General features: G+C 40.0%; 2 protein-coding genes across 7 annotated transcripts; one reads left to right on the forward strand and one right to left on the reverse strand.

Annotated features, from left to right (window-relative positions):
• Positions 1-33,616: 33,616 nt before the first annotated feature.
• Positions 33,617-59,849, forward strand: TDRP (testis development related protein; the record flags this gene model as incomplete). Its single annotated transcript, XM_082307312.1, has 4 exons — positions 33,617-33,736; positions 47,459-47,518; positions 56,794-56,897; positions 59,149-59,849. 4 exons carry the CDS (start codon positions 33,617-33,619, stop codon positions 59,492-59,494), a joined length of 630 nt encoding a protein of 209 aa, XP_082163438.1. The 3' UTR covers positions 59,495-59,849.
• Positions 59,850-68,478: 8,629 nt separating this feature from the next.
• On the reverse strand, positions 68,479-102,815 carry FBXO25 (F-box protein 25). Of its 6 annotated transcripts, none has more exons than XM_082305400.1 (10): positions 102,699-102,815; positions 98,129-98,272; positions 90,901-91,010; positions 89,489-89,538; positions 86,309-86,401; positions 82,026-82,119; positions 81,102-81,286; positions 78,917-79,099; positions 76,653-76,796; positions 68,479-69,672 (listed from the first exon to the last, which is right to left on the reverse strand). In XM_082305400.1, the coding sequence occupies exons 2-10, from the start codon at positions 98,263-98,265 to the stop codon at positions 69,583-69,585; spliced, it is 1,086 nt and encodes a 361-aa protein (XP_082161526.1). In that variant the 5' UTR covers positions 98,266-98,272; positions 102,699-102,815; the 3' UTR covers positions 68,479-69,582. The 6 variants fall into 6 exon arrangements, with proteins under 6 accessions (XP_082161526.1, XP_082161525.1, XP_082161527.1 ...); XM_082305399.1 differs by having other exon boundaries at positions 86,309-86,422; XM_082305401.1 differs by lacking the exon at positions 102,699-102,815 and adding an exon at positions 92,902-93,022 and having other exon boundaries at positions 86,309-86,422; positions 98,129-98,212.
• Positions 102,816-144,179: the final 41,364 nt, after the last annotated feature.

Below are 144,179 nucleotides of genomic sequence, written 5' to 3' on the forward strand. Positions count from 1 at the left end.
ATACTCATTATGTTTCATACCATTCGCCTCAGGTTAACTTTTGCTTTTGGACATTTCATACCTACTACAAAAAATAGCAATGCAGTTAGCGTAACTCAATGTAATAAAACCAGTCAGTATTTTTTTCTTCTGACCAACATTAACAAAAATCCTTTCAAGTGTAACTTCCTCACAGTTACTTCACCTTATAGCGCTTCTGTATAGCTTCTTGTAAACGTAATACATAATTACAGAGCTTATAGCTTCTTATGGCACCGGTTACTTCACCTTATAAAACTTCGTCTTCACCTGATAGCGCTTATGTAAAAAGCAGCTGAAGAGCAGATACCAACTTGCAACTTAGTTTTACTCAGGACTTCATGGATATTACACCCTTTCCCAGGGCACTCTGAGGAAGGAGCCACTGAGCTTGGCCAAAAGGTTAAATGACAGCGAGCCCAAGCGCTCCAAGCTCACGAGTTTTTGGATCCCCTTCCTGCACACCGCCCACATGCTATTTATCCAGAACCTCAGGACATCAACAACAGCTCCAACATACAGCTCCCAGAATGCACACACATCCCTATATGAATATATAGGGGTTTTTTATATCTATATATAAAAACTCAAAATGGAAGCCCATTTTCTTGCTAACGCTGTCATCAGAAATGCAAGCGAACTGCCATGTGATGGGGATTTGGAGCTACCAATAAAAACAGAAAACCAACCCGTCCCCCCAAAGTGCAACAAATCCCCCGACATCCTGACGTGCTAAAGCTGCAGCTCTCTTGTGTCCAAAGTAGCCGTGAGACACAGCAAAGGCACTGTACGGGCCGGCGTGGCAGAAACAAGAGCATCCTCACCATGAGCCCCCAACACCAAGGCGCGGGCAGGGCAGGCGCAGGTGGATGGTGTCTGTGAGCTGCTGCTTTCCAAAGGGAAACAGGAACAAACACCAGCACACAGACCCTAGAGGAACCAAAGTCAAAACAGGAACTGGAGCGTGACTTGAGACGAAGAAATAAAAGCAGCTTTTCAGACACACCCCGGCGGGGAAGGAAGCTGGGAACCCCCAGCACAGACCTCGCCATCTGCTCTGTAACTCCTGCCCTCATCGGGAAAACTGTTGCATCCAAGAGCCACCTGGGTCAGCAGCAATTTCTCCATCTAGCTAGTAAAAAAGTCTTTCAAGGTATGGCTTTTCTTAAATGAACTAGTTCAGGGAAGAGAGCATAACCTCCTCACCTGCCAAAGCTGCAGAGGTTTTTCTAAGTATACAAACAAATGCAAAGTTAATTATCCTGATTACTTAGGATAAGATTATTAGTTATTTATTTCCTTTGTTCCACTCTGATTGGAATCCTAATTAAATTTAATTATTGAATAACCTATTCCTATTGTTTCCTCAGACCTTCAAGCTTGATGCTGCTCTCAGGATTATGGACCTGTAGGCATGATATCCTCTGAATTTACTACGAGTTAGCTACAGTACAGCAACTGCTAATCTGAACAATTTTACTCCATGGCAAATAGGAGATGGTCTAACTCTCAGCAGAAAGCAAGCAACCTCTCTGGAGCTACCCTGTATTTCTTATTGGTAAGAGAAATGTATTCGGGCTGTTACTGTTAAGCCATTGAATGCAAGTAGCTTGTTAATCCCCGGTGTGTCAATGTCCTCAGTTACACCGGTGTGAATCAGGAGTAGTTCCCTTGAGGATGACAAGTGAAATCAGTCTTTCAGTAGTGCAGTTTGATCTGAAGGGAAGCACCTGTATCTCCTGCCTTAAAGAACATTGTTGTTATTGCTTGGGGCTGAAGTATCCAGCCATGCCTTGCTGTTGCTGTGATGTGAACTGGGAACACCTCTGGGGCTGTCCTTTCCGTTTCCAGCGAGCAGACACGAGAGGAGGGCTGTACGCTATCTACATGAGGGTCCCTTTCCTCGACTTTCGCGATCCAGAAGGAGGAAGTTGACTTAGTGCAGGAGTGTAATTCAGTAGCTAAATTAGGTGCTGTGACCATTACAAATTCTTATTTTTCTGATTACAGTAGGACTAAATAAATGATTTCTCAATACATCTCCTCTCTTCCTTGTGCTACCCCCTGAGGCCATACTGTCCGTGCTCTCCCAGCCTCCTTGGTGCTTTTTGCTTCTGGCACATTGACCTGAACAGCTGTACTACAATTAAATACCCAGACTCCTGCATTTGGGATTAGACCCAAATACTCTTCTACCTAAATTAATTCCTGCTTAAGCCTTCCTATGTGGCTCAGTGTTTTGCCCTGCACTCTGCTATTTCAGTTGTTGCACTCCATAAAGAAGTATCACACTGGAGGGTAGTTTGCTAAAATACCTGCAACTACAGACCTGCATAATCCCCAAGAAAATTCTAAGATCAGAACATAAGACAGGATATTTGACATATAAAACCTCCTCAAGTCAAATTTGTGTTGAATGGCCAAGGCTGAAGTTCTCTTCCAGTCGGAGGAACAAGTCATAGTTCCCACCTTGCAATAGGTCTCTTTCTGGGGAAGATTTCTGTAGGTGCTCTCCCCTGAGCCAACACTCGGCTGTCTACTGGAAGACCGTCAGATCTGGATGAAGACCCTGACCCTCCTTCTGCAGCACAGTTCCTTGAGAGTGCAGGAGTGGTGCACAGGTTAGGTTAGACACCTAGAAGAGCTGTGTTAACCAGTGTCACCTCCTCTAGCAAGGAGCTATTAAGATCAGATTGGCTACATCCCCCTGGTTGCACCTATGCCTTTGGGGAGAAAGGTCAGTGAAAAGGCGTAGGCTTCAGCTACTGGTCCAACATGATGGGAAAGCTGCTTTAAGACAGCCTGTGCTGGGACCACTTTTTGAACAAAAGGCTCGACAGTGTGAAGTGCCCTTGAATAAACTCGGGATATTTCCTTCTAGCAATGCGATAGGTGTGCTGTACCAGTGAAATATTGGTTTGAGGATGGAGGGCTTAGGGGAACACCCGAATTATCTGTCAGTGGGCCTGTCATCGCCGTTGACTTGTGGTGATGGGAAAGCAGACTATATCTATATTTCTGTCCGTAATGTGATGGCCTTTTGAACCAATATCAGCAGACTATGATAAATAGGCATTGCCTTTCTTGACTGCACAGTAGACTGAAGATGTTTTTATTTGAATACATATAAATTCCTCCTATTGTGGAATTCTGTATAGCAGCCTGGGCTGCTTTGCAATCTAATGTGACGTGTGACAAATTAAACTTGTTGCCCAGGGCTCAAGAACTTGGAATAGAAGACTGTAACCTTCTGAGACCCATTTCTTGCAGCTGGAAGTGATTGAGGAGTGTTTATGTATTCCAAAAATTCTGATTGTGGTATGAAGTGGTAAAGGCAGAGAAAAGTCTAATGACTTGCATGGAACTGATAAAGTGCACATGTTCTTTTTTCATGTTTAATTGACAACACAGCACAGCACACGTAGGTGCAGCCTGGCCAGCTCGTGTGTGCTCGCTTGCCTGGAAGCCCTGCAGACTATCCAACAGGTTTGGTTTGATTCCTACAGATGCTGACTGAAGAGAAGTCATCTCTGGGCTAGAAAATCAAGGTTCTGTGGGTGAATTCCACCCACAACCTGCTCATAGTGGGGCCAGCTCACAGGAGTGTAGGGTGTAGTTTTGGGCAAGATCTACCCTTAAGCTGCAAATTATCTAGGTGAAAATAGGATTGTCTTCCCTGTGGTGCTCGGCTCTCTCTGAAGATCCAATGTGTTGCGCAGAGACACAAAAATTCTGTGAGCTTGTCATGAGCAGCAGACAGCAAAAAAAGTCATTTAGATTAAAAGCTGCAAAAAATATCCAGGTTTTCTGAATCCCATCTTTCTTGGGGTAAAAGGAAAAAGAATTTCTTCTTCAAATTACAGAAGGGAAATATCAGGTAGCAAAGTTTTTTCTTCCTTATATTGTGGGTGTATCCCTCTTGCAGCTCCTGGTACATATCGGGGGAGCAGGAGAGCTCTTCTTGACTCCTATTTCACACTCTAATTTTTTCTGTACTGTTTGATGCTTTGATAACTTTTTTCCTCAAATGACAATGCCTTTTTTTTTTTTTCCCCCCATGACTAACTTTACACATTCTCTCTATATTTTTTTTTCTTTTTTTGAGAACTTGTTTCTGCTCACTTGAGTGATTGATACTGCTGGGTACTGTATTCAACAATTAGTAACTGTGGGACAAGGTGTTCCTCAGATATAGCCTCACAGAATTTTTGATCAGTAAGGTTGTTTTCACTTGCAGAAAAACTACTCATTTGAGGCTTATACTACTGGTTTGTTTGGTTTTGGTTTTTTTTTTTTCTTTCCTGACAGGAGGAACACAGATATATGCTAGCCCTGGGATCTTCTCTATAGATTTTACCTCTTCCATTGTGGCAGTTCATTTACATTTCGTTGTCAGCGGGGCATTACGAATGCAAGGAATAATCTGGGAAGCTGATTAGGGGGTCTGGGTTTTAGCAAAGCAATAAACATGTGAAAGCAACTTGTAAACTTTTGTAGCTTCACTGCTGAGTTCTCCCCTTTACTATTTGTATTAATTAGAATGTGTGTAAATCAAACAAATATAAATGTCAGTGACAACAGTAGTTAGCAGAAATTTAAGTGTGCTTCTATTTCCTTCTCTGCTGTATTTTCTCCTTCTGATTTCGCTACAAAGAAGCAGTAAAATGAAGGACCACAGGATTTCCTTCCCCTTTGTTGAAAAGAAACGTGCAAAGAAGCAGAAAGTTTTAAGCAGGAATGAGAATGATAGAGAGAAAACAGAGTAGGAATTGGGGAAAAAGAAGGGAGGAAAATTAGAAAAATTTAATCAGATTTGGAAATATGAAAGAGAAAAGGAAAGCCTCTGCATGGTAATACTCGTTCCAGGGATTACTTTAGGATTTATTGCTTATTTATTCCTTGTTAAAGTGCATTCTCTGTGTTCATTACATTTCAGCAAAAACAATTCAACCATCATTACTACCTAATGTTAATGTCACACATTAATAATAATCAGTGGTCCCTTGCTCCAGAAAACACTCAGGCGCCTGTACCATTCTGAAGATGAGGAACGGGAGCTAGCAGTAGCTATTTAACCCACTGAAACCTGTTTATTACTCAATACACTTCAAACTAGTAATTAATCTCAGGTTAGTCCTGTGGGAAAGAAATCGTTGCAAGGAGAATTGTTGTCATTTTATGAGCTCAAGACGGCTGTGGATGATAGAGGCAAGGACACTCAAAGTCTTTGCTAACGAGCATCCTTTGCATACCAGCATAGCAAAATGTAGTAACCTGTTAGCGGTTTGGTATCTCACACTGATGATTCACACATCTACTCCTGGATCAAACAAGCCATGGGTTGGGTGTCATTCCTCTTAGTGAGGAGATGGGATCTTGACAGATGGTTCTTCACTTGTCCTTCAGGAGGTGGGGGGGGCTCCCCTCTCTTATAGCCAGTGAAGTCCTGTGCTACCTACACTTTAATTCCCATTAGCTTCTATATGCACATGGCTAATGCATTACTGGTGTTGGCAGGATATCTGGTAAGACAGTGAAATCGTCCTACTTTCAAGTTACCTCATCCCAGTTCCATATGAAAGCTTTTTGTATGAACTATGGTTTCATTGCAACAAGCAAGAAATACACCTAAAAATCCCACGTAGCAGCAAAAGATTCTTCACCGCTGCAGCTCTCAGCAAAAGAAGAGTTTAAGAGTTTCTGCTGGACACAGCTGGATGTAAGTTTGTGCCTTGGCCTGGGCTGAAGCGAGGGCTGTGCCAGAGCTTCCAGGCTTCAGCAGGGCTACAGATGGTTTCAGCAGAGCTCACAGCTGGGATATCAAAGTTTTCCAATCTCAGGTTAATGGGAAACTTTTAAATACCCAAGTAGAGTCCTCAAATGCAACAGATCAGATATCATACTTTCATTCTTTTCATCACAAGCATTTGCTTTGTGCACCCTTCTCAACAGGAGAAAATGATGACAGTCAGCTATTTCTTGGATATGATTATGTTTATTGGCAAATAACATTCTCATAAGCACGAAGATCATACAGAGCCAATTTCCCTTTTCATATTTCCAAACCTGGCCTTCAACTAGCATTCTGTCCTAAAAGTGGTCTTCTGGTTTTCTTTCTGACTTACAAATGTGACTTTTCCTGTCGGCACGGCTTTCTGCTGAAATTCTGCCCATTCTATAACACACACACACAAACACACACATAAGCCCTGAACTAATTAATTCCCAGTGTTAGTGTTTATGTTCAGTCTAGTCCTTGGCAGCTACTACCATTGTTTTAGGTCTGACTGAGCAGTGGGATATTTAATTGTTTGCTCATTTAGTCTGAGCAGCCAGCATAACCATAAAACCCAGTGAGGATTGTATGCGACCAGCTTGAAAAACAAAGATATATTTGCTGGATTTCACCCAACCTCCTGCAAAACAATGCTTCAGCAGCGCATTCGGACGCGGGCCGCTGTCTTCATGTGCTAAGGGGAAGACTCAACGAGTCTCTCATGCGGAGAGCACAGATCCTCTGCACCATCTCTGCAGCCCACAGCAGCTGGGGGGCTTACGCTGTTCCCAGCCCCGCTGCTGCTGCTGCCGCTTGCTCCTGCCACCGTGCATTCCCACCAAGGGAATTGTGTAATTAAAAAAAAATAAAAAGGAAAAACTCTGCAAAAGTAAACTATTTTTAACACTTCATTTAATACACTTTTTTAAAAAATTGGGTTATCGTCCTGTGTGGAAGTGGTCCTACAAGCAATTGTCCAGACATAGCTGAGGAGCCCAGCAAGGTCAGGGGCAATGGATAGCTTAGGCTGGGGTGATGAGCACAGGAACGTGTTGAGCCAAGCACTGCCGCCAGCAGTGAAACTGGTACATGAAACTTAACAGGAGGAAAACCCTGGATCTTACTTTCCTTGCCAGTTCTGTGCCCCAGATTACCTGTCCCTATATTTCTGAGGACCGCCTTAAGACGTTGTTTAACATCAGGAGAAGCTTTGAGGTTCCTGAAAGGAAGACAATGCCATTTATAACAGAAGTTTGTTTACTTCTAGCGCTCACAGGTTATACATGAATAGGACTGTTTCTGTCACCACAGTCACTCTGTAAAGATACTGTATAAGTGTTTCCACTAAATAAATGACTGGATAAAGGAATATAATTTGCATAATTATTTCATATCTATAATTTGTACATTTTCAATACCCATTAACTCATAATTCACAACAGCAATTTAGTCCTTTGTACTCATCCAGTATTTATCTCTCTGCTACAAATAGCAGTGGCCTATTTTTGGCCAGTGCTAGTAAAGAAATTAATAGACTGACTTTATGGTTATTTATTACCCATTGGCCTTCTAGGAATAAGTATGAGAGTCCTGACAGCCTGACATCTGTCTCTTGACAGGCGTAGTATTTTACCTTTTTGGTCTTGAGCGTAGATTTAGGAAAAGCTCAGCCTTCCCTTTGTTGCTGTAAGCTATAATTTTTTTACAGAGCTAAATGTTTGGAGAGCTGTTAACACCACATGCTGTAAGGGTGCCTGTTTGAGGGCTAGGCAGTCTTCCTTTACAGGCAATGGAGAGAAAGACTCTTCCAGAGAGCACTGCAGAGCACCTCAGCTTGGCAGCTGCTCTGATTTGTCCTTCAAGGGACTAATAACTAGGAGGAAGGGTAGCTGCCCAAGTACCTTAAGCTCATGGCACTGATGCCTTTCCTCTCACACTTTCTGACACCCATCTCTATATTTTATTACTAGAAAATGTAGTTTTCTAGTAATAGAAACAACTGGTTGACTCCTTCGGTCCAGCGGCATTTCTGTTCCAGTTGGCATCTCACTGCAGAGCTGCGGGGGGCAAACATGGAAAACAAAAGCTACAAAGGGCCCCCGGGCAGCTTCCTTCAGGCACAAGGGTGCAGAGCCGACTCTGTCCGCTTTGCACTGCCTGGAGACTGTTGTAAAAACTCAGCAAACTGCGCCCAAGCGTGGGGAGGAGAGCTGTACAGTGTGGTTTAAACTGGTTGTATCCACGCTGCCTTGCTGGTGAGCCTGGGTTTGAGCCAAGGCCTACCTGCTGCCTGAGTTTCCCCACCTGGCAGGCCTGCTGGCTCACACCAGGGTGTTTGAACAAGCAAGTAATTCTGGTTTAAATGAGAACTTGAGACCCAAGTACAACCTTGAGGTTTCCCCTTGAGTACCAGAGTCTAGCACCTGTTGTCAGTACCTGTAAAACCCAATCTGAATAACAATGTCAAAGAAATAAACTGCTGTATTATTTCAGCATCCTAAATGGCATTTCTCTTCCTTGCCGTTAATTGCCCATGAATCATCTTTAGATAAGTTTAAGGCAATGAGTCACTCAATGACGCAACAGAAGCTACAGCTCAGAATTCCTCTCTTCAGGCACCAGAAATAAAGTGCGATACCTTTGATTGATCTATTGCCAAAATAACTGCAGTTTAGAGCAGCATTTTATTTTAAAGGGTTTTCATTTTATTTCCCAGGACTTCGGCAAAAGGATTTTTCTTCACCTGATTGAGGAAAACACAGGTGGTAGAACGCTCAGGGCTCACCTCCATGTGGAAACACACTGGAAAAGGTATTCCTGAACAACTGTATCTGATGCAGAAATGAGAACTGTAATTATTATTCCAGAATAATTATTTTTTTAATAGCTATTTTGGTTTAAGTCTCCGTGCAGCCACACTGTTTCTGAATTAGCTCTGAATATGGATTACAGTCAGTCCAAAAAAGCACTCCTATTCTGAAATAGGAGCATCCAGAGAGGATGTACGCCCAAATAATGTCCTGGAATAGCTATTTCAGAGACTTTCCAAGTGGCGAGGAGCCCTGAGGGCAGGCAATCTGAGGTCTTCCAGCAGCATCAGGGTGGCCAAGTTTTGCATCGCCAAAGTGCAAAGTGCTGTCAAATCCAGGGTGGAGCGGGGAAAGCTGCCGCTACCAGCCCTTCGTGGAGCTCCTGGAGGGGTTTGGTGTGCGGGGTTTCTTACAGAGAAACAGATCCTGACCTTGAACACACATCTCCCAGCTCGCAGATCTGAGTACGCGTGATGCTGAATGGGCCTACGTTCGTCAGTCCTGCCAGGATATTTTAGCTTGACCTCCTCTCTCTCTTGTGTTTTGGCAGACCTGCAGTTATTTTTATAGAGGTAGCCCAAATACATACTGAATATACTGAAAATATAAATTTTAATTTCTGCTTCTCATTTGCCCTATAATACCTTACATATAAAGAACTCTTCTGCATCCCTTTTTATAAGGCCAAAATTCAGTATGGGATCTTCTTCTCACTATTCACTCGAGAACTGTCTATCTTAATGTTTTAGATTTTCTCTTTTTTCTTTTTGATAGAACACTAAGGGCAGAGGTGTCCAAAACAGATCTGTGAGTCTGGAAAAAGAGGTACGTTCTCAGAGAAAAATTGCTTCTCTTTTCCCATTCCTATTCTCTTTCCTCACCTGCCACAGAGATTTGAAGAAAAACTGAAATAAAACTTTCATGTGAAACATTTTTTCTTGGACTGAACAGTGAGATAATTATTTGAGTTTTATTTACAGTATAATGAATGTATAAATGGAAGTATAAAACATTTGCCTATTCATTTTCCTAGCTTCTTCTACAGAAATACAATTTTCCCCTCTATTGCATTGCAACCTATTTACATATACAATTATAGCTTTCCTTTTTGCTAGTGAGTCAACAGCCATGCCTTGTTTTCAGTGTTTCTATTATTTTCCTATTATTGCAGACATATGTTACCGAGTACAGTATATATGTAAGTAACTTTACATTCCTCACAGCTACGAATACAATACAAATTGGATTTGTCATGACCCAAAATATAAATATACTTGTTTCTTAAAGATGTATAGAAGTTTTTTTGATCTACGCAATATACAAGATACCTATCATTTCTGAAGAAATTAATAAAGTGTTGTTTTGGGGAGCATGAGGCTACTCCAGGTATTTCTGATTTCCCCATTGTTCCGGAAGATATTCCTGGGAAATTTTGTATTTCTACACATTCTCTTCTAGAAATTGTACCTCTCTTGCCTTGGTAGGAGTCCAGTAGCCCCCTCGCATCCCTGAATGCAGGCAGAACTGACCTGAGTAAACGGCTGATGGCATGTGATGATGCTGGACTGTCGTTCGGGCGGGCGAGCTGACGCTGGCCCCACGCGAGCGGGTGGGTAGCGTCAGTCTGGCTCTGCTCTCCAAGCAGCCCTACGGCATCTCCTCCCAGCGGGGCCTGACCGATCCCCAGTCAAGCAAAAACATCTCAGGAGCTCCTGAGCAAATCTGACCAAAACCTAGCTAAACATTTGGAGCTTGAAGTGAAGCAGCTAGGATTGTTTGCTGACGGTAGGTAAGGCTGATATCAGTGAAAGGCAGCTGCAAAGAGTGGGGGGAGAATGTGCTGAGGCTGCAGGTCCCTGATGCAATAGCGCTGAGGGCACCACCAGCGTCATACATATTGCTGTCTGTGGGTACGTGCTGTAAGTCAGACTAGGGCACTAATTAAGAAAACAGGCTATTAATACAGGTTGTTCTGCTGTTGTTCTTTAGGTAGATGAGTTCCTTGATCCATTTCTCAGCACAGACATGCAAAAGGTTAAACAGTAAAAGGAGGTAATGGAACCCCAGGAGTCATTGTGGATAATGGTAACAAAATATCAGGCAGAAACACAAAATTAGGATTTGCTAGGAAACAGCTAGAGAACAAACCAGAAAACATGATGTCATTACAGAAATTCACGGTGTAGCGGCAACTTGAATACAATGTGCTCTTTTCTTTTCCCACCTTATATAGCGAAACAGAACCTGGTACAGGAGATTACGTGTGTCTCTGATGACAACATCTGACCATGGTCATGACAATGCCATAGAAAGCAAGAATGGAAGACAAATCACATGAAGAGACTATGGCTTGTTACCTTGAAAGAGGCAAGAGTGATGCCAGAGAAGTCTTTACACATTGAGAGAAGTCTTTAAAACCATGAATAGCATGGATACAAGAATTAGGGAGCATCCACTGAAATCATTAGGCAAAGTTTTGAAATAAAAAAGAAGAAAATATTTTTTTCATGCACTGGAAAACTGGAATGTAAACATGTATTGCTGCAGGATGTGAAGGGCTGTGTTTTGTCAAGGGTTAATAGTTTCATTAAGTAGGAGATTGCTGGAAGCTAAAGGGAAGGTGTACTTGGAGAAACACCACTCTATATTGTAATACTTTCTCCCTGAGGAACAGCTACCGGCCGTTGTCAGCCAGCAGAAGGACAGACCTTTGGTCTGACTCACTGCAGCTGCCATTATCTTTGTGATGAAAAGCTGCTTTTCATCAGTGGCTGCATGAATCTCTCCTGCAGAAAAGTTTCTTTAGATGTTGTCATATTCTGTAATGTAGGATCACTAAAAGGGAAATAGATGCTTCAGAATAATTTGAAAATAATAAATAATTTTTGTTTGAGGCATCCACAGAAAGCTCAACTATATTAAAGATGGTGGGGGAAAATACAGATTTTTTCTTTAGTAAGTTTACCCAAAGTGGTCCCAGGTGGTTTTATGGGAGACCAATTCCCCTGCTGTTGTTATTGCACAAATTATTATCTGTAAAAAGGGAATCTCAGTGCCTATGGTACAACCCATTCATTTCAAGTTTAATAAAAAGACACTAAGACATCTTCTTCAAAGTTTATGCTTATATATCCTAATTCTCCAACTCCCTCTACCTGACCCTGAGGATGGCAGATATTAAAAATAGTGGGGGGGATGGTACCCCAGCTAATAAAAAGACTTAAACCCTCAAGCACCTCTTACATCGCCGAACTGTGGCACTCCTCCCCTTGCTGCTTTCTCCTCCATGGTCCATTGCTCTTGCATGTATCCGTCTTTTCAGAGGGATTTCACACCATATTTCACGAGGCATAACTAAGTGCTAATTTTGAAAAACACAAGATGGTAACACTGTCGTAGGGGTGGGGTTTCCCTTGCACTCAGTGCACTTACCAAAGCAATATAGTGATAGTGCAGAGATAAAACTGTACAGAAACAATACAAACCTTGATAAGGTGCATCTAAGCATGCGTGTATGTGTTGAAATATGGCCCAATTATTGCCAGAAATTGGAAAGAGAGCCAGCCATTGTGTTTCGTGCAACCTGCATTGGAGATGAGGGATAGGAAAGGTTGTGCGGATGTTTGCTTTTTTAATCACTGTTTTCAGAAGAATAAAAGGCATCTGCCCAGTCACAAAAGCACATTTTTTTATATATGGTGGGGAAGTGGGAAAGGAAAGAGTCCTGTAAAGTGGATGGGATGATTACTGCTTCCTTTCAGATCAGGATGAGGGCCCTAATCACTGGGGTTTGGAGTCCAGCTCAGTGACCTTGACTATTCAAACCGCATGGAGCCGCTGCGTGAGCAGAGAGCCACCCCTCCCCAGCCAGGCTGGTGGCCAGGCCATCACCTTGGATGGGGGAGAAATTGCTCTCTTGGTCTTGTCTGCCCAGAGCTGTCATCGCACAGCCCCGCAGCTCATGTGGGTATGATTGCCTCTCTCCACTGGAAGAGGTCTCTTCAGTCCTTCAGGGACAGGGACAGTTTTTGATGGTGGAGGCTTCACGAGCTCTGGTAGAACAGGAGTGCAAATACAGATTGGATTTTGTTTCTTTTTTTAAAAAAAAATCTCTAGTTCTGCTATTTCCTATCCAGCACTAATGATCAGTATGCCCTGAATGTATCTTTTTCTTTTCCTCTCCCTGCTGTAAAACCATACTCACTGCTCTGCTCCCTCCTATAGCTCTGGTTTTGATTTTCCCTGGAGGATATCCTGTGGACCTTTACCAAAAAAAACCCAAGAAAAACATATTACCTTGTAAAAAAAACCCTTGTATTTTCTTTTGTTCCTTCATGTAACCAAACCTTTTGTACAAAAGTAGGGTGCTCTTTCAGGCTTTAATGCAATTCAAATACAAAGCACTTCTTAATACCTCCACTGAAATTTTTACTAGCTTCACGTAATGAAGGAATGAACATGCCTGGTTGGTTTGTGTCACCAAACATACTCACTTTGGGGGTTTTAATCCCCTTTTTGCATATCTTGAAAGACACCAGAACTGCTCTGTTGACTGACACTGCGAGAGGAAGGATGTCCTATTCCCGTGGGAACACCTGAAGTGGAGCAGCAGAAATGCCAACGTGACCAAAGCTCCTGGTGTTTCTCAGTTGCCTACAGAAAGCTAAACCTGAGCCTGGAAAATGCTGTGCTATGGTAATATTAGCTAGGAGTGCTATTTTTAAGACTTCTTAAACAATTATATCAACAAATTATACTGATAAAAACCATGACACTTTTTTTTGGTTTTACCCTTTTGCAGTTTGGGAAATGATATTAAGCTCTACCAACAAACCCCACAAAAACAGGGAAAGGCTAAAACCAAGGGCATCCGACGGCACAAGGAGAAAACATCGTACTGGTGTTCAGGTTAATTTGGTGGTCCATTTGGCTTGGCTTGCTATGGTATTTTAATCTCCAACAAACGCGTATCATTTCCTCATTGAGTCGGCAGGAAATGAATGCGTGTGATGTATTATTACTGCTGTTAATTCAGTCATCTGCGTGCAGAGGTACAATACGCTCACTTAGGTGGTGTCATCTCCTTCAATCAACAGCTACCAGGCACTAAAGAGAAAGCAGTAAGCATTTCACTGGCTCTTTTGTTCTCCATAGACTACTAAGCCTTGAAGGGAAGGACCCAATCTCAGACATACCTGTGAGGCAGAAGGGTATTTTCTGTTTATTGGTATATAAATCTCAGGGAGTGTCTGTTCTGATCTCCGCACTAGCTAGATGCCTCCTGTACACAGGTTTTGCTGAAAGCTAATTTGAGCACCTCTGTCTGACCCAGCATGGATGTGTCCCTAAGCCCAGGCTGTCTCTGTGATGATTACAAGGGTGGTATAGAGTCTCTTTAGGGCAGGAAAAACCTCCACCTTGCATTAGTCACCGAGCATCCTCGCTCAGCCATACTCTGGGCAGCACAAACACAGATCTCATTTAATGCCCACCCCATGCCCTGTGGCTAAAGGTACCTTTTAAACTATTTGGCAGCAAAGCAAATGGAGTCACCTGCTCTGCTCTGCTTCCAGCATTGCTCCACAGCTTCTGACAACGCTTTGCTTTATGTTCAGCTGCTTACAACTGTGCAGAAGGGCAGAAAGTGCCTAGAACTATGCAGAAGGGAGTAAAAGGTTACTCCCACGCTGCATTTCTTTCCATGAACTTCAGTATTTGCAGTGTGCTGGGTCTGCTGACTCCAGCCCAACATTTTTACGTTGGCAGTTAGTATATCTGCCAGAGCGTTGCCAGTGCTTGATCCGAAAGAATGAGATTTAGGGAGTTATTTCATCATGTAGAAAAGAAGACACCTGTTTTCCTCATGGTTTTACTAGTGTTTACTGAAAGCTGTCCCATAGATTTTGCAAAGTCTGGAAAAGGCTAACTGCTACTAATAGAGGATTTAGGGTTTTTTTTTGGTGTTTCAGATATCCAGAGGTTTCAGTTATCCAAAGGTTTCAGACAGCACCTTTGAAACTGAATGTCTGAAGTTACTTGGATCCATAGTTAAGTATCAGGCCAGTTCTCTTCTGGTGCCGAGGGGCTGCAGTATTCCCAGCATCCTTTGAAGATGGTGACATCTGGAATTGTTCAGCAGCTTTAAATTCCATCCCCTTTAGGTGTGCAAGCATGGATTTAAAAAAAAAAAAAATAGTATCTAGATCTTAAGGTATTTATTATGCTTCTTTCTCTCCTTAAATATGCTAATGCAGTCCTCCCTTGTGCTCACATTTATGGATAAAATCTGGAAGTTCTCAGTGAGAACTCTTCCCACAGGAGAAACACAGGATTTGATCGAAGTGGGTCACTGTCATTATTTCCATTATGTCAGGTCCCTAATACATGACTTCACCAAAGCTCAGAGTAGTAACAACAATATTTTATAGTTCTCTGGTGCCTGTTACTCAGGAATCTCAAAAAGCACTTCTGAAACATTGAGCCAAGTAGAACGAGAGGTGAAGGTAACCCACCTATTGATATCTGGAGGGATTCTGCTAGGTAAGTAGTATTCCAGTTTTCTAAGTGAATGAACTGACATTTGGTAAGAGTCACAGAACAGAAACAAAATTTAAACTGGAGATAAATGACCGCAGTTATAACAACAAACAAATAAACACCTCGTATTCCGTTTTTGTCATCTGAACTTTTCATTCTCTGATGTTTATTTGATCTGCTTTCTTCCCTCTTCCCAGGACTAAGGCAAGTATTCTTCTAGATTTGATTAGATTTAGATTTTCTCTTGCTCCAGCTTTGTAAGGAAGCAGAATGAGGTGCTTTGTAATACTGAGGATCTGATTGCGCTGCTTTTCTCTAGCTTTGATTTCAATTGCCCTTTTTTTCCAGCCTCTTTTTCCCCTTCCCACTCGTCTTGCACTTCTGCTTTGTCTCTGGAAGGCTGTGTCTCGATGTGCTGGTAGGGGTACTCATACTCAGGGGCACGCTGCAGGGAACTGGCCTGGGGCGTGTTGTGACTGCCTTGCAGCCTGCGGGTTTGGGAACCTGTGGAAACCAAAGCCCAGGCAAGGTGAGCCTGGTGCACGCTCTGGGATGAGCAGCCCAGGTCCACTACAAAATCTTGGAAGTCGGTAGCTCTTCCTTGCAGACCTAGCCCAGCAGACCTTTAGAAAAGCCAGATTCTCCACCCTTCTAGTATTTGCAAGAAGGAAAACAAAATAGACTAATGAAGGAGCTTTTATCACCAGAAAAATGTATTTTTACTAATTGAGTGATTTTGATAGAAAAAAAACCACACAGAATGGCTCATCTGCGTGGGTTTTTTTAATGATTTTTTCCCCTTTAACCCCACGCCATTCCATACCCAGATCAACATTTAAGGAAAAATGGGGCCACACAAAGCTCTAAGATCTACAAACTTGACATTTCTACCTTGCTCTGTTACACTGTATTTGGATATAACAAAAATTTTGGCTCAGTGAGTAATTCTGGCCACTTTGTACGTCACATGGTACACCACACACAGCAATTTTGGACTGAATATAAAATTTACCTTTCCACTTTTTTGCTTTCTACAGCTTATGTCATAACCTTAATAACACTCACATGTATTTTTTCTGTGTTACTACACCATAGGTTAAATTATTATCAGACAAAATCTTTTCAGCAATGCCAGTTCAGTAAGAACTCACTAAGCTTCAATCCAGTTTTCATCCACAATGTAATAGCTTCAAGCCACAACTTGCAAACCTCCCTAAAGGACTCAAATGCTATGTTGCAGCAGCCTGGTAACATTCCCATAGCCACTGGCAGTGCTAAGTCATAAGCTTTAGATTTCTATACAATAGCTTAGAATGAAATAGCTACTGACCATTGTAATGGGCAAGAGAAATAACTTTACTGTAGGGTCACGTTTCATGGAACACCTCCAACCACACAAGATATTAATTAGCTGAAGAGCAAATGCTACAAAAGAGCTTGTTTTCTGCTTGCACTAAATAATCATGAGGGACTCTGCTATTTCTGATGGCGTAGCATACGCGCTGTGCTCTCAGGCTTTTGGTCGAGACATAAGTGCAGTGTTATCTTAAAGTGTTCTTTTCTTATTTTATAACTAACAAAGAAGCATTACTGATCACATAAAAACCAAAAATATCAGTAAGAAAGTTTTGAATACTGATGTCTCTTTGTGATGAAGAGCATCTTCATTCTGTTAGAAATTGCATTTTTTAAGGCCCTGTAAATGATTCTTCCATGCCAAAGTTCAAACACTTACTTCCATTTTCTAGGAGATGAATACTACAGTAAGACACAGTACAAAACTATTTTCTTGGAATATCTATGCATTTTATAACATTACTTACTCATAGATGTCTTAACCATTCACAGATGGGAATTGTAAGAGCAGATAACAAAAAGCGTGACAGATAGTAATGAGCATGACAGATTTCTTATAGATTATTTTAAACTTAACAGCATACAGATTTATAGCACAATACCACACTAACAATCATTTTGACGCATGCATAGAAAAGGAATAGATGTTCCATTAAATAGAAAACGTGACTTCTTTTCTTGTACTATGGACAGTGGTTTTGGTCATTCTGAAGTTGAAATTACAGATCCCTGCAACAACGGCTCTCCTTCATTATCCTGCAGTTGCAGAATTGGAGTAGGAAGCAAAACTGAAGTGTCTTACCCTGGTACTACACATTGGTGCTACGGACGGTACTCTGCCCTATTAGCCAATGCACTTGACTAAGCTGTTATGTATCACTTTACCAATGTAAGGAAATTTACTGGCAAAAACACCGGATTTTTACTAGTTAAGCTGGTAAATATTGACATTTACCCATGCAATCAAGATATTTTCTACTGCTGATCTAACTAATGTTGCTTCAGGAGCAACGTCTGCCTGCAGAGAAAGGCCAGTATACCTGGAGAGATGCAATTCTACTGGTATAACGAGGAACTCGCCCATATGGACATCACATGGGCTGTGGGACCACAAGGAGCCAATAGTCATGTAGACTAGATTGCATTTCTGGAGTGTAATTCATCAGATAATTTGCACCTCTAGTAAGCATATCTAGGAACAACCCATTAGAAATGCAGCCACCCCACCAATATGGGTGGGTAAGGAGTATTCACCATCTAAGTCACTCTCCAGCTGTGTTTGCACAATTTAGTCACGGTGCTTCGCATCCAAGACTGTGCAACATTATTAACTTCTCCTGCCTTCAGAAAGCAAGAAAAAAACCCCAAACAAAAAAAAAGCCCAAATATCTTTTGGGTATGAGGTCTCTGTTAGCCGTTCCCTGACTCATGTCACACGTTGTAACCCTGCTTGGGATTATACTGAACAGCAAAAGCTAGGCTTTATTAATGTTTTATTAATTTTTCCACAGACCCTCAGGAGAAACACCAGTGACTTTTTTTCATAGAGGGGGGTCAGCACTAGGATGGGTATTTTTATTGACTAGATCTATTGATTCATATGCTAGTGTTAATTCAGTTGTTTACTCAAGCATTTCCCTGCAGGCTCGTTTAATGGAGAAAATCTCTGCATATACATATGACTAGCAGAGTTTCTTTGGACTTTTATGCAATTAGGTTAAGAACTTTTGTTTTGTTTGCCTAGTTATTGTTATACTTATTGTCAGAGACAATGTAATGGCCAAGTTTTCAAAAATTACACAACAAAATTATGCTTCCAGATCTCTGCAGAACACAAGGTTCAAGTAATTAAAGAAAAATATGCAATATTTTATATATTCAAGTACATGCCCTCTAAAAAATACTCATTCTTTTTTGCAGTGGTGGTTAAGACGGAGGCAGCATGACATCTGCTAGCCAGCAGCCAGAGGTTTATCCAAGAGTCACAAGAGAAATCCCTCATTTTTGTGGGCTCAGGTCCTGCCTGTTGGGGGGCCTCTCTTCAGTAGCATGAGGAATATTGGCAGTGGGTTAAGATGGGCACACTGGTCACTGAACAAACTGGGAATTGATGTACCACCATTGGGTCTCCATGTTGATTCACCCATCAGATGGCATCGCCCTTGGTGCATCCATGCAGCATGAAAAGACCTACTGTGGGCCAGACAACCAAACCTATCTGAGGGAGCTTAGCAGAAATAAGATGGTTTCCTTCTTAACATCAGGCTGCAGAGGAGGTAAGGCAGGCGCCAGCCTCCTATCTGCCCTCAACCAGGTGCTGCTAAATCCGGGGATGCTGCAGTACAGGGAACTTCCAGGCCCTGTATTTAGGGAGTTGCTGCTTAGTTTAAGCAGTGCTGGAAAGCAGGCTTTCTGGATTGCAAATTAGGATTGAGCTGGACAACAGGTACCCAACTCGCAATCTAGGTCAACGGGATATGCTGCCTTCCCACTGAAATGACCTCACTGCTGGGTTTTTATCAGCTTGCTTACACAAGAAAGACGCAGTGCAATATCGTATTAAGCTGCCAAGCCTTTCTTTGCAAAGAAAACAAAAGAGGAGTCTTAAGATCTATCAGTATAAATTGATTAATTTGGTGGCTTGACAGCTGAGTTACCCTACACCATCTGAAACAGGTCAATATTTGCCTTTAAAGGCAGTGGCAAACTGATCAACTGCAGGCTCCTACGCTGCTGAACTCATCCAGAAATCTTGCACAGGATGACTAAACCAGATGTTATTTGCTTTGAAATTCAAAGGAACTTTACTTACTAGGTATTTCTTAGGAGCAAAATGTAGGATGACTGACTTCGTGCACATACGTAACGGCTGCTTACCTTCAAGATCAACAGGCCAGTTGCTAATTCTAACATGAATATTTAAAAACAGATTTGCAGAAGCAGGATTATGAGATTACAGCACTATACAACAATACAACACAAAGCAGGAGTTATTTGCAATGGCATTTGTAAATCTCAGCATTTGTCCTCATAGGAAATGTAAGCTTACAAGGTTTCATATGGATCTACACCTTTCCTGAAGCATATGAGTTTCTTCGTCTCAAGTAACTGATAGGTTTTTTTTGCTTTTTGTTGCTAACAATAGATGTAAGTTCTTGACCAAATGTAATACTACACTAGAGAGTAAATTACCGTGATATTACAAGCAAAAGGATTCATGCAAAGTACATATTGAGACTACTAAAGCCAGGAGAAGAATACAGTGGAATTTCAAAGAAGCTAGCGATTTTACAGTATAACTGTAATATGTGAACATGTAAACTCATCAACAGTAGATGAAATAAAGGAAGGGAAAGTTATGAAAAAAATTAAATTATGTTATTTTAAATTTAAATAAAACTATGCAAATTTGAGTTACAAAATTCCTATGAGAAATAACTACTGGTATGCAAATTTCCCCACAGAAGATAAACTCTTCTAATTGAAGCCTTTGCTAAAATCTCTGAACTCTCTAAATCAAAGTAAGCTTCTTAAAGCATAAACAAATTCTCAGCCGGTATAAATCTCTCCTGCTTTAGCCTAAACTGAATTCCGAGACTGCAATAAACCCCTTGTGGCCGAAGCAAGCTTTATATTCCCTTACTCCCAAACATAAGGGACGTAGTCTCTTTTACCTGACCTACATTAAGTGTAACACAGACAAAGTACTATAAGCTTTTAGAAACGTAACTATATCTCACCTGTATCTGCTCTACAGCAGGCCTTTCTGTCAAGTATGACTGAGCATATTACTAGTGAACACTTGGGGGGAAATTTATTCCGAGACAAAATTTTAAAAGTGCTGTAAAAAAGTGGAAAATCTAGATTATTGTAGATTTATGTCTCACTGGAGATATGCTAAGAAAATTGTAAGGTAGCAAGCTGCCAGTTTCCTTGGTGATCCACACGGGATTTACATGCTAGTGTATTGAGAACAGCGACAAGCAGCAAGAGATTGCTGAAAACCTGATGATTTTGGAAGCACTTTGTATTCGAGTTCTGGTTTCGGAATAATTAAATGCTGAGAAAACTATTGTCAACGAAGGTGAAGTTAGAGACAGCAAATCTGCAAAGATGCAGCCACATAAACTGCTATCTAGGTTTCCTAAATTTAGGTTACCTACATAATTGGATAAAGTATGTAGAAAATTGGTAGAATTGCTTGTATGAGCTGGTCTCCAAGAACTAACTTTAACAAAAATGTCATGATAAGGAGATGCTCCTGCTTCGAACTCTAATCCTGACTACTTTTTATGTCTACAGCACTATACAGAAAACTCGAACCTCCCCAGAAGACTGGACCAGCGTTTTCAGAGGGCTGGAGCGCCAGCTTTGGAACCCAGATTGTCGTCCAGTGAGAGGTGCCTCAGTGTTTGGATGGGCTTTGGTTTTGTTTTTTTCAGTTGGAGAGTCATTTGAACTGTTCAGGTCAAATAATTTCAAAAAAAATCAAACAATCTGAATTTTACCAGTATAGCTTTTAAGAGCCTGGTCCAACATCCACTAAAATTTACGTTACTCATTTCAAGCATTCATTCAGAAACATTTTAGGTAAGTCTCTGCCAGAAGAAATAGAGAAAACGCAAGGTCTCCTTTCATGTTATGTATCTGGTGTTACTGCTGTGACCAAATGGAAACAGAAAGGAAAAAAAAAAAAAAATCACTCTTTTAACTAGTTTTTGACGCAACTGAAGTGAATCTTTCTCTTGAGAAATGTAACTGGGTAGCAAAATCTCATTTTTAATATCAATCTCAAAGGAATAAAAGAGAATCAAACTACTTGGATGGATTATTAGTATTTTTATTAACAGATTAGAAAACCTCAAATTACAAACATCTTGATCTATCCATAGAGAAAAGTCTTAACAAGAACTAATCTGCTAAGATACCTGTTCAGATTGCATTGATGCTCCTACACTGTACGTATGCAGTTTTTTTCTCTCTCTTCTCTATCAAGTTATTTTGAATTAAAATACACCTCTGCTAAAGTCAGTGAAAACTTTCATCAAGCATGTCAACAAGGCCAAGATTTCAGCAAGTTGGTCTAAGCATAGAAATAAAAAGCAACTCGGTCTTGTATCATTAGCCTGTGCATGGGAACATATTTTTTCATGCTAAAGAAAATTAATAGGAATGGCAAATCCTCTAGGCAAATTTAGGCAAATGCCACTGACTCCTGCATACTTTATTAGAAAACTAATTAATAATCAAAACTGAGTAATGACTTCTGTAGAAATATTTATAGTTCTCTTCCTTACTCTGTCATTATCCAAGGCTACAGCAGAGTTTCCCATACGTGTGTGTCACATTAGCCTTGATTATGTAGGAGCTTTCAGGAAAATGATCTGAATTAACTACAGGTGTGACTTTGAAGTGTATTAATAAAACTCCCTTTAATCCTGTGTGGACACTGGTTCAGAATTAAAGCACTTTTAATTTAAATTTGCATCCTTTACTTCAGAAGCAAAGTAAACAAAGTGAAATCAAGGTCAATTAAATAGCAAGACTATATATATGAGGAGTAAATATAATTTAATCTACTTTTTAAAGACTTCCAAAGTATAGTAAGCAAAATTCTTAATTGCAAAGTGCTTCATTCTGAATAAGAGATTCACAGGCAGTTTTATTGTGGTGACAATAAGTTGCTTTAAAATTATTTTGAATTTTCAACTTCTGTGAATGACAAGTCTTACGCTACAGAATTCTATGGAAAATATACGGGTATAATTTCATGAGCCATAACTCTAACTCCATCTGTCACACAATTGGCTCAGTTTTGTTGCTTAGCTAGTATTCTGTTATTTTTTCCAATTCCCTTCAAACTTCTAATTTCTCAGCGCATTTGATTACATTCTTGTATTTAACTAAATTTTTATGCCTCCATAGTATGCTTCTATACTATGTATAATTCTATACTTCTGTAAATTAGAAACCAAGCATATTTCTCAGATTCTGGACTCTGTATTCCACTGGCATTCTCATATGCACAGATTATAGACGGCTGAATGCTTAAAAGGGCAAGAGATTATGTGTCTGTATCTTATAATGACAAGACGACTTGAGATACTTAGTAGTTTGGGCTAGATCTTCTGCCAGCAACAGAAAGTTAAATTACTGTAAGTCCCATCATCCTCTGAAAGCCTTTGCTAAAGCAAATGCATACCCAGGTGCTGGGCACCCTGGCTGCGTGCAGAGGTGGGTGGAAGCTAGAGGGCTGTTCAGATGGGCATGGGGCTGTCCTGTGGCGATATACAGGGGACTTTCTGCAGCGGATGGCATTGTTCCACCAACAGAAGCATGACTAGATTTTTCTGGGTAACCTTGTCCCATATTATCTTTCCCATTATGCTATTAACATTCCTAGCTTTTGTTCCATTGCTTAAAAGCAAAGTTCTCTGTGTGGGTTTTTTTTCATTATTTTTTTTTTTTTAAAAAGGAAATACTTTTTATGCAGCACTGTAAGAAGTTGAATCCATAGTGGAAACTCATCAAAGAAAACTGCTACTGCTACTGAACTGCAACCTGGGACTTTCAGAGGGCAGACTTTGGCCTGTTCAGGAGTCTGGTTGAGAGAGTCCCTTGGGAGGCAGTCCTGAGGGGCAAAGGAGTCCAGGAATGCTGGATGTTACTCAAGAAGGAAATCTTACAGATGCAGGAGCAGGCTGTCCCCATGTGCTGAAAGATGAGCCAGTGGGGGAGAAGACTGGCCTGGCTGAAGAGTGAGCTTTGGCTGGAACTCAGGAATAAAAGGAGAGCTCACCACCATTGGAAGAAGGGGCAGGCAACTCAGGAGGACTGCAAGGATGTTGTGAGGTTATGCAGGGAGAGGATAAGAAGACCCAAAGCCCAGCTGGAACTTAAACTGGCTACTGCCATAAAACACAACAAAAAATGTTTCTACAAATACATTAGCAACAAAAGGAGGGCTGAGGAGAATCTCCATCCTTTATTGGATGCGGGGGGAAACACAGTGGCAAAGGATGAGGAAAAGGCTGAGGTACTTAATGCCTTCCTTGCCTCAGTCTTTAATAGTCAGACCAGTTGTTCTCAGGGTACCCACCCCCCTGAGCTGGAAGACAGGGATGGGGAGCAGAATGAAGCCCCCATAAACCAAGGGGAAATGGTTAGTGACCTGCTACACCACGTAGACACACACAAGTCTATGGGGCCAGACAGGATCCATCTAAGGGTACTGAGGGAGCTTGCCGCAGTGCTCACCAAGCTACCTTCAATCATCTATCAGCCATCCTGGCTAACCGGGGAGGTCCCAGTTGACAGAAAGTTAGCAAACGTGACGCCTTTCTACAAGAAGAGCCAGAAGGAGGATCCAGGGAACTACAGACCTATCAGCCTGACCTCGGTGCTGGGGAAGATTATGGAGCAGATCATGTTGAGTGCCATTACATGGCACATATGGGACAACCAGGGGATCAGGGCCAGTCAGCATGGGTTTACGAAAGGCAGGTCCTGCTTGCCTAACCTGATCTCCTTCTATGACAAGGTGACCCACTTAGTGGTTGGAGGGAAAGGCTGTGGATGTTGTCTACCTAGATTTAGTAAGGCCTTTGACAAGGTTTCCCACAGCATTCTCCTGGAGAAACTGACTGCTCATGGCTTGGACAGGCATACTCTTCGCTGGGTAAAAAACTGGCTGGATGGCCAGGCCCAGAGAGTTGTGATGAATGGAGTTAAATCCAGTTGGCAGCCAGTCACAAGTGGTGTTCCCCAGGGCTCAGTATTGGGGCCAGTCCTGTTTAATATCTTTATCAATGATCTGGATGAGGGGATTGAGCGCACCCTCAGTAAGTTTGCAGATGACACCAAGTTGGGTGGAAGTGTCGATCTGCTGGAGGGTAGGAAGGCCCTACAGAGGGACCTGGACAGGCTGGATCGTTGGGCTGAGGCCAACTGTATGAGATTCAACAAGGCTCAGTGCCGGGTCCTGCATTTGGGTCACAACAACCCCATGCAACGCTACAGGCTTGGGGAGGAGTGGCTGGAGAGCTGCCTGGCAGAAAAGGACGTGGGGGTGTTGGTTGACAGCTGCCTGAACATGAGCCAGCAGTGTGCTCAGGTGGCCAAGAGGGTACGGGTGAGGCCGCACCTCGAGTCCTGTGTTCAGTGTTGGGCCCCTCACTCCAAGAAGGACATTGAGGTGCTGGAGTGTGTCCAAAGAAGGGCAACGAAGCTGGTGAAGGGTCTAGAGCACAAGTCTTCTGAGGAGTGGCTGAGGGAGCTGGGGTTGTTTAGCCTGGAGAAGAGGAGGCTGAGGGGAGACCTTATTGCTCTCTACAACTACCTGAAAGGAGGTTGTAGCGAGGTGGGGGTCGGTCTCTTCTCCCAAGTAAGAAGGGATAGGACGAGAGGAAACGGCCTCAAGCTGCGCCAGGGGAAGTTTAGGTTGGATATTGGGAAAAATCGCTTCACCGAGAGGGTAGTCAGGCATTGGAACAGGCTGCCCAGGGTAGTGGTTGAGTCTCCATCCCTGGAGGTATTTAAAAGACATGTAGATGTGGTGCTTAGGGACATGGTTTAGTGGTGGACTTGGCAGCGCTAGGTTAACGGTTTGACTCGATCTTAAAGGTCTTTTCCAACCTTAACGATTCTATGGTTCTATGAAAAGTCCACCAGGTCTTTTTAAAACCAAAGATGCTGATATTGCCTCTAGAATAGGAAGCTGATGCTGGCAGGATATGCCAGGGAAAGTATCACCCTGAACTTGCTCTGTGCCTTGTTTCTTTTCTTAAACACCATTGTCAGAGACAGGATGCTGGGACAAATGGACTTTTGGCCTGATTCAGCCATATTAAAGCAAGTATCCCTTTACTGTTCTAGAAGGATGTTTGTCTTTTAGCAATATTGCTGCTCATTCCTTGGGTTTGCATCTCTTCTGTTTTCCTCATAAATGTGGCTATTCCTACAGTTGCACCATAAATAGCCTTACACATTCCCTTCTCTCCAGGGTGAGGAGATTCATACACTTTCTTTCTCTCCAGACAGAAGGACGGTATTTAAGTGTCTTCTCAGTTTATGTGAGGCAATGTCTGCAATGTCTGCCTGCCTGCAATCTGGGCTAGCAGTGGAGAAAATAAAAAGTATTTCTCAAATATGAAGGTTTCATATCACATTGATCCTATAGCAATAGAAATCAAAACTGCAATGGGACAATTGCTTTGAGGGAACAGGACATTGTGGAACTGGAAGATTGTTAGGAAAAACATAGAGGAGGCAACATCTATGCTCCTGTTCTGCTGTAGGCTGGATAAAAGCTTCTGTGGCTTTGGGGAAGTTGCATCGCTCAGACGAGAATAATTTGAGTTTTTGATCTTTTAACAAAATGTATTTGTAGATATACAGTCCATGACTTGACAATTCTGCAACAATACTTGCTAGTGTACATGTGGTATTAGAAAAGAAAGTGGGCTAGTGGATAAACAGCAAGAACGCGAAGTCAGGAAATTGCTGCTTGCTTAGTAAAGGATTTGACAGAGCTTGCTAGAAAAATCTGTGTATTTTGGCTTCCAGCATATATAGCACTTTACTATTAATCATGATTTGTTGTTTGATTCCAGTAATAGCAAACTTTGAAAAAGAGGCAAAAAAGATAAGATGCAGTTTCCAGCTATGAAGATGTTATTTGAGAAAGACGTTGTCAGGATTAATTCACTAATATGTGAGTACTTTCAGATCATTGCACTGAAGCTGCACTATAAAGGAAGTATGTAATTTGTTTTCTCACATCTGAAGCTCATTAATATAGCAAATAAGAAACATTTTAAATGTCAGGAAAGTGTAGAAGTTACAAATAAACAAAGTTCCATCTTAAATCACACATGACATATAAAAAAGCAAGCTTTCTTACTGCAGAACAGTATTTCAGTCTTGCCTAGATTAAAGCATATTTATTCTTCCAACACATTTTCATTAATGATCACTTGAGATGTTTGTAACACAATGGGCAGTAAACACAGGACTTATTCATCAGTCTCCTCCCGATCATGGCCAAAGTGGCCTTTCATGCCACCAGGAGAAGCAAACTCAACAGGGGGGACCCTGCCAGCTGCATCATCCGCTTCCAGTCCCTCATCTTCTCATGTCAACGAAGAGAGCACTGGTAGGCAGCATCCATTGCTTCCCTGGGCACATTCCAGGAGCTATAAATGGTGTTGGGGGCTGCCCTCCTCCAGCGCCCCTCAATCTATTTTTGAGTCTGTGACACTCACACACCTTCCCTTTAACCTTTCTTGTCTCCTGGAATCACTTTTCATTCTCCTTGCGTTTCTTTTTTCCTCCAGCCCTTTCTCTGCTCAGAGGTCTTGAAGGTTTGGTTACGGTTGGGCTAGCACCTGGCTCTAAAAGGGAGAATGCCAGCTAACGTGGTCTAAACAGGACTTACTTAATTAAAACTTTTTAGCTTCTTCCTGCATGGTCTAGTGAGAGCTTATGTGCTCGCTGCATCACTGAGAAATACTTGCAGAATAATTGGCCCCAGGAGAGTCGTATGCTGGTGCCTTGAGATTCTCCCTCCACATTGAGTGGTTTCCTTTGTTATCTTTTCACCGCTGATGTCAACCAGTAGAAGCAGCATTGAACTGGAATGTTTCTGGAGTATTTTTCTTTGCCAGTCACTTTCTTCTGTCTGTCTTTTCAGAGATTTTTTTGTGAGAACTGGCCTCACAATGCTCTGAGCAAGGAGAGAATGTGCAGGTGAGCTTTGCACTCTTCAGAGTCCTTGTGCTGTAAATTTGGACCAAAACTGTAGGCAAGAATGGGGTCTCCAAAGAAAACTGAGGCCATCTCTGCTACAGCCTGGCATACCCCCGTAGTGCAGAGATGTCATTCATGGCCACAGCAACTGCACTGGTAGATAGCTGTGTGTAGGCAAATCCGTCCCCTTTTTTTCCCCCAATACACTTTGTTTTGCTCAGATAACAGTGGAACTACAAAACAAAAGGCACTATCTGCAGTAAAAGTGCTTTGCCTGTTTGGAGCGCTGGTATATCCATGAAAATATTTCAGGCTGAGATCACCAGTTCACCAGGCAGAGAAGGCCTGAATCTGCAACGAAAAGTTTTACTGTTGACTTAAATAAAATGCTGGGGAGGTTTCTTTAGGTTTAACTCTTTACTGCTTCTCCTGCAAAGCAGATCACTGAGTAGTCTAGAGGATGATGCATGTTTGATTACATTTACTATTCCTGTGTGAGTCTGAGCAATCTCTCTCTTAAGCACTGTACCCTGTGGTTTCAATATTCAAAAGTTAGTCTCACAATTTTTCATTTTCATTAGCTTTTGGTAGTTCAAAATTGTAAATGCACGAGATTTCTTGAAAACCTGTTTCTGACCAACATAATACAAAATACAGCATACCTCAAAAAATGGAGAACTGCACCCACTTCAGATTATTACATTTGTTTCCTGCAGACAGTGAAATTTTAGTACTTGCGATCTTCTGAGTGCACTTCTATTCAATGTACGTATGGCAGAGAACAACACTGTTACAGGTCATTTTATTTTAACTCTTTTCTGCCTAGGAAAAAGTTTTGAAAGAGACTTGTGGAAAAGAAACGGAATGTAAGATCAGAGAGGTTAGGTAGCAGTATGTTTTATCTAATATTCCATTTCCAGTAGCGGTCACTGCCAATTTGATTTACATTACAGCAAGATATCCTGCAGTAGAAAATAATGGAATATATTCTTATAAATCTTTGTTATTAACATCTAGCTTGTGGAAATTAGCATATTCCCTGAAATCCAAGCTTCATACATCATATTAGCTTTTTTTTTGTTTTACTTGTGTTACCTGATGTTCTTGTCATCCTCATAAACTTCCTGTTTCTTGAAACCTGCTTCAGTGACATTCTTTGAAATGAGTTCACAGAGTGTGCAATTACACAGTTGAAAAATATCTATTTCCCTTTTCAGTTATAAATGCATTATCTTTCGATTAAATGGATGCCTCCTTGTTTATATCTGATGAGAAGAGGCAATTCTATTAGGTCTATCTACCTTTCCAGTCTTTTTCCATGTACGTTTATTCCATTTCCTCTTACTTATTTCTGGTTTAAAGCGTAGAATTAATCTATCTTCGTAAGAGTATTTTTCCATGTCTAACAGTCTTTGTCATCAGTTCTGGTCTTCTTCTATTTTTGCTATGTCATCCCTGGGGACATAAAATCTCTATAATAAATCGTAATGACAGAATATAAATTAATTTAGCATGCATTTGCATGCACTAAATCTGCTTCCTCTAAGACTCTTGGTATTTCTTGAACTGACTTTGAGTTGATTCAACCAGCTGTCAGTTTTTTTAATAAGTGTATTTTCCAGAAGTATTTTGCTTTTCTTTCTCACACATTTTCTTTGGACAAAGGGCCACACCGAGTAAGTTATATGCCAAGCCACAAACAGCTTTCCTATACATGTCAGGATTTTAAATCAAATTGTTTTTGTTATCAATAAGAATGGAGTTTGGCTAGAGACAGAAGATTTCCTTCCCCTTACAGGGCTGGACCTCACTTTTCTATTGGTAAGGCTTAAAATAGTCATATATGAGTTTAGAAAATAAGGTTAGACCATTTTGGGGTGTTTTCTGGCTCCTAAAACAGCTATATTTTACAATTTGCTTTAATTGGGAATTACACTTAAGTTCCAAAAAAGTAAAATGCAGCCTTCTTCAAATTGCTCTAGAACAGCTTTTCTGTAATAAATGTGACTTATGTATGTGTCTAGAAGGGTGAAATATAAGTATTTTATTTGAATGAGCTGGGACATTGTGATGACTTGCAGATCTCACGTACTGCAGTCATCCAGAATTCATATTCATAAAAATTGCGTATCGTATCACACAATATGTATTCTCTCATACATATTACATGTGTTTTAGCTTAAAGCATTGCTAGGGAACTGCTAGACAGTATGGGGGAAAACATGAAGAGGAAAGTCTTGCTCTCCCTGGACTATGTTATTGCTAGTTGCTGAACCTTCCTCCCCTTCTGCAGTTCGGAAGATGTAGCCCTGGCATTGCTTATTTTTGTGAACTTTGGTATGGTTATAGCTAGATGCCTACAGTAAACACCTAAGAAAGCTAAGATGAAAAAGGCAAAAACACAGTATTTCTCCCCACCAATTAGAAAGGGAGAATAACTGAGATTAGATATGTAGGCATTTAAAATTTCATGAGATTAATTCCAGCCTAGGACTCTGGCACTATCAGCTTCCAGAAAGTGAAAAACACTTGCTTCTAAACGGGGTTAGGAACCCAGGAAAGGATATATGGGTACTCCAGCGCCTGCACTATGTTCTGGCACAGCCCCATAAAGACAGTTTTCACCATAAAATGGCTAACTGGGCCACCGCAGGAGGAGCAGGATGTCTCTCTAACGTGGTGTGTGCTGGGAAGCAGTGAACCTCATCTTGCTGGCAATAGCCTCCAACAGCTTGGTTAAACACTCTGAGTGCCAAGTGCAGCTGAGAAGGTTGCCGGTGGTGGCAGCAGTGGTGGATGTGTGATCTCCAACGCAACATGGCTCACTCTCCCTGGGCTTCTTTTTGCTTCTTGCTTAGAGCAGCAGCACTGCAGCTGTGCTCACTTCTGCACGGCTTGCAAGCTTTTCAGAACAGGCAGCCACAGCAAGGTTAGTCTGCCAAGCGAAGGGTGATAGACCCCTGGCATAAGATACTGATGGTGGCACAGATGAGTGAGAGATGCCATGAAGAGTAACAGGGATTTGAAAGGCAAACCCTGAGAGCTATCAGGATAGACACGGTACCTGAAACCACTGTGCGTGTACCTGAGAGCATGGCAATATCCAAAGGGCCTGCAGCCTGGAGTCACTGAAGTACGCTAAAGCCACTGAGTGTCATGCAGTTACTTGGTGTGACACAGGGGATCATCTCTTTACTGCTCTTTCCTACCTTTCCCATTTTTCTTTCTGTCTCCTGAGAGCCTGGTTTAGTCCGATAAAAGAACTCCACCCTTTTCTCTCCTGGTGAGGGCCTGGAGTGAAAGAGCAAAGGAGAAACAAGTTTTTCAGTAGCGTAATGTTTTGCCAGGTCATGAAGTGGCTGCTAAAACCATGTTGTGTGGCTTTGCTTTCAAAACAGCTCCGTCTTCCATGGGAGTCAGAGACAAAGGCTGCATTTTCTGTAACTTCTCTCACTTTTTTTTCCCCTGCTCTGTTTGTGTGTGTCCCTTAAGGGAGATGGGATCAGCATTCAGGAGCAAAATCATCAATTTTTCCTCATAGTGATATTTATAAAGATGTTCATAACATTTTAAATACCATGCAAGGAGGTTCTCAAACAGGATTTCACAGCCTTCCCCTGCGTACAACTTAGGGAAACATGACAATGTAGTTGCTTAAAGGAAGAAACCGCTCCAGTCTGCGGATGTCAGCTTCTTACCCTGGAAAAATCTTTTGATTAGATGTGTATAATTAATATTAAAAGGAAATAATAAATTTGTAAGCACAAAGTCTGTAGAACAGATCAGCAGAAAATAACATTCTTTTTAGAAGAACACGAGAGAGTGCTCAACCATGCCTTGGGGTCTTGAAGACAAATAGAAAATCTGGACTGAAATTCTCACCTCTCTGAAGTCAACTAGACTGATTTTCAGTGACTGAAGTAAAGCCAGGATTTCACACCAAAGTCCAAAATCTTAAGAAAAAAATTAAGGAAAAAAATTAAAAAATTTAATAAAACTAAAAAAGACCAAAGGCATGTAGTTAATGTTATTTGTGTGTATTGGGAATGCTGCCTGGATTTCTTCATGAGACTAAAACTAAGCAGAATCTTAAGTATTTGCAGGATTTAAGCCTAATGGTAGACCTGGTGTTTCAGATAACCATAAGAAAAATAGCATAAGGAAGGGACTGGATTAAAATAGTAGGGTCACATCGTGGCTAATAACGTATGTGATCTTTTCAGGGGTCTAAATACAGAACTCAAATCAAATGACATGGTTGCTTACTACTTAAAGCTACCCAAAAACATGCATCAATGTAAATTAGAAACATCCAGCTCTGCCTACTGAATATTTTTGTTTATAAATTTGGAGGAGGAGAGGTTAAAGAACTAGTTATAAATTGACCCAGCCTTCTAGAGGAAACCTATGCTAAACCTGATCTGTCTTTAATAACTGAGAATGTGTATTGTCTCCTACCCTCTTGAGATTTGGTTAATATTAATGCAAGATGCGAAAGGGAATTCTGTGCTTCACTTTTTAGTAGTTTTTAGTCTTGCAAGAGAAGGGATTGAAAATGAGATAAAGAAGATTTGGAAACTTACTGTAAAACTAAAGGCTTTTCCAGTCCTTCAAACACTCGTGCACTTGCTTTATGCACATCAGTATCATTTTGTGAAGTTCATTTTCAAGATAGGGGGCTAAACCTGCACTGGTCTAAATTCTGTGATTTGATCAGGTTCAAGTGAAGTGAATGTGTCTTTTGTACAGTTAGGTAATAAATTATAGGTAGCTACATGGCATTCCTAAGTCATTACAGAAATCCTTGACCAGTACAAAAGTGAGATTATAGTTAAAACCATGATGCTTCTGAAGTTAGCTGTTATGGATAAGGATGTTTTCTGACAGAAAAAGTAGTATTTTTTCACTGATTTGTAAACCTTGACTCTGTGGGTGTTCATACGCCACTGATGGGGAGGTAAAGCAACTCCCCTTACGCTCGGGCAGCACACGGAGCAACCGGCCTGCAGGACCCGGCGTTCCAGCCCAGCGGTGAGCCCGTTTCTGGCTGAGCAGGTAGGAGCACATTGCAGCTGAAAACACCCCGAGCCAAGCATTGCTGCTGCCTGGTCGCTGCTGCTTGGCCCCCGAAGAGATCAGGCAGGCAAAGCAAGACTTGCAAGTCCTTCATGAGGGATCCTTGAGGATTATGGCCTTTCACTAGAGAAACCACAGCAACGCTGAGCAAGCAGAACCACCAAAAATGGCTTTTTAGAATACTTTCACGGTTCTTTGGACATCTGACCCTAACTCACAGTTCAAAATAATGGATAAATGGGTGCCTGGGTGGTGATTTTTATGGAAAAGTATGCTACCACGTCTCTTTCAAAACAACAGCCGTCTAAAATACCAGCTGGTACGCAGGGTGTTATTTCTGGATCATTCAGCCATCGAACTGGGAGCTACTGGGACTCGCTGGACTCCCGCCGGGCGCACCAGGCTCCTCGGCCCTGCCTGCAGGGCTCGGCGGGGCGAGGCAGGCGGGAAGGGGAGGGCTTGGGCTCGGCCAGGCTGCGGGGCACGGCTGCGAGCCTGCCCTTCCCGAGGCGCACCCCAGGTGATGGCCCGGGGCGGAGAGGGGCCGTCTGGCCGTCACCGCTGCCGGGGCAGCGCCACCCGCACCGGCCACAGCACCCGCCGGCCCCGCTCCGGAGGGGCCTGGGTGGGCCCTCGGCGGGGCCTTCTCCCCGGGGGCCCCTCCTGGGCCAGCGGAAGGCGGCGGGGGCTCTTCCCCCGCGGGGCGAGGCCGGGGGAGCCGCCGGGCGCCCGGCGGCCGTGCGGGAGGGCCGACCCCCGCCCCGGGGCCCGGCCCGGCGGGCCCGCCGCTGTCCGAGCGCGGCCGGCGCCGCGCCGGTTGCCGTGGTGACGGGAACCCCCCCCCCCCCCCCCCCCGTGCGCCCGCCCCCGCAAAGATGGCAGCGGCGGCGCGGCGGCTGCGGGCGGCGGCGGCCCCGGCGGGGCGAGGTGGCAGGTGAGGAGCGGCAGAACCGCCCGCCTTGCCGGACGCTCCTCACGCCCGGCTCCCCTCAGCCGCCGGGCGGGGCGGCGGGGCCGGGGCAGCGGCTGGGCGGGCCGGGGCCGCCAGCAGGCCGGCGGGTGAGGCGAGGCGAGGCGGTGGCGGGGGGCGGGCTCCCGGCACCGCCAGGCAGCGCTCCTCCCTCCCGCCCTGGGAGCCCCCGGCGGGGTGACAGCCCTGCCGAGCCGAGCCCAGCCGAGCCGTGCCCAGCCCAGCCGAGCCGCCCCGGCCGGGGCTGCGGAGGCAGCGCCCGCTCCCGCCTCGGCCCTCCCGCTGCCGGGACGAAGAGAGGAGGGAGCCGCCACCCCCGCGCCCGCCATGTGGAAGCTCAACAAGAGCAGCAAAGTTCTGCTGGACGACTCGCCCGAGGAGGAGGAGACGCGGCCCCGCGGCCCGCCGCCGGCCGCCGCCTGCGCCGCCGCCTTCGCGGCCCCCCAGGTAGGAGCGCGGAGCCCGGCGGGGCGGCGGCGGCGGCGGGGAGCCCCGCGGGGCCCGGGAGGGGTGCGCCCCGGCGGGATGAGTAATCACTTTTCCCGCCCCTGGCTGCGCCGGCGGGCTGCCCGCGGCGGGGAGGGGGTCTTCGCGCCGGGCGTGCAACTGTCACCCGGTTTTTCGGGGTGCTGACTGGCCCGTCCTCCCCTCTTGCCTTCCAGCAGCCGGCCTCCGGCGTTGCTGGGACTTGCTGTCCTTCATTCCAGTGGCTTCATACCGCAGGGTAGGCAGGGGCACTGCAACCCATCTGTTAAGCACAGTGCGTTAAACGGTGATTTGTAAGGGCGTAATCTTCATTTGCAGATGTGTGCGCGTCTGTGTGGAGCACTGGCGTTTTGGCAGGGTTGCTTTTTCTATAGTTTCAATAATGGTAGTTGGCTGTCTTTAAATAGCCGCAATCTCATTTGAAAGCTTTCATTGTTAAATGGTAAGTTAAATGCCAGCAGTGACCTTCTCAAAGTAGTGGTCGCCTAACAGATACAACCTGAAAGGAAGGGTATCAGTTGAGTATCAAGCAAAACAACTAAAAGAATGTTAGTTGACTTGCTTTCAAAAACTTCATAACAATTAGGCATCAATCCAGCTCAGAAGCCTGTTACGCTGGTTGATACTCCTTTGTTGCTGAACTGATCTTCTGTTGCCACGGAGTATCTTTAGATGTTGTATCAGGGGTTGCAGGAGACCCACATACCTAAAGCAAGTAGTTGCCCACGGCTGCAAACTGGTGAGGTTTGTATTCAAAAGAGGGTACAAAAACCCACCCAACTTCCCGCCCTATAGGCTGTCTTGCCTGCCTTGCTGGAAGAGCTGGAGTGTATCTGGATAATCTAGCTTCTGCTTGAGTTTCTGGGTGACAACTGCTATGGGTTGTCAACATGCATGGCTACTGCTGAAGAGCAGCCTCTCCCAATCGCAGCAATTATTCCCTCCATCATCTTCCAGTAGCCAAAATCACCAGTCTGCTCCCCTTGTCCTTTCCCCTGCATGGTAAACAGAAGAGCCCTTAGCCCTTGCTACTTGTTTGACAGCAGCTGTGAAGATTCATATGGATGAACAGGATCTTCTTCTGTGGGAGAGGAAGGACAGATACTCATTTTGGAGACCCCCTTCAGGTGATGAAGGGGGACTGTGGGGTTCGAGGCGACCCGAAGTATCTCCCACAACCTCTCATACAACATCTAACCTCTCCCTCCTACAGTTCCTATCCTCAGGTGCTTGGAAACTTCCACTGTTTTTGCTAAGCTGCTGGCCTGTGCTATCCACAGCCCTCCTCAACTTGCTTACCTCCTGAAATCCTCCTTGAGCACCAAAGGTCACCAACAGCTTCCAGTAAATCCCACTGACTATTCACTGCTTCTCTTCTCTACCACAAATGCTCCAAACCCCCTCTGAGGCTCCTGACCTTAGCCTCCCAGTCAGAAGATGATTCTTCAGACTTCTATCCTGACAATTCTCCCAGTCCTCTACTTTAGCAACAGAGGTTGGGGTTTTTTTGTTTGTTTGTTTATTTGGTGGGGGTCTTTTGTCCTGTCTGATTGTCTTTACTATCCTGGGCTTCTGTTCCATTAGTGGCAGTCTCATGTTATAATGGTGATGACCATGGTTTATGGTGCAAATGGTTTGCCATTTTCATGAATTTTAAGAAAATTCCTTTCCAACTCCCACAGTGTCTATTACCAATGGCACTGGAATAACAGATGCTTTTTTGGTATTGGAGGTGGCAGGGGGAAAATAAATTATTCTAAGGCACTAAATGAAATATTCTTGAAGATGAAGGATTTGGCAAAGTTAGCAAGGCTGTAGCATAGCTTGGAAAACTGGAGCAAAGACCATAAGCTATTAGTTGTTTTCCCTATTAAAATTAAGAAGACTTGACAACTGGGAAAAAAAAAAAAAACACCACAACCCCGCAAAAAGCGTTTAAATGTAGTTATTTTAGAGTTTATGTACACTTTAAGGAAGGATAGACTATATTGAAAACTATGACCACCTGATTAACATTGAAATTCTCATGATCTAGCAAAGGCAGCTTCTAGGTCAGCCATAGGTACAGTATGTCTAAAACATGGCTTAGACGGGTGTCAAGGAGAAAGTGTGAGGTAAGTGAATGCGCTTTTTCAGCTTGATACAGCTGATGGGGTTCAAGGGCCTTGCTTTTAGTTTTTGACGTTTTTGATATTTCATCAGAACCTGTTTTTGCTCCCAGTAATGTGATTGCAAGGGAGTGAAATCCAGTAATGTGTAGGGGGATTTGGTAATGATTTGCACTTAGCTGCTGCTGCGTCCTGACCTGCATCACCAAACCCCTGACTTTGGAGGACAGTAGCACCACCAGAGCATGGAGGAGTTTTGGGGGTGGTTCTCTTGGTAACTTAGCTGTGCATAGGAATGTCTTGGTCCTCCTCAGCCTCTGCTCTGTTTAAGTTGTCATGGTACAGCCTGCTTAAGCTGTGAATGAAGGATTACCTAATCAAGAAGAAAAGAATCCAGGACTTTCCTAATTTTCTGTCTTGAGGGCCAAAATCCAGATAATTTGTTTGAGTGCTTTTTAGTAAATTAAGAAAGCCCAGCATTAAATTTCATGCAGAAGTTTACTGTTAGATTTCATTTCCTCTAGGTTCTTTTCTGATACGTCATTTGGTAAAAGAAAAGATGAACCGTAGTCATCACATTTTGACTTTGATTTATGATATGTTGTTTTCCCCAACAACTATCTTTTGTCTTTATTTTTGTTTTTAATGGGCAAGCGGGAAGAAAATCCTTAAGCTTCTACCATTCATGCTATAAATAACGCTGAAACTTTTTACTTCAAAGAAAAGAAATGGGTAGTCACATCTGTGTCATTAAAACAGACCAGGCTGAAAGTGTCCCAGTGTAATGAAATGTTGGTGCTGTATGTTGTTTCTTCAAAGCTGAGAAAGAGTGAAGGAGTTCTCACTGTGCAACCTAATAATTAGGACATTGCAGTAGCAGACAGCAACAAAGAATTAGGCTACTATAAGTTTAAAAAAAAACAAAAAACCTTTGTTACTCCACAGAAATTCTAATCATCCTATTTAGATATGGAAGCCTGATCTGGGCTTACTCAAGCAGACATTTGTAGAAGTTCGTTGTTCTTAAATAGCAAAGCTTAGTTGGATCTAAAAAGAGAAGTTTTGACAGTTCTGTTTTTGTGGAATACAGAATGGTTTGATTTTGTTCCAGGGGAGAACAAAAACAAATTTTAGAACATGAAAATTGCAGTCGGAGGGAATTGTCAGGCCCTGGCCACTTTTTAGCAAAAGTTTCTGCATACATTCAAGTACTTTGAATTGTTAACACTTATTTAAAATAGTAAGGTGTTTCCTGAGATAAGACAGACAAGTAAATTTTGAAACAGTACTTGTGTAAATAAATGTGTGGATTATTGTATATTTTTTTTTTTTTAGACCAGACAGTTTTAGACTGAATCTTAGAAGTTAATTTTAATTTATGCTTTGAAGCATAAATATTTTTAATTTATGCAATGAAGGTGCTTTATTGGCTAAAGTTACAATTAATACATGAAGACAACTTAACACACGTAAATAGTACACATGTATAAAATGAAATTAATGTGCTTTTTCTGTGTCTCTCAAGATATGCTAGAAATGTACAGTGATGCATGCCAAACTTGCATTCAGTTTGTAATATAGTCATTATGTTTCAAACTGTAGCTGTATTTTTGGAAAGGGAAAAATGTTGGGTTTTGTCTTCTGGAAGGCAATGTTTCGGCAGTCGTGCTAAGTTTTCTTTGATTCAAGCCTGCTATCACCTAATCAGTCCTCAGAGCTGTCAATGCTGTGTCAATATCGCATGTAATTCTGACGTAAAATGGTGCTGGACTTTAAAATACATCTGTATGTTAGGGTAGTGGATGGGTCTCGGGCTGACCTATATTATCTCCTGCAACTTTATCTTTCATGTAAACATATTTCAGATCCTTAGCCTTGATCTGTTCTCCCCCATTGTATTTTTCTGTTACGTTCAAAGAGAATATGTGCAAAAACATGCTTTATGCTGAATTTTGTTTAGACTTGCTTAGTGGGTGTTTTAAAGTTGGCTACATAGAATTTTAGTTATCTATTTTAATGGAGATGTTGAAGTCTCTGGTACAATTTTAATACCGGCTTTCATCTTGGAATGAGTTGAACTCAGACAGGCCCTGCAGGAATGGGTGGGAGCTGAACGGCATTTCTTATGTTCTACTAATACGTTGAATAAGGGTATTTTTTAATTAAAAAATGAAGCAGTCAATGTTAATCCAGCTAATGCCTTTCCTTCACTTTCTAACCATTTCAGTGTGTCTCAGGCTTTGCCTGCAGTACTCTTATAATTCCTTCATACCTTCTCCTCTCTGCTAGCCTGTTTTTTTCCTTTCATCAGACTTGTTCTTGTGACATTTCAGTGACATTTTCCTGGCTAAAATCCATCACCTATATTCTGTCATCATTCTTGAATATTAGATTGTGGGACTGACAGCGAGGACTTTCCTGAGCCCTTCCTTGGCCTGTCTTTCTTGCTTTTCCTCCTTCTTGTCACATTCACCTTTCAGCAGCCTCTTGAGTGGGTCCTCTTTCTGTCTCTCAGTCCTCCTGGAACTCTACAGAGCTGACAGTGTCTTTTGGGGCTTTAGGCTTTCTTTTTTTTAATCCATTTCATTTCTGAGGTGCTTCACTTTCTGATTTATACTGTCATCTTTACACAGTTGACCTGGATCAGATCTGCTTCTCACCTCTTACCCCCTCTCTGTTGGTTTATTCTGACTCTGAGAAGTCCTACAAAGCACATATTGTCTGGTTGGTCTCCTACTATAGCAACATCAGTATCTATCTTTTTCTTTTTGGTCAAGCTGTAAGCTGAAGGTTGTCAGTGGTTTTTATCTATTGTGCAAAAGAGAATTTGTGTCCAATATTTTACTGTTGTTTCCTCTATAAAGTCCAGGTCTGCCTTTTTTTTTTTTTCCCCAATTATTATTATTTTTCTTTCTGTCTAGACAGCTGAAATTCTTGTGCAGACCCTCACTTCCCATCCTGATGGTGATTACTTCCTCTGCAGCTTCTAATACCTATGCTGAGTTTCCCCATTCCCTAGTCCCTGCAAATCCCATTGCTGATATTAATGTGGCATAAAGTTAAAGTCCTCATCCTTCGGCTTCCGTTTCTTCAGCTGGCCTCCCTTTGTTTCAGGACATTTACATTTAAATCTCTGTCCTTGCTTTCAAGGTTTTTCTTAGTACATCCCCTTCCTCTCCCCCGTTTGTCATTTTGATCACTTGTATCTTTCCTCAAGCCAGTCCTGCTTTACCAGCTCCGATCGCTTCTGTTTGCCAGCAGCCTTGTCTGTCCTCCTCCCCTCCAGTCTAATACAGAATTATCCGCTTTCACTGATCCACAAAACCACTATCTTCTTCTCCACATCATTGCTTGAGATCCACTTTTCCACAGCTATTTGTTGAATCTTCATGGGGTTTCACGAGGTTTCTGGAATCGTACTCTCCTAGCAGTGCTGGACTTGCTACCATTAATATACAAACTAAAATATAGTGCTTTTTGAGAAAGAATTAATTGTTTTAATCTATTTAATTCTTTTCTGGTAAAATAGGTTTATGATTTTTTCCTCGCTGTTATAGAAACTATTTGCCAGATTGCATGAGGACATCCATAACATAAGTAGAGTTATTAGAAGTTACTGAACGCTTTACCAGGTAGACTATCTTTCAGCTCTGTCATCATGAGAGGTACATTTCCAACAAGTTTTGCCGCTGGTCCTTTGCGAGGAGCTCCAGGATGGGTCTGTGTGAACACCGCAAGTGCTGATAGAAGTCGCATGTCAAAAGGAAGCAGTGCATGTGCTGGTGAACACTATAACCAAAAATAATGCGTTCAACCTGTTTTGCAGAAACTATACTGTGAAAATATTGCCATTACTCATGCAAGAGCTTTTTTAAAGATATGTAATTTAATTGCAAACACCATGACTGAATAAAAATTGTATGTCAGCTGCTGTCTTTCGAATTAGCATCCGTTGGTTTGTTTTCTGGATCGGAAAAAAGCAAATATGAACTTCGAGTATGGATAAGTTGTTAAAAATAATTGACAGATTTTTAGTCAGGAATTTCATCAAAATGGAAAACTTTACTGGAATATTTGAATTGTCACAGCAATTGAAGTCAAATTGATTATTCGAATTGTTGGAGCAATTGAAGTCAAATTGATTATTTGACTTTCTTACTTTGTTTCAGCTTTGACGCTGATGGTATTTTGATGTTAATACAGCTGTTTCCATTTCTTGAAGCATATTTGAAATATTATAAATTGGGCAAAACTAAATTCTTAATGAGCCAAGCTTTTTAAAATATTTTTAAGGTGTTTAATCTTTAATAACATTCCTCCAAAAATATTTCAGAGAAGCAAAGTCTGAGTAAGATGTATTATAACCACTTACTATGGAGATGCACAATAATGGGAACAATTAATAGAAAAACCTCATGTATTGATGTAAAAACAGAGAGCACAGGAATCTGGTGTTCTGATGTTTCTCTTTGTAACGCCAATAAAATGCAGAACTACAAAAGTATTCTTATGTAAATACTTACATTCTGAAATTAATCTTCTCCAGTACGTTTGGCCATTTATATCAATTGACAATACAAATATGGAAATAATTTAGATATTCTATTTCAAAATGAATGGAATGTGAAGCAATAACTGAAGTGGTTGAATGAAACAGGGTTTGTGGAAATGCTAAACAAGTTCTTGACAGCTGTGGATGCTGAAGGAAAGAGCATTATCTTAATTTTAGTTTATTTAGTATTAATAATAATTTGAAAGGTGAAAACATAGGAAAACTGTTTTTCATCTTCCAGTCGGTCTGGTGAATAATAGGCAGTTACAAAAGACTGGGGCCTAGAAGATGGAAGTGTTTTTACATACATTGGATGGGTTGTCTGCTGTATCTGAAATAGTCACCTGGACTTTTTAAAGTCAGTGGGGTGAAAGAAGTCCTTCTAGAAATGATCTGATGAATTGTATTTTAGAAGCATGTTTCAAGATTAGTGTTGTCTACTAAATATATCCCAAGATGAAAGTATAATTCTTTAACGTACTTAGATTTTTACATTTTCCTTTTCTTTATGGACAAAGTATTTTCAGTTTTGCCAAAGGGTGGCAGAGGAAACTTGCAGGATAGGAGTCACTGTCACTGTTTAGTCGCAGTGGCATTTAAAATGGTTTATTGTCATAATGTAGATGTTTTTCTAATGTAGTGAGCAATCTGGAGTGGAAAAGTATTTTTTTAAAGAAGAGCAAAATGAGTTTAAAATACCAAATTACTCTTGAGCATGAACAGACTTTAGAAATGCCTAGGTTAATATTTTTCATTGGCGATATTAATAGGACATTTTCAATTTACACCACCTGCCCAGATGGCTAGTTTCATTCGCTCACTTGCTTTAAGGACATAAAAATGGAAGATTGAGATCTAGCAGTAGATGAAATATGGACAAGGCTAATGAAATGATCTCGATCTCAATCTAGGCTAGCTCTGCCAGAAAGAAGCAGAGGCAATTCACGGTTCAGCACGGGAGTTATATCTGCTGAACACATAGCCTCGTGTCCCAGAAAAAAGCTATGTATGACTGAGTAATGCATCCTTTATTTGTTAAAATTGCAAACCTTGTTTTTCCTTAAAGGGCATGTTCAGTTTTGTATGAGCGTTCAGGTACAGTTCAGCTTTATTTTTCAGCTGTGTTAAAAGAATATGTTGAAAATAGTGTCGTTGCTTCAGTGCCCATTTACATTTGATCACTGTTGCCTCAGTTTCCTGACTCAGAAAGCATATATCCACACACTGAATTTTCCAGGTGTATATTACAGGTGCAGCAAGGCAAATGAGGCCCAGTGCCACTGATCTCCTGCTGATAACTTTCTTCTTACCCATGTTTGAGTGCATTTTGCGTTGTTTTTGATTCAGTTCTAAAATGAGATAAGCAGGGTGACTTTTGCATTAATAATCTGCTTTAGGCTTGTTTGTTTCATTTGATGTTATAGCAAGATCCTACTCAAACCTAAGGAAATTGTTTCTTTTGTTAGCTGTATTTAAAGATGGTGATCTGGCAGTGTGATCTCCTCTTCCGAATCTGTGCTGACTGTTCCTGATCAGGCTATGTATATATGGTTGTTCAACTGTTTGGTTTGTAATCAGTGTTTTGGGAATCTTTCCAACTTCAGAGGTTAACTTCCAGGTTTGTGATTTCCTGAGTGATTTTTTAATATATTTTTTTTTTAACCTTCCCCTCTCCTATCAATATATTATGTTGTGGGGTTTGTGGAATACTGCGAGTTGTGTTAAATTCCACCCTGGAGTGTATCTCTTGAGGTCGTGTTTGTTATGGGGTTTTTTCCCCACTAAAATTATACATCTGTGGTTCATAATCTAATTTGCACTTACAGGCACGATAACCTAGACTTTAAATTACGCACTCCTTGATGAGACGTGATGATAGGCAGGGGGGATGTAATAGGTCAGCAGAAGGGTGAGAATTTGCACCAAAAGGACCTACTCTTTTTAATAATAGCTTGTTTACTCTTACGTGTGCTTGGCTTTGACAGCTAGTGTGTGTACAAGAGGGAGGTTCCACAACCGGGCAGAGAAAATCGATAATATACCATTTTACGTACTAGAGCAAAAGAAGGGCATGCAGGGCAAGATGATGCTATTATTTGCATTAACTCTTTGATGTCCAGCGTTCTTCATCTTGGCCTGAATTATGAAAGTGAATGATCTAAAGAGACTAATTAATTACTTTACCACAAAGGAAGCTGAGGGAAGTAGATTACAATTTTGATCTCTGTACAAAAAGGTTTGTGTGCTAGTTGAATTAATCCCTTGAGTACCTTATGGTTTGCAGTATGTCCAACAAAAGGGCACTTGTTTCCTTATGAAAACACAGTGCACATACCAGCCTTCCCCTGCCAGAACTGGAAGGCTATTCAAGTTGCTGATCAGCATTCCCACTAGCGTTAGCATTTAGTCACCTATTAGTTACTAAATATTATAATGTGGTCCGTGTTTTTCTTTTAAATTGAAGTAAAAAATAAATTGTTGTAACTGTAAACTGCCCAGATTAAAATACACTGAAATAATTTGTGTTAAGTGTCAGCATGTGTTACGCAGCGTGATGAAGAAAGCTCATCTTCACTCTTTACGTGTAGCTGTACAGTAGATCATCCCCTAAAGAAAATTTGAAAAACCAGATCGTAGGCTCCCTGATCTCTGAATGGTAACAAAAGTAGAGAATATGTATCAGAAGAGGGAGTACTAATGTGTATCACTGAAAAAGGCAAATTCTTCTGTCGGTAACAAGTGAAGATGGGTTGTATATGACTTCTCGTCTGTTCTCCTCGACTTCCTAGCTGTGGCACTGGTCCCCACCCTCCCTCTCCTCTTTCCCTCTGTCATTTTTTGTTTGTTTTTTTTTTTTAATACACAACCCATCCCTACCACCCAGTGCACAGGTCCCTCCCAGCGATGTGGGCCACGGCTGGCTCTGAACCCCCACACGTGCTCCTCCCGTGCTCTCTTCCTGCCGTGGGGTGTTAGTCTGCTGCTCTCTGCTTTTCCTAGCGATGCATTTTCAACAAAACGTTTCAAAAGCTAGTCTCTTTGCTGAATTCAAACCTACTGGCCGGTTTCAATCAAGAGTTACTGGGAGCACGTGGGATGTACGGGTGGACATCACAAGCACACCACAGTTGTCCAAATCTCCTTTTCTTAGGCAGTGTATCTTAAAAGGATACAATGGATACTTGATAGGTCTTCCACCCCAAAAAAATGTATTTTAAGTATTGAATTCTCACCAGTTGCTTTCTTGAGGGTATCTTTTAATTTTTGTATTTCGTGTCTTCTAACTTTGTGTTGTCTTCTTACCATCAGCCTCTGCTGTGTGAGCATAGTTACTGCCAACTACTTTCTCATGAGGTAGCACCTTGTATATCCGTGAGTAGTAGCACTGTGTTAGCACAGAAACACAGCCCTAGTTGTCACACTTGTAAAGAAGCAAATGAATACCCCTTTTTGTCTACTATTTATTGTGAATTACACCTTTAATCCACAATGGTATTCACATTTTATTATGCTGACTCCCTAGCCACATGAGGTGCTCATTGCATCTCTTGGTTTTCCCCTAAAAGCTTTCACTGTGAAAGTTGCTTCATGCTCTTGCTTCCTTGTGGTCTGGCTTGCTAGAGGCCATATGCCTTCACACTTCTGTCTTTTCCCTTCTCTGCAGTAGAGCATAAAGTCTCTTTATGCACTTTCATATTTTTATTATCCTTCCTAAGATATCTGGAGAGCTGGAAGAATTAAAATGAGAGGTGTTATTTCTTTGGAAGGTGCTAACAGTGTCTTGTTTGTTCTGGAGACGATATTGTTGGTTGGTGAAACTGGTAGCTCTGCCAGCTCTGAATGTCTCAGATAATTTCTCCTCTTACCGTACTTCCCCTTGAGGCTTTTCTAGTTCTTGTTATTTTTTTTTCCTTGGGAAAAATTTGGACAAATCAGATGAAGTATTCTCTAGCTCTTACCCTGTGTCCAAGCAGAGATGCCATCATGTTAAGTCTAAGGCTTTGCAACCTCATCCAAAAGTTTGAGAGCCGAGAGTGCTGAGGAGAAACAAGGAAACTTCTGAAAGGGTACATGTGTGGCGTTTCCGTTTAAAACATTGCCAATGATTCTCTTAAAAGGAAAGAAAGAAAAAAAAAAGGGGAGGGGGGAGTAACTGAAATTCATTTCAGAGTACTACAGAAATCTTAACTTTGTCATTTTTGGTATCCCATCTACAATAATATCCTCCTGTGTTAAAGAAAGCTTACGCACCTCGCTACAACCTCCTTTCAGGTTGTTATAGAGAGCAATAAGGTCTCCCCTCAGCCTCCTCTTCTCCAGGCTAAACAACCCCAGCTCCCTCAGCCACTCCTCATAAGACTTGTGCTCTAGACCCTTCACCAGCTTCGTTGCCTTTCTTTGGACACGTTCCAGCACCTCAATGTCCTTCTTGGAGTGAGGGGCCCAAAACTGAACACAGCACTCGAGGTGCGGCCTCACCAGTGCCGAGTACAGGGGCACTATCACCTCCCTGGTCCTGCTGGCCACACTATTCCTGATACAAGCCCCGATGCCATTGGCCCTCTTGGCCACCTGAGCACATTGCTGGCTCATGTTCAGGCGGCTGTCAACCAACACCCCCAGGTCCTTTTCTGCCAGGCAGCTCTCCAGCCACTCCTCCCCCAGCCTGTAGCGTTGCCTGGGGTTGTTGTGACCCAAGTGCAGGACCCGGCACTGAGCCTTGTTGCACCTCATGCAGTTGGCCCTGGCCCAATGATCCAGCCTGTCCAGGTCCCTCTGCAGGGCCTTCCTGCCCTCCAGCAGATCAACACTTCCACCCAACTTGGTGTCATCTGCAAACTTACTGAGGGTGCACTCAATCCCCTCATCCAGATCATCAATGAAGATATTGAACAGGACTGGCCCCAACACTGAGCCCTGGGGAACACCGCTGGTGACCGGCTGCCAACTGGATTTAACTCCATTCATCACAACTCTCTGGGCTCGGCCGTCCAGCCAGTTTTTTACCCAGTGCAGAGTGCACTTATCCAAGCCATGAGCAGCCAGCTTTTCCAGGAGAAAGCTGTGGGAGATAGTGTCAAAGGCCTTACTAAAGTCCAGGTAGACAACATCCACAGCCTTCTCCCAAGTAAGAGAAGGAAATGGCCTCAAGTTGCACCAGGGCAGATTTAGGTTGGATATTAGGAAAAACTTCTTCACTGTAAGAGTAGTTAGTCACTGGAACAGGCTGCCCAGGGAAGTGGTTGAGTCCTCATCTCTGAAGGTATTTAAAAGACGGGTAGATGTGGTCCTTAGGGACATGGTTTTGTGGTGGACTTGGCAGTGTTAGGTTAACGGTTGGACTTGATCTTAAAGGTCTTTTCCAACCTTAACGATTCTATGATTCTATGACAGTTAACTGAAATCTGGAAGTTACATAACTTAAGATCCACAGGAAGTAATATTGTAATTTTGGATGATAATAGGAGTTCCTGACTTTGTGTTCTGCCCCAACAAGTAAAGCTATCGATCTACAAATCACTCTATTTCAACATACATTTATCATTGAACTATAGTGCGATGGTCTTCATCTTTGTTCTAGAAATGCTCCTAACTCCATCCCTGTCCCTTGTATAATATAAAGTATTGCCTATAAAGTAAATGGGAATATTAGTAGGCAAACAGACAAATATAAATATAAAAAAAAAAAATTATAAAAAAAATATAACAAAGATGCATGGGATTTGAAGCTGGTCTCTCAAAATGAAACTGATGCATTTGGGCACCCACTTGACTAGGAATACCTAACGCTTCTCATGCCGGCTTTCTCACCTCTTCGTGATGCCGTTAGCAAAGTGAAGGAGGTCTTTGGTAACACGTAGGAGCTGGAATACTGTGTGTTTTGGGTGTCTTGGGATATGTGAGCGTGGAGTTACCCTGAAACAAAAATTAAGCTTACGGAGCAAAAAGCATATCAACTCCTTAGCATTTACTTTAGTTGAAAAGGAAGGAGTTGATAAATTTGATTTTGAAACAATTAAGTGGCTGACATCATAAGCAAAAAACAGACAAAAGTGAACACAGGGGATTCTGTGAAACTGCTACTTCAAAGACACTTTCCGTAAAGCATTCTGTTGTAACTCTGTTTTTTTCTTGGAACTGGAGTTAAATATTTTCAGTTATAGGTAGCTGTTCTTGTTTTGTACTTGGGGACTGTTTGTGTTTGGAGTTATAGGTAGAGCAAAAAAAAAAGTAACATTTTTCTCATTAAAACACAGACTGAAAAAAGTGAACATTATATAACTCCTATATGCTGTGGCCCACTTTCTATATCTTTCTTTGGCCTCTAAAGTACTCCTGGCGCTGATTGTACTTGCCCTGTCTTGAAGAGAACGTTGATAATTAACCCGATGGCCTGAGTGTATGAAGACACCAGCTTAATTCAGAGACGGACAGAAATGCTACCCCACTGAATTACCTTTACTAGCATCTTCAGTACTCTGGTTTTCTTCAGAAATCTACAGTTATAAATGGAGGGGAAAGGAATGTGGGCAAAAGTCTGTCCTTGAGTTAGGGAAATGTAATGCTTTTTAATGTGAAGGAGGAAATAATCTTGGGACATTCCAGACGCTGCATAGACCATCATCTAGTATGGTATTCAGAAAATCAGTGTAGATCCAAAAAATACAGACACAATTATTAAGATCAAATTAAAAGTTTAATTTTAATTGTACTAAAATGTTATGATGCAAGGGTTTTCTTGATCTCTCTTTGGGGTGTGGGGTTTTTGGTTTTGTAAGGGTTTGATTTTGTTTTTTACATCTGGGGCAGCATTTTTCCTCATTCTAAGTGCAGTTTTGTTCACATTTCTTATTTTAGTAGTGGTGTTTGCTTAGTTTTGCATTGTGATTGTATTTTGTCGATTTTCTTTTATGATGGGCTGAATGGCATAAAAGCATTTATGAATACTCTAAAATTTGTCACTGCTAATTGTCAAACCAAAACTGACTATGGGCCTTTTTTTATCTTTATCCTTTTTTTGAGAATAAAGACCAGTTTCTTCATGATGAAGTTTCATCTTCAGTGTCACAACTTGCAACAAAGGTAAATACCTGTTCTTTGGAAGCGTAACGTTTTATATCATATGTATTTCAGTCAATGTACTTCATTGATGGTTCTATAATTACGTATGAGCCTTGGTCATGGGGTTCTCACTGAAGTAATATTAGCAGTGCAGTATTAGTTAGAAAGCTGCCTTATTTCCTTTCATTAATGGGTAGGGGAAGGTATCTTAATTTTTTTTATTCCACATGATAGGTATTAAAATACAAAATGAAAATAAGAAGTCACAGGAATAACTAAAGTGAAGTCTAAGGAAGCACTACATTCTAGCTGTAACCAGCGACGAAAAGAAGAAAAGTAGAAGGGATTTGGGTTATTTATTCCATTATATGTAGCTCAGCTGGCTCTCTGACCACAAGAGGTTAAGGGCTTTATCTTGTATCTCTTTCAGAAAAGAAAAGTAGGCATACAAGTTATTTTTTTTTACCTTGATATGTGTCCAAGAATCTTTTTTAATGTTCTTAAAATACATTAGTAGAAGATGAAAGAATTGGAAGTTGTTATGATATGCTAGAGCTTGTTTTGAAATTCCATAGGTATAGAGAAAAGCATTTAAAAATAGGTTCATTAGCGTAATAGGATACTTCACATTAATATGTATAAACTGAACATCTGTCTCTGTTACTTCTTTTTGTTCTACTTCGGATGCAGCCGTATTTTCACTGAAAATAGAAGTCAGATTGTACTGTACCTTTTTCTGTTCTTTAGGAGAAATGTATTCTTTGTTATGAAAACATAAATTACTGTTTATTTTATGCCAGATGATGAATGTTTAGGAAAAGAATCTTGAAATCAATCTATTTTATATTGAAACCTTTTTCCCCCTTAGTCATTCAGGAAGGCTTGCTAAGTGTGTGTTTTGACTTAAAAAAAAAAAAAGTCACCAGGCAAACCACTGAGCTGCAGTATTTTTGTGTTTTAAAGTAAAACCCTCTTGTCTTAAAAATGTATTCACAAAAAAGCACCTTATCCTTCTCATCATCTCTTTATTGTTGTTTCTGAAAGTACTTCTGTATTTTATTTGGTTGTTCTGTTGTCTTAAAAGCTGTCGGCACAGTGATAGTCCAGAAGTTCCAAAATCTTTAATATGTATTATATGTGTGGCCTTTTCAGTATGCACATGTCATGAATAAAACAGTCTCCATGTTGAAGCAGTATGGTGAAGAACAACGAAGTTCTTGTGAAAAGTGCAGTGGATGAAGGGTATGTCTGCCCTTTAGGGAGACAGCCTTCCTGGTCTCTTAAAGCCTGAGTTTTAAGATGGTCCTGATGCCCATTTGCAGAGGGAATACTTTGACCTAGGTTTAGAGGTGCAAAAGTGGGAACTAGTCCTCATGGCTGGAGGTGGAGGTTGGAAAATGGTCTTAGTTTCTGCTCATGGAGGAAGCTGCCTGCTTAGCAGTGAGGGCAGGCTAACTGCAGTGCTGAATTTTTCTAGGTCCCTCTTCACAGCTCTCCTGAAAGGCAGGTATTGCTGGTTAAAAAGCCTCGTGACATCTCAAAGTGAGGAACTGCGAACCCTCTAGTGGTGCTCTGTGAAGTGCAGAAATCTGGAAACGGTGCTCATGCTGGACCTGGCCCTTCAGCCTCTGCAAAGCTAATCTTGGGGGTCTCACCTACATGCTGAGCTGCTGGGTTAAAAGTACAGCAGAGGCTTCATCTACAGCCGTTATTAGGCCAGTTTTTGAAGAGACAAAGCGTTTTGAGAAACAAATAATTTTAATAATGAAATTGGAGATGTTGGGACATTTTGGTAGGGCCAAATCCTGGAGTTTCAGCTCATGTGTGCCACAGAATAGAGTAACTGTTGGTCTGCACACCAGCAGTTGGTTGAGTTGAGAAATTCCTCCCCCCTCACCAAATGCTTTGATATCTGTTAGAAAAAATTGGAGGGGGGTTGTTGTTTCGCTTTCTGTTATTTTTCTTGCATGTTATGAATAGGTTCCCTATAATGTGGGAACAACACTTCTTTAATTCAGGCTGATTGGCATTTTTTATTATAAAACACTTAGTTGTAACTTTATTGAACTGTAAGGTACTTTTATGGAAAATTCCATCTCTAGCTTTTTATTTTAGGTTCTTTTTTTTTTTCAGGGGGAGGAGGGAGGAAAGCTGTAGAACAAACAATTGTTTCTTCTCAGTCAAGGTTGAGAGGAAAATCCGTTCTTTTTGTTTACGTTTATAAAAAGTTTCTGCAAGTGTTTTGTGGAGTGCCTCTACGTTGCTGGAGGGTTTTGATCCACCAGTTGTCAATCCTCTGTGAAAATACTTGTGAAGGTCTGCTAAAACTTGGCCAAAATATAAATTTCTGGAAATCTCATTTCATACATGCTGAGTAGTGCCTTTTTAGGGATTAGCTGCTTAACTACACAATGGCATTGAACATGCTGATTCTCACTGCAGGTATACAGCGAGAATCCCCTGTAATTGCTCTTTTTGGTTGCTAAGGCTCTTGTCATGTGGCTTCTTGTAGCCCACAGAGAGGGACTTCTGTGCTCCAGAGCCCTGCTGGCCAGGCAGTCAGGAAGCAGAAAAGTCTAACTGGAACATATTGAAAGTACTGGTACCCACTCATAAAGCAGTACCATTTTAGAGTCAGAGTAATATTCGAACATACTTGAATCTCTTGCTTTGAAATGTAAACTGTTTGTCTTGTACCTCTAACATAGTGTCCCAAATCCTTGCTATTATTCTTCGACTTGATTGTATCATGTGCTTTTTTTCCTCCCGTAACAAGGTGTTTATGTATGTTAAACACATCCATCTGATGTATGGATTTAACTGTTTTCAGTTAAATTTACACATAGTCTTCCTCTGTAGTATATGTTCATCTATATCTACATACTTTCTTTTTGCAATGTACTTCTTAAATTTGCGTTTAGGACTGATCTACTTCTTTAGTTTATACCCAACTGTTAGTATTCCTGGTTTATTGCCTTTTAGCCTAATTTTTCATGAACCTTCTTGCCCTTTAGTAGAGCTCTAATGATGAACTATGTACCTTTGAGAGTAAAATTAACTGAAAAGTCTTCTTAGTGATGCTTTACTGTTTCCCAGTAGACTCTTTGATTGTTCATTTATTACTCATTGCCTTTTTACCTAGTGTGGGAAGCTGAGTGTCATGTAAATCATCAGAATTTGTTGGTGTGCTGAAAAATGGTACCCCTAAAGTAATTTTTTTGCAGTAATACCTCTCAATTTTGTAGGAGACTTCCAATTTGAGACGACCTGTCCCTTTCTGGGGCACTTTTATAAAGTTAACTGTCAGTAGACATTTGTTCCCTGTTTTATTTAAAGAAAGAAAAATTGTGGTCAACATGTGCAATTACACTTGATTCACTTGAGTCAATAGAGGTAACAAAGCAGAAAACCCTTACGATAAGGGTTGGGTTTACAGAATGAAGCTTAGGGGGTGAGTTTGAGGAAGGCATACTGTATGTACAAAGCTATATGTATGGAAGAAAGTGGATAGATGACTGCAGCTTTCAGAGGGTGCTTGAGCTGATACAGTGGTTGCTGCTACAAAAAAGGTGCTGTTGCCCCTAACTTCCACGTTCTTTGGTGACTGTCTGACATCTTTTAATGAGCTGATGCTTACCACTAACCCAAAAGAATGCAAAAAATGAGATTTCTGCTGGCTTAGTGAGTTGAACTGGTTTTCCACAGCATCACGCAGGTACAAAACCATAGTATACGGAAGGCAGTATAAATGTGAGCAGGCAATGGACTGGGTTGACCCTTTTCAGCAGCAGTGTGTGATAAACCAGATCTGCCACCTTGTGAGACTTCTCTCTGGGAATCTGTCTGACAGATGGGCACCGATACTGAAGCGTTGGCAAAGCAGAGGGGAGGGGAGCGAGGGGAAGAAACAGCAGACAGTTTGACTAGGGATACACACTGCATCCTTTACATGATGTTCTAGAAGTGACTACTTGTACTCCCAGTTTCGGAAGATACGCTAATTAAATGGCAGCTTTTTCATGGTGGAGAAAGAGTACTTCATAAGCTGGAATTTCCTCTACTGAAGGGGAAGAATCCGTGTTCTGGTCTTGAGCTCTTTAGATGCCTGTTGGGACAGACAGTGATGATGGTTTTTCAGTAGTCTGCCAGTTGATGGATTAATATGTATGTGTAATTTCACTTCTACTGATCCTTGATCAGTGATTGCATGGGGCATTGTGCTGCACAGATTTTCACAATCTAAAATGGAAGATATGGAAGAAACTTCATTAATGGCTGTTCTGATAAGCATACTCCATGCTCCCAATAGTCAAAGTGGTATGAGACCAGTCTGTAATCCTACTTCACAGAATACTGAAGTGGCATCTTGAGAAGTTTCTGCTTTGTTTCTCACTGGTATTTTTCAAAAAATAGTAGACTGCAGCATCTGACCTGGTCCTCTAAAGGTTTTGACTTTCTAACATCTGATGTTACAATTCTAGTCCTTCTTAATAGTGCTCTCTTTTTCTTAGCAGTTCCTTATGGGCATTTCACTAGATTTTTTTTTTTTTTTTTTTAAACCTGGAGTTTTGACTGTACACCTGGTTCTATTCTAGTGGTATCAGTCAGCTTTGATTTTCAAAGATCAGCTCTGCCAAGCTCAAGAATAGCCCATCCCATCAAGCAGAGCAAGAAGCAAAGGTGGCAGGAGGCCTGTCTGGATGAACAAGATATTCCTGAAAAAACTCAAACATAAAAAGGAAGCATATAGGAGGTGGAAGCAGGGTCAAGTGACCTGGAGGGAATATAGAGACAGTCTCTGAGCATGCAGGGATGGGGTTAGGAAAGACAAAGCCCACCTGAAGTTAAATCTGGTGAGGAAAATGAAGAGCAACAAGAAAGGTTTCTGCATGTACACCAGCAGCAGGGAGGGTGTAAAGAAGATGGAGCTTGATGCTCCTTGGTGGTGCTCAGTGAATGGGCAAGAGGCAATGGGCACAAATCAGAATAGAAGAAATACCATTCAAACATAAGAAAAAATGTTTTCACCATGAGGGTAGTCAAGCTGTGGAACAGGTTGCCCAGAGAGGTTGTGGATTCTCCAGCTGTGAAGGTATTAAAAACGCAGCTGTACATGATCCTTGGCAATCTGCTCAAGCTGACGCTGCTTTGAGCAGTGTGGTTGGACTAGATGGTCTCCAGAGGTCCCTTCCAGCTGTAAAGGCTGTGTGATTCTGTGAACTTTGGATGTTGAATTATTTCTTTTTCCACTGACACATGGAAAAATACTTTAAAGGTTTGAGAATACAAGCTCGTCAGTTATGTATATAAACTTTTTTGAAAGTTTTAGGAGTAGTACTTTTGAGTTTTGTGTAGACAGTTATATCATAAAAATGAAATACAGAACTTCTGCAAGTGGCTTGATGCTTTATGGCCATATCAGCACTGTATTTTCATACTTTGTGTAACTTCAGTCTTTTTACATAAAGTAAGTCCCTGGTGTGGTGAGGAGTCAGCTTACCAAAGTGTCATCTCTTCTTTACTTATTGACCTTCCCTTGACATCCATTGCAAGGAAACTAATTGATCTGGGATCTGGGTCTTTCTCCACGTGTTCTGTAAGAATGTTAGAAATTCCCAGCTGATTCAGAGACTGGCCCATCTAGTCTGGCAGTCTGTCTTTGACTGTGGCAAGCAGAGATGCTCTTCAGGGAGAGCATAGCTTGGCCAGTTTCTAGGGCCTCTTCCCCTAACATCAAGAATCATTGTTTTGAGATATTAGGGGGTGCATACCTCTGAATAGAGGGTACCCATTTATGGACCTGCTGTCTGAATTTGTGTAATCCTTTTTGTGATGGTTCCTAGCATTTTTTGGCTTTGCAGCTGCTGCATGTCAAACTGATGGTTTCAGAGAATGGTAGCTTCAGGATCTGCTTCCTGAGCTGTACCTACCAGCACATACAGTTATAACTGTTCCGCCTGCATTGGTGGTGGCGCTGCATACGTAGGTGGTGCTTGTCGGTAGGTTAAAAGTCTTTAAAGAATATTGAAAATAAATACAGAAAAGCAGCAGGGTGTTGTGAGGGATTTTTTTAGTATGTGACAGTTACGTGACAGCCATAGCCAAAAAGAAAGATTGTTGTCTTAACAAACAGTTCAGTAGTTGGAAAAAAGCTTCCGGAAGTGGGAAATAAGTATTTGACCTCCTCCTTTGCTATGGTTTATATTCTCAAGTATGGTAGCACTGAGAAGACTGGTCACTCCTTTTCAGTTGAGTGAAAAGATGACGCAGAGGATCAGCACCGGTGCAGGCAGCTGTAGAAGAGGAGGTTTAAGCATGGTAGGCAGAGGTTCTGGTTTTACTCCTGCACTTCTGGGGTTTCCTTCAGCCTAGTCCATTTAATATCCACTAGACTTTGTGAAATGAGTTTTATCGCATATTAGCAAAATATGGTCTACTTGGACACTGATGGTGTTGTGTAGATTATCCTGGAAGTGTTTCCTCTGGAAACCCCAAAGAAATAAGTGTTTGGTTGGTTTTTTTTTGGCTGGAAGATTGCTTGGGTATCCAAAACAATCCATCAAAGGCTGGAGTTGTATCAGTGAAGTATGTATGATGTTCTAGATTAAAAGAAGGTGTATGTGTAGGTATATCCTTTTTTACATGAACTTAAGTGTGTATATAAACGCTTATCTCCAAATAGTCTTTTGTCAATGCTGTTCTTTAAAGGCACACATAATTTAAGCTAGTTGTCTGTCTGTATATTAAATTGCTATCTGAAAACCAGTTACAAGGTGGGTCGTTGTGTTGGGTTTTTTTAATCTGCAGATTTCTTACATGGCAATGGCTTGAAACATCATTAGTGAAGAAAGACAAGCTTATATATAAATAAATATACCCTGAGGTATATTTGGGTCTTTTTCCAGTTTAAAGACCTAAAGGATTAAGGCAGTAAGAGTGGTTATGTGCTGCTTTTAATTGTGGGTTTGCCTATGGTAGCAAAGGTTCCTTCCCAAAAAGGCCTGCAAAAGTAGAGTTTGAGTAAGATAACAGAAGATGAAGGATTTTTTTTAACATATGAAAAGCTAAGTGCTTTCTAGAGTTTCTTTCTTTTTTTGTTTTTCTTTCTTTCTTTCTTTCTTTCTTTAAACAGACTACTTCCTTCAGCAGCTAACTTCTTGGAGATTCTTCCTTGTTTTGGAAGTTTGTTGTGGGTGAAGTACTTTGCAGTGAGCAGAAGCCAAATCAGAGTAACAAATCCTCACGTTAAACTTGTTACAGAATTTAACTGAACAACAGAAACAGACAACAGGATTAGGCCTTTATAGACTAAAACTGAGGGTTTTGACCATTATTTACACCACAGAAGCATTAAATGTTGAGTACTGCTTGGAGAGGCTGATAGTTTAAACACAAGGATTTTGTATAGCAAGGTATCTGTTTGAGGGTATCATCTGCAGCTTGTCTGGTTTTGTTTTATACTATTGACAGTACCAGTCCTCTGTGAGATGGGTATGGTGAGTCTATCACAGGGATGCAAAGTTGAAGTTAGCTGTCTACATATTTTTAACATAATTAAAAATAGAAAGCGTATGTTTAAATTAAACATGAGGGTTTGCTTATTATAATCTGTACTCACTTTATTCTCATAGTGGAAAAAATATATATAGAAGCAGTTGCTTTTCTTGTGAAGCCATGAGGAATGCTGTGGTTTATGGTAAGATTAGGCATGGGTTTAGGAAGAGGTGAGCAGAGCAGTTGCGGAGGCCGGGGTTGTGGTGGACCTGGCTTTTGTGTACCTAGTCTGTCCATATCCCATGGGCGAGAGCTGGAAATCGCTCTGGGCTTCCTTAGCCTTTCCTCTTCAGAGTTCTCCAGAGCTTTGCCCACAGCTGGATCCGTGTTTGTATCTAACCAAAGTGAAACTGAGTCTACGTTAGACCTTCCTCCTGATCTTAAAATGGACCTGCTATGTGTCTGAGTCGGAGTAGCTGAGGCGGTTCAGATGTGAGTAGGGAAGGTGGGTGAGAAGTGAAGGTGTAGGACATAGTGAAACAGGAGAACAAGAGATGGAAATACTCTGTGACTAGTGTGCTGTAACAAGGGCGCTGTGTTACTCCTGTAAATGGTAGAGGTTGTAGGTTTCTGAAAGGTGAGGAGGTGGCAGCACCAGTGTTTTCCTGTCTGGTGTTTGTGCTCAATTCGTAGGTGATGTTTCACAGGTTTTAAGGCCTATGCAGACGTACCAGTTATAAACTGTAATCCATTAAAACCTAAATGTCAAATTGATACTAATTTGCACCGATGAGTTCTGCAAAAAGGATGAAGCATAATAATAGGTGATGAATTAGCCTTCGCTTATGTTGACAACTATAATTTTGTTTTGATTGTTTATTATACTTCATAAAGTATTGTTGTATTTTTTTAATGTAATCAAGTAACACTCGTAGTCTGTCACTCTGCCACTCTTACTAGACCCTGCCAGAAGGACCAGCAACTTTAATATTCTGTGCTCGGCATGCATGCACGCATTTCTGTTAGAGTCCTTAAGCATGCTATCAGAATAAAAATAACCAATACCTATTTTTTTTTGCTTTGGGGGAGAGGGAATCAAACCTTTCATAATGTTGAAAAAATAATTTATGCTACATGTTTAATGGTCACGATAAATTTAGAGAGCACACTGTACTGCACCAGTGCCACATGTTACACTTGACTGGTGAGCCAACGCTCTTACCCCTTCTGCTTGCAGGGCCACAAGAAGTAGTTTTGGTGGGTTAAAAACAGAACAATGAGTGCAAAGCAGGTTACATGTTGAGTTTCATAATTCAGCTGGTTGTCCTGTCTGTTGTGGCCCCTCCTAGCGATGACTGTTCGTTCCATGTCTGTCTGCTGAAGCCCCTTGGACTGTTTCCTACACTGCTTAGATCCCCTTCTTCCTGGGATGTATGAAAATGGAGCCAGCAGCTCCTGCCCGCAGAAGAGCATCCAGCAGCCCAGCTGCGCTCACTGACATCACTTGCCAGCCTCTGCAGACCGGCAAGGTTTTGTACTCTTTGCTCATCAGGAAGAAGCTCTTGCTGCAGTAACCCAACCTGCCCTTTTTCAAACCGCGGCCCTCCTCTGCAGGCTGTATAGAGCCGCTGCGCTCCCAGCTGCGCAGCGGACGAGAGGCAGGGCTGGTGCTGCCTGTCAGCCACCCTGCGTCAGCACTGGCAGCCGTTCGTGCTTCTAAGTCTGTAATTGTAAGTCTGTAAGTCGTACATGCTTGTCAGTCTGTAATTCACATTTCTGAGGATGTTTACTTCTCCGTGTAGGTTCAAGGTGCAAGTTTCCGGGGTTGGAAGGAAGTGACGTCTATGTTCAATAAAGATGATGAACAGCAGTTGCTAGCAGGATGCAAGTCTCCAAAATCCAAAGGGTGAGTAAATACAATTGGTCTATTTGCTATTAAAATACACAAACTGGAACAGAAAATACCTGTGCAAAGTAGTGAAGGTAGACACTGAGAAGCAGTAGTGTTCAACTCCTGGAAGTTAAATCACAGAGAAAGGTTTATGTGCATTTCAAAATTATGTATATGTTAAGCTTACAATGAGTAAGGCATGCTATATTAGGAAAGGACGGCTATTGTTGATAACCTTTTTAGGTCCGTCAGGAAGAACAGGGCATTTAGCTGCATAATAATTTTTTTACTGTAGAAAAGGAGTAAAGGTCTCTGAGTAAAACGGGCATTTCCACCCTCCCCCTTTCCTCTTAAGGATTAATTATGGTTGAGTTTACAAATTCCTTTTTTTACATGCTTTACTTTCTCTTTTGAAGTCTTGTCTACACCTAAAAAGGTTAAGTGGAGTAGCTATATACCAGGATCTGCAAATCTTTCCTGTTGGAGCTGAGGTGTTTACTTGGAACAGTTCTGTTGCTGGTACAGTTGGAGCTGTTCTGAACAGAACAGACCTCTTCCCAGGACAGGCTGTTTTGCTGTTACAAGTATATGTAGGCTTCACCTCCCTGTACTACCTAACTGCCTTGGTTACAAACAGGCCAAAATGTGCCACCTATCAGTATAGCTGTTCCAGCCAAATATTAGCTTTGATAAGACTTGCTGTAGTATGTTTTGTTTCCAGTTTACTTTGAAATATATATTTCAGTATGCAAGTGTATATATGTGCAGGGGAGGGTGTGTATAAAACACATTTCCATTTCCATTTGAGCCTGTTCAGTAAAACTTCCCCAAAGTTCCCAGCTACTGTCCCTGTGCAGTTTTATGGGTGTTACTAAGATGCTAGGTTGCTTCAAGGATCCTTTGCAATTGATGCTGAATATAAGAATCAAGTAATCCAGTGAAGAGAGCGGAAGTATGAAAACCGAGTTACCACAAATGTGGAAAGCTATTTTAGCATTACTATGAAAGCTGCCTGTATTTTAAGTTTGGGGGTGTTTTCCCCCACGATACCACGATTTTTACTTCTTTATTTTACTTCTTTACTACTACTTTACTTTTAAAGAAAAATGCAACTTTTCAAGTGTGCTACTCGCGAAATATGAGAAAAGTGTTCAGAGTCTGTGTCTGGCTTTAGCAAGATGAAAATTCTGAAAAATCTAATCATAAATTCAAAATTCAGTAAAGGAAAAGTAATTTTAAAGGTATTGGTTCAGTTGCTTCTGTTTAAATATGATAGTGTCAAGCTTTCATTAACGGAAAAAAGCTCTTTCAATAGAAATACTAAAAAAATTTCAATGGTGGTTTTATTTGTGGCTAAGGAATTTGTATGCTACTAGCAGAGAATGTTTCCAATTTCCTATTTAGCTCATTGAACCCTGAAGGTTGTGTGTTTCACCACTGGTATTCAGCCTTTCCCTGTGGTCCATTATTTGATTACATACATAACCGTGCATGTAAACTTAGGCATAAACATTTGACATCCTGTATTTTAAATACTCCACACTGCAAATATGGAATAATTCAGATTGAAGGTTCTTAATGGGATAAGAAATGTAATAATATGAGTAGCCTTTCAAATGTCTCTTTGAGAGAGAAATTACAACAAAGGTTGTTTTTTCTTGGTTTTGGGAAGGGAATTTTGGGAGTTCTTACCGGAAATACAAAACAGCTATTTTCAAAATATTGTGCAGATCTTTATGAAAAAAATGCTGGTATCTTTAAAGTCCTAATACTGCGTACATCAACTACTTCAGGGTATAAGGTTTAACTGGCAAGGTGATAACAGGTATATGAAACTGAGGAACACAGCGAGTGATTGTTATAGCTGGTGGTAGACAAAACGTTTTCATATTCCTTCTACTATCCTACCTCTGGGTTTGTTTTTCGGATTTTTTTGTTAAAGTCCTAAATTGTTCTAATGCATGCTAAAATACTTCATACATTCACCAGGGGAGGGGCAGGGGGGAGTATGAGTTCTTTTATAATAGGAAATGGCCGTACTTGGTCCACTTCTGATTTGTCACTGCAAGATTCTACTGTATTTAGGCTTATATGTATAGGAGGGTGTTTTTCCTGAAGTTGACAGTAATGGATGTGCTGTTATAGGCTGACAGCTGATCAGCATTCCTTATTATAAACCACAATAAAGTAATTGAATGTTTATTAATAACTATTACATGCATTGTTAAATGAGGAAATTAATCACCTCATCATTGTTCTTTTCTAGAACAAACCTAAAGTTAAAGGAAGAGATGAAGTCTGAAAAGAAGCCAGGTTTTTGGGACAGTTTGGTGATAAAGCAGAATGTCCCATCTAGGAAGCCAGATGAGATTGAGGGATGGGAACCACCGCAGATTACCGCTGCTGACTCTACCAGTGATGCAGCGACTCCTTTAAGTGACTATACAGCCTGGTCAGGCTGGGAAGATGAAACCAAAGGCTCCACAAAATACACAAACCTGGCCAGCTCAGGAAACAGTTCCAGGTGGAGTATCAGATCAGCTGGAAAGCTGGTTAGTATTAGACGTCAAAGCAAAGGTAACCTTACTGACAACTGGGAAGAACTAGAATGATACTGGTAATGTGAAATACTTTATAGATAAGAAGAGAAAGGTTCCATGATTTACTCGTATGTTTAAACCAAAATCAAATCTGCTCAATATTGCACCTTTATACAGTACTTTGTTTTATTCAGATTGTTACAAATTTTTGCTCACCTGATAGTAAATTTTCTTATTACATTGTTAAATAGCTATGTTTTCCACACTGAAAAAAAGTAGAGAATCTATTTTGTGCCTATATTTCACATTCAGACTTTGCAGTATGTTGGATTGTTGGTTTTACCAAAAAAATGTAATTCCTTAGTGAATGTATACACTGGTTGTAAATTTGACTGCCTTATGTAGGAACTTCCACTAGCTTGAGGTCCTGGTTTTTGTGGTTTTTTTTTTTCCTGGTATTTGAGGGCCACTCAGAATTTTAGTTTTGATGCTGTCCCTTTTTAACTAAGAATACTGATCTGTCGCTTGCAGGGAGAATGCTTATACTTAGTAGACTGTTTTCCAAATCTTCAGCCTCAGCATATGCTTCAGCTTGTGCACACAAGATGCTCAACTGTCACAATGTGCTATACTGTGTATGAAATGGGAAAATACTATTCTAATGTAATTCCTTCCATCACAGGATCTTCACCAATAGTCAGGTCAAATGGGTCTTCCAGAGTTGTTTGTTTTTTGTTTTTTGTTTTTTTTTTTTTTTAATATTGAACGTTGTTTGACAAAGCTGAGCTGCTCAGTTTTTAAGATGCATGTTATGCCAAAAATAAAAATTATTGAAAATTTGGAAAGCAGCAGTGAATAGGGTATAAGAAAATCTCAATATTCAGTATCCGTAGTCCTCAATCTAGGGATAAGTTGCTTCTTATGGAAGGGCATATGTTTTCATTTTTACAATAGCTGATCCTTGTTCTACAAACAACTTCTGTGTTTTGTACTGTGTTGTTCCTTCCCCCCTGCCCCGTAAGCAGTGATTAGATTATACTCTGGCATTTTCAGGGTAACTGAGTAACTGAGCCATTGCAAGTATGTGCATGCACACTTCTGAAGCATTTTTGTTATAAAGCTCCGTCTTACTAGCTACTGATATTTTACTTTTTTGGTAAAAGAAGGTGAAGTGTTAAACTTGAGATTTGAAATGTATATAAGAATACTAAAAGTGCCTCTTTCTAGCGTATTGTTTCTCATTAGCAGTGCGGCTGATGTCAGATCCAAAGTTGGTTTCCATTTTGTTTATATGACCTATATAAATACTACTTTAACATTCATGGAAAAAATACCAAACCAAAAGTTTCATAAAAAATGAACAGTAGGCCTTTTCTCTCCTGATTGTTAAACTTTATATAATGGATGTCTTGTAAACATATTTTTGCAAGAAGCTTATGCTGATGAAAAGGGATGCATGCAATTTTCTTTTAAGCTTGTACCTTGTTTCTGTTACTGCCACATTCTTCCTTTCTTAGCTCTCTCTTTCTCCTCTCTCTTCCAATTCATGTATAGTTTTCTGGCTTACAGTTCCTGCATAGCTATATTTTGGAGATTCCTGTTGAGATGTGCCTGGAGGGAAACTGTAGCAAAATGGTTTTGTTTTTGTTTTTGTTTTTTTTCCCGTATTAATAGGATGTTAAAAGACATTGTTCTTAAGTTTATATAAAAGAACATCAGTGTTTTGTGCTACAAAACAGGATCTTGTAACTGGCAAATGTATTTGTAAAATTGGCATTATATATTAAAAAAATACTAATAGAGGAGAAAGGGTTAGCATTTATATCGCATCATTTAGTCTGTGAGTAAACTCTGTATTTGCCTTTGGCAAGTACGTATGCTGAGGTTAATTATAGGAAAGAATTAGTATTCTTGGGTAAAGTATGCTGCATTTTATAGTTTATGGAATACCCTCAAAGGCATGAGCTAGTATTTAGTTTGGTTGTTGGTGCTGACCTAAGAGAACGGAAAAAGATCTGCTAGCAGCCCTCAATATTTTGCTCTCAAAGATGGGCTGAGAACTTTTAATTTCCCTCCTGAGGAAACTATTTATACTGTGACCAGTAAAGGTTTTGCCTTGCACATTATACTGTCAAGTGCCTGTTTCTCACCTTGATGATGTGTTTGATGCACAGCTTAACTGCAACATTTTTTTCAGTTTGTTTTTAAATGTATGATTAAGAATATGCTCACAAAGCTGAAGCCTATTATAAAACAAAATTGCATCCAAGTGGGAAATTGAGATATGTAAACTTACAGTTTAACTCCTAGTGATGAAAGTTTTGGTGTGCTTTTTAAGTGATATTTCCTCAGAAATAACCATTCTAAGGATAAACATTATTAATATAATTTATTGTTATGCTTTAATAATGTATTTGTCTTTTGAGAGCTCACTGGTGTGAGCTTTTCTTCTCTTATGTTTATAAACTTGTCTGAATTTTCAGAATGGGGTCCTCTTTTCTTTTACCTTCTTTAGATGCTTGACTACATTATACATTTATGGGCTTAAGCTATACACAGCTCCATATGTGGAATAAGTGTAGAATGTGTCCCTTAATATTTGTTTTGAAATTGCATTTCAATCTATGTGAAATGGTTTAGAAGAAGGTAGCATTAAGATTGTATGATAAGATTGCACAAAATAAAATATAGTTTATATTGCTTTCTCGTAGCCAATCTGCATGACTGTTGGCGTGGTTTTAACGGGAATTAAAAGCTTCATGTGGCTGTAACTAGTCACTTGACTCTAAGCAAAGTTCTTTCTGAGTATTTTTATTTATTAGCATCATTTGCAAAAAGAAAAGTAGTATTTTCCATATGAATAAAGATTTAGTTTGAACTGAAATGCCTTATTCTTTGATATTTTCTTTCCCCATTTTATTTGTCCTGTGAATTTGTTTCCATCTGCGTGGACGTTACTTGCATCATTGTAGAATACAGCCAAGGAAGGAATAGCTATGTTTGTCCAAACGCAGTGAATCATGCCGTCTCAGAAGCTGCAGCATCCTAGGTTTAAAGCATCACCCATTGCTTTCACAGGGGGAAGAATTCATTGGTTTTGACAAACTGCAAATATTTTGTTTTACTGGTATTTATTGGTTTAAACTTTTTTTTAATTTATTGGCTGTTACGAAAGCTTGGGCAAAGCAGCACTCTCTCCCTAAGGATTTCACCAGCTACATGTAAACTGGAGGACCTGGAATGCTTTTGCATACACTGGCCCCATAACGAGGTGAGACCTGCACGTCCTGGACTGTGACAAAAGTGAGATGCGGCCGCTGTTACCAGTAGATGGGCTGTAGAAAGCAGCTTCTCATTCTTCCACTCTAGTCTGCTGGCTTTCTTGTTGTCTAAATAGACTTAGCAGGGAACATTTAGGCAAAATGTTTCATAGCGGAGTGTGTGAACTAGCTGAAACAGAACATTTTATTCATACAAGTTGCATTCTTTGGGGGAAAAAGCCTATCTGGAGATGCCTCTGACTATACCCAGGTGGGTCAGGAGCACATCGGGGCAGGTGAAAGGGAGCGGAGGGACCTGCATTTCCAGACCCTGGGTAGACAAGGACCCTGCCAAATTTTGAGCATAGCTGTTTCCACAGCCCAGGTGAATTCGGCCCAGCATCCGTCTTAATTTCCAAAACTTTTTGAAATGCTTGTTAATGTATGTGAATGTCAGGTGACAAAACTTCAGGTCCTATCTCTGTACAGTCTGAAAAGAACATTAATGTGCATGTTGTTTACCTGTTTCTTGCATATCTAAACTGTTCTTACTAATTCTTTTTTTCCCTGAGTGCCTGCTAGTTGATTTTCGATGTGTCTGGGAAATGAAACCAGCACTATGAAGAAGAAAAATAATTTCCTAAAAGGCTTAGTCACTGGTGATAGTTTGTAAAGGTGTGTATCATTAGATGTCTGTCTCAAAAATATTCTTGTAGCATGACTGCTTTGTACCATACAGGACAGGGAATCAGACAGATAGGCAAAGAATCTAGTTCAGAAATTGAAAGGAGTTGCATTTATTGTAAGTGCAACCAGTGTAATAGCAGAAAAAAATGCTTCTTCTATAGTTACAAAGTAATTAATAGAGAGTATGAAAGCAATCAGAAAATAGGGATATAAATAATAGAAAATTATATGAAATATATAATAGTAAACAAAGCGTAAGGAGAAGATGTTTTTTTATATGGTATTTACCAACTCTTATCACTGGTACTGAGTAAAGAAATACCGGCTCTGTATTTGGGAAGAAAATTTTCCTATTCTGTCTCTAGTATTTACTAAAAGATGCAAGAAAGTGACTATATTCTTTTCAAGTCCATAATAATCTGGTAAAAGCTTGGCTGGCACTGAAATTTTTATGCTCTTGAGACTCAAACAACACTAGTGGAAGCTTAATAACATGTTTTGAACTGTGAGTTTGCTATTGGAAAAGAAAAAGCATTACTCTCTTCAGAGAAAAATGCACAGCTGTATTTTGTAAGACTAGTTTGTCCACTACTGAAAATAATCATCATATTTTGCTTTCTAGTTGCTCTAACACCTTGTACTGAGAAGACTAACTGAACAGTCGAGTTTCAATAATCTGTCAGAGAATTGGCTGGTTTGATTACTTGAGGTTGTATAGTTAAAACAGCTCAGATTTGATACAGAACCATTCCTTTAAGTTAGCGATGTCTTCTGGCCTTTCTTATCTTGTACCTCTTTCGCTGAAACCCCCAAACGCTGTTGTCTTGAACACCTTGTTTGTCCAGGAGTCTTGCGATTCTCCAGGAGATTACACTGCTAAATGCTTCTGGTAGTGGAGAGACAGAGAAAATACTGCGGTGCGTGTGTTTGTGCTGGAGAAAGGAAGGGAGGCTCGTGTATCCAGAGTCCAAGTATTGTACTTGGTACGTTATTATTTTTTGCTGCTAAAGCTTTCTTATGTGCAAGATAATTAGAATCATGGAATCATTTAGGTTGGGAAAGACCTTTAAGATCATCAAGTCCAACGGTTAACCTAGTGCTGCCAAGTCCACCACTAAACCATGTCCTCAAGCACCACGTGTACCCGTCTTTTAAATACCTCCAGGGATGGGGACTCAACCACTTCCCTGGGCAGCCTGTTCCAGTGCCTGACTACCCTCTTGGTGAAGAATTTTTTCCTAATACCTAACCTAAACCTGCCCTGGCGCAGCTTGAGGCCGTTTCCTCTCGTCCTCTCGCTTGTTACTTGGGAGAAGAGGCCAACTTTTTTTCTTTTTGGTCACATATGTGATGACATCCTCTCTGATTACATAAAGACCTGATCTTTGCTGTTTCTCTCATGACACACACACGCTTTTAGGCAGACTTGCCTTCAGTTTAATGCCTGTAAACAGTTCATCTTTTAACCATTTGGACAGAAACCTGGCAAAGGAAAACAAGTCAAGCATCATTTCCCATTAGGAAGTAAACTATTGTTCGATAGGATGGAGCACAAGATTCCCAGAAGTCATACTACAGATACAGCAATGCTGCACGTAGGGGTATTTTGAAAATTAGAGACTTAATGAAATACATACTTGCTCTTTTTTCTGTTTCATAAACTCGCACGTCTCCTGAAGCGCGTTAACCTGTCCGCGTAGTGTGGCTGTCACGCTGCTGCCTGCAAGAGAGCGTGTGCATGTTGACCCAAACTGTTGTGGCCCAGGTGGGCGGCCCGTTGGCCGCAGAAGCTGCGGTGGAAGATCGAGCCCTGACCTGTGCGGTGAGAACTGGCTGCGCTGGGGAGAGGGGGAAGGTTTGCAAGACAAGTGAAGGAGCAGATGTTCTGGCATCGAGGAACGAAGCACAGTATAAAGAGAAGTAAGAAGTCCAGAACATCTGAGAATGTTCCTGGGGGAGGTAGTATTAATATTTACTATTAGGCCAGGGGTTTAGTGTTAGAGAATCGGAACTACACACAGCTAGTCCCCTTTCCTAGTGGTTTTTCTTGGCTATCATCCTATTCAAGAACAGGATTTTTGGTTGTGATGAGTAATTGGAAAGAATGTCCCCTGTGCACAGGTACAAAATGAAGGTTCTGGGTGCCTTTAACATTGGTGCTCTGTAACTCACAGCAAGCACTTCTCCAGATCTGTTCCACACTACTGTGCCTACGAATTAGACTGAATTAATCAAAAATGTAGAAGGTGAGTGCAGGTGGCAGAAGACTGTACTTTTAAACGTAGGATTAGTAGAAGGCATATGGTTCGCTTGCAGCAAGAACTGAAGTGGTGGTGGGATTAAACTACTGAAGTTTTAGCTGAACTAAACAAACAGCTCCATCCAGTATCCTGCTTCTTCAAATACTGTACTTCCAGCCTCCTCCCCTTCTCTGCTCTCTTACCAGATTCCTGAGATCTCGAAGAGCTTTTTCCATCCTTCTCTCTCTTCCCTGAGATCCCTGATGATTCCCTATTAGTGTCAGGATATTTTTTCCCCTCTTAGTGGATAACTCACATGCTAGAGGTTGATTTTTTTTATTTGTTTGTTTTATTGCCTCTAAGGCTGTGAATGTGGAAATTCATGAAGTACCACTTCGAACTTGCCTGTTTTGGAGTGCTCTGTGCCTGGCTTCCACCTCCTGCCCCAGGCACGCTGTTTCGAGCAATCAATCAGAAGCCACGCAAAGGGTCCTCACAGATTTACTGGTGGGGCCAGATCCTCAAAATACGTGTGTGCGAGCCTCCTTGGCAGAAGTACGTGAGGTGGGTGGCCTGGTGTCTCTTCCTCTGGCTACGACGCACGTCCCTGCCGTGGGTTGAAGGCCTCACACAACCTTAATTGGGGCAGAGACTCCTTCACAGGCCTGTTGGGAGTGCACCAGCTGCCGCCATCTAAGAAATATGTTTACTAAATATTTAACGAGCTTGTGGAACTACTCCCAAAGCTCAGTTTTGAAAGCTTGTAACACTGCTCATGACTGTGATTCTGTGCTCAAAACCTTTAAGATTTAAAGAAAAAAAAATTGTAATAGCCCTGTGCTGAAATGCTTCTCAGGTTATGTGTGCTTGTGTCTCTTCTAACCCCCCCTTTTTAACCTGGAAGAAAGGTTTAAAAAGCCACCTTACTGTCCTGGTGGACACCAAGTTGAACATGAGCCAAGCAACATGCCCTTGCCACAGATCAGGATAACGGTATCCTGGGCTGCATCAGGAGGAGCATTGCCAGCAGGTGGAGGAGGATCCTTTCCCTCTACTGGAGAGGCCTCACCTGGAGCGCTGTGCCCAGTTCTGGGCTCCTCAGTACAAGAGAGGGACAAGGACTTACTGGAGGGAGTCCAGTGAAAGGCCAGTCAGATGTTGAAGGGACTGGAGCGTCTCTTCTGTGAGGAAAGGCTGAGCGAGCTGGGACTGTTCAGCCTGGAGAAGAGAAGGCTCAGGGGCGATCCCATCAATGTCTACAAATACCTGAGGGGAGGCTGGAGCCAGGCTCTTGTCACTGGGCAGCACTGAAAGGACCAGCGGCTGTGGGCACAAACTGGAACACAGGAGGTGCTGTCTGAACATCAGGGAACACTTTGTTACTGTGAGGGTGACTGAGCACAGGTGGCCTAGAGAGGTAGCGGCGTCTCCTTCCTTGGAGATACTCAAAAGCCGTCTGGAGATGGTCCTGGACAACTAGCTGTAGTTGCCCTGCTTGCGCAGGGAGGTCCCCGCAGAGGTCCCTTCCACCCTCAGCTGTTCTGTGATTGTAGAATGAAGCCTCTCGAGTACAGGACTACAAGCTCCAGTACTGCTTCTTGTCATCTTAGCTACTGCCACCTCAGACCAGTGGCAGGACCTTCTTACCCTGAATGGCCTACGCCAGAAAGTGGCTCAGAGCCTTTCCCTCAGCCTGTCAAAGGCGCTTTATTACAGGAGAAAGAACAAGACACCAAATGGTGAAAGGGAAAGGAAGACTAAACCTGACTCCTGTCACCTGACATTTCTAAGAGAAATGAAAATTAGTTTTTTCCAAACCTTTTTTTAACTTCTTACAAGCCATTTCAAGTCACCTCTCTTCCTTCTTAATTTAGAGGCGAGGGGAGGTCCCTTTCAGCTCTCTTAATACCTCTTCCCGATTCTCACATTATTTGCAGCTTCCATAACAGGCAGCTTCCTAGGTAACGGTGTGTCCCGTAAGAGCCTGCACTCTGTCTGCAGGAGGGATGGTTCCTTGCTGTCCCCGGTCACAGACCTTCAGTCGGCATGATGGGTGAAGAGCTCAGCACAGTATTAAACCAAATGCTGACTTTAGAACTTTTCTTTAGAGCTCTCTAGAAAGCAGGTGGCATCCATGTAGATGTTTACAGAAGTTTCATGAAGGGTAGCAAAACTGTAACCGTGTTAAAGGAGTGATGAATAGGTGCCAGCCATCACCAACCACCATCAGGGTCACCTAGGTCACATAGGGTCATGTAGACAGGAAAGCAAGTCTGCTACCATTACATTAGTTAAATAAACAGGGTGCAAATCATTGTTAAAGAAGAGCTGCTGGTCCCTTAACAAATCCAATGGCTACAGCAGTGCTTGGGCTGGGAGAGCAGGGCTTGCAGCCATGTCCTGAATGAACAGGAATAGGAATGGATGTCACCGGCTCCACACTTGATCACTGCCATAGCAGACACCTTAATTGAAAGAAAAAAACCACACAAAACCCTGTATTGAAAAACCCACCTATCAGCAAATTCAATGGATAAGGTTGGTATATCACTGAAATTTAAGTTAAAGCAAATAAAACTATCTATCTCCTGAGGAAATAAATATTCTCCTCTTCTTGTGCAGCCTATTAACAGTCCAGCTATCCTATTAAAAAAGTGCTAATACAGCCATTTACTGAAAAGCAGCGTCACTTGGACTGCTTGTATGCTTCTCATTCCATTACCAATTACTACAGAGAACAGGTTATAGAAAGATCTTATAAAATTCAAATTGATTCATCTCTGTGCACAAGAGACTTCTAGGAATAATAGATAAAAACCATGATTTATTGCACTGTACAAAACTAGATTCAGAACAAGCAAGTGCAGAATATAGTACATGATTTATTTTTTCTGTACATTACATATTTGTTAAATTACATTGATAAACCCGAAGCTTCCCTAATTTTTCCTTTACCTGCCTAAGCAAGCCAAGCAATTCATTTTGTTCTACAGGACAGAAGAAAATAGCTTTCTGGAGAATTTATCATCTGATTAACTTGGCAGAAGGTGCTTCAGCTCAGACTGACTTTCAGTGTTTCCCATAGCTTGTGAAGCCTTGTCAGGTTAGAACCTCCGTTGGTAGTATAATGTCCTGCCACTGTACCAGTCTAGAAACAAGCAACTCCATTCTCATTAAATTTCAATAAAGTCTTCTTCTTAGAAGATGAATTAATGCAGTTGCATTTGTAGACATACCAAACAGTATAAATGAAGGCTGTAGCTACCATCAAAAAAATCACTTTCTAGTAGCCCCAGATCTGTCTCTTGAGTTATGCAGGATGTGCTGAGATATCTTATGTGTTTAATAAAGTCCTTAAGAAAAAATAAATATTTTTGCATAATGTATGTACAAAGATTGGTTGATTTCCTTCATTCATAGGTTCAACAGCAGATACAACCACAGCTATGTTTTACTCACTAGCTCACAATGACTAATGCCACCTTGGTAACTGATATATTAAGAATCCAAGAGAATATTGGCCTATTCTTTATAACAATGCAAATTATATGGAGGTGTTTTGAAAACATTGGCTTAAAGAAAGAAGGATTAACAAGAAAACCCATCCTTTGGTCCCTGTAAGAGCAGTTTAACTCTTCCATGAAATTTTCAAGACTCCCCCACATAATTTTAACCAACTATTAAGGCGTCAAAAGAATGGATTTAAAGTTGATTAACATGGTCTTTCTTGGACTTGACAAGAAGTCCACTGCAGATTTCCTGACAAAGAAATTTTCTTAATGTGTCTCCTTCTCCTCAGCTCTTTTCTGCACAAAAACAATACACCAAATAAACCTGTCTGATAATCTCCCCCATTTTTTTTTAAGCTACAACAAAACATTACACTTAAATATATTGCACAAAAAGCATAATGTATCCTGCCTGACTCTTCACAAAAATGGCCACAAACACAGGAGAACAGCTACTGAACATCTCAAAATTTGAAGAGATCAATGAAATGCTGAGGAGATACTGGCATGAGACAGGTGTTTGGATCACTGGCTGTGCAGGGGTGTCCTGTATCCTGCAAAAGGGAGGAGAAAAAAAAATAAGTTCTCTTTCTATACCTACGATCTCCCTCCACTCCCAAGAAAAAAAAAATGCAAAAATTCACATATATGCACATACAATTACTTCCACTGTAAACAAACTGATAGGAACTTGCTCTTTTAAGAATTCACCATATTTTTCTTTAACTGTTTTAGACTAAGTTGTTAAGAAAACAGGCCTTCCAGTTTGACTGCGGTAGTTCAGGGTAGCTTCAAATTTCAGAAAAAAACACCACCTCTCCTCCTACCAAAACCAGAACCCGAGTCAGAGCTCTTGAAAAAAGTTTCACATTCCTTATCCATTATTTTTTGATAAGTGTAATTAAAAAAAAAGCAACTGCTTTGCTGAACTTAAATTATGTTTAATGAAAATCCAAAATCAACTACTGCTTCATGGGGGAAAATGAGCTTCTTGCTTTCCAAGTGAAAGGCAGCAGACACTTCCCAAAAAAACCTCTGAACAGTATGTTTGAAGTCCCAGTCATAAAAGTTTTTCTACATTGCTTCTTTTTCTCCCCCGCCCTCTTTTTTTTCCCCCCTCTTTCACTCCTACCTTTTCCTCACCTGAAAGCATTACCTTAAAACAGAAGTTAGCACCCAAGCAAGTTAGGAATATAGAAGATGGACAGGATGAAAAGGCTTTGTCATTATAAATTCACTAAGCTTGCAGCGCTTTCTTTAATATCACAGGAACTTGAACTCAGCACAATTGTCTCATTATTTAAAATTCAAATTCCTCTTCAAATGAAAAGTTCAGTTTTGCACCTTATTAGAACCCTCTAAGGGAAGCAAGTGCTAGAGGTGTAATGAGAAGAAGGTCCCAGGCAGTTCAATGGAGAGGTTAAACACCTTGATCAATAATGTTGGAAGGCTCAGAAAGTGTCCTCCCCAGGCAAGAAAACTAGAGTAAATACATGCTAAGTAGATCAGAGACCACTGCAGTCTTTGTTTCTTTCATATCCATAGGAAATGACGTTATATGCAATTCAGTTAATAGAAGGAAAAAACCTGCAAAATTTTCTTCTCACTTGGAAACTCACATAAGGAAAGTGCTGTCAAAGATGCCACATTCCCATCCAAAGTCTTCGCAACATTGAAGTGCACTAGGTGAAACACATTCTGAATACTACTCAGCTTTTCCAATGAAAATTGTTACTCTACAGATATGTTATCTGTATTTTTCCATTAAGTCTATAGATGACTACATGAAAATATCATGTGGTATCACCTCCTCATTCTCCCACTCTTTTTTTTAATAATTGCTTTAACATCACCTGAGAACCAGTTGTTACATTCATGACACACAGGGAAAAATAAACAACAAAGAGAACAGAAAAATAGATTAGGCCCCAGGTAGAACTGCCTATTTGGGGAAGTTGTAGATGAGAAAGAAGACTAAGACCAGAAGTGTTAAACCTAACATCTTCATCTTGAGACGACATCTGCAAGGAAGAGACACCACAGCAGCGAACACTCTCCAAGGTAGTTGCTAATGAACTACCATCTTCTTTACCCATTGCCATGTCAATGTCATGTTATTACTTTCCTAGTTTCCAGGAAAAAACACCATCAGAATTAGGATTCTGGGAAAGAAGCTAGAGTTTATCCCCTTTTAGTGCTTATTTATACTCCTAAATATTTTAGACAGAATTTGTAACATAGTGTCTGCTTTGCTCTGCACACCATAAAAATGCTTTTGAAAGTTCTGTTCAGTCCAGAATTACAGGTCCAATAAAAATCTCAGTAAGATCAGTTCCTGGGGTTTTTGGTTATTAAAAACAACAGAAACAGCAATTTTACAGTGGGAAAAAAGTGATGAGGACTAAAAAGAATCATAACTTTCCTGTAATTATGAGCATTTTTCCTTCCAAGAAAAACGTATTTCTCTTGAAATTATATTTAATAAATAGTGCTCAAATCATATTGATTTTTAATATATCTATTTAAAGCTAAACCAGAATCCTTTTAAATTAACAAGAGAATTCACACCAGGAGGAGTGTTTACTGGCAAATGCAGTTGTTCTCCTCAAATTTTATAATAACTGGACATTAAGAAGCTCCCATAACAACTTTGGAGCTACAGTCCTTTTCTGTATAATTATTTCCACCATTTCTTCATTCAGAAAGCAACATTATAATTGCCTCCCCCACCTCTCCCAGGTCATATGCAGCCTGTTTTGGGAATTTCTTTTCAGAGAGACTCCTTCATAAAAGTATGTATGATTACAGCATTGAAAGTGGAGTAAAATCAATTTCAGTATCATGGCATTAAAGAAAGTTACTTGAGGTTCATGTTACTCTTTTCAGATTTAAATATTGAATTAAATACATCAGGGAGTGCAGAAACAGTTTATAACACTGAGTGCAGAGAAACCTATTTCTTAGCAAAATCTGGCTGATCTCACTGACACCATAGACATATGTTCATTAGAAGATGAATTATGGTCCCTAGGTTAAATGGCATTAACAGGGAATACAGCAATAATAAAAAACAAACCTGATGAAAAACTGAGAAGGAAAGTCATCACTAACCTTATCTAAAAGGGAAACAAGAAACAAAGTATTCCTGCTACTAAGTTGATGTGAGGAAACAAAATCAAAACAGAGAGCATCAAACAGTTAGAAATGAACACGTTATTCACTTCGACATTACAGAACAGTCAGCAATGAAAAGAGATGAGACACACAGCAAATACCTGGAGTAACAAAGCAAGGTGGTAGTCCTTTGAGATCATGAAGAAGGAAGCAGGAAGGAGAGCCGTAAAGTAAAAGAAGCAGAGTTAAAGTTTATTGAAGCTAAGGTTCATATGCCATTTAGAAAAAGTCTTTTATTCTTGTGGCAAATCACAAGCAGCTGGAGAACCAAAACCAGCACAAGCCCCAAGAAGACTAAAACCAAGTGTGAAACCTATCACTTATGCAAAACAACTACACTATTTTACATAATGCCCTGGATATTGAAAGAAAAGGTATTTCAACTTCTATGGCCATCTCTGGCATAACTGCAACGTGCTACTGAGTGAGCTAAGAAAATAAGAGAACTGCCCACAATTGCAACGTTGCCTAGTGGAACAGAAAAAACAATATACACAAAAAGCATTCACAGAGGCATCAGTCAATTAGTTTGCCATTACTTTTACACCACTGAAATCAGGTATTTTTCTCACTTTCATCATGGACAAATACTTTACCAAGAACTCACTCCTGAAACATAGTCATTCGATATGAAGAGTTTCTTATTATCATTCCCTCCTTTAACACGGAAGAGTACAAGATGTTCTGTTATATCACTGTACTTCCTACAATGAATTTAGGAGTCTCCTCCTTATTGTACTTAATATTACTATGGTCACACGTTTTGAACAAATACAGGAATACAAATGCCGCTTCCTGAAAAGCTCTTAAAGGCTTAAATCTTAAAGATTATGATAGCTTAAATGTTAAAGATTATGATAGCATACCGAAAAGTCATTTCCCTACTTCAACTGTTTGCTAATTCAATTCAGTAGCCATTAGTCCCTTCTTTTGCAGGCTTTCTTTAAAAGGACACGAAATGCAGGACTGAAAGAATTGTCTGTGTGTAGCCCTCTCATGTTGCCAGCAATTACATTATATTATCAGTTTCATAAACTGATGAAAATTCTTCCCATCACTAGCTAGGCCTGTGCTTTGTGGCTATTTCAGAACCTCGCTGCTTTGGTTCTTAAACTCTTAACTCTCAGCATAGGTTTACCCACAACTGATTTCTACAACTTATTTGCATCAAGGATGTCCCTTACCTTAAATATTTCCCTAAGTAGTCTCACATTTATTCATCCCTTCTCTGTCTCTGAGAAGAACTTATGGAGAGCAGTCACATTCCTTATTAGCTTTAACAGAGCTAAGTTAAAAGAAATTAACCTCTGAAGTACTTTCCTCTGCAACTATTCCAATGTTTTGCTTTGTTCTTGAATGAGGGGAGGAAAAAAAGGTGCAATACCAAGAAGTGTTCAGCTCACTGCCTGAAGTTCTTCTGAATGCCCTTGAAAGCAACAGCTGCCTGATTTTTGAAGTGTACCATTAAAAGAAGAAACTAAATTTTTACATATTATAAACTATCTGAAGAATCCAGTGCTTCCATTTGTTTCAAGGTTCAAACACTTGCTACTTTTCCTCTGTAAAAGTAACTGTGATTTCTCTTTTAAAGTTTGTTTGTGTTTTTTTTGTTGTTGTTTTGTGTTTGTTTGGTTTTTTTGGGGGGTTTTTTTTTGATTGTTTGTTTTGTGGTTTGTTTTTTTTTTTTCCCCACTATATGCCCAATGGAATTAGGCAGAGTAAAAGCTTCAGTTGAGAACAAAAATCTGTCCATTACAGATAAAATTATATGTCAACCACTCATATACATATTTAATAATCTGTCTCATCAAGTATGATACTGAAGCGTGAATGAATTGTCAAAGCCTGATAAAACTTCTTTCTGATTAAGAAATATTTTCACCTAGTACAAGAGTTTTCTAGAACTAATAAAGTACCTCCTGTCCCACTGCCCCCTGCTTTGCTTCTCATCTCTCATTAGAAAGCTTGGGAAAGGATCTAAAACAAAGTGCCTGAAAAAGCAGAGCTTTTTCCCCCCCATATAACTCAGAGTGACTAGCACTACTTCACTCACATTACCCTGATCTAAAACGAAGTGCCTAAAAAAGCAGAACTTTTCCCCCCCCATACAACTCAGACTAGCACTACTTCACTCACATTACCCTGTGTCTGTTTTCCAGACCAATGATTAACCTCTTAGTGTCCCTGCCAGTAAGGGTGCCAGTTGTGCAGAAATCAATTCTTTCAAAAATCTATTTCAGCCTGATCAGACAATTATTTTAAGACAGGGACAAGGCTTAGATTCCAAGACCTAGAGAAGGAAAACTGCAATGCAGGCTCGCAGACTAATCAGACTGGGAGGCACCTCAGGAGGTCTCTAGTCCAGCCTTCTGCTCAAAGCAGGGCAAGCTAGGAGATCAGACCAGGTTGCTCTGAACTTTATCCAGTCAGGTCTTGAAAACATCCAAGGATAGAAACTGCACAACCTCTATGGTCAAGCCGTTCCCTTGCTTGGCTGTCCTCATGGCAGGCTCTTAGGTTCCTCTGAAGCAGTCTTCTCCAGCCTCTCCTCACCGGAGAAGTCCTCAAGCCTCCCTGATTATTTGGGCCTCAGCTGAACTCCATCCAGTTTATCAGTATCTTTTTCCTACTGGGGACCGCAGCTGGAAGCAGTATCCCAGATGCAGTCTAATGAGCCCCAAGTGAAGAGGGATAATCAGTTCCCTCAACCTTCTGACTGTGCTCTTGTTAAAACAGCCAATCCCAAACACCTGCCACAGAATTTTAGTGCAGAAGCATGCAATTAATCTATAACCACACTGTCACTTTAAGACCTGCCCAAATCTACAGGATGAGGCAGTCAGCACTGGAACAGTGATCTAATAGGTACTGCTCATCAGGACCTTTAGAACTTACTGTGCTGTGTTTCACTAAAAATACAAAACCACAAAATGAGTGCTATTATTCCAGTAGTAGATGGGAGTAGTCAAGGTAACAAGACATCTGCCTGCACAGGTTCACTGCCTCTTACTGTCACGCATCATCTCCGAAGTTAAACATTTAATTCCAAACACATTTTAGTCATTCCTGATATTAAAGCACTATATTTTCAATTATACCAAGATCAGAATGAGAGACGTTTACTGTAGAAAGCATTAACCCTTTACACAGCAAAGCCAGACAATGCAAACAAATCCAATACCAAAATGCCCACCTGCATGCTGCTGTGTGCTTACCTTTAAAATTTCTGTTTTCAAAGAGAAAACTTGACCCTACATATTGGGCAACATGTTAAAGACGTGTTCCACTGTAATTAACAGTTCTTAGTCATTCCTGACAGGTTCTTCAGTGAATGCCCAGGCTTTTCACAGCAGAAGCCACTTCTGACTACCTGCTTTCCTACTATTAATTTAGCAAAACGTATTAGTACCTGGAAGGGCTCCTGTGATATCAAGAATACTCAACTTTAAGATAACATCATTCATTAACATGCTACTTCTATGAAAGCTAGCTTATCCTGTTAAACAGCCTACTTTTTTCTATGGAAAATAAAAAAAACTCTCACACTGACATGCAACTCCCCTTAAAAATCCCAGAAGGATGACACAAGAGCAGCTCATTTCTGTGAAACAGAACATGAGTACTTCCCAAGATTTTTGCAAACATTTCTTGCCCTTTGCTGTCCACTTAGCATTACCCATATCTGGTCTTTGAGCAGCAAAAGTAAAGAAGTCTCACTAACCAGAAAACTAGATTATGGTGCAACGCAAAGTAAGAGCAGGACTATGTGTTCACACATAGGTTAACACTAAAATGCCCTACAGAAATTAAAATTGTCCTGGAAGACAGAATATGCTTCATGGTAAACATCAAAATCAACATAAAATACATTTTGAATGAAGTTTCACACATTCCTCCAAGCTTCATGTGAGACAGAAGCAAGACTTTAAAAATAGTTTTACACCAATGAGGTAGGAATACTATAGTAATAAGTTCTCATTAGAAACTTATTGATTGCCATGCCATCAGTAGAAAAGGGGTGTCATAAAATGGCTAACTTCATACAAGTTCCTAACAACTCTGCATAAGGTTAAATAGATACAAGAAGACAGAGCGCAAGTCTTTCCACATGGCACTTCTTGCAATTCTAAATATGGAGGTTATCGGACATCAAGAGATCAGAATGCTAGATAAAGAACAACTTTGGAATTCAATATTTATTTTATATGGAAGTTTTATACATTATTTAAAAGTTAGATATTAGTTGTCCAATCACATTTCACATGAGAAAGCTGACAAGATGATCTTAATATTTTTCCTTTCAGATGATCACCAGTAGCTGTTTGAACTTATTTCTAATTATCTATTTCAAAGCTCTTACCTTCCAAAACAGAATACTACAGTGTCGACAGAAATGCAAGGTGTCCCCGTACTGTTCCTTTATTGGGTAATATTTCTGAAGTGCAAAGTACATCAGCTTCCAGTCAATGTGACCTTTCTCTGATGGAATCAAATGCCTACAAAACTGGACATAAAATGAATATCTTCCTTTAAAATTGTTAAAGAACTAGTCAAATCAGGTAAAGGACCAGGAAAAAAAAAGTAGTTAAACTGAAGTTTTGTAAGTGGAATTCTTTGAAGTCAATAATCTGACATTATACATCTCTGCAAAGCAGTGAGAGAGAACTAGCCACAAAAAAATGGAAGGTAAAACACTAAAAATAGGAGGGTGCATATTTGCCAAGAAAAAGTAGGCCATACACAGCTAATCTAACTCTACTGTCTTGAAATGATTGCAATTATAGCCAAGAATCACATAACAAAAACAATATTAGAGCCATAAGTAATTAATTTTATACTTTTTAAAAAAACACTCCCAAATGAGATTAAAAAAAGATTTTTGAGCATTACAAATAGTGGTTTTCTGTTAAGACAGTAACTATGGATATAAATAATGCTTCTTTCATTTTAAAAGTATATACATGATTATTTTTCACATTTACTTATGATCTTTCTAGAAGGGTAGCAATTATCAGTGATTGATGTACTTCTTGAGGACATAATCTGCATGTAAAGATGGGCTGATGCACAATGGCTACTTCTCCCCAGCTTAATACATAGCCAAGGTTTATTAAGTATGTATTTGTAAAAGGCTTCTGTTCCACTCAGTGTGGATTAGTGCTAATACATTAAGGGCTTTCTTCGTTCAGAAGACAACTCCTAGATGGGGAGAATTGCACTGCCTTTCTGATTTCAGCTACACTTCACTTTGTTTCATAATAGCTTCCTTGTGTAGCGTTCTTGTTTTTTCCAAAAGTGCTCCTCAGATATCGAGTATGTTTTTGTGGCTGTTTCAATGGTTCAACAAATATAGTGCAGAGGACAGGAAAAACAACCTAACATGATTTTGTAGCTTATTAAGGTAGCATGCTTTTAAACACAAAAAGTAGAAGTTGATATTGGAAAATAAATAAAATTATTATATTTCTATCATTAATAACCTACTAAGAAACTGAATGTGAACATTTAGGAACTCACTGGAAACACTGTGTACAAGTGTCCTTCATAAGGCACAGGGCTCGCTAATTCTACTGAAATGCTTAAGTGATCTTTCTCCCAGCATTAGTATAGCAGCTTGCTCTCCAACCAGTTTTGTCACTGTTCAATAGAGCTTACCTCATCTAGCCTCAAAGTCCACTCAACTGCTACATTAACCTTAAACTTCTGTCCTCATAACTTCACCTTGCATTCTTCTGAGCTGCTTCTGATGGAGGGGTTTTCAGTTTGCCTTTGTCTGTCTATATTCTCCAAGAAGTTCATTCTAAGGCCTTTAATCTCACCAAAATTCTTATTTGGGTCAACTGCACATGAGTTAACTGATCTTCACTTCTACCTTCCCTGTTATAATAATACTTAATCTGGTAGTCACTGACCAAATGGTACCACTTCAATCTGTCAGATTTAAGAATGAGTATTTTCACTTCCTCCAGTCTGGAATGTAGTAGGTTTTTAAAGTTCTTCCTCCAGCTCTGATGAGGTAACTTCTATTTTCATAGCTTTATTTTCACCTAGTCTGATTTTGTCTCAGCATATATCACTGTCAGAAAATGAAGACAGTTCTGGAGGCATTCCTAGATTACTTTAATGATTTTATGAGGAGGTGACAGAAAAGTACCATTTCTCTTTTTGTTCTTAATTTCAAAGTCTCAAGCATTTGTTCTATTCTTTTTTGCAAAAATCCTATTTTGGCTTCACTAGACTGTTCATGTAGCCTAAAAGTTTGGGCAATCTGTCTGCCTACCTTGGTTAGTAAAACAAGTTCTACTTTAGCTACTAAAATTAGAAACACCTTAGAGGTATCCTCTACCACACTTGTTGGTGATTGTGTAGCTTAAAAAACAAAAATCATCTTACAGTAGACATCTTTTAAAATGATGCAAGGAAACAGCCTGATAGTTATCCTAAACTCACAGACATGCTGAATACAATTTTTAGTATGAACCAAGCCCCAAAGAGGAGAACATTTTCACTATTACTGCACACTGTCACATTTTTATTTCAAAAAGGGCGAGTTCACACTTCATTATTAGTATACCATATTGCAAAGGTAAGGGCCACATTTATGCGAACTATAGAGTTTATTACCTGCTTTTCTGCAAAATGGTACTGGCAGAGTTTTTTCCACAACTGTCTGTCTTCACTGAGCATGTACAAAGTTGGGGTCACTTGACCTAGAGTAATAATGTCCCAGCCATCAGAGAACCTGTACAAGATGTTATTCAGCATATGGAGAGGGAGATCGCTAAGCGTAAGACCATTGTTGACTTGCTGAAAATAAGAGTTGAAGACTTTTAACTACAAAAACTTGACAGTATAAGGTACAAATAAGATTCTTACTTTAGACGTATCTCAGGTCTTAGTCTAGTTTGTACAAGACCATTGAATAATATCTATGGTAAATTCTGTGATACTTTGATTACTTGGCTACCATTATTCTCTAACCACTGTTGTTGAGAACTTAAATGAATACAGGTACAGAAGGAGCTACAGACTGTAGCTTTATAACTTATAGTTTTCCTACTGTTAAAATAGACGTATCCTAAATTCTTTATTTAAATTTAAAATAATTTTAAAACACTTCTGTTCTCAGAAAATAATTGAAAGCTATGACATATTCAATTCCACCTTTGAGAGAAGTGTGCCAAAACCCTAACTATAACAAAGGTATGAGCCAATTATTTATAATTTATAGGATAACTACAGTTTCTCTATTTTTATTAAGAAACAGAGCACATTTCAATTTGCCTTAAGACAACTAGAATACAGAATGTAGTACAGAATATAGGACTGAAGAGCAGAAATACAGAATGAAAACATTATGAAAGTCAGAGGCGAAGAGAGTGGGTTCACCTCTGAAGTCTGGAGACAGTGCCCCTCCTATGTAAATGAGGAATTCTCCAGGGGGTGACAGATAAGAGCACCAAGAAAGTTTTCATTGAGAGTAAACACCTCTGCTGAACTTTCCCTTCAACGGGGTAACCTACAGCACAGCTCATACATGACTGACTCTGGAGCCTACACGCTGCCAGGTGGCACAAAGCCCGACGCAGCTGAAGGCAGTGTCCCAGCTGGCGAGGGAGGCAGCGTGGGCAGCTGCCGGCCCCACCTCGCAGAGCTGCCCGGTCGCAAGGCCCTGGCAGCGCAGCAGCTGCGCTTTAGCAGGCTCTCACTTACGTCAGTTTATGTCACAACCATTCATCTCACTTATAGACTAGACTTTCCATCGCCTCATCTGTTATAAACATCTCTGGGACTATTGTTCTGTTCAGGAATATGTGAGCATTATAGATGCAAAATTTCTCATCAGTTATTTCAACCAAGGTAAACCAGCTCAGATGGAAGTGGCACACTGGAAATAAACAAACACAGCAACTGCAGTGTCTCAAAACTGTCTGTGCTGTGGTTGCTTGGCATATGAAAACTGCTGAGACTGGGTTCCCCGTTTCTCCTTTCTGTTCCAAAATAAGCTGTTTTATTCAGACACCCAGCACACACAGCAAGGACAATTTCAAAATTTTCATAGCTGAAAGCAAACAGATGAAACAGTTGAATGACTTTACTGTGAGCAACATCTTGCAGCATTTCTTCCTCCAGGAGTAACCCAGACAGGTTAAAAAAATTGCCTGCTTATCATCAGAAGTTTCCACTATAAAAACCTGGAACAGTGCATACCACATGCTTTGAACAAAGTTGCATGATCAGAATCCAGATGCTGAAGTCATCATCCTTTTTTTACAAAAAGCAACTGTGCTAATGAATAAAGCCGTAAAATTACTACTTGAATATTTTATTTGTTTTCTTGATCCACCCCTAAAATTCCTTTTAGATTTTTATTTATTCAGTAGTAGAACATTTACTTTGGAATTAAAAATTGGTGTTTTTTCCACTCTATCTGATAATGTAGAGACAAGCATTCCAAAACTTATTTGGGTGAGAAAAGCAATTACATCTATACATCTCTACCACACACCAGCAGTACAGGCACTATAGCAGCCCTCATTAGAAAAGAGCTATTAAAACATTAGAAAATTATCACAGAATACCAGGTTGGAAGGGACCTCAAGGATCATCTGGTCCAACCTTTCTAGCACAATCAACAAATTAAGTTGATTCCATTTCATTAATTTTATATTACTTCCCTAAAAACAAAGAAAACAAGTAAAACTGTTTAAGATGCATTTGAAACTTTGTTCACTCACTAATCATAAACCAATGTTCAATATAATTCCCCCTCCCCCAATTACCTTTTTAGCATGATTTAATAATATACCTTGTTCATCTGAAGATTTTTTAGTTGTTGTTGCCACAGAAGGATAGTTTCTAATCGGCAAATCCAAATATTGATGTTCCCTACCAATACAGATTTTCCTACTCCTCTAATCAGTATACAGAGAGTAGAACTCAGATCCTGTAGAAGATCTTTGATTAATCGTGGATTATATTGGTCTTCCATGACTGGGAACAAAACAAACCAAATACAATTTTGGTTAACCAAGTTAACCAAGGGAATACAGTTAACTCAAGCTAATCAACACTTTTTTAGATGAACTAATTACAACTCAGCTGTTTGCGTACAAATAGCTGCCGTAATTCCCACCATGACATTCATTAATGCTGTTCCGTAAGTGCAAGATCAATAATTAACAATTTCACAGGCAAATTTGACATAACATTTCATGCTATGCATTTAATAAACTTAAGGATGAACAATTAGTTATAAATCTGATTTCTTCTGTTCCAAGCTGATAGTATTACATCTTCATTTAGTGTGGTTACCAGAAAATTTTTTTCAATATTATGTAATAGCTTTTTTTTAAATAAACAATAAAGAAAAGCAGTTATGTACTTTAAATCTCAGTACATCATGCAAACTGAAAAACAAACATGTTACTAATCTAAAAGCTTTCACATTTCACAAAGAGTATAATATAATAGTAACCAATAGTTTCTGAGTAGAATCTAATTGTCATTTAACTTCACCAATCTGTTTCAACAGACATGATTCAATAATCAAGAGAAAACAACTTATTGCAACTGTGGGACGGGAAGTATGAAACCTTTCACTAATTAAATATGCTATTGCTTTGTCTCACAATGTAAAAATGGTACAGCTAACAAAAAAAAAAAAATCAACTGATAGCTTAGTCTCAGCAATTAAATCTGAACAAGCAGATTACAAAACCTTAGGTCTTACCCTTCCGCACAATTTTGTCCAAAATGTTAAAGTAGTTCTTCTGTGCTGCACCACTCAGTGATGTTAACTGGGATTTTGCAATTAACTGCAAAAGCTAGGACAAAGAATTAAAACTCAGAAGAATGACAGAAATAAAGGATGGTTTCAAATACACGCTTTCAGTACATACATTCACCTACAACAGCCTAGAGCACTGCAATCATATTTCATGAAAACATAACTGCAGAGTTCAGAAAATGAAGCAAGACAAATGTGGAAAGCTTTAGGCATTCCCACTGGCATTCCATGAACAACTCATGAAGAGATGTACTTTTTCAAAATACTATACAAATACTAGTGGTTATCTCTGTCATAGAGCGCATGACATATGGTCTTTATAAGCTGTAATGAAACAGTGGAGGGAATCTGTTTTGGAGGCTCAAAAATAGAAATGTGGTCTTTGATGTGGGTGGGTCCTGAACGCACAGACAGATTTGGTGGCCAGGAACATCACTCTGAACTGACAGCAACTACCAGACTTCCAACTTCTGAGTGTAAAGCATCATACTGGTCAAACCGATGTGTAATGGACTTAGTGCACTACTTCCTGCTTATGGAGAGAAAATGCTGTAGTTTACCTAAACTGGGGGGGGGGGGGGAGTCTGTTTTACTCCCACATTCAGGACCCTGGTAGAGGAAACCGCAGTAATCTAATAATGAGCAGTATACATGCTGTATTAGTAACTTTCCCTGAACTATGTAGTAAGGATCTCCTAGCTGTCCACACATTGAATCACTGCGAACAGAAGAGTGTTGAGAACAATGGGAATGGTCCAGGGGAAAGTAAACAGAGTAGCTTAAGTTCTTGCTGCACATGAACGCCAAGCTACAGTTACTTACAGGCAGCCCTTGCTCCATTCTGATACCTTTGCTTCTACATGTTAGATTGTTTTGTAGCTGACAAGGACCCTTGCCTCCTCAACAAAAAATGGTCTCTTAGGATGAAATGTAAGAGAGACTTCGATATTCTGACAGTATTGCAATGTTTAAAAGTTTGGCACTAAGCTTTACAATTGCTATTCATAATGCTGAGTTCAGAACAAGTGTTCTCAATACATCAGAACGGGAAAGCCGGGAGCAGAAACCAGCATCCCCGACAGAGTGCTCGAAGCACTAACCTGCGGAGCTGTGCTTTGTAGGACAGCATCAGCTCTTGGCACAGGGGGCGAACAAAGACTGAGCCTGCCAAAAATTATTTTGTATCTTCATTTCTAAAACACCAATTTGACACTACACTCAACATTAATTTTCCTTTGGAGAAACAGAGAATACACCTGTTCTCTCCCTGATTTAATAACGTTCCTTCTGGCTTCTCTGCATGATCCCTGACAAAACATTATGTGCTATGAAAGGAGGAAATAATTCTCCTGATGTATTTAAATACAAGCAATCCATTTATACAGTTTGAAACTAGATATCAGGACCTCTTTCTTGGCATTTTCAAAGCCTTTTAGTTTGATTAATAATTTAGAGCACACCTAGAGGTCTCTGGCAGTTTGCCAATTCAAGCAAGTACATACATTTCTCTTGCTTAATTTAAAAAAAATTCAGTTATGTCACTCAGACCAAAGATCAAATCAAAGAAACAAATTCCACCAGGCTGATTTTAATGAAGATTCCAATTTCAGTGAAGGTTAATATGCAAGGATTAAGACAATTTTAGCAGGTGCACGAGTACAAGGATCTGACACGAGTTCAGTCTTACCGATACGTGCATAGCCATGGCTTATGTTGTCTACTAGAGATTATAACTTTGAACGGATCAACTGTTAATTCAAATGGAAACATTTTGAAAAAAGACCATCCATATTAAACTCAATGTATCAGACATTTAACAACTAAGAAATGATCATTACGCTACAGCACAAACAAGTACAGGAAAACAGCTGATCCTACTTCCTCCTCCCAGTGCCCACCCTAACGGGGTCCTGGGCAGACATCCATATTAACTTTTAATAATGATTGGGAGGTTATTAGTTGGAGAATCAAAATGGATCATCTTGGTGGTCTGGGATCAAAGAAGAGCTATCCAGTAAGGCTTGGTATTTAAAAAAAAGTCTTCTTCATTTATATCTTACTATCTTAAATGCAACAAGCAGAACAACACACACAAAAGTAATCATCATTGTGTTCATGCATAACTATGAATAATTCTTAGAGGAGAAGAAACAGGAACTGCTGCACTGCATTAAACGAGATCTACATAGAACACCTCCACCCTTAGAAGCTTCAGGGAAGTAAAAGAGAAGCTGTATAAAGCAGATAGGTATGGGATGACCTGCTTCTTACACTAGGTCTCAGTTGCAGACTGGCTTAAAACCTGGCAGAGCAGATGAAACATCCTTTTTAAAAATCTGTTGCAACTTCACACATTACTGACATCCACACAGATGTTTTGTTAGATACACCACCACAAACGTTTCTCAAGTCAGCAAGTTCTACAGCTACAGAATGAGCAGCAGCTGTCATTCGTATTGGTCATGTTTATTATCAGCTCAGTAATTTTTAATGACTTAGATGCACAGGTTCTGTACCTGTTGATAAAAGTCAGTTTGCCTCCATCACCTCAGAAGAACTGATGCAAAGATATAATTAAATTTTTGTAATTGTAAAATAATTCTGAAAAATTTAAAATTTCCAATAAATTATAAAATGTTAAAAGGATTTTACAAGTCTGCCTGCTATTCTAAATTTTCCCTAATTTCTTAGGGTCTACCATTACTCTAGTAATGGTTTGGATCACAAAGCTAAATTTCTGAATTTTAATGTATTGGTCTTTTTTCAACAATCCTAAGCCTGGCTAACTAAACCAGCCATTATGTATTCTTTGGCAAACAGAAGAGAAATTGGTCAATGTGCTTGTGTTAGACTTTGCACTTTGTTTCAATCAACTGTTTTGAGCAACCCAGCTCAGGCACTGCAGCATCTAAAACACATGTAAAATTCTAGTTCTGGATTCATTATACCTGTTTACCATTCAAGTGAGGCACTCAAGGTTGACACCATTTATAACACAAATCACCTTTTTTGGGTGCTGCTTTTTCTTCCTACTGTTCAATGCTGAAAAGTCTTGGGAAATATCAAGGTTCTTGTTTCTGCTCCCAAAACAACATTAAAAAGCAATGTTCTAAACCACAATGCATACATATACCAAAAAAATCTGCAAGGGGAATAAAACAGGCAAGTATCCTAACCACTAGCCTAGAAGCAAATCCTTTTTGCTTTGTTTGCTTTGGTCCCACACCTCTTGTTTTTCTGGAAGTATAATGCACTGTCTCAGCTTCACAAGGACGGGTAGAATGTGTTTTCTCTCCAAATACTCCACGGCCTAGGAGTGGAGAACACCAGGGTGTTCTCCTGGTATGTTTACTTAATTTTGATTTGTGTCTTTTCAAGTTCTGGATGCATTCCAACCACTATATTATTTGTGAACACCACTGAACTGAACTCTAGTCCTGATATGTCTCACATTTTGGGCTTCTCTAGGAGTTGGGACAAGCACTTTACTACCTCAGGTTAGATGACAAAAAAAAACAAAAACAAACTTGGGGCTAGGGAAAGGCCAGTATCTCCCAGAACAGGTATTTCCAAGTGGGCAGCTGGTTAGGCATTGAGGAAATTAAGGCATAACATTATGTGGCATAATTAAGGCATAACATTATTCAGGAAGTCTGAAAAAGCTGGAGTATCAAGTTTTAAGGGATGTTAACAAAGGTAAATGCATACATATCTTGTCCTAGATTGAAAAAAAAAAAAGCGTGTAATGAATCACAGGACTGTTAAGAAGCTACAGAAGAAACAGAAAGTGCAGAATATTTACACATCACATATTCCTCTGGAAATTGCTATTTTAAGCATATTTAAGATGTAGTAAAGTATATTTAAGATGTATTACACTTTGCTTTTTTTCATTGTATAGGAATTACTTTGCCTTTAAAGAGAGTTCACTACCCAGACTGATGAACAACAACTGAAACTACCATCAGTGTTTCCCTGTAAATACATAGCAGACTGGCCATCACCATCCTTCTTAAGCTATATGCTTTCATAGAGCAATAGAACGAGTTTTCACCAAATTAAAATGACTCAGTTTAAAGTTGCTTCATGCAGTATAAATTACATGTGAACGGGATACTTATACAGTCACAAATCATCAGCTGTTCAGTGCAAAGTTTTTTCTTTTGTACACATAGGCACATCAGTGAATGCATTTTTAAAATACACATATAAAATAAAGAGCTTACTTTGACCACATAATTGAACCTTCTGATGTCCTGAATTGCACTTGAAAAGTCTAAGCGGTTAAAAGCTTCTCCCAAAGTGCAGTAGCCATGTCTCTGAGAAGAAGAATAAACACACTTTAAAGGGAAAGAAACAAAGACACAACTGAGGAAAATGTTCAGAAAAAGCACTCTGCGATGCAACTGATGCTTATGTATACCATGCTCCCTGGAAATATAATGTATCTGGACTGAAGATTTGTTTAATTTCTTGTAGAACAAATGAAACCAGATATGCTATTTGGAACTAACAGGTATGTAGGCAATATCCCTCGACAGCAAAGCCTTTAAATTCATACTAATCACGCAATCTGTAATCACTGGTATTTGAGTGTCCTGGGAATCTACTCCACTATTGCATGGCCACAACGCCGGCACTCTGTCATGGCTATCACACTCCCCATTTGCCTTAGCACAAGGCAGAGCTTGTGCATACAGCAGCCTGAGCTTACAACTATAAGCATTAACTGAGTTTACATTCACATTTGAGGGTAAGAACACAGCTACTTGCTCCTGAAATTGGAAGAACAAATGGTCTCAACATCTAGAATTTATTTTCTGGGTGCTAGAAGGTTAGGCACAATTTTTCTCAGGTACCAAGAGCAATTGGATTTTCTTTTGGTACTTCTGCACAGGTGTCTGAAGGTGAAAATGGAAGTTTCAGAGGCTGTTGTGGAACTATTTAAGCTGGCAGTAGCAGCCCAAAATGACATGGGATTACATAAACTGAGTAAATTTAGAGCCACAAAGCTGCAGGGGAGCCTTGGAGTAAATATAACGAGGCTAGAAAAACGCTATAACTGCTGAAAGAAATACTTGCAGAGCAGTGTGCTAGTACAGCTTATCAGCCCAGGGGAGGAGGGAGATAAATAATTATTTGAAGTTCATTTCTAGACAGACTTCCTCAGTGGATTATGTGATGGTAGAAAGATGGCAGTACAATTTAACATTCCTTTTTGCAACCCAATGAAAGCTTACACTAGATGTATCCCAGGGGGACCGGAGACAGTTAACTGTTCACTGCAGAGTAGTGGTAATTACTGCCTATTGGTTAATGACCGAATTCAGGATTCTATTTCTTGCTCATCCAGTTAATATACCCGAGATCCAGTTGTACTGCACCCTTCACAATATGCACAACTTGGTTGGCTAATAGCAGTGAATTAATACTTACAGACAGCAAAACTTTTGTTGAAATTTAAATATTTGTGGCTGTTCTCTGGCTAAACAGTTATCAAAAGGCCATGCTTAAATACATTAACATGAGAGGTACATTTCCTTCAACAGCTGGAAGCAGATTTCTATGAAACTTCAGCTCTACCTTTCCCAATGTACCGTCATGACAAAATTACTCAAAGAACATCTCCTACTTCATTTTAGCTATACACCTGTGCTTGTTTTGGTTTTCTTTATTTCCCACGCTCTCCCATAGCATGTTTCACATGTTTCTTATAAAGACCTTTCTACTCTTGTAATTTTGCCCTAAAATTCAGTATCCAGTTTGGAAAAAAAAAAAAAAAACCAAAAACTCTCCTAGTTGCAAGACAGGCAGTTCGAAATCAAGTAAGATTACAACCTGTAAGGAAAACTAGAGCCTCTGTAAATTATGTTTATAGATTAGCTTAAATTGTTGCTCTGATTTTTTTGGTTTAAGTATGCTTATTCCTTGCTACTTTTTCATTCTGCTACTTAACTTTTAACTTTTTACTCTAACCTCTTGAATTTATACAAGGAATTACTTGAAAAAAGATTAGTGATTAATTCTAACCATCCTTGGTTTTTGTTTGTTTGGTTGGTTGGTTTTTTTTAAAAAAAAAACAGGAAAGGTGAATGGTCAATTATTAGAAGACAACAGCAGTGACAAAAATAAGCTAATTTGTACACCAAAATATTTTGTCCACACTCTGAATGGACAAGAAACCCAAGCAAATAACCACACATCACTAGTACACCAACTTCTGCACAAGTAGGGGGAAAAAAAAAAAATAATCCCAACATACAGGTTACAAAGGGCAGCAATGAGTGATTTTAGGCAATTTGTGTTTTGGCCTGAATGTGGTTTTAAAACTCAGCTTAACAACCTCATCATTCAAAACACCATGATGACTGGTGACAGTCTGTCATCCCCCTTCCTTCTTACCCTAAATTTGAAATGGCACAAAGGGAAAGAGCATGCTTGAGACTTTTGCAGACCAATGTAAGTAACTACAACTATCACAGGTGAAAAGAAAACTGGGAAAGAGGGCTATGAATCTGGTGAAAGGCTTTGTAACACCCTTCAGATGCAGAAGGGCAGCTTCCAGGTCACTGGCCTGCAAGGTGAAGTCTTCCAGTTTCTCCTCTATGTAAGCTCTCTCCACAACACCATGCTCTCCCTGAGTACAGAGCTCCTTACAGTGTCTCTCAGCTCTAAAATGCAAAGTCAATTTTTGCCTGCATGGGTCATCACACTCACTTCCCTCCCTCTCTTGGCTGGCATTACGGTGTGGATGAAAGACAGACATCCTTATGGTGTCCAAGTTCCACCCATCCCAGATAACCACAGGAATCAACACAGGAATGAAACTCAAACTTCAAGACAGTTTATCTCTACATACAATGGATATATTTTAACTCTTGGCTTTCCAAGAGGTCATTCTAAGATCTTTCACATTCCCTTTACAGCTGCATGATACAGTTTGTATCCCAAACTGAAAGTCTCTGGACTTTGTGGAATACAGAGGCCCTCTCTGTAAAGTTTGAAACTGAAGTTCTATTTACTTATATTCAAATTTACACCAAGATTTCAAAATATCAGGTAGCTGCCTGCAGACACCTTCTTTGGAGACTTTACTCTGGTTTTGCAAATACTTTCAATTTTAGTTCAAAGACACACAGTACAGATAGAAACAGATGGGCTTGAAGAAGTAGTGGAGAACTCTGTGTCCATCCTTGCACCACACCTCTGCCACAACGACCCACATAAAAGTCACTTTGTTAGCTGCCTTTGCCTCAGCACGTGCAGGTGTACTATGTTGCCAGTGAAGAGAGAGTTGAATATAACCCCTAGGACCACACAGCACAAATGCATTTTTTTTAATATACTATTTGTCAATTAAGAAGCACAAAGGTTGTAGGAATTGACCCAGAGCATGCAGGACTTACTTCCCTGGTGCTTTCTTTATGAACATAAATCCACTTTTCACGATAAAAACCTAAAATAAAATCAAAATATAAGCATTTTTAGGCTTCCACTTTAGGTAATGCCTTCTAGAAAGAAATTGAACAAAATAGACCATCCTCAATAAAATGCTTCATAAGATAGGAGAGATGGTAGAACAGTTTTAATGAAGGAAGTTTATAAAGGCTGAAAAGGATGACTACAAGTTTTCAGAAGTTAGGTACTTCAAAAAAATAAAGGAAAAGTTAAAGAATTTTATAAATCTAACACAAGAGTTGGCACAAAACTGGCAGATGTAGCACAACTTTTGTCAGCTGTGTGCCAACAACAGTCAATTTCTCCTACAAAACCCCTGATCTTTTTTAATTCAACAGGCTCCTTAACACAGGAAAGTACAGAAATGAGCAAACTTTTTGTTCCTGAACACTCCACCCCTCTAATCTATTTTCTTCTGTAAAGGTGCCTGTTCTGCATCCACTTGGTTTAATTAGTTGCAGAATCCTGCAGGGAAGTCAACTACACAAGACTAGTAAAGGCAACTAGGCAGACCTTTAACTTTCAGAAGCCTGGTATGTTGTCAAATGAAAGCATGCTCTTACATATAGCCACTTGAATCTTTTGAAATACTGTACACCCAGGCAAGCCTGGGGAAGCTCGCAGCTTTCTGCAAGACCACCTCTGTTACAATTTTGGGAATATACAAATAATGGAGATCATTTCAAGATCAAAGAATTAGAAACACCAAAGAGTTGCTTGTCAACTTACCTTTTTTTATCTACTCTACCAAATTCTCTACTTGAGTAAGTTTACTTGCTGTCATACGCATATTTGTAGTCTAAAGTACAGGTGATCTTTTAAAAAAAAGAGAACTGACAAAAATGGCTTTGAGATTCTATTTTTTTTAAAAAAGGGACTATTTTCAAGAAATTCAATACTGTTAAAGTCTTTACCAAGAGCCATAGGTATTATGACAAAATATATTTATTTATGAACCGATTCTAGTCTAGAGCTGTAACACAAATCAGAATTTGAATTATGTAAAAATAAACCAGTTGCTTTCATAAGCAGAAGCTTCCATAGGCATGCAGAAGAATTTAATCTAAAACTAGTCTACAAAACAAAACAGTGGTTAATATAGAAGGCATTTATTATTCAGGAATTACTATTCTTAAATGAATTACCTTTGGATCTTCGAAAAATCACACAACAGATGACCCATGTCACAGTTCACTCAAGATGTATGACTTCTGACACCAGAATTTGTTGCCAATACAAAAGTAAACATAAACGCAGAAGGCTACTCTATAGGTGAATGCAAATGAATGCCTATTATAAAATTTTGCTGAACCTACAAAAGTCTTCTAAAATAAATGAAAAAAAAACCCCACAGCCTTACATTGCGAATCTGTGTTATTCCTAAAATGATCTTTTTTCCTTTTCTTGGCTGCAAACTCACAGTCTTCAGTACTGTATATTTCTTCATCTTCATCATCACCAGTTAAGATGCTGAAATAAACACATCTAATTAGAACTGCAGTGATTAAATATTTAAGATGCATACAGCTTATAAGTCTCTGCATTAAAAGTCTGCAAGCTGGAAAAAAAATATTATTTTTAACAATGTTCCTCTACCTGATGGTCTATAGCAAGATATATCTTGGGAGAAGCTGTCTTGCTCTTTTCTTCCCAGTGAGGTTGAATTTTGTGTCAAAGTGATTAAATACACGAAAGTATCTTCCTAATAGGTATCTTGTAAGTTGTTACTGACATTATGGAAGGACTACTGAAGAGACAGTACTAACTGGACAGCTGGCTGTCTGCAAAGCTCTACTGTACAAAAATTCATTATTTAAAATGGACCAAGCCTTGAAAAAACTGTGCACACAGGTAAAAGTCAGTGCAGAATTACTGCACATCCTCATATAGGCAGAGAGACAGCAAAGACAGACATCTCTCTTACTACTGTCAACTTTGGAGCAGAGAAAGTCTTTCTTTTAATAAATGCCTGCATCACAACACTGTAAATAATTTAGGTGTCACAATAATGTTTTACCAATGATTTGTACGGCACCAAGAACCATGTGGTCTACCTTCCTCTCTCCCAGAGAAAATCAACTATACCTATGTCACTTCTGACAGTTAACTATGTAACCTAACACTGAGAACTATACTAAATAATTATATACATAGTGTGTATATATAGAAATACATATATAAAGAAACTATTAAAAAAGTTTTGTTGGATAAATTAACCTTTCTAAAATTCATACACATTTAAAAACTGCCTGTGCTACATAAAGTCTACACAGTTTCATAAAGTTTTGCTTTCCATTTTTGCAGATAAGAAACAGCAGTACAGATAAGAATGGGTGTTCGTTTTTCTAGCACAGAGAAGATACTCACATGAAGGCCACAGTCTTGCACAGATAAGCAGAATAACTAAGAATACGTGGTAGTGAAGCTTAACTGTAAGGCTATTTTACTTTCCCATTTTTATTCTTTGACAAGAAAGTTGTATACAAAACCCTTCCCATTCATTACTATTTTTTAGTCCAAATTTGCCAGATAAATCTATCAATGTCAGTTTGAACTTCAAATTGCACCAGCAACAGCTCACCATTGTAAAACTGAAGGACACCAGTTTATTCAAAAGTAACCTGTACTTGGGCATTAAGTTGCAAAAATTAAATTTTATTAGTTTATTACTACTAGTTTATAAAGTTAAAATTTTCAGGCTTGAACCATCTGTTAAGGAGGATGACTAAACACACCGCAGAAAAGCTCTGGGTTTTTTAATTGCTCTAATCAGTAAATGCTAGCTCAGCTTAAAGATACACAAGTTGAGAAGACTCAGAAATAGAAAGTTGCTTTAATCTTAGACTTAAATCCTTAAAAAAGCTAACATACCTCTGCATTCAGATAGAGCTCAATCCCAGGTGAGGGCCCTAATTCATGTCTTACCATTTTTAAAGCAGAAGACAAAGACTCAACAACTTCAATACTGTATGCAACATTGTCAGATATCATAACTGGTCAAACAGCAAAAGAGTTTGGAGAAAAGGAACCGGCAACTGACAAAAGCAGAACATCAACACTGACAAGTTACTTTGATTACATAACATTCCAATCCATCAGTTTTGTTTTTTTTTTCCAAAGCTATCATAAAGGAAATGTCTTTTTAAGCTCATTAAAATCATTAATTTAATTACGTTGTAGCATATTTACTGCATGGCCACAACACATGAGAAGTCACTGCAGAATCAGAAAAGTTGCTACAGAATCAGAAATAGAGCCCAAAGCTTGCAGACCTAGCTTTATCATCCTAGCAACTGATACAAGACTAGAGAGAGACGGCCTGATACCGCTGCAATATAATTCAGGCAGAACAGAAACACACCCATTCCCATTGACCCAGTGCAACGGGGAGAGGAGGGGAGGCAGCATTCCTGAAGGTCAGCTTTGGAAGAGGAAGGTTAATCTGGCGTGATTCCTTCTTTTGTTCCTGGAGAGGAAGTGTCCTAGAAGGCAATTTAGACTAGTAACTACCTGAAGTGATTTAAAGCCCACCCCTGCCCCCCTAATAATATACACTTCCTCAAGCATCAGATGAACAAACAAGGCAGCTTAAGGACAGTCAATTAATACAAGGAATTGTGAAGATGAAGAGGGCTATTTCAAACACCTTTGTCAGACATACAAATTTGCCTGTGACGTTCCTGGAATTCTTCACGTCATTTTAGAGAGAAGACCAATTTAACCGTTATCTCTGCGGATCTTCTCATATGAGGCGTTATTTCCTCATGTTCTGTCCCACTTCATGTGGAGAGTCTTTCCCTACTTATTTGTAACAATCACCATTTTTCTTGACAAACTTTAAGTCTCTTACCGAGAATGAAAGCAAGGGTCCCAGAGACACCAGAAGAATGGGGGAGAAATACAGGCACTTCCCCAGCGACTGTTAGCCTTCCTTCCAGAAATCTGGAAAGCTGGTTGATGAGTAACAAAGCTGCTCCACCATTTCCAAAAGCAACCCCTACCCTCTCCCCAAACACCAAGCTAAGATACAAGAAACCGAATCAAGTGCTGTACCTGCCATATGGTGTAACAGAAGCCTTAATTTAATGTTTTTACCATAATACTGCACATGACATCTGAGCGCACCTGGAAGGATTTAAATACATACATAATACTGCCAATTTACAGCTATTCTTATTTTCTTGGCTTGATGATGCACTTCATAAAAAAATTATTCTAAAGCTTCTAAAAACAAAGTACCTGGTGTCCTCAGAGCTACAATACCCTACATAAAGCATCAACAATTTCAGCTTTTTCAAAAAAGTAAGTTTCATAACAGTATTTAAACAACCTCTGGAATATGACACTTAAAATGCTGGAAAACTTCACAGGGCTATTCCAACTCCAACTACTCTCCCGCATCCCCCTGCTTCTTTTCTCATGGAGGAAGGAATGCCCTCAAGTCATGCAATTACCTACAGAGACACACTAAGTGTTTTAGAAGGGTCTCAAAGGCATTTACGTCTTGATCATGCATGGAAAATCCTGAGGAAAGCGCCTGCACCAAATAACGTTACAATATATTTGTCCAATGCCAAAATTATCTAAGACTAGATTCAAATCCAAGCACTTCTATCCAGTGCCAAAAACACTTTTGTGAACACCATATCTCACTTATGGAATTAGACAGGAGACGCCACAGACTCAAATGACTACCCTGCCAGCCCAAGTAGTTCATATGAGCCTAACACACAAAAAAAGGAATATCACCATCATGAAAATCTTATTAGATTAGTCTGATTCTCTCTTTTACCTCAAAGAGAAAGCATAAGCCAGCTTTAGTCTGAAGTTGCAGGCTACTGAGAGGTATTTACATACAGTTCTGTAAGGCAGCGCTGTTCTCTCCCCCACCAAGCTTCAATGACACAGTGCCACAGCACTGGGAATATATATCTGTGCTAGAATTTATAGGTACAAATTGCAGGTAGTCGTGGCCAGCATTCAGCCCACAGAGCCTGAATGCACAATGCCTCAACCACATTTCCAGCTACTGTATACCTTGAACACAAGGCACTCTTCATTTATATAATAATATTAATTATCCAAATAAGTAAGAGCTACAGAACTGAGGGTCTCATTTTTTCCATCTCAGTTTCCATAAATGGAACTAATTTAAAGCACAACTATTCAAACACTATTTCAAATAATTTAAATTGCTCCTGCACAAGTGATTATGTTTGTTCAGGGATGGTTATCATTAGGTCCACTTCTTTTTTTTAATTCATCAACTGGATTCACCAAGGCACTGGATGACTAATTGAATAAGGTAAAAAGTTCTATTTTAATAAAAACATATTCTTCAATTTATGTAAGTTATTTACATGTCTTAAAGGTTTATTTCTGCATCTGCTTGTGAGCAGATCTTTTTAATTTCTGAAGAGAAAGTATTTTAATTGCTAAAAGACAAAGTTTGGCAAGTAACTATCCATACTTTTTCTCACAGAAGAGAATACAAGCAATAGTAAACCAGGTTTCAGCCAACTACATAGCTTGAATTTATTTATTTTTAAGGGAAAACTTCCGTAACTGCTCCCTGGAATACAATACTCAAGTACTCCCTTCAGCACAGACTTCTACAGAATATTTTGGTGAAAAATATTATTTCATTTAATGAGTGAAAATAAATAAAACCCTGTTAGGACAGCCAGACTGGCATACACCATCATTCCTATTCACAGGGCAGGTTAAAAAGAGACAAAGAAGTACTTAAGTTTTGTTTAGTATATGCTTCTTCCACAAGGAAGGAAGCATTTTATAAAGCCTCATCCTCACTCAGTGCTCTATCATGTTAACAGATACCCTAAGCCAAGCTGTCTATTCAATATACACAGATAATTTTTTTCCAAATAGCTTAAGATGGTACAGAGAACCAGCCAGCAAGACACAATACACTCCTGTACTTCAATACGAAGCCCTGCACATGGGATAGAAGAACCCCATGCCTGGGTATATGCTGGGTACAGACTGGAGAGGAAGCAGTTTTGCAGGAAAGGAGCCAGGGGTCTTGTGGATGACAAGCTGACACAGGTCAGCAGTGTGCCCTTGTGTTGCAAAAAGCCAGTTGCACCCTGGTCTGAGTTAACAAAAGTATAACCTGCAGACTGAAAGAAGTAATCCTCCCCCTTTATTTGGCATGAGAAACTGCATCTGGAGTACTGTGTTTAGTTTGGGGCTCCCCAATACAATAAATACATTGGCATACTGGAATAAGTCCAGTGGGGAGTTACCGAGGTGATTAGGTACTGGAGCACACGATGCATGAGGGTAAGAGAACTGAGCTCGTTCAGTGTTAAGAGGTGGTGGTGGAGGGAAATCTGATTACTGTCAATATCTAATATGAGGGTATAAAGAAGATAGAGCTAGACTGTAAGGTTAGAGGAGGTGGGCAGTAATAAGTCAAGTGGTAATGGACACAATCTGTAATAAGAGAAATTCTAATGAGATTGGGGTGGGGGGAAGGGGACCAAAAATACCACAGTGAGGGTAATGGAACTTGGAACAGAAGCCCAGAAAACAATCTCCATTCTTGGAAACGCACAAAGCTCAACTGAGCAAGTCCCTATACCACCTATACAGCTAGCTCTGCTTTGAGTATGTGTTTGGACCACATGACCCCCAGAGGTACTTTCCAACATAAACTGTTCTATAATATTGTGCAAACAGACATTAATTGCTGATTAGCAGCGAAGGTTAACTCATAGATCCGAACTTCAAATTGTAGTGAAATTACTCCTAAATAGTGCTACTTTGCCAAGAAGTACCAGCTTGAATTCTGTAGTCTAAGTTTGGACAATATAAATTTTTAACTGAATAGACAGAAGCAGAATTAAAAAAAAATAAAACAGGGCTACAGAATATGGTGTGGTTTGGCTTCGCTAAGTAGGAGATATGCAAGATGAAGATGGGGAACTGGGAAATCACTACAGATGAGGGCATCTGCTGCAGATTAGGTTGGTCCCTGATTTTGGGATTCTAACAAATTGGCAAGCTAGCCTAAGAAACCCAAATCATGAAAGACCTCAGATTTAATGAAAACTTTTTCCCCCCCAGAGCATTTCATGGCCAGTCCCTTCAAATTAATGTACCTATTTTAGTCTTGAACTTTAATACTCTCATATCTTTCTGAAAACAGTGGATTTAAATCTGTTGCTAGCAAGACAACTCCATAGCAGTTCAATACTAAGTTCTCTCAAGATCAAGGAAAAAAAAAAAATCTAGCATTTTTGCTTGAAGAAGCAATAAAAATACCTCACCTTGCTCTCTGGAGAAAAGATAAATATATCTCAATGTATAATTAGGATCAGGAGAGCAAAAGTCTTAATGATACTCACACAACCAATGATCATTTATGTCATACTTGCAAAACAATATTCATTACAGCAACCTACAAAATAGAATTATTTAGTAACTGTGCAAATAGCTATCAAAATTAAATTAGGTTTCCCTTCATTTGCCAACTATATCATTAAAGATATCTGAAAGAGGGAAGAAAAGATTTTTGCAAAGGTATTTAAGACAACTTTTATGTTGGAGGCTTACTGACCACTCTTCCACACAAGTAGTCTTTTGTATCCACAGTGGCCAGACTATGTGGAAAAAGAAGCCCAAGTAATATCAGTGGGAAATGAACACAAAAAGAAAAAAAGACATGAAAGAAACAGTAGGTCAAGATAAGCTTAATAATAATTCTTCACTGCTTGATAACTCTCTTGAGGTTTATTTCACAAATTTAGAAAACACAGGTGTACGAGTACAGCAAGCCCTAGCTAGCTAGTAAATTCCCTCTAAATCAGATCAGTTACTGTATCATTTACTGGACTAACAGCAAAACACTGAATGTTCCCTTTTCTCATTATGAACACATTATGCTGGAATTTATGACCAAGAATCCTATCCCTGAGAATTACTTCTTGGTGGATAAACCAAGTAGAATTTTGTTTGGACCAAACTATTTATATCACACCAGTCTGTGGGCATCTGCCACAAGTATTGCTCTATTTACCTAATATCTTTCCCACCTGTTCTACCGGAGCACATACAGTCCTATGTTGTGTTAGAGAATTACCTTAAAACTACCACTAATTGTGTATTTGGAGCAAAGGCATTATATGACTACCATAAACAGTCCTAATCCAACACCCAAACAGGAGAAAGCCTTCATTCACTTCCAGGTAACATTTCAATATGCCTGTTGAATTTGCAATTTATAAGTATCACTTTTATCTTTAAATAATACTTAACAGGTTTTTTTGTTTGTTTGGGGTTTTTAAGTTTGGAGTTTTTTATTTTTAAAGACATACAACATAAGATGGGATCTGTCTGCCTAACATAAGCAACACAGGAAGCAGTGACAAAAGACAGACGATCTCCATAGGGGTCTCCTGTCTGCCTAACTAAACAAAACACATGGTTGCATTTGTATACCTCTAGCATATGCAGATGATATCATCTACCACAAACACTTACAGTCTGAATGGAAATTAAGTCAATCTTTACCTTCCCACCTGCCATTAACTTATGCAGAATCACTTTTTTCTTTTTAAACTTACACAGTGTGGCTGATATCATTCAGCTGATTATTCCCATCCTCAAGGGCAGGACTGAAGGGTTCACATCGTTTCCATCCATCTTCTGTTTTAACCCATCTCCATCCAGGGGATCTCCAGTCTTGGCCCAAAAACGGCATGGTTTCTCTATAAGCAGCAAGAAGATTGTTTGTGTATTATTTAATTATTAAGAAAAGTTGCAAAACTTCCTATCATTATTTCAGTTTTATCTTTAACCTTAAAAAAATACAATGATTACCTTGAGAAAAGAAAGTTCTCTGTAGAGTATCCTTTTAAGAAACAGATTCAGTGGTTTCTTAAGTACATTTTTGATTCTGTGACCTCATTTTTCTTGTCTTTCAGCATTTATTAGATCAAGGTAGGTTTCCTAGTTCTTTAGAGAACAAGGAAAAGAATCATGGTAGTCCAGGAAAGGGATGATAGCAAAATGAGCAAAATTGTATCCTGTGTAGTCTGCTCCACCATGATAAAAGAGATTACTGATTTTGAGACCTGACTAATAAATGGTTGTTAAAGTGTTTGACAGGCCACAAAGTCAATGCTGCTCCTTTTATTTTTTCAAAGGCTTATAAATACTGAGCTTGTGCTCAGTATAATGATGTATAGTGATTGTATAGTGATGTTTCAGTAAGGGAATTTTCATTTTCCCAAATATTTTTTCAGTTGTTGTTGCGGGTCACCTCCTGTGCTAGGCTATTAACTGGATACCAGGACAAATGGAGACTGCAACGTAAGGTCAACTGTGAAATGCCTCCTGAAAGTCCTACAAACAGATGCAAGTCATCACAGATATATCATTCAAACAGTCTTCTGCTACTTTTTTTCAAAAAGGAGATTCACTTCTGACACATTAAGAAAGAATTTGGAGAAGAAAAAAAAAAAAAAAAAGGCTCTTTTCTACGCTTTGAAGACTCTGACCTTGCTAGCTTTTGCCCTCTTCTTCCCATTCATCATGCATACATGTTGCTCCTTATTTTAACTAGAGATTTCCCATGCAAGCTATAGAGGGAAAATAGCATTATTGTATTTTAAACATATGTTAATATATAACACCAACAGCTTTGTTCCTAACAAGTATGCATTTTCCAATATTTTTTCAACTTGAAAAAATATTAGGCCACCATCAGTCAAACATCACTATGAACTTACTTATCCCTTTGCACTCTTGACCAGCATCTGCCCAATATACCAGTTAGAACAGGAGAAGGCACAGATGCATAAAAAGCCTGAAGAAATACAAGTTGAGTGAGCCAATTTTTTTTTAATTAAAAAAACCACACACCACACAAAATGAAGTGCATTGTCTAGCCCTCAGCATTGACTAATATCCCCTTCCTACTCATAACTCAGTCTTCCTCTGCATCTAACAGGAGTCTTTTCCAAAATTTACCACATCCTTTCCTCCAGCCACCACAAACTTTATTCATTATCTGCTTTTCCAGTCTTTTTACTGCTTCCTAGGAGTAATATGAATCATAACATACTTTTTCCACATTGTTTATAACTGTTCTCATTTTGACTGAAATTAAGGCCTTTTGTTTTTATCATACAACTGCTTAAATAGTTGCTACTCATGAGTGTATTTCAGAGTAACATAGGTTAAAGTATTTTAACTCCTGCCAAGATAAGCAGAATTTACCTGAAAATTTGTTAAATCACTGAAAGAGACTCAGAAAACAGCAGACAGCAAGTCAAAATCATCATCTTAGACAAACATAAAACAAAAATTTTTGAACCATATCTAGAGATACAGAACTCTCAATCTATTCCTGGTCAGCAGCTCTGATATAAAAATAAAACACTATTGTAGGTGCATGTCCTTACTCAAAAATTAAAATCCAGAGAGAATTCAGAACCACAGAGATCCTTATAGGCCGAATGGGATAACTTGAAAAAAGATTTAAAATATTTCAAGAATACTTCCATTGATAAAGAATTGTTGGGAAAAAGAAGTGAAAAAACTGAGACCACATACTTGCAGCAAGGTGGGAACATGTATTGTTAGAAGTTAACAGGATAAGTTACAAAAAAAATGAGGATATATAAAAAAAACTTCCTGAAAACAATACAAGAAAACATGGAGTATTGTGTTCAAGTGGATGGAAATAGCTGAAGTCCAAAGCTAATCACAATTTACACAATAGGATGCTTAGCATGCTTTACGAAGCCTTAAACTTCAGGAAAAAAACCCTGTGGTTTCAAGGTATCAGGCCACCAGTGTAAGTGCTATGTATAACTTCCTCCTAGGGAGCTGTCACAGCATTTAAAATGACATACTTCAATAGTTACATGCTCTAAACCAGACTACCTTCCAGGTCTTTACAACCTGAAAAGTGATGGTCTTTCATTGCAAGGTTTCAACATCGAATAAATGTTCTGTCATCTCTCCTCAAAAAAATTACATTAAGCATTTTCAAAGTAACAACAATGGTATCAGGAAGTGCGCACACACACACACCCCGAAGGCTACTGATGTCTGCTCCAGAAATCCTGGAAAACCACACTTAAGACAAAAAGCTGATACAGACATGAATGATTTCTGTGTATGTATGATATATTCAGCACATTATCTTTCTAAATGAAAAAAATAAAAAGGTATTAGAAAAATCATAGATTACTTTAACTTCTTTAAAATTACTTAAACATTTGAGGAAGATTACAAAAAGTCAGTAATTCTGTGAGGTTCGTACATGTTGACCTAATCTTTTTTCCAAAGAAGCAGATATTCTTAGTCCAAGACATAGTTTCACTATTGCACCAGCTAAGAGTGCATCCATCAGTAGCAACTCCACAAAATGACCTGTACTCATGCTCAAAAGTTGTAGCTCGTGGAGTCAGAAATATAAAAGTACTCTTTATAATAGTGCAAATGCAACTAGGAAAAAAAAATCCGATTACTTCTCAGTTCCTGTAGGATTAAAGTGTAGATTTGATTGTTGTTCAGGAGTAAGTGACCAAGTTCTAAGAAGCTGCAGTGTATCATAAACATCTGTCCTATGCACCTCTTTAATAAGAGAAGTAATGGTAGAATATGACTGCCTGGACAGGTAAGAAAATTTATGCTTTTGCTCTGCCTCCACTCAGATTTTGCTTCCCAGTACAGCACTGCACTAAAGCACCCCTGTGGCTTTCAGGCCAGAGCTTGCTTTCAAGAGTTCCAGCATACATTATGTAGTATACCTTCAGTAATAGCAAGTAGCTGTTTATTTGTTAAAACTTTCACCACAACAAAAGATGAGCTCCCTAGACTTGGATTTTGGGCAGCGGGACAACATCCTTTAAAGCAGAAGAGGACTGGGAAAGGAATATGGCCATTAGCTAACAACAAGGGTTTAAGACAAGATATTAATCTCATTTAACTTTTTCCTAAAAACAAAGAAGAACAAGAGTTCTTCACTTTGCATCATACGCCTTTTCCTCAGGAGAGGGGGAAAAAGGACTGAGGAAACAAGAACCACCAGAGAGAAGCACAGAAGAGGAGGGCTGTCTATGCCAGTTTAGTGCAGCTTGAGATTACAGTAACTGCTCCAGCTATCCTTGCACTTGTAAGGGAGTTCTGCTTTCCATGAGGCAGATAACTCACCACATGGGCAAAAATCACTGCAAAGCCATTCAGAACTGCAGCAAGTCATCCTATTACTCTGCCACTACACTAGAGATCTCTTCTGTCCACACATTCCTATACTTAAGAACATGTCATTATGACCCAAACCATTCTTGTTATTCAGCAGCAAGACTGTTGCCAACATGATGGGAACAGGCAAGGTTCTCCTGTTTCCTAACGATCCAACAGTACACCCATCTCTTCCTTTAGCATGCTAACGAAATCTCTTCAGCAGATCAACTTTCAATAGACACTGCTCCTTGACACTCTTCACTACAGGCAGATGACTTCTAGAGTACCTTCTTCTAGGAGGCAGCCCAGTCAACCTCTGTGACTCAGAGGTCTGAGTCTGCTTACAGACCTCATCCCACCCCATGTTTCTTCACCTCAAATGAATGCCTCAAATCAAGTCTCAAACTTCTGCAAGACTATGATTCATCAGCTTTTCCCTTGCCCACTCCTATTCCAATTGTTATTTCCCCATACAACAATTTCAGGGCATCCGGGCCATGCAGTTCTCGGTTCCCAACAGGCACAAATGCTCCTCCTCTCCAACTGAACTGCCTACCCTAGGCTTCCTCCCTCCAGCCCGCAGCTGTCCCAGCCCTTGCATCTCCCAGCTCTCCCATACCCATGCAGCCTATTGATATCCCAGCACCCCACTCCTCCGGGCAGGCTGCAGACACCTCCGTGTTGCCCCTCACTCCTAACCCCAGGCCGCTCCCCAGCCCCACCTGCCCATCCTGACCCTAACACCTTATCCCAGCCCCACACGCCCCTAAGACCCAGTCCAAACGCCTCAAGCCCTGCCTGCCCACACTCAGCCCCAAACCCCCGGGCCCCACACACGCAGTCCCAACCCCCGGGCCCCACACACGCAGTCCCAACCCCCGGGCCCCACACACGCAGTCCCAACCCCCGGGCCCCCACCGCCAGGCCCCGCCTCACCTCAGGACAGGACAGCGGCGGCGCCGCTCCCCACAGCGCGCTCGGCCCGGGCCGCGGGGCTATTGACGGAAGTAACATGGGGCTGCGCTGCCCACGCCCCCCGCCCCGCTGATTGGCCGCCGGCCGCGGCGCTTGTTGCTACCCGGCAGCGCCCTTCTCCATTGGCGGAAGGGGGCGGTGGCGTCACCGGCGGGCGCGTCACGTGAGGGGGGAGCGAGGCGCACGTGTCAATGTTTTGGTCGGCTGGGGGCGGGGCTGAGCAACGGCCGCCCGCGCGGCGGGGAGGCGGGGCGGGGCCCTGCGCTCCCGCTCCCGCTGCCGCTCCCGCTCCCGCTGACTGGATTTTCTTAACGTGAGGGCAGAAACCCGTGCGCGGTCTGCCAGTGTCGTCGTGTGGCCGGCCAGGGAGTGCTTTCGCCTCGGTAGGGCCCTCAGGGAAGAGCAGATGGTGCTGCCTGCCCGTCCTTCGCCTCAGCGTTTAAACCCGTTGGGTGGTGTCAGCTGGATTGGAAGCAGAAGTTTCTGTCTCGGAGACACTCAGGTTCCCCTAGGTTCTGTGAAAACCGGCAGCTGGAGGAAGGCACCAGTTCAGGGCTGCCTTGGGGCGAGCAGGAGGAATGCAGGCATCGGGCAGCGGCTGCTGGGGGTGGGTCCGTCTGTGCCTTGGCCAGCGGCTCTCCTCCTGCACCTCCTCCCTCGGCAGGGCGCGCTTCCTTTTGGTGGGCTAGAGGTGGTATGGGAGGCTTATTTTTGTAACAGAAGAATTTGAGGGAGATGGGAAACAAGTCTGTAGGAAACCAAGCTCATGGAGCTCCTTGTTGCTTATAGCTTAAGTCATCGATACATGATTGTATGAACATTTCAGCTTTCACTTAAAAATCAGTAATTTTCCCCTGTATGAATGTGGAGAAAGATCTAAAAAGAGAAAGGCACAGAGCTAAAAATAAAATTAAAATTGTGTTTTAAACTATTTAAATCGGTCTTAAATATTTTGTGCTGTAGAACAAGGGGTTGACCTTCAATTATTTGAATGCTTGGGACTGACAATACTGCAATTGCTGCAACTTGTCCCTACCTGGAAGCATTCCCTAATCCTTTTGCAGCTCTTTCCCAAATGAAACTGGAGGTTACGATCTTAAAAAATAACCTCAGTGCTATAAGAGCACAGAATTCAGCACAGGGTCAGATGTCTTAGAAGGGCTTCTTCTCTGACTTTGGGCTTGAAAAAGTTACGTGAGTACTTCTTTTCAACCTGGGATTGATTGAATATGTTCTCAATATGTCACTTTTAGTAATTAGAAGTACTGTCTTAGAGGTACGATTCATCTCTTTTCATGAAGAGAGAAAAAAAGACTGTACCCTAGTCTTTTTCAAGACCCTGTAGTCCTGACACAAATACAGCCATGGCAAAGGTGCTGCCTTTGCATGGTAAAAGGCTGTAGGCCACCCTGTCTGCCAGTCTGATTGGCACATTGGAGAATACGGTGTTTGAAAAGAGTTTCCTGGCCTCACATTAGAAAAGGATGTGAGTCAATATTGATGGTTTATGCTGGTCTGGAACTTTTTGTGGGGCAGTGCACTCTGTGGTAACAGTTTTAGCATTGCTAGCCCCCCTCTCATTTCCTCAACTCATGTAGATTCTTGCTGACATCGCTGGCTGCTGTGGGCAGCCTTCAACCAAACACAGCTAGCAAGGCAGTTGAGCCTACCTGCAGTTATTCTCAAAATCACTGGCCTGAATGATTCTGTCATAAATGTATGTCTCAACCACACTACTCTGCCAGGAACTTGTAACACTCCTTGCCCAGCCCATGAAAAGGTCTTTTTTGCTCTTTTGGACCTACATCTAGAAAATTCCTTCATAATGTGGCAATAATCCTTTTGTCTCTAGGTTCCTTCTATATTTTCTCTCTGCCTCTTGAGGTATCCTATGGCGTGTGGACATAGAATGAGTACACCGTTGCCTCACAGCTCAGGTGGGGCTGATCTTTTAGGGCAGGTGGGATTTGACTAGTAGAGCATCATGACCTAAACATCTAATCCAAACACGATGCAGTTCAGAAAATGTGACGTAGTACTCTTGTGTTTCCCTGCGGACTAGGCAGCACTAAAACACCAAAAGAGTGAGCTGGAGCTTCTTGAAAAAGTGCAGCCTTGTGGGAAGGACCCACATTGGAGCAGTTTGTGAAGGACCATATCCTGTGAGAGGGACTCCACACTGGAGCAGGGGAACAGCATGAGGAGGAATGAGTGGCAGAGACAACGCGTTATGAACTGACCCCAACCCCTGTTCCCCATCCCCCTGTGGCACTCGTGGAGGGGAGGAGGCAGCAGAAGAGTCAGGAACAAAAGAGTGGCGTTAAGTCTGGGAAGAAGAGGGGGTTGGGGAGAAGGTGTTTTTAGTTTTGATTTTGTTTCTCACTATCCTATTTTAATAATCCACTATTTTTAATTCACAATAAATTAAATTGATCTTCCCCAAGTTGAGTTTATTTTACCTGTGATGGCAATTGGTGAGTGATCTCCCTGTCCTTATCTGGACCCAGGAGGTTTTTCATCTGATTTTCTCCCCCTGTCCTGCTGAGGAGGGGGAGTGAGAGAGCAGCTGGGTGGGCATCTGGCAGCCAGCCAATGTCAACCCACCACGCTCCCTTAATTATGAAGCCTATCATCTGGTGGACCGTACCCTGAGTGAATACCTCACCCTTAGGAAGGATGCAGTATGGAAGGAGGAAGCAGAGGAAGTGATGTGTCTCTTGTACCTTTTTTCTCCTTTACGGTATGGGTTCTAGAAGGGCAGTCCCAGCTTGGGCAGTCACACTTTTTGACTCATGCTGCAAATTTAATGAAGTCATTAATAGCTGAGGTACATAAGTAATTGGGTTTTCCATGACAACTCTCTCTCCTGAATATTCACTGCTACTCATATCCAGCTATTATAGTATTTCACCTGCTGGCTTCAGCGTATTTATTAATTATACATTAGAGGGAGCTGCAACAATGTGATTTTTTTTTTTTTTTTTACTACAAAGCCACTTGGTATAAGACTTTGTGTATTTGTGGTTTCATTCCAAATGTATAAAAATCTTGTGCTAATTCAACAACCAGATGTAAAGTGATTATTGCGGATAGTTAGTGTTGAGCCATCCACTCTATTGCAAGTGTAATTTCAGCTCTCTGTACTCCCTAACAGAAGTCTTTTTACTATTTAGTATTTATGATTTCTGTCCATCTGCCTTTTTTTTTTTTTTTTAACTAAAGCTGATAAATTTTCAAACAAGTGAATTTAGAGATATTTCCCATGGAAAGAATAGTTGTTGTCTTGAGAGTCCAATCTCTTACCTATAAAAAACTCATCTTGGGGGATTCAGGTTCTAAGACTGAGAAATTTATTTTAAAATACTTTTTATGTGTAGTGCATGTCTGTGTTAAAAATGTACAAAAGAAAATATGTTGTTCATTTTTGGGGAATTTGAAACATAAAAATAGCATAATGGAATGTGGAAAATTTAAGGCAATTCTAATCAACATTGAGTAACTAACACAATTCTTGAGAATTTTAATAATGTTTGACAGTATTCTGCTTCAGACATTCTTCATAAAGTTCTATGTGAATTTTTCTATTCTGGTGTCAGAGTCCTCATCTGGACCTTTTCTAATATGTTTTATTTAATACTGAAACAGTTTAAAGCTTTGCAGTGGAAATTGAAGAAAGTGGTCTGCAGTGTGACTGTTACTGGTTTTGATTATTTCAGAGGGATGTAAAGTGAAGATTGCATTAAACCCAGATCGCCTCCTGTTTACAGTTGGGATGGTTACCCTTGTTGTTGATAGTAGGCCCATGTGAGTAGTACAGATGAGACACTCTAGATCATTGCCACGTTAACATGAAATTAGGAGAGCTAAATAAAATGACAAATTTGATCTTTCCCATTTCTTTCCTATAATATTACTTAAATTATGATTTCTATTTAATAAGTCAGAGCAACAGTGAATTCTCCAAATGAGCTTGCCCTGATGGGAAAGCCAAGCTATTTTGCTTTTATTTTGCTTGTAAGAGCTGAGACACATGATTAAAAGCAAAATAAATAGTGTTATTTAGGGTGGCTTAGGATAACCTCATGGAGAAGGTGAAGCAATTTTTCCTCAATATTTGTATTTACTGAACTGCCTGGTTTGGAAATATGCATCACTTTTTAGGATTCCCTTTCAATTTTTCTTAGAAATCATCTGAAAATGAGGGTTGTGGTACATGCAAATGGCATTCTTTCCCTTGGGAGAGTAATTTTCATTTTGCTGAGTAATCTCTATACATATTTTAAAGGATAGAATAGTTATGCCAAATAATACCACAGCCTGATTCAGTTACTTAGCAACATTTAATGCTAACAAAAAGAAACAGGAAAGTGATGCAGCAGCAATAAAATCATTAGGGAGCTCATGACGATAATGAAGACAGAAGTCATAGTATTTAATAGGTAAAACAAAACTGGAAAAGAACACATAATCCAAGCAGCTGTGATTTTTCCAAGGAGTCAGTTGATTACAGTTTCATTTTTCAGAAAAGCTTCCAACCTGTAAAAAAAAGCAAAGCTTGGACAAAAGCCTCATTGTCCTAAATATTACTTAATGTGTGATTTCCAGTGCCATACACAGGTCTTCAGAAGTCGTTTTTTCTAAACCTTTATCATCAGTACTGCCAAAACAAGAGGTAACACTGCTGCCCTTCCTTCATTACATTTATGACTCTCCCCAAATTATAAGAAGATAATAGTTAAGCCTGTTAGGATAACTATAGATGCATAAGAGAGCATCCCCCTTCCAGGAGGCTTGGCTGCTGGGGCTGGGGGCCAGCTCAGAGGTGGTGCAGCCCAAGGCAGCCCCCTTCCCTCCGGGGACAGTGGAGAGAGGCTCCCAACAGCGCTGGGGGGAACCAGCCTGGTCTGGCCGTGTAACCTGCTGAGCTGGGCCCTGGCCTAGGCCTGCAGACTGACTTCCCAGCTTGGCCTTGGACCTGCCTCACCACCTGCCTGATGATCTGGACTCTTGGTTGAACCTGGCCAGCGCCTGCCTTGTCGGCCCCGGGATCCCTCTTGGCTCCCCAGTCTGCAGGGATGTAATGTAGTCAGAGAAATTGCTCTCCAAACAATGTGGGGAATGGAAAGCCTTTATGAAATGAAACATCTTATATGAGCTTTGTGAAAAAATGAATTCACAGATATACAGTAGGTTATTAACAATTACATTCAAAGATGTAATTATTTTCAGCAAAGATTCACAAATCAACGTTGGATGTAGAATTTGAATATGAAAGATGTTTTATTATATCATAATTTGCTGTTGAATGTAAAAACAGATCTGTTTTGGTTGAAAGAAACACTATATAGTGTAGGGCAGAGAATTTTGAAAACTAGTAATTATTCTAGGGACAAAAATGGTTAACAGTTTGTGGGGAAAGAACATTAAGGGAGAAATAAAACAAGTTTCAGTGTTGCAGTGGAAAACATGATTTTAGTTAAACTCCAGAGAAAAAATCTGAAAAACAGTACGTACCATATCCTGAGACCAATCTTTAATTGAAAGCAGTGGGACACCAACAGAAATTACACTGTTTGATCAATGACAGGTTGGATACTGCAACTAATTCATTCGCAGTGGGGGAAATGTGAGGTCAAAACTAAGTTTTGGAAAAGAAATTTTAATTTTTCAAAAAATATGAGCTTTGCCTATATAGGAGAGGGAGAACTAAGAAAGGAATGAACTAGTTTAGGAGTTTGCTGTATGGGGTGGAATTTCATGGCAGTTCAAGCTATAGAAATCGGTAAGAAATTATAAAAGTGAGGTTCATTGCTTTTAAGCTAATGAAGGATGGCGAGAGATTTTCTAACCTTCTACTTGAAACCTTTAATCAGAAAAAAAAGGATTTTTAGAAGCAGGCTTCCCATATTGGTAAGTTAGCAGCTGTTTTCACCATATTTGTATGCATCCATATAACCAACCAATTGTTTTAGATCAGTGATTTCAAATATGTTTGTAAGAGAAAGTGATTGCTGCAGCAAAAGCTAGGGACATACAGCTCGAGGAGAAAATGGATTGAAACGGAAGACAATGTTGTAATAATTAAAATAGATATAAAATTAATCTGTAAATGAGGAGATATCTAACTGTTATAGGAGAGAGATTCTCTCTCCTTTTCTTCTCTCTTTCTTTCAGCTTTTCCCATAGGAAGAATGGGAACAAAGAAATCTAATTAATATTAAAGAGAAGCTTAATCATTATATGAAGGGAGCTATATGATGTAGTTGAATCTGACTGCAGGGACCTGAGTGGAAACTGCTAGAGGTACTGGGAAGGCTAAGAAAAGTATTAAACTGTTAGTCTGCTGTTCTACAAAGTGATATGCGTTGGTGTTTACTAAAATGCTCAACTAAAGGAGATGTCTAACAGAACTGCTAGCTGTAAAGGGTAGGTTTCCAGAGGAAGACAGAGATAGAGAAAAATAAAGGTTTCCAGAGAAAGAGAAAGATAGCTAGAGAGTATTTAGAGAAATTAGATGTTCATCAGTTTGGCTGGACCTGATAAATTGGGTTACTTAGTAAGCAGTCTTAAAAATACTAGCAGTTATGTAGAAAACATATGGAGGATTGGAGAAGTATGGCAGAACTGCAAAAGGGCAAATACAGTGTCTATTTAAAAAAAAGAAAAAATCAAAATAAGAAATTATAATTTGTAAATTTAACTTCTGGTGGAAAAATCTGGAACTAACATGATCTCTTTAGTGAGCTGGAATATGGAATAGAGTGTATGCATGGTAAATTGGTAGATGGTAGGACACTGGCAGGATCTCTAAGAATGTGGAAAGATATGCTAAGAATTAAAAATTACTTTGGAGAAGTGGTGTGAAAAACAGAATGAAATTCCCTACAGACCATCTTTTATATATCTACTCATAATTAAAATGTCTGTCCATAGTATGCTTCTATCCCATCTAGCTATGCCTGTGATATAACCACTGTTTAATGGAATTGCATAAAACCACACTAAATTACTAGTGCTATCAGTAACTGTCTTTATCTCAAGAGCAGAAACTGTATCTTATATAACATTATTTGGATAAACCTGAGCATTCAGGAAATAAAAAAGAAAGCATTTTGAAGAAAAAAAAAAAACAAACTGAACTTTACTTAGGTTTTGCTTCTACAGGTGAAGCACCTTTAAATATTAGTTGTGTTCATCAGCTTATGTTGTCTTGCTTATGGTAGTGTGAGAACAGAATCAGGCTCCCTGATTTATCAAAAATTTTAATGGAAGACAGCAAACACATTTTAATCTAAGTGTTTCATCTACATGAGATGCAGAATCCTAATTTACAGTAATCAGGGTAAAAATAAATGTGTCCTTGGTTTACACATACACTCAGTTATTGCACTTCAGCTCACTGGTGTCAAAGAAATGTGGTTCTGGCTTCCTAAATGTCCTGTTTCGGGTTTGCTTTCTGAAGTGAACTGCAGATGCATAGTAAGGAAAGAGAAAAGGTCTTGTACAATAAAAAATCTGATTGAAGACCCTTGAAGTCAGTGTGTCTTTCCACTGACATAGCAGACTCCAGAGTAATTTCTAAAACAAGCTAACCAATTGCTTACTTCAACTACTTTGATACTATACCTATGGTTTTTTTCAGAACTGGAAAATCTTCCACTCTTACTGGAAATTTTTCTCTGGTAAATTTTTGCATGTTGAACTGAATAGCTTAATTTCTTGAGGTTTTGGTAGTTTTCAGTTTCTATGTCTTATGTTCTTTCAATTTTGACAATGTAAAGGAGGGGAGGAGGCTAGAATGATATAGGGGCACAAGGAAGAAGGGGAGATGCTGAAATAAAACCAATTATTTCTGTAGAGGTAGGTAGCAGAATTAGGGTTTTGGGATAATCACGTGATGAGCACTGGAGCATTATAAATTCTGCTGGTGTGTGTGTCTGCTTCTGTGGGATGCAGGCTTTGCCCTGATGCTCATTTTTTATTACAAACGTAGTTAGTACCGTGGGTTATGTTTATTACCTCATTCTAAGATTTAAAACAAGAACAAAATTGTGTGACTTTTTGACAAGAAGTGATGTTTTAGCGGCTTTGGGGCATTGAGTCATCACAGACATTTGTGTATCAGACTGGTTTTTAATGGCTACTTTCTTTGAGGTGTGTTATGGCTGCCATTAATAGTGACAGATAGATGGACAGAGTTTATGTTTTCGTCCCTTTCAGGTGTCCTGTAATGACTTTGAAACCTCACATTTTCACTCTCTCCTCTCTCGGGAGGTTCTGAGTTATGATGGCTTTCTCTTCAAAGCCTTGTTCGTTCTTGAGCGCAGGCTGTTCATGGCTTTGGCCAGAGGGAGTCACTGTCATATTTAAAATGCACCACCTCCTCACAGCAGCTGGAAATCAGTGTTTTTATCTAGTCTTTGTGCAGATGTAAGCCTGCCTATTAGGCTTTTTTTGAGAAATAAATTGTGGTTATAAATAACATAATGTTGTGTTTTTTTAATAGAGTAATTTGCAGTGCTGCTGAAGGAGAGTGGCACCAATGGATTATCAATCTGACCCAGAGATGAAACAGCAAGCAAGCTGACAAAACCTGTAGTTGGTAAGGTATTAGAGTGATGGGATTCAGAATAATTTTATCCTTTCTTGGAAAGATGCAAAGATAAGTGATTCTAATGAGTGAAACCAAAACCTGAAGGTTGACTATTACAGAGGTTGCTCTATAATACATGTTCTATATATTGTATATTCACAGCTAATTTAACTACTCAAAAGTCTGTCAGAGATTAGTACATCATCAGTAATTCTATACCTCATCATTAGTAGTCCTCACGATTAGTAATCCTATGTGGTCTGTGGTTGTAAAGAGTTCCCTTTGGAAGCACGAAACAGGAAGTCTTAAAAAGTAATATATTGTGTGAAATAGGAGCACAATATACTTTTATGATCCTTATTCATGGTCTTGCTCACCATGTAATTACAATCCCTAAATTCACATTTCCTACTGAAGAATCTGAAATGCTAGCTTTTTATTGTTATTGTGAGTTTGTCCAGTAAAGCTTTATGGGTTGAACTTCCTGCATTTGGTTATTTGTTCTTTGCTTACTGTATGATAATATGAACATCACTTTGTATGACAGCCTTCCTTAAGTGCCATCCAAGCCCCAAAGGAGTCAAGGAGGATTTTGACCTTTATTTCACAGGAAATGAATCAGGCTTGTTCATACAGAAGAAAAGCAACTGCGTATATGCAACTACAGTTCTAAACTTTATAGTTAAATGCAGTGCCAGTCTAGTACTAAAAACAGTCATGAAAGATCTGGGCAAATTTCAAGTTTATTTTTTTGGTGTGTGGGTTTTTTTTTTTTTTTTTTTTTGCCCTGTAAGAAGGAAGAAATGAAAGCAGCATTTTATTCAGATTCACAAAGAGATTTCTGCATAGCTCTTGTGACTAATCTACTACACAGAGCAGGACTCCTTGGCAGTCCGTTTATCCAGTTCTCAGCAAGGTTTAGAACTATTAATTCTGAGTGTATATTTCTTCACATGTTTATTGGAAACTTTGATTATGAATTTATAGATATCTTAAATATAAAATCTATGGAAATGGATAGGAATTTTTAGGAAGCAGTTAAAGGCCTTGTGTATAGCAAAATTCTTTTTCCTGGCATGTTTTGATAGAAAGAGGAGGATTATAATTAAACGAAACATAGTCATTTTCAGAAGCACATAGGGCTGGAAGACACATAGATTTCATTCATTCATTATTTGAACACAAGCAATATGCAAAGAATTAAATTATTTTTAAAACCTATTAAGATAAAACTGACTCATTAACACCCATATTAGACTAGAGAAACTGCAGGAAGTGAGCAATGTGCCTTTCAAGTTGGAAATTTATGCTAGCGAATACCAATAAACAACATGAATAGTCTTGCTGATAGCATTGGGAATGCTATTTGGACTGATATTGCATAGCTAGGTGTACAGTTATCCCACCATCTAGAGGCAAGAATCGCTCACATATCTTTCTCCTGCAAGCACCCTAGTTAAATGAACATAACATTTATTGCAGCAATGATCGCTTATCTGTACCCAAAGGATAAATAAATGTCTTTAAAACTCTGAGAATAGAACAGGAACCACATTTCCTTTATTCTCATTTTTTTCTTCCCTTTCTTCTGCTTCTTTCTTCCTACCTTGACTTTCCAGGTTTCAGACAGTGTACATCCCACACTGCTCCTCAGTAAAAAACAAAGGACTTGCACACACACAGCAAACAGCTGTGGGCTGGTGGTCTATCTCCTTTAGTTGGTTTCTGGGTTCTGTGGAGGTTTTTGTTCTTCCTGGTTCTGACCTGAGAAAAATGCTGCCCTGGACCAGTAGTGTCTCTCCAGACTGTGGTCATTCTCTGCTCTTTTGAAGATAGGATGTTTAGCATCTAGATCATCCTGTAGACCCTTTGAGAGGACAAAAAGGTACCAAGTGACTACATCTGCTCTGTCACATTAAACATCTGGAAAATGAATTTTAGGTCATTCTTCTACATCTGACGTAACATAACAGGCATCTGAGACCTCTCTGATGTATGCCGCTAGTATCCCCCAAAGGAAACTTTGGGTGTGTACAGTGCTTAAAACATCCCACAGAGCACATCACCTGCTGTGTGGATATGGCACTCTGCAGGCTCTGGATGTTCCAGCTGCTCTTGCAAAAAGATAACCTGAAGGAGAACTCCTAAGGATCCTTGAGAGAAAACCACCAGAATGCATGTGTGTTTCACCTTCCCAAAGATGAAGAATTCATATAATGGGGGAGGTTAGCAGTCACTCCTAATCCCTAGCAGTAGGTCTTTGGGATGAACTGGAATTTGGAGCACTCTATAAAGTGCAGTAAAGATGTAGCCAATTTGTTTAAAGATGCAGCTGACTTGGTTAAAGGTGGACCAGTCAGATCCTTTATATTCTATGATTGTTATAAAAGTCCGGTTCTGTGATGCCACCATTTGTGAAAACTACTGAAACTGAAAGGAATTTTGCCTAGGTAATGGCAGCAGGATCGCACCCCGTAGAATTCTGTTCTATGGGATCTTCATCACATTTAAATCAATATGCTTAAAAGAACGTATTTATGATTGTACTAATAATTCATTGTTGCTGTTAACCTCTACCTTTATATTAATTCTTCAACTTTGGGAGGATGCAGCAGTTAATTACCTATTGATCATTAGAGCTAGCACATCATTCTGATTTACCTGTCTGAAAGAGATTACAATTTGTTGTTGCTAAATTAAAAACAGTTAATCGCTTTCCTGTATTCATTTATATTAAGGAGATAATTTCCTGATTAAATTTGCTGACAGTTCTAAAACGTAAATGCATGCCATGTACTATTTTTGTGTCCCTACTTTATAGCACAGTTATATTTTCTTCATTTAATTAAATAAAAAATATGGACGAAGAAGTCATTTATAACTTAGATACTCGATCTTTCAGCTCCAGAGTTGGGATCTTTACAAACTGTATTTGGCATAGTAGAGGTAGAAGGGTCAGGGGAAAAGTGTTTTTTCAACCCTTAAAGCTGTGCGAGGTTGAGTTTCTATAGTGACAGATGAAGTTTCATCTGGATATAACTACCATTTTGGATGCTTATTCCTTTGGTAGTCACTTGCATGCTTGTTATATGATACTACCTGTGTTAGGGAGTGTTAATCTCATGACAGTAACTGGAATAAAGTGATGCTGCCAAGATTGCATCTGTGAGATAAACTGGGGTCAGTAACTTCAGTCAGAACTTGGCAGGGTGAAGACTGGCCCCAAGATGCTGTTGTATAAGAAGTTAAGTAGGAGGTGCATCATCTCTTGAATACAGGCTATGTTATCGATAACGTTATGGTTCTCTCACACTGGAAAAGCTCTTTGCCAAAATACCTGCACCCAGAATCAGTAGAACCCCCAGGTTATGGAGCCCAATGCTTGTGGATGTGGATACAAGATTGAGGCTATGTACTTTTAAAAAGGTTCCCATCTATTTCTCAATGCAGCCTTAATCACATCCCACGGCTCTTGCAGCAGCTGCACTTCTAGAACATCCAGCTCTTAGTACTTTTCATGTGATTGCAGAAAGTAAATTAGGACTGACAACACTGTCTTAAGTCCAGTGCCTTTCCCATGAGGATGCCGAAGGCAGTTTCCACCCATAATTTTGCTCTAACTGATTGGTCAACATGGCTAGCAATGTGGCATGATTTTCATGGGACCTGGTTCAAAGCTGTGTACTTGGCGTGTTCTGGTCTTGCAGCCTTCTTCAGTGCTAAGGAAGTTGAACTGCCTGCACATTTGCTCGTAACACGAATCCAGAAGTTGGGAGAATCTTCCTGTGGGTGAAGAAGGAGGAATGAGACAGGTGACAGAGTGCTCTATGTGGTTTTTATCCTCCTTACCTAAGACCAGCACATCCTTATCCTCATCTTTTATTGTGTCCTAGCTGATATAAATGTGGTAGAAAGTGAGGCAGCAGGTTAACTGTAGACATAAAGAGATAAAGACACGATTTTTCAAATAAGTCTGTACCAGTCTGGAGAATTTACTTTATTTTCATGTCAGAAAAGTCACTGAATTAAAGCCAGTCTGAAATTATTTACCCTTACTTGAGTCCGTCCATTTAATTTAATGCAGTACCAGCCCCTGATCTGATTTTTTTAAACAATTTTATGTAGTATGTACATGCTTTGAGCATAAAGTCCATCGAGAGATAGATATTAGCACAAACTTCACAGCTTCCAATGCTGCAAGAATGTAATGGGCCCCACAAACTGGCAGTCCTGGTGGTGGGAGGAATAGCCTGATGAATTCTGGTGGCAGCGGCAGCTCAGGGGCTGTAAAGCACTGAGTTCAGAGGATGAAAATGCATTAGGCAAGTGCTATATACTTTCACTAATCTATCACAGCACAATCTATCACGCATCTCCTTTTCCTTGGGTGAAATCACCTTCTAGCAACATCAGCACAAATATTTGGAAGAAGATAGAGAAACATATGGCTTGCAGTACTTCACTGACAAATTGCTTCAGCAGAAAGCATGCCTTTTCATTTACCTTCTCAGCCAAGGCTTAGAGTTAATCACAGCAACCAAGTGTCACTGCTGTGCCATATGGAAACAGAGCTAACTGTGTTAACAGAAATTTAAACACATGTGGGGAGAGTCACAGGAATTATGAGACTGGGGAGTGTACATTTAATAGTCAGACAGGAACACTTGACAGAAAAGAGAGGAAAAAGTTGCACATTTCTTGAATCTTGCTGTTTCCAAGACACTCTCTCTTTTGGCTTAAGCTTTCACCTCATATGCTCCTTCATGTGTCACTGTGCTCCATAAGTTTTAGCTACTTCATAGAGTAGGCAGCAGTAACACTGAGAATGCAGTCCTGATCTCACTGAAATCAGTGGCAAGACTAGGGTGAGCCAAAATTTCTCTTTTAATGTAGATTCAATTCTATGAAAAATGTTGGCTTGAAAAAAAGCAAAACCAAAACTCTTTCTGCTGTCTTTCTAAATATTACAGGAAAATGCCACAACTGGATCCCTCTTCTCCAGTTACTTGCCATTATGATGAATTATTGGGTTGTATTGTGCTTTGGGGTTCCAGGCCTAAAGGGATTGTCTTGGCAGCTTTGCTGTATCTTCACTTTAATCAATTATGTAATCAAATTGTCCTTCTTCCTCCAGTGTTCTGTAGACCTCTCTTGAAATTATTACAAGAGATTTAGAGGACACTAGATGCCTTCAGTGAGCACATAACTCAAAAATCTCATTACCACTAAGAGGACTATTTAGAACAGGCCTATTTAAATGACAGGCTCAAGTCCAAATTTGGACAGCTAGTAAATTCTTTCCAGACCTCATGAGAATGAGTTACAGTAGGATTCATCTCATCTGACTTTAGCCATCTCCAGTTTAGATATCTCCACCTGAGCTTGCTACCTGATGCTATCTATATACTTGGGGCAGAGGGGGTGGAAATAAGCAATTTTAAGGCACATCAGTAGTTTGACCTGTTTTACACTTCTACTTTAGGATGATATGAATTGTTCCCTGAGAGTGCCTGTGACTTTCTAATGACTGGAGAGGGAGCCTGAAAGGTAAATGTCTACATTGTAAATGTGTTGAGTTAGGTGAGATTCACTCCCTCTGTGATCACCCTTCATTTTCCTGCAGAACATCTCATATTCCTCCCAGCTCCTGGGGAACAATTTCAGTTTCCACCATAGTTCCCAACTGCTGTACCATGACTAGGTGGCTCAACAGAATTGAAACCAAAGCACTGATTCCTACTAGCTGACCTTGGAGAAGTTATGCAGTAGACGTGGTAGAAGCTGGGTGACCTTTACCACAAATGGTCGATAAGGTGAAAAGAATGGATAAAGAAGAGAATCAAACTAATTTAAAGATTAGTGGAGACATACAAATATGTGCTTAACCTCATAAAAATGGAAAATAGAACTTTAAATACACCACTGTTTTTTTGACACTAGATGGCAACAGTATACATTAGAAATACTGAGTTCTCAACCAGTAAAAATAAACATTACTCAAGGAATTGACTGAAGGAGAATCACAGAGATTATTTTTTAGAATAGATTTTGCATGAAATTAGAAAAAAATAAAGCATGTTTAGAGTACCGTATGTTTCTGCTATCAAGATATAGAACCTAGAGAAACTGATCTAAATCTAATAGAAAAGCTTATGACTACTCTGAGTTAGAATGGGCCCTCCCATGAAAGAATATTTATCAGAGGTTCATCAATCTAAACAAAGGCTAAATGTAGCTTTTGCTGACTGGATGATTACAGAAGGTCTGAAGGTCAAAGGCTCCACTCCTTTGCTCCTCAACTTCCTAAACAAATGGGTGTATGAATAGAGCTTGAGAGCAGTTTTGGTTTATGATCAAATATATTTGTAGAATTTATGAATCAAATTTTCATTTCCATCTCTGCAACAGAGAGTAGTAGACACTATACTATATGACTCATTTAATTTAAAAAAAAAAAAAAAGACTGAAAGAAGGCAGAGAGATGAAATTATAGCATTAGTTCAGGAGGAGAGATTGCAGCTGCACTTCTTTCACAATGGTCTAAACCTTTTGGTTTGGTCGGTGTCATTAGCCAGAGCAGAGGAACAGGAGGATGTGAATTTTTGATGGTGGCAGATCCTTTTCCTTTCCTGATGCACTTGAGATACCATATTGGGGCAATAGCATGGATATATCTGTATAGGACTTCCCAGCTGCTCAGGGAAACTTCCCTAATCCTCACTGCTCTTTGGTTTAGGATAATTTTTCTGAATATATCTTTGTCACTGTGGTGATTTTTAGGATAAATATCTCCATGCCAGCCAGACCCAGTACACTCTCATTTGAACTTGCTAAGTTCCCAATGGTGTAGTTTATGGAGCATCCCATAACTGTCAACATCCTGTGAGTGCTGGTGAGTCATTAGTTCTGTGATCCCATAATGGATATAGTAAATGGAAGCATTGGACCTTTAAGGAATAGAAGAATGGACTATTTAAGGATGAACAAAATGTGGAGTAAAATTCCTAGACTATTCAGAAATATATCCTTTTAATATTGCTACCATTTTGAAAGAAAAAAATAAAATTTCTTTTGTAGAATATTCTTCTGGGCTATAGAGCTATCCTTTTAATATTGCTACTATTTTGAAAGAAGAAAAAATATCCTGTTACTTTGGTAGAATATTCTCCTGGGCTATGGATGAGTTTCCTGTACAACAAAGTGGGCATTGACTGAATTAACATGCTGCAAAGTTTTCTGCAGGACTAAAACCACAGCAGTGCTCATGGCTTCACAATAAAAGAATAGAGATCCCGGGGCGGGGGGGGGCGGGCAGGGTGAGAATTACCAGCTTTTTTGGTATAAAATCATACAGTAGAGTAGAGATTTGGAACGTAGGCACCGAGGCCGTCTTCCCAACTGCATCTATATTGTCTTTTAAGTGGATTCTTCCTTCCACCTTCAAGCAGAAGCTCGCTAAGCATCCACATTATCTGTATTCAGGTCTGTGCTATGGTCAGATAGTGTGTGTACCCAGGATTCAGGTTCTGATCTTGCCAGGATGTATTTCTGTAGAGAGAAATTCTGTAGAATCAAGCACAGACAAACTTTTAACTCAGTCTCAAAGGTTCACAATTCACAGGATAACTTTCAGTTCTCATGTGACTTTGAGGTGAGGTATGTCCTAAGGGAAATATTTTTGGAGGACAGAAACAATGACCTTTCTTAACTGTTAGGTGAATATGGTAACTTCATATTTCACAGATGTGGAGTATGAGGCAGAAAGATTAAGTGAACTGCTCAAGGCTATAAAGAAAATTTTGTATCAGAGCCCAGATCAGAAGGGAGGAACTGCTGACTCCCAGTGCTATGCTAAGATACCTCTCTCTGTTAAAATAGGCCTATGAATCATCCTAAAAGACAACAGTAATGCTTTGTGAGTCTCAGCACTGCAGATGCTATTAGTACTGTTGAGAAGGGACTTCTTTATGAATGTGCAGCAATAATCATTCTTAACTCCTATAAGCATTTATTCATATTCAAAGCATTCACAATCTAAATCCAGCAAAATGCATCGTGTGTCAACCCTGCCTTCCCAGGACTGTCCTTGGATTTGCTTTTATCTAAAAAAAATCTATTATTATTATTGTTTTTCAAAATGTAGTTTTCAAAGCCTGTAAAAAAGACTTTGCAGTCATGCCTGCTTTCTGGCACTGCCTTACTTTTCCAGCCTTAGGAGGTATTTATAAGATATTGTAAGCTTCTTGTTTGGCAACAGTGCACAGAGAGAGAAAAAAAATCCTAATGTGAGCCTTTGTATTTCAGGACATATCTCCATTTGATTCTGAATGATAATATCTGCTTATTTTCTGTCCTCTTTCAGATATGAACAATTTTATTGTCCCTGTGGTGAATACTGTGTCTGCATATGAGACAGATTCTGTGCACTCGCCTTTCCTGACACAGCCAGCAAAAGCAGAAGACTCGGCTCAAATGATCCTTTTACTAGGGGAAGGAAGAGAATCTAGGATGTCTGGGAATAGCAGGAAGACTCTCCTGGGCACTACAAAGCTACATTCCAGAAACTCCGTGTTTCTACAGAAGGAGATTTTCAGGTTGAACAAGAGCAGACCTGTTGAATACATGTCTACATGAGCTACCCTCTTCTTTGGTGTAGGCGGTACATTAACTCAGGCTAGTACATCTCAAAGGACAATGATTCAACAAAAAACATGCTTGACATAAAAAACATGCAAATCCCTCAGAAGTCAGTGGGATTTTAGCATATACTAAGTAATGTACCTGCCTTATTTGAAGCCTTTAGTTGCACAGCAGTATGAGGCATTTTATTGTTGCGCTACAACTTGCAAAGAATATTCCAGTTCCCAAACCTTGCAGAATATAACTGGCTTCCCAAGGCTATGTGTTGGGACCTAAGGACTTGGACTATAATATTTATGGTGCAACGAGGGAAATATTTTGGCAGTATCACAGGCATTTTTTTACGCATCTGACTAAAGCTTAGAATTTGATGATTTAAAGTAAAATAGAGGTAAAACCAAACACCTCATGCTTGAACTGTTGAAGTATTTTAAGGCACAAGAAGATTAAAACACTGTCTTAATGTCGAATTGTCTAATTAGATATATTGTGGAACCAAATATACTGCAGTGCATCAAGGAACCAATCCTGGAGGTTAAACTCCAAACTGAGGAGGTAGGAGATAAAAGCATTTGTGCTGGGGAAGTTTTGCTGGTGTTCCTCAAAGGGCTGTTTCTATGGACAGATTCAACTGGTTCAGAATAGAGGGTTTGCCATTGAGAGAGAAGGTCTGTGCAGAGGGGACAAAACGCAACATCTGCTCTCGAGCTGTACCACTATTGCCCCTTGCAGGATAAAAAGTGCTGAAGAACGTCTGCTTCCAATGTGTATTTGAAACTGAACAATTTCGCTTACACTCTGTACTAGCACTCTAATTGCTTCTGAGGATCAACTATAAAGTAATTCTCAGCTGGACTGCCTGTGAAACTCCTTTTGTTTCAGTTACTTTCTCATTGGTTAAGATCACCTGGATCTCCTTTGTTGATAGTTCCCAAAACATGTGAATTTGGAGTCAAAAGGCACACTCCTTTAGGTCACCACTGCAGTAAGTCAGTCAGGAGTGACTCCACTTAATGGTGTCACAGTGATGTGTGAGGAGGAAGCAGGGCAGAAATGTCATGGGGGAGGTTCTGTTGGCAATCAAACTCACCTGGCCGAGGTGATGATTTTCGTTGAGTTTTAGAAAATAATGTCACTTATTCTACTGAATAACTTGGTCTTCTGTCTCCCTCTGAACATGATAAGCTTCTTGGCAATTCTAGATTAGAAGGCAAATTTCCAATGTGTATGATGGGATGTGGTGGGAGCCCTTTGCATTCTGGTAATCCCCAAGCAATAGTCCACAGAAGTCAAGATCAGATAGCACAGATGGGCTTGGGGAGGTATCAGTGTCTGGCATAGCATAGAAAGGGCTTCGAGACTGTGGTGTCACCTGCTATTTTCTCTCAGCCGTGAAGTGAATTGTTGCTATAAAGGTACAAGGCCTTGAAGAGTCAGGCCTGAAGTTTTATAGGTTATGGAGGACATTTGCAAACTTGAGTGTGAAGTGAACCAAAGTAACTTGAAGAGAGAAACAATATAATATGTTGCACACAGCATCACTCACAAGTAAGCATTAAACATGAAAGCAATCTAGTAAGATGTCATCCAGATTCAGTGAGCTCTGAAATGACGCTGTTAATTGTTGTGGTGTCTGATGTCTCAGACAAATGTCCCACCATGTTCTCTCATCTGGAGACAAAAATTAGTTTTCTGTGTTGTTAGTAGGTTTTCACTTGACTTGTAGACATGAGCTCATGCAGATACTTAGCAAGAAAATCTGCACAGGCTTGTTTACATACAAATACCGTAGTTCATCAGCTTGATGTCCTCAGAAAATAACTTTTAATTACTTGTGATTTTTTCAAAATTATAAATGTAGTCTGAGATTTTTCATTAAAATTAAATGCTGCATCCCAGGTCTACTTTCACAACAGAGAGATATGTAATACTGTTTTTCCTTAATCAATTGTTTGTATTTAGCCACCTGCATAACTAGCTTCTTTGAAGCCATCACTGTTTGCATTTATCATATATACAATGTCATATTTTCCTCTTCATTTAGCTGTTATCTCACTGTTTGTCCTTGATTAAGTTACTTAAACTTCTCTGGACCACCATTGCATGTTTTGATCTAGCACAGGTATTCTGCTTTAAAGCTGCCTTTTCTCTTTTCTGTGCTTTCTTAGTAATGTCACTTCCCATATGCATTATGAAATCTGACCATAAACATGTTAGCATAAGGGAATGTAAGTGTCAAGCATTTTATACGCTTTAGGAATTGTCATTAAAAGGTTTAAATTATAATTAAAAAAACAAACAAACAACAAAAAAACCCCCAAACCACAAACCCCAAACATTTCTCCAAAGTAATATTAGCCATCTTCTTCAATAACTTTGTTTTGTAGCTGCCACAAGTCACTTCAGACTGTGGTATTAACAACTCCCAGCAACTAAGTTGTTTACATCCATCCAGCACATTGAGAAGAAACCAGAGTCTTGTAGATAGTGCTGGTGATTGTGCAAGTCTGATCCTGCTGTCGTTCAGATGAATCGGACAACAGTGCAGCTCCAGTATCCATTTGTTCAGGTACTATCCAACCCAGAAATGATAATGTAGCCCAGGAATTAACAATTAATGAGACCCTGAAAATGAGAGGATGGCTGTTGTGCCAGTGAAGTGGAAAGGCTGATAAAAAGTGTGGTCCTAAATAATTTTACTTGTAAAATAATCCATGCCCTTTTCTGAAAGTGCTGAAATACTAGTTCAAGACACTGCCTTGGAGTCTAATTCGGATTACTTTATCCTGGATATGTAAACTGTTGCCTATTTTGAGTAGTATGATATTATTTCCTGACTCAGACTGACTTGAGCTGTTACTATTAATCAAATGCCAGAGGCAATTCCAGAAAGCCTTTACATCTGTAGTGAAGAATGATGGATAGGTTGTAAAATGTTTAGGCACCCTTCACAGAGGAAAGTGGTATTTAGGTGTGTGGTATTTTTATTATGGTAGGTCAGTACACTTTGTGTATTAAGAACAGCAACAGGGGAATTAAAATGCTTAAACAATGTTAAAATCTGCTATCCTGTTATTACCATGTCTGAACACCAAATGTTTTGGAAGGAGATTTAATCAAGTACTTAATGCAAATATAGCTTTACTGTCATTTCATGGAATAAAGCCTTCTACTTATACTGGTATTGAACTATAAATGCGGAATCAATGTAAATCATCCACGGCACTTCAGATGGTATTGTCCTAGGAAGGCAGGCTTCAAACTATTTTACTTACACAAATTCATATATGTTTTCTTTTTTTTAATACCTGGATGAAATAGAAATAATGAATTACCTGATCCCAGAGTGCTTCAATTAAAAGTTATAAAGCTCATATGGCAACTTCATGAAGTTTCATGAATATGAAACTGCCATTTGAAAAAGGCCCCCAAAGAAGAAGTAACTTAGGGCAGGATGATCAGTACTTCCATCTCTGCCTGTTATTACAGATGTATCATACCTCCCTGATCAGATGCTATTCTCAGTTGTTCATAATGTTAGTACTTACACCCATCAGATCTGAAACTTGGAGACTACGTTTACACCATAAGGCTAAATACAGCCAGGGCACTTGACTGCCTGTACTGCTAATTGTTAGCCTGCCTTCTGACAAAATTTTGTCCCATGCAAACCAGCAGTCTCCCAGCTGATGCCTGGGCATAGTTCAATCAGCACAAGCCAGGGAGACAGTCAGCCTGTGGCCATTCTGTTTTGGGGCGTAAGAAAATTTAGCGGTATGCCTGCAAGCTGTATTGTGATACTTGGCTACTCAGTGCTGGAGAACCATCTCTGGAGCATTTGATTTACTAATACAGTCATAGCATAAGTGTCAGGCTCCTTCTAATTTTTGTTTGTTTGGAAATTTTAAGTGAAAACAAGGAATTTTTTTACTAAGAATAAAGTAAAAGAGAAATACAGTTGTCTTTTCAAGGTAAGACATACTGACAGCCTTTTTTTCTGTTCAGGTATAAAGTTCTCATGCCTTTGAGGCAGGTCTTCCAAATTGGTTGTCTTGGGGTGGGATGAAGGGGCATTTAGCACTTTTGTCAAGCCTCCAGCTCTTAAGAAAGACAGAAAACAAAATCATAGTGTCCAGCTGTAAAATGCTTAGCTAAGAGGGAGCCCGGCATCACACAGGAAATCTGTGGAAGAAACAAAGACAGAAAACAATTGCTGGGAGGCTGGAAGCGAAAAGGGTGAGCAGAAGATTCAGTTGCCTTAAGCGTGAGATCAGCTTTTTTGTTCCAGAAGTACCCTGCCTCATTCACTAGAGACCTTCTTATTCCCTCAGGAAATGAGACTGCTACAGATAAGAGCCTCCTTCAGTATTCTGCCTTGATTGGATTCTCAGCACAGCTTGGGAAGAACTGTATGTGGTATATAATTAAACATTGTACTAAAGCAGACATACAAGAGAGGTCAATAATGTTATCCACATGATGTGGAAACAGATATGTCACTCTGTTGGTAGTTCTTGTTACTCTAGGCAACATTTGCTGTGGCTAGCACTCTTTCCCCTAAGAGTCCCAGCACTAAAGTAGCTTGATTATTGCAGGATTTTTATCATACACTCTGGATTGCTCTGATGCTCAATCTGTGGTTTCATCGTGGTGAACCCAAGCTGTTCCACTAAGGAAAAATCCTAAATCTCCCTTAAAAGAAGCTTTACTCCCTTCCTTGCTCTCGCAGCCTCAGATATGTCACAAAAACATGGGGACATGTTTTCTTCGTGCTCTTTGCACTGCTGAACTATTGCTTACTGTAACTGTCAATGTGTAGTACAGTATTTTCAGAGCATTTTTCTAAATCTTCTTGTGATTTGATTCAAACAGAGAAGCCAAAAGAGATTAGACACAACCATGGTGAGATTTCCTTTGGAGCAGACTGCGAGACCCACCTGTTTGCTAAAGGCTTCCTACCATTATGCATGCAGTATTTCTTAGAATAAGATATAGTTCAGGAGCCAAGTCTCTGGTGAGTTTGATTTGTAGAAGTCACAGTGAAAATCTGTCAGCTTGTACCTGAGAGAAAAGTGTAGAAAAATATAGGATAACAGAAATAACATTGACTATGGAATATATGAATTACCAGTCTTAAATTTTACAATATTTACTGTCATAGTCTTGATTCCATTTCCTTGTATAAACTCTGGGTTTTTCTTTTGACTTTTAAATGAAATTTCAAATTAACAAAGATTTTTGCTTCTGTTAGCATATCTGTGAGGGGGTTGAAACCTGCATATTTTTTTTTTTTACCTAGTTCTGAGGCATCTGAACACAGGATAGTGCAAGTCCTGCATTATTAGTGACAATTTCCATATTTTGCTGTTTCGATTTTGGTTTTTTATGCAGCAGTGGTAAATGAAAATAAGAGGTAAATTCACACTATGTGGAGATTTTATTTAATTGTGAAGCAGGTTATCAACCAAACTTTTCACCATTACCCCTTAAGCAATTAAACATCACCCATTTAATTTCTGAAATCGTAAGTCCGAGAGAAGGATCCTATCTGAATGTGGCTGTATAAAAATTCAGGAACTGCAAAACCCCAGTTCTGGTTAATATCTTCCACCTTTTTTCAAAAGTTAAAAAAAAAAAAAAAAAGAGACAAAAGCAAGTAATATTCAATGCAGAACCCTCCACAAATGCTGGCAGTCAGGTTAGGGCAGAGTGGAGGGGAAGAGGGCATTTCTGGAATAAAAGGCGCAGTCTCACAATATATACAGCTGCATGGTATCTCGTCTACTGAAGGCTGCGATATAAGGAAATCATTAGTTTCAGCATCTTTCGGATGCTCTGATGGATGCTAAGAACGGCATTCATTGCAGAGTAGTTCAGACCTAGTTAAGGATAAAGGCATCTTCACTCCCTCTTTCATCTTTACCTTCACTTTTCTGTACTTTGTCTTCCCAAAGGGTGTCTCTGAGTTCCAGCTGAGGAGTATCCCTTAGCAATGGGGTTATGGGGTTGCATTTTTCAGCTTCTTGTTGGTGGCTTTACATGTCTCCCTTGTGCACTGCAACTTGTTCTATTACGGCCTTTGACAAGTGGAGCTCAGTTACACTTGATTTGCAGCAGCACAGGCACTGTTGGTAGAAAAATGTACCTTTAGCTGCCTGCCAGTTGTTGAGTTAACGTGGGCAAATAAATTCTTTGTCAGGTCTGCGCTTCCTGCAAATTCAGTGTTCGGAAAAAGGTAATACTTTCCTCAGAAGCAGAAAAGAACTTAACTAAAACAAACTTTCCTTTGTTCATATCAGACACTTTATCTTGGCTGAGCTACTACACTATACGGTATTAAGTAGCAAACGCAGAGACAGAATGTGGAATTTAAACTGTTTCTCTAAGTCTCTGGTTGCTAGGTTGTTATCTCACTTGTTGACAAATATTCTGTTGCTGACAACTGTGCTATTAAACATTAGTTGAAAGGAAGAAAATAAATGGAAATTCTCTTTTAATTACTTGAAGAATTTTCCACATCACTCAGTACCGTAACAGCCTTCTTCACCAACATGCATACCCTCATTAATACTCCTATAAAGTAAGAAATACTATTATTCCCGTTTTACCAATGAAATGTAACTAGAAAAGATAAAGTGACTTGCTGAAAGGTACATCAAGATAGTAACAGAAACAAGTTCAAAATTCTTAATTCTTGGGTCTCAGTCCAGTTCCTTAACAATAAATATCCTTTCCTGTAACCAATTTTAATTTCTCTAAGCTGTACTCTTCTCTCACAGTTTCAGTATTTTAGCCAGTTATTTAAGTTGTAACTGATACTTCTGGTGATTACACATTAGCTTATAATTTATTTTTCAAATAGAAAATTCTAAAAAAGATAATAATTGTACAACAGAAAATCACAATTAAAATGGAAAACAACATTATAATGGATATGCTGTCATTTTTACCTGACGTAAGTTTTTTCTTGAAAATAAGCGGGGGCAGACAGATGTATATCAGAACATATTTTGCATTCCAGTTATGAATATAATAGTTTAAGAGAAACTGGCTATCTTCTCACCATTCTAAAAATAAAGCATACCTAGTACTGATATTTTGACACTGAGAGACAGGTACAATACCATTAAATGATCACCAAACTTCAGTATCCCAGGGAAAAAAACCACATTAGTTGATTAGTGAAAGAGGTCTCTCTATGAAGGGCATGCAATGGTTTCTTTCAAAGCCACCTTTCACTCAATACTCTGTGAGAAAAACAGCAGTTCCTTTTTCCTGCGTAGCAGAATATAGGACTTTCCCCAATGCTCAGCTTTAAGTCTAAATCAAAGTTCCGCTAATTCTGGTTTAGGTTTGGTATTTTGAATGTTTTCACGAATAACTTGAGGGATGGAGTAACAATTAGCTGCAAGGCCCACAGAAGAGTATAAAGATACCATGTAGCTATATGCATCATGATAACTCTCCGTCGAGTCCAGTATACAAAAAGACATGTCCTCCACCTTTGATGAAGAGTCAATATGACATGGAAATCTCTTGAATTAACTGTTGGGACGGTTTGTGTTGAGACACATAGGCTCAAGCTACGTTAAATTAATGCTTCTGGGTGAAACAAACTAAAAATACATATTTTTAAAATTTTTGTCCATGGAGAGTAGCTTGCCCCCCCAGAACTGGAAATAGCTTTCTTAGCCACATAATCATGGACATGTTCTCTAGTCAGTGATTAAGGCACTTGGAATAAGGGAGTGTGAGTCCTGGGTTTAAGTCCTTCCTGCTAGCACTGCTTCTCCACTGCATGTAGGAATATCACTGGGTGAACTCTGCTTGCTCTCTTGGGAGTTGGACTCCGAGGAGGTTTTTAGATCTAAGTACTTTAATCGCTAGGCTGTATACCTGGATAGAAATATTACATTATGTATCATATGCATTGTATATCTTCCTGCTTATGTTTCCGCCTACTCATGTATATAAATATGTCTTGGTTTTTTATTCTGTGATTTCATCAGTGTCCTCTTTGCTGAATAATGGCACAATGTCAACAGGGAATAGTAGGCAGTGCAGCCTCCTTCCTACAGCACTCCACCAGGAAGAAACTGAATTCAGGTTTCCTGCTTTCTGGACCCTTCCTACTTTGGCCTTGTTTTGATGGAAAAGAGTGACTCCTGCCTAGTGTTTGAAAAATAATTATGTTTGTCCTTAGGAGATGGCGCTGAGCTGTGGATCCCTGGTAATACATGCCTGTCGTCCCCAATCAAGGATCCAACTCCAGAAAAAGGGAGACTTTTGTAAAGATCTACCCTGGTGGAGTCCTACTGATGAGCTATAGGCAATTGCATTTAATTTTAAATACCCTTTATAAACATTTAGCTCTCTGCATAGAGATTATAAATTCAAAATGTGGGTTCCCATTTCCAGAACCTGCTATCAAATGTTTAGGTTCCTGTATCTCTTAACAGGTCTAGCCCATGGGCCTTAGACAAAAGTGTGAAAGTCCGTGAACTTTCCAGATAACGGGTTTCTTTTCCTGCTCACTAAATCCAGTGAGTCATAAAATTAGGAAGCACATTTACATGAAGTATGACTCACTTTTTTAATTAAAAAGTTGGCAAAAATAATAGAGGACATGTCTTTTTGTAACATTCATTTTGCAAATTGTATTCAACTGCTGCCAAAATTTCTGTCATTACTGTTGGTTATTTAGTCCCATTAACGGTATTTCTTTTGGTCTACCAGATCCTAAGGGCTTATTTTTCTAATCACATGGGAATGATGTGTTCAGGTAATGAACTGGAATAAAGGGCCTAAGCCAGGTGTGGAGTCCTCTAAATTTCATTTGGAGCTGTAGTGATTGTGGCCAGCCGGTCGAGGGAGGTGATTCTCCCCCTTTACTCCACTCTGGTGAGACCCCACCTGCAGTGCTGCGTCCAGCTCTGGGGCCCCAGCACAAGAAGGACATGGAGCTGTTGGAGCGGGTCCAGAGGAGGGCCACAAAAATGGTCAGAGGGATGGAACACCTCTGCTATGAGGAAAGGCTGAGAGCGCTGGGGTTGTTCAGCCTGGAGAAGAGAAGGCTCTGGGGAGACCTTATTGTGGCCTTTCAATACTTAAAGGGGGCTGTAGTGAAAGGACAAGGGTCAACAGTTTTAAACTGAAAAAGGGTAGATTTAGATTGAACATAAGGAAGCAATTTTTTACAATAAGGGTGTTGAGACACTGGAACAGGTTGCCCAGAGGAGAAGTTGTAGTTGCCCCATCTCTGGAAGTGTTCAAGGCCAGGTTGGATGGGGCTTTGAGCAACCTGACCTAGTGAAAGATGTCCCTGCCCATGGCAGGGGGCGTTGGACCAGATGATCTTTAAAGGTCCCTTCCAACCCAAACCATTCTGTGATATTGTGCTTCTGTGATTCTATGATTTAGTACCTTCCCAGCAGAACTGCTTGCATGTAGTTCTCACATAGCCAGAAGAGAACAGGCACCTTTAAAACTCAAGTTCCATATGTTTTTAAATCAAAAATTCAGTTATGGATGTGTCTTTGTAATTCAGACCTCTCTGTGTCTCCTCAGTATTGGCTTTGGAATAGCCTCTGACAATTGTATTAATGTTGAGTGCTACAATTTTTCTCATCTTTACTGGAATTTGTCCAGGGCTTCACTCTGTTTTTCTTTCATAATTCAAATGTTGGAATGCTAGACAAACCTGAGGCTAAGAAAGAGCTAATGAAAGAAAACCAATGGAAGTGACTTGTTATTCTGCTACTTGTGTGCACACACAGATGATACCTACATACCTAATACATCTCATTTAGATGAAAATGCCCAGATGAAGAGGAATACAGCTTGAAAGGCATATGAAGTAATCCTTAGTCTTTACACCACATTAGTGAGGTTTCTGCAGAAGCAGAAGCTTCCAGTTTGTGCAAGAAGAAAAGGAGAAATTCAGGAGGAGATCAACAAAAAAGACCAGAGGTCTGGAAAACATGACCTACAAGGAAAGACAGAACAAACAAGGGTTATTTAGATGAAGAAAGAGAGGATTATCAGGGGAAAAAGACAAAGAAAGGAGTGTCAAACTTCAAATAAGTAAAGGAATTCAGCAAAGATCAAGGAAATAATTTGTTCTGTATGTCTATGATATATGTATGCAACAATATGTAAGGGTTTAAATTAGATCAGAAAATTCAGGTTAGACACCATGGAAATTTTCTAACAGTAAGAATAGTAAAGGGATGGAAGAGCTGCCTGGGGAGGGTCATGGCATCTCTATCTTTGAAGAACTTTAAGAACAGGTTAGAGATGTCTACCAGGAATAATCCGGGTACAGGTGATCCTGCTTTTGTGTAGGATGCTGCAATAGAGGAACTTAAGGTCTTTTGTAGTTGCTGTGATTCTATAAGACTAGCAACAATAATAATTTATTTTTGTAGACTTCACTTGTCCTTTCCAGACAGTCTCTGATGCTAAGAGCACAAAATTTTCAAAGGGATAAGCAGAGATTTTTATGGTACTGGGGAAAAATTTAAATTTGATGAAGTCATTACTAAGGAACCAGGAGAGCAACTCAGAAGGCTGAGTGACATGGGTATTACGATAACTGTGTTTATTTTGTGGGGAACGAAGTCAAAGAATAGCTCCAGCCTCTGGCTACAGTGGAACATGACTGGGTACAGGAGAGACAGTTATTCCCATGGAGAAGGGCAAGTGTCCCTTTGAAAAGGGACTTACTGAAATGAGGATGGAGTGGAGGGTGAGTTATTCACTGGGCACTGGCCATTTGCTTTGGATTCTGATCTTAGGAAACTGCAAATGGTCTCACAAATAAATGTGGATGTCAGGATTCCAGCATACAACTACCCCAGAATGATAACATGATAGCACTGAGAAAAAACAGTAGCCTGAAGGAAACATGAGTGAAAAACTACATTATACAAAAGATGTTGATTTCAGTTGATGAGAAACTTAACAATTAAAAGCTAACTTTTAATTGCACTGCTGCAGACTTTCTTTTAGTTAATGAATATCATGTTGACGTATGGGAAGCCCAGAAGGAAAAGCAGCAGCAGCACCAGCATGCAGTGTTCCCGGTGGAGGGAGGGCTTCTGGCACAGTTTCAGCTGACTGCTGAGATGCATAGTGGGGCTGGAAGCCCTGCCACACTGGCTTGTTATCAATACACTCCTGCCTGACACGGAGGCAAGATACTTCGGACAGCCGATAAACAGTCTTGCACAGTTGTGACAGGCAGGGACTCCAGAACCAGTGTGTTCTCTGGTTCCTGAAGAAACTCATTGGGAGCACTGGCTCCCACTGTGAACGCAGACTTCTCCCCTCCCCTGATCGGTAGCATACCTACCTTCAAGATGAAAAATGGTGGTATGCCATATGGCTCCATGGGACAGTAACAACAACCATAACAGTAATCAGTAGTGTGGAGCTCTAAGTAGCTAGGAGGGGACAAACTAGTTTCCCTATGTGCTAAAACAGAAGACTTGGTTCAGTTTGTGAACTTTTGTAAAAGAAAATGATACAAAAGCTGTTGCTAAAATGCCAGCAGAGACTTCAAGCAGTTCTTAGCTCGTTACACATATGCTCACCCATACTGGCAATAACTTTATCTCATGGTGGGAAGCATTGCTTTATTTTCACTGCAGGAGTTCTGCATAGATTCAGACTAAAGAATTTTCATTTTTCAGGATGTTTTGGGAAGATGCTGTCACTGATTTCACAAAATCCAGGAACCATCCCTGAAGATAGGAGTTTGGGCCTGTTTCATGGAAATTCATAGCATGCACAAATTGCAGGGATGTCAATAGAAAGTGAAGGTGCTTTACATGTTGGAAAACCAGATTCAGGTACCAGATGATTATGAAAATCTATATATAGTATGGAGGGCAGAAGGAACTTCCTACCATTAGGAATGACACTGCTAACATATGGGAAATGTCCTTTGACATGTGTAGGGGATACAGAAGGAGTCACATTTCCAACCAGTGCCAGAGCTGGTGCTCAGCATTTAATCTATTGGTATTAAGTATAGCTATTGATGCACTGTTTCCAATTTCTGGGGAAGCTTATTTAACATTGTTGAAGCTATTCTAAAATAAGTTGAGAAATCTGTGGCAGCTGGTCAAATTTATCCTATGTGTACTTCACTGAAATGAATCTGGCCCAGATAGCATTTTCAATTTCTCTTGAAGTGTGACCACAATGTACAAGCTGGAATGAAGAAAAAAAGTCAAGATGTCAATCAGTTTCTAATATTACAGTGAATAGGTCAGACCTGTGAAGTACCATTATAAACGTAGAAGGCATGATATTAAGGAATTCAGGAATCTTGTCAAATTTAGATGTAATAGCTTGATTTATTACTAAGCAGTAGGAAAGTTTGTTTAATCAAATCACACTTTGTTGTTATTTTTCTGTTGATAAGAAATACATTTCACCTTGTGCTGCATTGTGGAAAATGGTCTTCAGTCACCAAGCATTTTTTTTTCTTAACATGATTTGATATTTACAGACTGGGGCCACATAGCTTTAGACAAGATGTACCTTTAAAGCATGAATTTGTCAGGCCTCTGAGAGCACTAATAGGCTTTAATGGCCCTTACTTGGAGCCTCCAGTCCCACCACTGCCTGAAGGCTCCATTTTAGCTCAGGTCTGGGCATCTAGTCCTGGCTTTACCTGTGTTGTGGATGGGCCTGTGCCCAGCCATGTCTCTGATCCTGCCTCCTGGACCCATCTTGGACCTTTGCTACAGCCTTGCCTCCAGTACTGTCTTTGTCCTTAATGTCCTGATGGTCCCTGGATGGGCCACGGACCTGATTCATGTCCTCACTATGCCGGGGACTGTCCTTGCACCCTGTTACCAGCACTGCTGCACAGATGCTGTGGGGCTGTGCCCTGGGCAGTGAGGGCACTGCTGGACAGGCAGTCACCCTTGGATAAGCTTGCCTTCCCTTAGGGAATGGCCCTATCTGTTGCTGCTCCCTGCCTGTAAATCTCCATTGCAAGTACATGGAATGGCTGCCATTTTCACATTCTGCAGAATGACGAATGTGAAGAGTAGAGTTTCAAAGTAATAAGCAGAGAGGCTCACTTACTTATATACTCCTCATTACTTAAAAAAAAAGAAAAAAGAATTGGCAGATGGATGGATGTGATGGCAAGTTGCAGCCCCACACACAAATTAGATCCCTTACCCCTGTTCAGTGCAGTCTCCAGGCTCAGTCAGAAAGGGAAATACTGGGATGCTTTGCAGTGCCCTGAGCTTAACCGTGGCCACACTCAGCCTCCTGCTGCATATATAAATCAAATACAGCCACGTGCTGGACTGTATGATCAAAAGTGTAGTCAGCAGGTCAAGGGAAGTTGTTATTCTTCTGTACTCAGCACTTGTGCAGCTGCATCTGGAATACTGTGGTTTCGCTTTTGACCCCCAGCACAACAGTGACAAGGGCAAATCAGAGCAAGCCCAGCAGCAGGTTGCTGCAATGGTTAAAGATCTGGAGCAGTTGATGTACAAAGAGGTGCTGAAGGAACTGCATTTGTTTAGCTTGGAGAACAGAAGGCTGCAGAGAGGACCTAGTAACAGTCTTCTATTACTGAAAGGGAGTTTATGGAGAAGATGGAACCAGACTCTTCTCAGAGTTGCGCAGTGAGAGGATGAGAGGATGCAAGCTGCAATAAGGGAAATTCCTATCACATATGAGGAAAAAAATCCACAGAGAGGGTAACCAGCTTGCTGTGAAAGGCCCTACACTTTGCTAGGGCTTCTAATAACAAGGTTTAGTAACAACTTCCTCTGACTCCAATGAGAACAGTTTACATATGACAGTGGTGTGGCTCTGGCCAGTCTCAACGGGAACATTCAGGTCATTGCACTGCCAGATATGTTAGCATCTTGTGAGCAGAAAAGCTACTTGGCCCAAAGTATCCCAGAGTTTTAGCCTCCATACTCGGCATACTGCCAAGCCCATCTTTCTGAAAAGGCATATAGGAGCAGAGTGGTTTTGGAAAATTTTAGGGCGGAATTTGGTTTTGTTCTGAATATGTTTGGCTGGAGATGGTTACCTGAAAAAGAGATATGGAGAGAAAAGAATTGCTATTGTGAGTTTATAGATCTAACATATTAGCAAAAGTACTACGGTGCAGGGAGAATCTGTCCTTTTAGTATGTTGATTTAAATACCGAGGAAGAGAGCAAGGGAAAAGGAATATACAGGGAACCGTATTTCCTTCTGTTACAGTCTGCCATTACCGCGGTCACAGATTCCATTGTATGCAATATTCACCTGCAAAACAAAGAAGATCTGTGCATGATGCTGAACTGTATTTACACTTTTCATGCTATTACTGGGCAAAACCCTGAAAAATGCTAAGCATCTATAAACTCCCAAGAGAGAGACAGCAGCCAAGGGAAATAATCTTCCTCTTCACCTGAAGAGAACTTAACACTCCTCTGTATTTACATCTCAAACACACAGTGAATGTGTGTTTCCTTTTCAGTACTTAAGTTGGCCTTTATTGAAGTACTTGGCTGTTGTTGAGTGAAATTTATGACATTAGTGAAGGTTTGAAGCCACAAATATTTGTGCCTGTATAATAACACAGTATGGTTCTGTCCTTTTTACAAGTCGGTACACTGCAGCATGGAGAACTGAAATGGCTCCTTCAAGATAGTACAATGGAGAGAGATGCTCAGTGCGCTGACACAAGCTTTTCTTTGTAACTGCCTCTCTTTGCAAGCTGTCAAAGGTCTACACAACAAAAAGTAAGAATGTGGAGTCTCTTATCACTGCCCTGGGGATCAAGAGTGCTTCAGAGCCCTGAACAAAGAAAAAAAACATCAGAAACCTGTTCATTTTGTGAGCAGAATGATAAATCTGTCTCATGTCAGAAATAGGATTCAAAGGAACTGCATTATTTCTTTATTTATTACTATTTTTAATATAAATACCAATGAAAAAAAAATAAGGTGAACAGTGAGTTCAGCTGAGCAGAAGAACTTGCAGCCTAGTTAATATTGACTTTTCTAGCAGAAGTTTTTTGAGGATTTGGGGTTTCTGGGCTAATGAAAGCAATTTTGGGGTCTGCTTCTTTTTTAGCTCTAGCCTTATCCTGTTGAAGGCAGTACATTGGCTACTCAGTTCAAGCCTCGAGAAGTACTTAAGACAGGGAGCAGTGCTTATGTGTTTATACAATTTATCTCATAAAAAGCAGTGGCCAGAAAAAGATATTACTGACGCAGTGACTGTTCTTCACATCCACTTCAGTTTCCATGCAAACATCTCTGAAATTAAATAATTTAATAAATATAATAAATAAATAAATAAATAAATATCATAAATAAATTTAATAAATATCATAAAAATAGTTAAATATCACACTCAAAAAGGCATTCCAGTGGAGCAACTGTAGTGGGTAGCTTTTATACTGTATGCTTTTGTTATGCTTTTACTGTAACGCTGGCACACGAATTAGGTACAGTTGTCCAACTGAAGTCTTACCAGAGCAGAACAGAAATATTACTTCTTTATGTCTTTAGAGGCATATTTCTATTTATATACGCCACTATGGCTTTCCTCCACTAGCATGGCACTTCTGATTTTTCATCTTAATATTGGCTTCAGTGCTAAACCTTTTTTTGAAAGAGCATGTACTCAGTTATCCCCATACCTGTATTTTTACAAATGATTATTACTCCTGAAAAGTCATATTCATTTGTACCTATGTTTTGACACCACTTCTCCAATTTGTCAAATTCGTTTTGGATTATAGCTCTGTCCTGCAATAAAATTCCTCAGCTTTATGAAGTCGGCACGTCTAGGAAGCATATTCCATTCCTTGAAGGGAGCTAGAGCCAGGAAAGACTGCTTCAAAGTTTTACTCAATACGTCCGCTTGTTTTGAAAGTGGACTACTGATTACTACTCCCTTAGTGGTTACACACTGTTTGAAATAATTGTCTGTAGTATATTATAATTTGGTTTATGGTAGGTTATAGCAGTGAACTTTTACAATGCTGCAATTGTGCAATACAATTTCGTCTCTTAATTTTGTAAATTCTTACCTGTTTTACTCTACTGGGTCAGATGATCCAATTACTCTTTCAGGACCCTTTCTCAGTTCACACTGTTAATTACAGAAAATTTCTAAATGTGCCAATCAGAATCTTTAATTTATATCTTTATTTTTTTCCTCTTGGCTGATATGATATGGTGCATATAAAAGGCTTGGCCTAAAACCTGTATATTTTTAGTATTAAAATTATTAAGAAACTCAAGACAAAATTGGATATACCAAAAACCAGAGACAATATATATTGCTCTTTACTCAGGGTACAAAATATTTTAAACAAATGTCAATAATCATGGTAGGAAATTCCTGTATCTTGATTCTTTTCATGCCAGGTATTTTGGCATGATTATAAAAGTATTTTAAAAAATACTTTGGACTGAATTTGGCTCTCAGACACATTTCTGCAAATCTGGAGGAACTCCCACTTAGCTAATAGAGTTACTGGAAATTTAACATTGCTGGAACTGTGAAGTAGCGCCTGCATTTACTGAAGTATGTAGCAATCTTCCCACGGATTTCATTAGACTTTGATTTGCAGCCTCCATATCTTGAAGATGTTCTTTTTATATGTTAGTGTATTCAAAGTATTTTATTGTGATAGATGTCATGTATACCATCTATTTTGTTAATGTCCAAGAAAATATTTAGCTTTAAAAAAGACAAATTATGTCATTTTTTTGTTGCTAATACAGAGTCCTGGGTAGAGAAAGTTCCACGTATAGAAAAAGATTATGTTATGTTCTCTGTTTTTTTTTTTTTTTAAATATAATTGATTCTTGAACGGAGTTGTTCTGCTGAAATTGAACATAGGGACCAAGATCACTGAAGGAAGGCCTGCCTTGTGTAGTGTTTAACTGCCTGTAGCTAGTACCAGTATATACGTATGGATAAAGGCAGCCTCTCGGGCTACATCTATATTCATAAATTAAGCCATACCAGAGTATATCCCTGGGTATGGGAACTAGATCCTCTCTATTGTTAAATTCTTAGTAAGTTTTTTGGCAAGATTTGACCCAGGCCAAGTAGCACTTGGCAATTCTTGGGCACAATTTCAGAGTTAGTAGAGGGCATTCCAAATGAGAAATTTGTATGGGGATGTTGCATTTTGCAGGATAAGGGAGTTTGGTATTATGGGCATGGGCTGGAGGTACTGATGGCCATAGAATAGTCTTGGACACATGCTTCTCAGCATAAAACCCCTAAAATACCAAAGCCCTGAACATGTACTGTGGCTCTGTAGAAACATTGTCAACAGATGGATTCAATTAAAAATATGACTTCCTGAAGTTAGATACATAACCTACGTCTATGTTAGTAAACTCTACAAGGACTGGACACAGTCCCATGGTGACACATCTAACACTTTCCTAAACAGCATTTGGGTATAGTTCAGGGAACACCACAGACCATCCCATTACACCCCTATTTTGGACTGGAAGAGAAGTTCTCCATGTGGGTGTGAGGCTCGCTGTATGGTTTTGTCTCTGGACTCATTTTGTTTACCAGCACAGATGTTTTCTTTTGTTTCAGGCATGCTAATTCATCTTTAAGTATCTAACATAAGCTCTTAGCTACCTTGCAACAGAAACTGGCATTGAACTTTAGGTTGAATTAGAATTCTGGGCTCATGAAGCCTGTTTAATTACCATAATGCAATATTTGGTGCACTTCCCCAATATACAGCAGGCTTCTGCCTCTCACCAAACAGTTCAATCGCTCGTCAGGGAAGCGGACTGCCAAACCTAGGGAATGACTTCATTTTGAGCAGGTTTATCTGTATGTCCAGGATTAATTAAAATTGACTTCTCTGTATGTAGAAATGGAAATTATTCTAGTAAGACAAGCGCTGCATGAAAACATCACCCAGAGGTGATGTAACTGCTAAAAGAAATTAATACAGTCACAGTAAGATTTGCAGAAGAACTTGGTTATCATTTCCCCGGTGCTTAGCTTTGGGGACTTCTTCTCTGCAGTCCTTACCTGTAGACGAAGCACCTTCCACACTATATTTATGAGTATTCCTGTTGATAAGGAACTTACACAAAAATGTAAGTGTTTGTGGACTGCATTTTTGTTGTTATGGTGCTTTGGGAGTGTTGGGTCCTGCATTCCTTTCGCATGTTGCACTGTAGCTCAAGTATTAGCCGCAGCCGCAACCAGGTGTCAGGGGGAGGATCAGAGAGATAACCTCTCGTGAGAAATACTGTGAGCACAGATTAACTCCTGGCATTTCAGCAAGCATTTTTGTATCTTATTTCTATTTTTAACTCAGATTTGTGAGGGTGTAAACTTACTAAGGCAGGAGACTTTAGGAAAGAGAGAGCTAATTGCAAACTATAGAGATAAGAAACCTTCCCTTTATACATCCATGTGCCCTAAAGCTTTCTGAGGCACTGGATTAGCTGCACAAGAACAGTTAGCTAGAAGAACGTTCTAGATGCTGATAAGAGCAGTAGCATGAAATATTTCTGCCCTCATGCTGAATTCCCTTACCTGTACCATTACCATTGCAATTCCTTCAGAAATGCAACAGGATTTGACCTGGCCTAATCTGCAGAATATGTTTCAAATCTGAGGCTTCTGGAGACCTTTTCAAGCCACTGGACCATTCTGTAAAGGTAGAGGACTTCCATAAAGGCCGCTGCAGGTAACACACACTTCCATTGTTAAGAAAAAAAAAAAAAAGAGGTTTTCTTACCCAGCAAGCCCCTAAAGGAATGGCATGGAAGTTCTGAACTCCTCTGGTCATCTAAACTTATTTTGGGGTAATTTTCCTGATTTAATGAAATGGAAGTGGTATGTTTTGTCTTCATTCTTTTTCAACTTGCAGAAATAATCACAGGTGGGCTGGTAGGGATTCAAAGAAAATCTGGAGGCATTTAATTTCCTACCTTGGGTACTTCCTTTTGCAGACAGGTGTGGTTTGCTGTCACTGGTGCATAGTTATATATTTTAGAGAGTGTCATGAAAAGCACATAGGAAGCCAACCTGACATTTGTCATCACTAAGTAATACCTATACTTAGAACAGGGAACTTAGAGGCAAGGATCATCATTTTTGTTCTGTGTTTGTACAAAAAGGGCCCTGATTTATGACTGTGATGTCTGTGCTGGCACTTTAAAGGCAAATAGTATAGACTTGCCTGTTACTGTTACCAAAGGCTTACAGCTGAAGTTGAAATGATTATTTTATTGGTCACAGTCAGTGATCACACTGATTTCAGCTGTGGGAGATGAAAATGTCCCTTTTACCCTGAAAACCTTTGTAATAATTTCAGGCTAGTGCTATTTCCACTATGGCATTGAGGCTGAGTTATTTGGCTAATAGTGATACATCCTGATGTGAGGGCAACTGCAAGGAGCAGCTCTAATATTACCAATTTTCTAAGTTACTTGTTTGTAACATTTTATGATGGTAGGAAAGAAAGCATCGTTATGATAACATGGTCACTGATCAGGAAAACACAGCACAGTGCTACTTTTCTTGCTGAGCAGAAAAGAAAGTGGTGAATTTGGCAAAGAACAGGGAACATAACTTTTCTGCAAGCTCGCTCTCTTATATTAATAGGAATTTTCCATTGTTTTGTTTAACATAAACCCAGTTTGTTTATTTGCTTTTAATTTAGGCAGTTTTTGGTGCATTGCAGTCATAGTGCACCCCACTGAGATAACCTAGAAGGGCATTATGTTTTCATGCACAAGGAACAAATCATGCTCTTGCAGGCTATAACTTCTTTAATTTCAATTAAGGAAAGTGACAAGAAAGAACAGAAAATAAAAGCTGCATGGGAGAATATAGGAAGAATGTCTCTTTTATTACATATTACAGAAAGCAAAACTTGGCATAAAGAAAAAAACAGCAATTTGGAGGTGGAAACATAGATGTATTTAGTGTTCCTTATGTTTAAGCTGTGTATAAAAATTCCCATCAAAAGGAAGGGTTAGGAGTCCACAGGACTGTCACAATGTTGCATGGCACCATTGAACAACACTAATTTTAGGTAGGCATTCATTCAGGGATAGGATTTGGAACAGAGAGAAGATTTATCACTCAGAATCTGCTAAAAGCTTTCAAAATAAAGAAAAAAAAAACCTCCTCACTACTTCTATTTTAATGGTGTATCCTTAAGTGCACCAACTCAAAACTTGAATCCACATGATTACATGACATTAAAGAAAGCTCTTGCAGGGAAAGTTTCGACTATATGTCCCAAGTCTCAAAGGTCGGATAGCAAATATAAAAAAGGCAAGAAACAAAGTACTATTTTGAAAATACCATGATTTTAAGGTACTCACCCAAGCACTTTATCATACTTCTTATGACTTTGAGTAGCTGGGGATAAACAGCCTAAATCAGGACTTAATGCCTGTTAAAATTTAAAGGAGATCTATAGGATTTTTCTTAAAATTCTTACCTGTGTGAAACATGCACTGGTCAGCAAATGTCCCGTGGGAAAACTCATTCCCATCTGACAGTCTCTGTTGTTAGCTCTGAAAGGTCTTTGCCTTGTCCAGAGTACCCTGAGCTTGTCCTGGCACCCTGTGCGCTGCGGAGGTGAACCAGTCACCATGTTGGGGGCTGCCACCCCCATGTGAATACAGTCTATGTGGCCTGTCAGGTGCTTGGATACTGCTTTGAAGAATGGGGAGACCATAAATAAAAGCAAAATGAACAGATTATCATGCTAAAATGTAAGACTTGACAAATAGTATATTTGTAGCAAGTATGCAGAAGAAAACCCCAAGTGTTTCTAGCTACTGATGCTTTGCTTAGTAACTTCAAGGTGTTCTCTAGTCCATTGGCCAAAGAGCTACTGACAGTCATGCAGCTCTGCCAGCTAGGACCCAGGCATTTTAAAACATCTACCTTCACGATTGCATTTGAAGGATCAGAATGTTGTCAGAGATCATGCCTTTACTTTTTGGCCCTTTTCTCTGGGGACTTCATTCAAAATCAAATGTATTCACCTGGTTGTCTTCTAATAAGCAAATCAACAGTTTTAAACCATATTCCAAAGAGCTGTGGATTTAGAAATGCTGATGTCCCCAGGGCATATCAGACAGAGTTAGCACTTGGCCAGACAGTAAACAAAATATTCGTTAGAGGCAATGTCTAATGAGTAGCTTGATACTTGCAATAAACAGATCATTTACCTGTTGAGAATTAAGTATTCTTTGCAGACTGTTAAGGAGTGGTATAAACCTTAGTGCACAGCCCTTTATATCATATACATCAGAAACATGTTTTATATAAACATGGAAAGGAGAATTATGAAAGCACCTTATTACTAGTTATTGACAGTCTGGAAGTGATGACAACCAAGCAGGTTTGGACTGATGGTATGTTTGGGAGGAGAGCCCTCCCCCAGATTTGGCTTTCAGGGAGCAGAGACACCATGGCAACCTTACATAAGTGTGGTGAGATTCAGACACATCATTTTTTTCCCCCTTGTCAGAGTGAATTAATTAACTGCTGCCACAGGTAACTGCTTAAATTGGCCTGTATTCATCATCATTGTCAAGAATAAATTTGTGTTTATAAGGTTTGTTTTAGTAACTTTTAAAAAAAGTCACTTGAGATCTGAAGATGATGATATACTAGACAGAATGGGAAAAGGGGATCAACAAATTCTAGAAGTGTTCAAATTCACCTGAAAAGCTTCAGCTATGGACTTTAAAGTGTTGATTAAAAACCACCATGCCAATTACCTATGTTACGCTGAAGCAGTAGTCCACATATTATCTTTCTTCATCAGTCCTTTTTCATACCTGACTCCTGTTGACATCCAGCTGTTTATAATTTCCCCAGAGTTCTAAGATTTCTTGAAAAATAACATCAGAAAGATTAGGACTTCTTTAGACAAGTCTTCCATATTTTTAGGTAGGGGTTATGAAGTTTGTGGATTTTAATGTTTGTCCCTCATAGGTACCCCTAGTAACTAAAAGGGGAGAAAGTTCTTCAGTTCCTCATGTGTGCGTACACATCCTGCTTCATCCCAAATCCATCCATTAAGCCTGTCATTGAAAGACCTCAAGATTTTCTTTTAAAACATCACTTTCAGATCAACTTCGGTCATAATTTTCTGCAGTGAAGCAGTAAGTTATATACTTGTGAGAGTGGCCCCCCAAAGTGCCATATTCCAATCTCTATATTCTTTTTATTTGTCACAAGGAGGTCTTTAGTAAAGTTATTTGTTGTGTGAAATCCCTTGGGAAATTGCCGTTTATAATTTTAGGAACTCCAATTACATTTGCAGGCTGGCCCTGTAAGATGTCCTGTACATGTCTGTCAGACTTGCCGCTTGAAAATTTTATTCTATCCCATATTTGCTTAAAAAAGTGTGATATGTCCCTGGTGTTCTTGCTGATATGCTAAATGCTTTACTTAATCGTGTCTTTTGAATAAATTAATAATATTGACTAATTGTGATGTTGCTTATTTCTAATTAATTAGTAATGGCAAAATCTAAAGAAAAAGGGGGATGGAAACTGTATTACTCAACACCTCTTTTGAGCTTATTCCCCACACATTTTAAATTGCAGTGCAATGAATCTTTTACCTTTGGCCTCAGTGTTATCCTTAGGTTGTCAGTTGCTTTCAAGATTGAGTGCACCTCACTGGAACATAGTTTACCTGCTCAGCCACAGGGGTTCTGTAGCACTTAGGGCAACTCTCCTGTGCCCATCTGACATGTGCTGCCCTGCTGCTCCTGCGCGATGTGCGCCGATTGCAGCAGCGGGTGCCGTGGCTGCGGGCTGTGGAGCTGAAGCCTCTTGCCCTGGGAGTCTTCTGCTTCACACCTTGGCTTCTGAGACTGGAATTCAAGGTCTGCTTACAAATCAGTCTCGTTTATGGAATGCTGAAGTGCTAAAAGTTTTCTTTGTATCTTGTTTGTTTGGATACTCGGCTTTATCCCTCAAGATTAAAAAGGAGAAATGTTTACTTATGTGAGACTGCAGTACATAAAGTGCTTGTATGTGAAATGAGAGCGTGCCTGCACCAGCTGTCAACAGTTATACAAGCACGCACCCATTTTTCCACTTATTAGACTTACATCTTACACAAATTTGAGCTGATCCTTTGATACCTTGTAAGCCTACCAGAAAATCTTTTGTACCATGCAAGTCACGTTTCAACACTTTAATTTCCAGAAACCTTGTGGTAATGCAAAGATATATGAGTCAGATAATGCATTAAGCAGCAAAACTGGGAGCCTTTTATAATACTCAGTTGTTGCTTACTATGTATTTTTTCCTATAGATCAGCAGGATAGTGTTAGACACATGGAATGGTAATAAATGAATCTTGGACTAGTTGCAAAAAGCCAGAAAGGACTGGGGATATAGCTTACACACTGCTAAGTAGCACATGTAAAGTGTTTGTGGTTAAGGCTTTGGTTTTATTTACAGTGGAACAAATCTTCAGTGAATTATGGTTCCTTTGATCAGCTTACATAAGGAAAGGAGCTGCAAATTCCCAGAAGAGAACGGTCCTGCCATGGGAAGCTTTCTGCCAGACTGGTCAGATCTGAACACATGTGTCTGGGCTCTGCTTCCCTAGGCATATGTGGTAGGCAAGGACTGGTTCCACTGGCGTCACCCTCTGGACTCCACACATAAACATAAATGGCACCAGGGCTAAAGGCTAGCCGTCTTGGCCAACCCACAGCAGCTGCTGTTCCTGCCCAAAGAGAGTCAAACCTTTTATTTTGGGTTTCACGGGCAGGCTGGGACTTGGTCTTTTAATTGGCTTCATCAGGAAAGAACTAAGGCAGAGAGAATATAAGATGCAGTCTGACTTGCCGGCACTACTCCAGACGGCATTTAGAAGGGAGGGCCAGAGGAGGTTACAGACCATTCATGTTTTAACCTCCTGAAGGTACGTTGATCAGCTGCAGCAAGGACAAGGAATAATAGCACCCGTCAGGGGAGGAGCTCAGGTGTTCACAGCTGACCTCCTACAACCTGTGCCAGGGAGGCTGGGAAAGCTGGCCATTTTCTGCTAGCTGTTCTTTACTGCAAAACATATTGTGGTTTATTTTCCTAGCACGGCTGCCTTACAGAGGTATGGTGAACCCTTTACTTTTGGCCTCAATCTTCATTTCTTTTCTTAGTTTTGCAGCTTGTTTCCTAA

The sequence above is a fragment of the Platalea leucorodia genome (assembly GCF_965183815.1).
Source record: "Platalea leucorodia genome assembly, chromosome: 3".
Taxonomy (NCBI): domain Eukaryota; kingdom Metazoa; phylum Chordata; class Aves; order Pelecaniformes; family Threskiornithidae; genus Platalea; species Platalea leucorodia.

Coding starts and splice junctions, on each gene's coding strand:
- FBXO25 (XM_082305399.1), bottom strand. CDS start 98,265: ATGCCGTTTTTGGGCCAAGACTGGAGATCCCCTGGATGGAGATGGGTT. Junction 89,539..90,900: donor GAATAACACAGATTCGCAAT/GTAAGGCTGTGG, acceptor ATTTTATTTTAG/GTTTTTATCGTGAAAAGTGG. Junction 82,120..86,308: donor GGTTCAATTATGTGGTCAAA/GTAAGCTCTTTA, acceptor TCTTTGTCCTAG/CTTTTGCAGTTAATTGCAAA.